We start from the raw sequence: 144179 nt of genomic DNA on the forward strand, positions 1-144179 counted from the left end.
TTGTATTTGCAGTGATACAGTTATCTTGCTTACCTGGTTAAAGCACCACCAAGACAAAATAAAATTAGAAATAGAAAGTCAGAATGCTTTAGACTCATTTGATCAGAGCATCTATCATTATAAGTTGGGTTGATAGTCCACTGTTTAATATATTTTGCATTTTTTGTGAAGAATTTTACCTCCAACAACTGACTTAGATAACTCTATGTCTGTTCTCCAACTTTTCTGTTGGTGTTACTAATCATCAACTCTTTTGTAATTTTAAGAATTTTAGAATAAATTTTGTGCTGTATAATTTCAACCACTGACCTTAGGTATTCAATGTTATTTTTACGGTAAAACCTGAGATAAATGAAAATATCAACTAGTGTCATATATACTGTGTTGGACCATTTTAAAAAGACAACGCCATTTATGTTGCAGAAGTTTAAAAGAGCATTAAATGTTTATTTTTTTTCATCAAATTATCCCACATTGCAGTAACAAATTTATTACTCTGAGCAGATAGTGCAATTCAAATGCAGGACTTTATACAAATATGCAGAGCTGTGCCAATGGTACCAGCCTCATCATACACTGCTGTGTTTATTAATGAAGTGCCTATAACTATCCAAAACCACTTAAAACTTATCCAAAACTTGTAGTTATAAGATGTGTCCAAATATGATGGGTAACTCAAAAAAGTGCAACATTTGTGTTGAGTACATGTTGTTTTCATATCGGATTATGATGTGTAGTGCTTATCTCCCCTACATCAGGATAAGAAAGAAGCAACAAAGTGATTCTATCACATCAATTAAGAAGGATTTGTTTATTGATATGAAAAATAATCTCCATCAATTACGTTTTGACTCAAATCTATGTTATCAGTTCTAAAATGTTGTTGATGTAATGGCATAAAAAGGTGATGTATGCATCAATACATGTAGCATTGATATGCAAAATATAAATATAATACGTATATATCAATACCTTGATATAAATTTACATTTTTGCTGCAACAAACTATGTGAAGCATACCCAAAAATATATATGTGCTTAATTTATGTTGTTCTCACATTGGATTTGGCCGTAGAGCACTTAAAGGTGATGATATGAATTAACACATACAGATCATGTTTATTATGTGGTCGTGTGAAAGTCTGAAAGAAAATGTGTGTATCATGCCATCTTGCAAAAATAAATATATGAAAATATACATAAATATATCAATAATTTCAAATGCGATAGACAATCCGATATGAGAAGGAGATCAACTCATCACAAATGTTGAAAATTTTAGTAGATAAATTTGAATATGTCGAGTTAGTTTAGGATAATATTTCAGAAGGTTTGGGTCATTTTTCAGTAGTTTTGGTTAGGTTCGGACATTTCGTTGCGCCACTGCCGCCGGCGGCTGCTAACGACGGTTGCGCCCAACCGGATGAAAATATAAACAATATACCCATCCAAAGTCAGCATTGTTGGTGGTGGTTCACTTCATGTGAATGACAAACTAGTTCAATCATTCAACACCAAAAGGATAGCGAAACTGTTATTACGTAACTTCTGCAGCCTTGTTAGTCTGTATCAATCAGTGAATGAGTAAACTGGTGAGCGATCACATAATCTGGACTGATCTCTTCGTGTGTTTTAATCAACAAGTAACAATGAAATATTACCTTTTTATCATATTGGACGAAATGTATATTTACCATCTGCAAGAATTCTTTGATATGTACATAAAACTGACTTACATCTCACAGATCCATCCCCGAAGATTTTACATTGCTTGCAAACAATGTGATAGGAAGTTAACTTATCTCTATTTCCGGTAATACGGAGTAAATTAGAAACTGGACCATTGATTGGTTAAAATTTTGTATAAAAATACGATGACGCATAAATAAAACATCGTACCATGTTTTTAAGCTAAGAATACTTTTTTATGGAATTCCGTTACTGTAATTAGCAGACCATTGGAATTAATACGCCCGTCAAAGTTAAAGGTTGATTTTTTTATGGTTGTCTATCTACAAATATGGAGATCGAATAGAAGTTGTTTCAGCATCTATCGTAAGCTAAATCAAGTTAAAATTGAAGTTCGGATAATCTTTATTAATAAGCAGTCTGTTTAAGACATTTACAACCTACTGTGTAACAAACGAAAATAATGATTATAAAGTGAACTGACAGGTTCTTATTTCAATATAATGTCTACTTCTTTAGTGAATGAATTAAATTATCATTTCACAGAATAACAATGCAATGTATGTGTATAGTAATATCTGTCATAGTTGTTATTTAAAATTTTGTTACATAAAGTATCAACTTATTATAGGATATTATATTATATTAAGTCAGGGACCTATATATTAACGTGATATATACGTCCCTGATTAAATGTACCAACGGATATGCTTAAAACTATCCAAAAAAATTGGCTTTGTAAATATAGTAATACAGATATTAGTTTTGTGTTTGATGCTTTCGTGAACAGTATCCGCACTTTTCGGCCCCGTGACGCGACACTTTCGTTACCGTTTATTTGATATTTTACAATTACCCAAAGTACGTTTGGAGAGCGATGGTCCGCAAAAAGTATACATGTAGATGGGCCTGTATCTCTCACTGCGTAGGCTGAAAGGATGCACATAAAAACCCCGTTAAATAAAACATGGACACTTGTATCTGGTTTATAACTAACACGGATATAGGTACTTGTGAAAAAACTAAGCAAATTTCATTTGTTGAAACGCTGCTAAGTCCGGAAACAGTTGTTTGAGTTTAAATATTTGAACGCCCATGCCAAGCTTGATGTTAGAAATGGGACAAGGTCATTTATTTAAAATGAAGGTCCTTCTTTCCAGCATGCTACTGACCTAATTTCATGACCCTGTCTTCTAAAGGAATAGCTTCATCTGCCATTCCTTCAGAAAGAATTCGTAACATCATGATGACGATAATATCAGCGCGTGCCAATTTTAGCAGATTCAACTACCTGATCATTATATTTTATTATTCCTTTTAGCTAAATTTGAGATGCTTTGATTTCAAAAGCGACCAAGGTTGACCTTGACCACAATATCGTCAAGGTACAACCCAAATTTCCACATATCCAACTTGTTTCTGATTTCTACATTTCATATTTAATTTGGAATGATACCCATTGTAGGACACAATCTGCACGAAGGAATGGATGGAAATAATTGCTAAATCGGAAGTGATTTAAAAAATAAAATTGATAAAAAATACAACTGAAGAAATGGTAGAAAGTAAATTGAAACAGAAAACTTTCATGACGAGAGAAAACATGGACCAAGTAGCTATACCAGACGATCACTGATCTACTGCCGATATGAAACCTTTCGTGACGCTAAGAGATTTTTGGCTAATGAAATTCTGTCGGTAAAAAAGGGACTGAGTCCAGGGAGACTTAAGTACTAGACTTAAGATAAAGTATAAATGCTAGAGTTATAAAAGAACACTCGACACAGGGAAAGATGAAATTCGACATGTTGGATTCGTTTGGAAAGAAGACTGAGAAAATAGGAAAGAAATATAGACCTAATTCAATTATCATTCGATATGAGACTCTGGCACAGCCATCGTTGCACGTTTCCGTTACCTCAAACGAAGGTAAATTCGGAGGATGTAGAACAGAACATGACTACATGCACAGAAATTTGTTTTACACGGCGGGTATCAATTTAGATTACCTGTTGATGATCAGGATACGGACCTCCCTCGATTATATTTGGTTTCCGAACTTAACAAGAATCCAAACTGAAACTTAAACATATAAACGTGGTGTGATCCCTACAACACAAAAACTACAATCATTGCAACGATAAATTAACTGGCATGATATATAAATTTCACTTCAATTTCTCAATTATCATTTCGTATCTCTACCAATTTCTCAGCTATGGGTTCATACTTTTTACCGCATTCGAACACATTACTCTATATACAGTTACAACTGGACTGAAGACATTAAGACAAGACAGCTTAATTACCCACAAGAGGAATACTGCTTGATTTTTGAAAACTCAATGATGCACAACAAATGATATAATAGCAGATGATTCTAAAGGAACTGCAAAATCTTCCGCCTGTAATACTGTAATATACAATAGTTGAAAGATTTCGGTCAAGAAAAAAAAAGTGCGATCGTTATTTTCCCTTCTTTCCTTATAATCATTCGCTCTTTCTAGCTATATGTTGGATTGACCAGATAATTTATTAGATGGTAATGCATCTTATTCTAAGACCAAAATAGCCACCTGTTGGTCATTTTGTTTCTTAATGGACGATACGAAAGTAGTGACCAGGGGACAGATGGACTTTGAAAGTCCATATTGCAGTTCACAAGAAATAGCAATAGCAACATATAACTGTCAATTTCTATGATGAACAGCCAGGGACGGAAAGAACCCGCATATGTAATCTGGGAATTATCCGATCACTCTTACAGGTATACCGATAGCAAATTATAAGTAGCAAAATCCAAAATGGCCGCCTGTTGACCATGGTGTTTTCTGATTCGTCAAAAAATGGGCAATGGGCAACCAGGAACAAGGGAAGCATACATATGAAGCTTGAGAATGATCTATTCAGTATTTCTTCAGAAATTATGATAACAAAATATAGCCTGGCGTTTATCAGCCATTTTGATCTGATTAGTCAATAATAATTATAATGAAAATATGATGATAACCCACAATTAGGTTTTGAGAAACAGTGGTAACAAGGATTGCTTATGGACGAATGGACGGATGATTTGTACAGTCCATTCTTTGATTTAGTCCAAATTATTCTTATGTTCTATGACTTTTATACATATGGCTTTTGCAGTCCATCAGATGATGGTAGGCTAAGAGAGAAAACAGTGAAAACGTGTGAAATACAGTAAATACATTCTTGTACATATGCTATCAGTTATAGAATGTATATCTGCTAATTGCTACAGTACTTTATGACATTACATTAACATAGGCCTTCTGTAAATATTTTAACATAAACAGGAATGTATGCTGCTAAAGCTACCTCATCTTTTGTGATTTCCGATTTACATATCAATATAATTTTGAAAGTAATTTTTGATATTCATGAAAATTTTATCTGTGATTTCATTAGATTTCTTGTGCAACAACATATATGAAGATAATTTTCCAAATTGGGAGGCGGGCACCTGGACTAAATCTGCCGTTCCCCAACCAAAGGTGTTTCCGTGTAATTAATTTGACATTCTAGGCCTTCTTCTCAATAGCATTTGATAGATAAACATAAAACACAGAGCTTGAGAGAAGTTATTTGAAGATTATTGAGAAGTTTCATGGCTGCCACCATTATCTGCATGTGAAATATGTTTCCTCTTCCGATATGAAGTTAGATGTGTTCAATTGATCATGTGTTGTTTGTGATTATAAAAATGGCTCTCAGTTGAGATCATAACATTGCCTATCTGGAATAATCAAGATGAAGCAAAACACGTATAAACTTGCAGCACACCTGGCCTTGTTAGTCCCCAACTGGTTAATGGAGAGGATTACATATTTGCATTCTGTAAGTCCATCCTTCCTCATCTTATCTTGTCTGGGCTCTATCTTCTACACAACTTGTCATGACTCGCCGGGGTGAGGTGATGTATCCCATATCAGAAGAGGGTTACTCTGATCTACCTTTTGAACTTTAATCTATCCTCCAAGACACTGGCCATCATAAGGAAGAAGCTGTTGACCGGATATCATTCTGATCTCCCAGAGTTATTTCCTTTCATTTCACTCGCTCAGGACAGATGGTATAGTGATAAGCTTTATAGCCGATGAGAATGACCTGATATAGGCTGTAGATGATTTGGGGTGTAGATAAATGACAAAATATTGCTAGTGCTGCAGATCTTGTAAATCAACCATCTCATATTGAAATGTTCTTAGATATTCTAGTGTTCCGTTGTGATTCTGCTCGTTTTTTTCCAGTTGTACAACTAATGAGCAATGCTGGTATAATACTATATCTCTAAATTATCTTTTAAATAATTTCTACTGCTTAATCTCAATCTTGCAATTGCTAGTCCATATAAATTCAAAACTGTACCACGTTACTGCATCCATGTAAGCTTTTTATGTTATTGTACAGGTGTCAGGAGTTATGTCCCTTGTCCAATCCTGGCATTGGATGACTAGTGATAAACTATTGTCTTACGGATCAAGAATAAAGGACATGTAATGTAGAATTCTGAATTTTTAGTTGTCAACTATGTAAACTTAAACTAGAATTCACTCTAAACATCACTGTTTACCCATTTAGACAGGCTAAGGTGCCATGATAGCTCTCAGTTGGTAAAACATTGGTATACACAACTGAAGTGGAGAGGTACTTGGTTCAACACTCCATTCCTGAGTGTGGTTTGTGTTCTAAGAAAGCCAAGAAAAGGACCAATGTCTGATGTTGTGGATGTGTCTTTAGCCAAAATTTTTACCCATTAGATTTGCTAGTGATAGCTCTCTTGTATGTTGTTCAATGAAATAACCACTTGCTACAAGGAGACTCCATCACAAAATGACCCTGGCTGTTCTTGGGACCATTAACCAAAACATGCCATTAAACCTAAAACAAGACATGGTTTGTTATCAATACAATTATAAAAATGTTTTAAGCTAAAATGACAAAATAACACTGTATTTTTATCAGAACAGACAACACAACTCTTCAGTCTTTTTATGAAGGTTTAATAGTTTTAGCTTACGTCTATTTCATGCACATTTATTAATAATGAGTGAGATGGATACAGTATTTGACGTATCATTAACAGATGAATTGACCATGTACAACTCAAGAATATCCTAAAAACAAAGAGATTAATTATTATATTGGTATAAAATAATTATAGATTGATGTACATACTTATGGCATTGGTCAGTCCATACAAAATTAACAAATCTGATAGTAAGCTTCTGTGAAATATACAATTCAGGGCTTGCCCTGTGATGATGGCAGACTCTCAGTAAAATACTGTAATTACTGTGTGGGGCTCTGGTTTATAATATGTTTTAGATATTCCACCTAATAGTTAGGTGAAAGTCATTTTCTTTTAACTTATCATTGCCTTCACTGGGCAATATCCTTGCCTCTATTTTCTCTGAAATCTTTGAAAATTTCTTTTGACTTTTTTGATAATGTTATTAGAGAAATTAAAATATCATTAATGTAAATTTATTGTTAGCCAAAATAGCATGATGTAGTGCTGACCTCCTGAATCTGAAAGTTAACCAAATGTAGAAGATCAAACCAAACCTTTCCCCACATAATATTTACAGCACAGAATTACACATGCATACATATTGCAAGAACAATGGTGATGCACATGTATCTACATGTACATAATATTAGCAGTCACACAACACATACATCAAGCAATACCCTTTCTGACAGAATACCAGGAGTCTCACACACTACACAACTATAAAACAATCGTTCACAACATGCACACCTTTCAACACCTGTTTCACATACATACTGGCACACTCTACTTGCACCATTCAAGCTCCGCTCAAAAGTCAAAAGGTAAGATAGTTGCACTAAAAATAAAGTATTTCACTAAACTTGTATACTGATAAAAGGCCTTTAAGGAAGCCTGCTCATAAGTAATCATCGCTTCGTTGGCTGCACCAAGACAATGCCCTTAAACCTGGATGAATAGGAATAATGTAAACATATCTTTCTTCTCAGCATTATTTGGTATCATGTTGCTTATTCTAGAGGACAAGCAAGTCGCTTTGTTCTTTGCTCCATTCATTTGTCTTTGGATTACCTAATTTTACTCCATTTACTTGAATCTTTGACCCAAATTTCCATTTCCGTGTTACAAAATATACTGTATACACCTTATCCAATTATGTGCTGATTAATGTGACCTAAGTGCACTTCATTTTCCTGATCATGTGACCTAAGTAAACTTGAATTCCTGATCATGTGACCTAAGGGTACTTGGTTTTCCTGATTGCTTGACCTAAAAGTACTTGATTTCCTGATTGTTTGACCTAATTGCACTTAGCGTATCTGACTTTTTTTAATCGATTTTCCTGGTCCTGTTTCTCATGAGTAAAGCTGATTATCTTAATTTTTTTATCGTCCAGGTTGAAGGACACTGGGCTCAATAATAACTAACATTTGAATATGGTTGAGGTACAGATATAGCAAGCATAACCTACTGGCTGTGTAGTAACTACACAACAAAAGGCAGTAATGCGTCATCACAGTATATAACAGACATTCAAACAGAATAAACATTTAACTGGTACAGTACCAGGAGTATACATTACACAGTACATCATGACATTACATACTATATCATGGCATTACACATTGTATCATGACATCACACAGTGCAACATGACATCAAACATCACATGACATGACATAGTCAATCATGACTTCACAGAACATCATGATATCAAAACATCAGTGTATTATGACATCAGAGTATAACGACATCACACAGAACATCATGGCATCAAACAGAACATGCTGACATCACACTGTACATCATTACATCCTGACATTGTGTCATATTTCATAGTACATTATGATATGAAGTATATCATGACATTCTAGTGTATTTTGATGTCACATATCCATTATAATATCATGATGTCCATTATGACATCATACATTCCTTAATGATATAGGCTACCTTGACAGAATGACAGATAATCAAATCAAATTTTGATAAAGATCATTTTGTTGTATAATACTATTCTAAAATCAGAGGCATATGACATATAAAGGATGCATACATCATTTAGTCTCTATGTTTGATGAATTTTAAGTTGATATGTCATTTCATAGTAAGGTAATATACATCTTTAAGTTTCCAAGTCACAATAAGGAAGTATACATCTTCATGTTACAACAAGGTAGCACACATCCTCAACACTATGTACAATGACAGAAAATCCTTGTTCATGTACTATTAAGGTAGCGAACAACGCCACACCTCCATATGAAGATTATTTCAGGTTAAAATTGATACATGGGTTGACATCCACAAAGACACTTCCAACTCAACTTTACATTGCTGATGTAAAAAAAAAAAAAAAAATAGCATCGCTCACAGGACAAATAAGGTATATATAAATATGACTCAGTAGCCAGTGGATACACATGTATACTTAAGTTTTTATGAACAGCAATAAGGTAAAATATTGTATATATGACTTAGGTTGGAAATCTATTCAAAATACCATTTATATGTTATGTGATGACATATAACATTCACAGAGAAACTGATCACTGGCAGCAACATTAAGGATACTGTATAGCTCTAAGATTTAAAGTTCAAAATACAGATAGCTGTTATCATGCATGATTGAAATCACACCCTCCTCCACCTCCAGTTTGACCTTTAATCTACTGAGATCATTGACTTGGAGACAATATATCAGGAGCTGCTCGGAATCAAATGAAGTTTGAAAGGGTTCAGAGGTCAAAATCTACAATGAATGGCAGATGTATGTATGGCAGAGGTCGTCGTCATACTGGCAGAAGGTCAGGGAGGGTTATATATCCACTATAGTCAAGGATCCATTTAGAATAAAATGTTTGTTTCATGTGTGAAAATATCAGTTTTACAAAAAAGAATGCAAAATTTATATATTATTATTTAATTTAAGATATTTGTAAAAGCAAAATAGAAGTACTATAAATCTTTGATTGTTTTCAATTTTCCTACGTTATAGTCAGTTCTCAAGTCTGTCGAATATAAAGGAAAATATAACTGATCTTTTATGTAGTCAACACATTTTTTTCAGATATCTTAATGTAATATATAGCAGTTTTGTTTACAGTTTGAAAATAAATGATGTAAAGATTGTCCATCGTCCTCATCACACAAGTAAAGAATGATGATGTCCAAGGTAAACCACCTTCAACCGAGGTGAGGAGACTGAATTAACCATGCATGCTATTAAATGTCAATGAACTACTGATATCTGCATACTGATGCACCATGTTGTTGGCAATAAGTTGATTCATCCTTCAAAGGTATCTAGAGTTGTCTCTCTTTGCACTGGTTGATCATTTCTGGCTGGGATATTAAAAGAGAAGCAAGTTTTTCAAGAATCGTGTGTGAGAGTAAAATTCAGTGTGAATTGGTTGAATATTACCATCAGATCTTATTCTTCCTGGAGTAGTTCCGCATCACATACAGACATATCAACACAAAGGTCAACAATTAATTGTAAACTGAGCACAGAAATGGTAAAAAGTGTTATCACTGGGTTATTGAGTAAAACATTTCAAAGTTATTCCCCTTCCTTTACATAAAATAATGATGGGTCACTTGCCACTTTAACAAGATTGTCTCCTGTCCTTTAGATGTATTATCTTAGAGAAACCTGGTGTATGGATTACAACCACTTGCCACAGGAAGAACCTAAAACAGGGATGTCAGAGGACAGTCAAAGGGACAAAGAATGTCTTCAAATGTTGACTGATTGTTTTCCTACTCCAAATACAGGATGGGAGTAACCTCCCTTCCTAAGTGATGACTTAGTCACCAAGTGTCATGTTTCTCTATAAAAACCAGTTGGGTCTTCCTAACATACTTTTCCCTTATAAAATGGTACACTTCCTTTTCTTGCTTTCCTTTTTGCGAATTTTCTTTCCATTACTCTGTCGAATAGCCTCCATTTTCCGTGATCTGATTTCCCTCATTAAATCATAAAAAACCTGCAATAGAAAAAGTAAAGGCAAGTTAATGACGATGTTTAAGGGTGTGTAACTTCATGTTTGGGATAGAAGCTAAAATACTACAATATAATGCACACATATATTCTCAAATTGACTGTAAGTAGTGTTGTTTACATTGACATAAATCTACTAGGCCTAGATGTTGAGCTAGTAGAATTATGTATGTTGATATGCTAATGTATGAAGAAATGACAAAAAACTGGTGTAGTCATGTGATCAAGATTCTATTTGAACTAAAGAAAGACACTCCCTGGCATAAAGTTGTGGATCACTGTTTTTCAGAAACTAGGCGAGTAACCATAGAAGACAACTAACTGGTCTATGAAGGGGAAATATTTCAACAAAATAAAATTGAATTTACTTCATATCCTTTTCATAATAACCTCTTAATAACCCCTCATTCGTTTACATTAAGCATTACCAAGACATTCATCTTTTGATTTGCAGATTTTTTTTTCTTTCAATTCCTGCTAAAAAGTGCTGGTTTTTTTTTTTTTCACAAAAACAATACTGAAAATTAGCAGTGAAGGAAGAAAAGTGTGGTATCACAAAATACATATCTAACACTACTCTCCTAAAACACTTGCAATATATTACACCATAAACAAGCGTTAAAGACATCCCAAAAATATGTTTTGATACCTTGGGAGTGAATGTATTCTATTCTGAGTGAGTTTCCTGAATGTATCACGCAATTATCCATCTGAACCTTTAAAAGGGGGCACATACTATTTCAGTACAGCTTCCATTTACAAAGCAATCAAATCCAAATGATTTAGATGGGAAACTACGAAACTCAACTTTTGGAAAATACATGGAAATATGATTTTACGTGTTTCAACAATGATTTTTTCCTAAAATATCAGAAATTCAAAAAGTCAGGATTTGGATTACCAAATGTAAAGTTTATCACTTAGTACTAATGAATACATCTCTGGGTTTTATTTCCTTCAATTTTCTTTTAAGTTTATGTAGTTGTGAACTATTTCTCCTGAATCAATATTGCTGATAATTGGTAAGCTGTTACCTCTGAACTCATATTTCAAATCAGAATGACTTTGGTCTCTGAATGATCAGGAAGGATCATGTCTAAAACGTTATACTTTGTATTTACGTACTGCCACTAGGGATGAAACAAAGTGTGATAATTTAGGAAGTGATCTTACTTCTGTAAATTTTCATAAAAAAACTTTTCAGAAAAAATACTGCAGTTAAGAGAAATGACAAGAAAGACTGATGATTTGGACCTATTGGAAACAAGACAAGCAGTAAGCTTATAAAGGAAAATACCAGACTAAATAAATTGTTTAAGACTAGTATGTACCACACATTTGAGGTGCTAAAATGAAGTTGACCATTCTCCTGTCTGGAGCATTAAAAAGGATTATTCAGTAGCTTGGTGTCTGTGTAAGTAGTGAGGGCAGACTATTAGCTGTGGATCTAGTCGGAAAAAAACCCTTTTATCTCCACTGGCATTATACCAAGAATCTGGCAAACACCAAATAAACAGATGTAAGTGAAATCATATAAAATTAAAAAAATATCCATTTCTGGATCATTTGGGCATGACGTCAAGAAATGTTTTGCTCCCCTCCTCAAAGGGGAGAGCGATAAAAGTCTTGAACTTTTATTTCAATATTCTGATAATTCTTAAAAGCATGATACATTTATAAAATAATGATATTGGGTTTATATTTTGCAAGTTTTTTCCCATAGAAACTTTTGGACTACAGGGCCTATGTTAGGTCTAGTAGGTATGAAGGTGTGTAGCAACCCTTTTAACTGTTGGGCCATAAGAACTGATTTGGCCTCTGTATTATAAGCTGTTAGACCACAGGAGCTGTTTTAGAGGTATAGCTTTCAGTTTTACTACTGTCTACACAAACCTCCCACATGTTTTGATAACATAGGACTTTAATGCAAAATTTTACATTACATTGATGTAATCTTGCAGATAGTGCATCATGCCAAAAGATTTTGGAAGCTCTGAAATAGGATGCACATGCATGGTTACGGCAGCATGCAAACCCCGCGAGACTAAAATAATACTGCAAGATTATATAGCATGTCAAACTTACAAGAAAGATGTTGGAAAAACAGTTTCTCCAAACTGAAGACAGCTCTAATTGTCATATTATTCCAAGTAAACAGTGAATGTAATGAATTTCTTCAATATTCAATGTGTTTTTACAACAACTATAACAATACACAGAGCTGCAATTGAACTACAATAATAACACAAGGAAGCCAATAGGATGGTCTTGAAAACCATTGTGACAAATAATTGGGGCTTGGGAAAGCAAAGACTGACAAAAAAGTATGGGTATGTATGTTGGGACTGTGGAGATTCAGGAGACAACAGGGACTGAAGTTTGGGTAGGTGTTTCAGAAATCCTTGGAATAGCAGGGACTGACAGTGAAGTCTGGGTGGGAGTTTCAGATATCCTTGGGATAGCATGGACTGACAGTGAAATCTGGGTAGGTATTTCAGATATCCTTGGGATAGCAGGGACCGACAGTGACGTCTGGATAGGTATTTCAGATATCCTTGGGATAGCAGGGACCGACAGTGACGTCTGGGTAGGTGTTTCAGATATCCTTGGGATAGCAGGGACCGGCAGTGAGGTCTTGAAAGGTGTAGTAGAAATCAAAATTGTTTAAAAATTACATAAATTACATGCAAATTTCACACTTTCCGAATACCTTTGAACAGGACTTCACTGGCTGAGTCAAGACTCTATACCAATAGTATTATATATCAGTCAATATAACTGACCACTTGAAACAAATTCTTTAAAAGTAGTATTATCATACTCTAAGAAAGAAATGTCTGTCCATCCATGCAAGACAGAAAGCTTAATTCAGCTTATATGCAGTGCTGAGAATATCCTATTAACCATTTATACTTTACAAATCCACTGATCGATCTATCCATGTCCATATAACCTGTAAGTTGGTGCACAGTGTAGTCTTTGTGATGGGCTGGAGACAGCAGGGACTGACAGTCTGGGTATAAGGTGTTGTGAAGATAATGTTTCACTATCTTAAGACATTGATCAGCGACTAGGCAGCCTATGTGGCGTTAGTGCTTCATCTGTCCTCATCAATAGGGACATGAATGGATAGGAAAGTTGAAGGAGAGTGGAGACAGGTGAGGCTGGATGTTAAGAAATGCAAGTCAGCTATAGGCCTAGTACAGGGAGATTAAAACCATACTTACTGAACTATTAAAGTCCATGTTTGATAATCCAAGTACCAGTAATGTATTGTTATGAAGAGCTTTACCATGTCTGTACCTCAAACATGTACAATATGAATATTTGATGAAAGTCTGTCATTAATTCCGATAAATATTGTTAAGTGCTAGTATGAAATATCACAATTTTTCGCCGAATATTGTTATAGTCCCATATATAATAAAACTTCAGAATAAATACAAGTTTTCTTTGGTGTATATGTATTGAGCTAGAGAAGTATGCAGCAGCCCTTGTCAGACTTGGGATACGGAGATGATTCCAGTTGAACGACGCTATCCCGTTTAGCATCAACCTTCTTGAAGGTCGCACGCCCACCTCTACTAGAGATCCCAAGCTTACACCTTTTACAGTTGCGCAATAAATCATAGAAACTCTGAAAAGGTAAAGTCAGAAAAGAAAATCGAGAAAAAAACAGAACAGGATAAAAAAAAGAAAAACAGGAAAATCAAAGCAAGCAAAACCAGTTTTAGGGTGGTACACAACAAAGATTAGATGATGAATGGAACTGTAGCATAATCAAAGAAAAAAGAAATATTGTAAGTTTACAACGAAGAACGATTACAGATTTTAGTGCGCATAAATATTACATGTAACACAATTCAGGTGACAGTAAATGTTCATCAGGAAAATCTGTTGTGGGTTGTTGGAGAAAACTAGTAGTTTTCCCTCACTTCCTCATTAGGACTGTTGATAATTACAGGGAACTTACAAACTTTGTTTGATTTACAAGTGAATATACAAATTACCAAATTAGAGACATACAAGGCATGCAGAATACATTCGCTAACACTATAAAGCATTAAGTCCAGCACTTGTTTTAACACATGAATCACACTGTAAGCAACATGCACGAAATCCAAGCTCCTTTAAGAAAACGTTTCTGGTTATAACGGCATGGTATTCTATACACTTGTAGTGATACCTTTCAGCTGGTAACTTTAACACATATATACCTTCTGAGTGTTTAGCTGTACTGATACTTATTGGGTATGTCTAATACATATTTACATATGGCACCTGAGTACACTTTTATGTGTTGGTTTTTTTTTTTTAAAATAAATAAGTAAATTGACATTTTCCATTTTAAGCAATATATTCACCAGGAGCTGATCTAATTTATATCCTTTTTTAAGTACAGTGTGTCCACAAATAGAATCCATCCAGCCATTACAGCTTGCTGGTTTCTAGTCAAACTTAAATAAATTATGGCATTTTCATGATTAATACTGTCTGATCTTGATTAATGATAAATACATATAAAAATAAATATCTTACAACAACTGCAAAAGAAACATTACACTAATATCAGACACTCTTGCTTGTCTGCTTGGAAGGAAAAAGGAGTACCCAGGGAAAACCCACATGGTTGGGCAGGTGACTCCGTAGCTTTGCACATCCAATACAGGAATCAAACTCTTGACAAAAGGTGAAAGGCTAGTGTGTTACCACTGCACCAACTATGATAACAATTACATACAAATGATGATGTGTGTTCATTTGTCAGAAGCTAAATGCATGTAAAACATTACACAGGAGGAACAACTATTCTATTTCCACAAAGATTTGATGCTGATAGTATTGCTTCATATCGACCACATCTGTTAATTGTGATCAATGATTAGAATTCGCACTGATGTGCATGCATATCTAAAAACAATGAAGATTGATCAAAAGACACACAAGTGAATAGCACAAATTTACAGTTAGATATGTGGAGGGAAACAATGAATTTATCTGAAGACTTTAGAGCACCAAAAACAATATTACAAATGTTGTTTTGACAGCATTCAATTTTTGTCTATCAATAACAAAATAAAAAGAAATAAAAAACTAAGATACTTTTCACTAGCCTTTACACTTGTATTCAACAAGTTGCAAAAATGCCATAGACTTGTGGGGTCCCCTTATATATTGCTTCTCACATTGGTACAGTCGAAAGTATCGGCCACAAATCTTCTCACAATACCTTCATACCATTTTATATCCAACGTAGCTGAAGTATACCTACCTTTATCAAGTAAAAGTTCACATTTGATGTATAGTTATCTAAAAATCTGAGCTTCAGAATGCTTCTTAAACAATTTATTCTAATGGTTTGTATGACAAAGATAAATTTTACATATTCGGTGCAATTGCTTAAATGACTGAAAGACATCAATCAATGCCCTTACTTCAATGAAGGAAAGTATATCAATGTTTGATGTATTAAAAAAGTTTTCAAAGTGAGCTTTGTCCCTTTAACCTTGACAAATGACTATCTTCATTCTTCATAAGGTAAGATGTAGAACTTAATGTAAGAATGATAATACTGGGCACTGAAGCAAATCTGTTGGAAGATTCTTAAGATATAACATTTGATTTGAAATGCAATGTGACAGAATCATGTGACAGAATCATGTGACGGGACAAACGGAAGGACATGAGAAACACTACAAATAGTGCCCAGACCTCAATAACCCTATAAAATAGTGGTTGCTTAAAAAATGTGAAACAGGCTATAACTACTATTTCTGGTATGGAGCCAGAATGTCTTACTAGTAGAGTATAATAATAGCAGGTTAAGTGAGGATCAATCTTTGATGTGATGGAGTCATGCTACATCATTAACTACAACACAAGTGTCAGCATTTAGGAGCATCTTTATTAGAGACAACACTAATGTATCAATTAGAGCATCTCACACCTCCTGTAGCTATATATAGCATAAATATGTCAACAAGTCTCCAACAGGCCCATAGGGACTATCCTATCCACCTACTACAGCTATATATAACCTGAATATGTCAACAAGTCCCCAACAGGTCCACAGGACCCGTCCTATCCACCTAATGTAGCTATATATAACTTATTGTACATGTTAACAAGTCCCCAACAGGTCCACAGGAACCGTCCTATCCACCTAATGTAGCTATATATAACTTATTGTACATGTTAACAAGTCCCCAACAGGTCCACAGGAACCATCCCATCCACCTAATGTAGCTAAATATAATCTGAATATGTCAACAAGTCCCCAAGAGGTCCACAGGAACCACCCCATCCATCTAATGTAGCTATATATAACTTATTGTACATGCTAACAAGTCCCCAACAGGTCCACAGGAACCATCCCATCCACCTAATGTAGCTATATATAACCTGAATATGTCAACAAGTCCCCAACAGGTCCACAGGAAGCGTAATCCACCTAATGTAGCTATATATAACCTGAATATGTCAACAAGTCCCCAACAGGTCCACAGGAAGCGTAATCCACCTAATGTAGCTATATATAACTTATTGTACATGTTAACAAGTCCCCAACAGGTCCACAGGAAGCGTAATCCACCTAATGTAGCTATATATAACCTGAATATGTCAACAAGTCCCCAACAGGTCCACAGGACCCGTCCTATCCACCTAATGTAGCTATATATAACTTATTGTACATGTTAACAAGTCCCCAACAGGTCCACAGGAACCGTCCTATCCACCTAATGTAGCTATATATAACTTATTGTACATGTTAACAAGTCCCCAACAGGTCCACAGGAACCATCCCATCCACCTAATGTAGCTAAATATAACCTGAATATGTCAACAAGTCCCCAAGAGGTCCACAGGAACCACCCCATCCATCTAATGTAGCTATATATAACTTATTGTACATGCTAACAAGTCCCCAACAGGTCCACAGGAACCATCCCATCCACCTAATGTAGCTATATATAACCTGAATATGTCAACAAGTCCCCAACAGGTCCACAGGAAGCGTAATCCACCTAATGTAGCTATATATAACCTGAATATGTCAACAAGTCCCCAACAGGTCCACAGGAAGCGTAATCCACCTAATGTAGCTATATATAACTTATTGTACATGTTAACAAGTCCCCAACAGGTCCACAGGAAGCGTAATCCACCTAATGTAGCTATATATAACCTGAATATGTCAACAAGTCCCCAACAGGTCCACAGGAAGCGTAATCCACCTAATGTAGCTATATATAACTTATTGTACATGTTAACAAGTCCCCAACAGGTCCACAGGAACCGTAATCCACCTAATGTAGCTATATATAACTTATTGTACATGTTAACAAGTCCCCAACAGGTCCACAGGAACCGTCCTATCCACCTAATGTAGCTATTTATAACTTATTGTACACGTTAACAAGTCCCCAACAGGTCCACAGGAACCGTCCTATCCACCTAATGTAGCTATATATAACTTATTGTACATGTTAACAAGTCCCCAACAGGTCCACAGGAAGCGTAATCCACCTAATGTAGCTATATATAACTTATTGTACATGTTAACAAGTCCCCAACAGGTCCACAGGAACCGTCCTATCCACCTAATGTAGCTATATATAACTTATTGTACACGTTAACAAGTTTGAGGGTAATCACCAATCAACCCCTTCCCAAAGACATTAGATCATGAGGCATGGCAATAGATGTAGCCTATCCTAAAGATATTAGATGTCCCAGAAACATGTCATAAAAATTTCCAAATTTTAAGAACTTTCATTTGGGGTACAAAGGAAAAAGTCTTCAGTCAAAATCAACTATCTATTAGTGTCCAAGAAACCTTAAAGATAAATATATATATATATATATAAGGAAGATATATCACCCATTTTTTCCAATGATTCAGACAGAAAAATCAAAATCTGTTTGAAACTCAACCTCCAGCTGGATTATGTGAAATATACTGGATAAGAGAGCCTGGTAGTAAGACCTCTCACAGCATCATACACTTGTTATCTCAAGTCAGCAGGGAATCAGCGGTATTTACTCCAGCTTCTTATTTTAATCCAGGATTCTTATCAAACAGACCAACTAATAACTAAAATATCATAGGGGATCTACACCATGATCACGGCCAAATGAATCATACATACTACAATCTCAATCATCCCCAGTAACAGTGATTTTATCAATTAAGAAAATATGGCTCTAACAGCAGAAATGTCAGGGTGATCAGCACTAAATGATATCAAACATATAATTATCTGTGGACTGTGTCAGGTTCTGATAGCATATCTATGTTTTAGACACTAGTTTAATTATTTATCTATATTTAGACTATAGGGTTATATCATTCTGTTGCTAAATTTAGCACACAGGTAAACATATCACAGGTACTTCATGGAGATTCCTACCTATAATATACCACAGTAATATACCAACAGTTTAATGTCTACTTCTATTACTGTAGTGACTAATGGAAGTATCAGAATAGATAATGCCCCTATAGCTGATAATCCCTGGCACTGCTGATGTACCAGGCCAGTCAGATAGGTTAGTCTGTTGTGATTATTGATGATTCATTACCAGGACAGATGAATGACCTGTGTTATGAAAATTAGGAAGATTACCTGCTTGCCTTATCTCTGTATCTATTTATGTCATGGCTGATGTCACTACTAGGGAACTGTCCACTAGTACTGTGACAATTCATTAGAATGACATCAACCTGAGTCATGGCAGACATCTCTATGAAGAAAACTGTCCTTAAGTAGTGCGACAGTTCTTGGGGTTCATATCACATGCTTACCTTATCTACATTAGCGCGAGTCTTTGCAGACGTCTCTACATAGGGAACTGCCCACTGCTGAGCTCGTGTTTGTGCTTCGTCTACCGTTACTTGACGCTTGTCCTCTAAGTCACACTTGTTTCCCACCAATAAAAAAGGAATGTTGTCATCATTTTTTACCCTTAAAATCTGTTCCCTGCAATGACAAAAATACACAACAAAGATGAGAAAATTTTATAAAGAAAATTCAACTTTCAAGTAGTGAAATCTCATTCAAGAAAGCATTTACAGGTATTAATATACAAAATTAATACACTGATTGCAAATCAGTTTTGTAACGATAGGGAAAAAATTTCCCCAAAATTTTCCTTTTCTTTTACATGCCCCACATGTTAATCAATTACATCCAATTTCAGCTTGATGATAATGTGGGGTTTCCTATTCTGAAATGCATCGCATGGCCTTAAAAGTTTAGCTTCATGCGAAAGTCTTGAAATGACTAACAGAGTAACAATGGACAGAAAAATTGTGCAGGCACTGCAGATGTGACTGTAATTGCTTGTTGTAATTTCCCAACACTGCAGTGTTGACAATGTTGTAACAGATCCATTATATTTGCCATAGCTTCACCAGTCAAGCTATTTGTTCAATCAGATATCCCGTATCTAATGAGCATCCCTTTCACATCCTACAATGCAGCATCATGTCACTGTTGGTGCAGAGGTAACTTTTACCCCAGAAAATGTCAGCAGCACTTTAATATTGCAAGGTTGATGTTAAGCCAGGCATAATTATAGCTCTAGAAATCAGTTATTAACCCATAAGAGTAATAGCCCCAGAAATCAGTCGACATTCCATCACATTGACAGGCCTAGAAATCAGTCCAAAATCCATCAAACTAACAGATCAAGAAACCACAACACAACTCATCACAGCTACAGCTGAAAATTATAGCCCTCTTCCATTAGCAGTGTCTTAAACATGCGAATTGACAAACTGACAACATAATAAATACTCCATATTTCTAATGACAAAAGTATCGGTGAATGCTCCCCAAAAACGACTTTATTGGACAAAATTTTTAACAAAGGGCAATTACTCTGTAATTAAGGAGTTGCAGGCCATGAATTTGATGCACTGCACACTCTGATCGTATGACCAATGTATTCACCAAGTTTCACACTCTTAGTTTTAGCACAAGCAAAGTTATACTTAGGACACACAATTTTAACAAAGGGCAATAACTCAGTACTGAGGGATCATGAGCCCTGACTTTGCTGCACTGCACCTTGTTTTTGGATGACTGATGTTTACATCACATTTCAACATCCTTGCAGGCAAAGTAATGCTCCTGACACAAAATTTTAACAAATGGCAATTGCTCTAGTAATTAAGGGATTACCGACCCTGAATTTGGGACATCGCACTTTGTCTTGGAGTAAGATCAATGTATACACCATGTTTCAAAGATGAAAGTTGATTTAAACTGTGGCAAATATTTCATAAGAAACAGTCAGCAAAAAAGCAAAAATACTTTTTCAGTTTCAAATTGACGACAGTTATTAATTTACTGTTGTAAATAGCTTTCCTCAACAGTTTAAGGAAAGAACAATATAAAAATGTTTGTTTAAGTTATCTCTTTATCAATGACAATACCAGTATGTATTGTATTAATTGACTCCTGTTAAATGCTCCCAAAATAGATCTACTATACCAGTGAACTTAGCTACTGGAAATGGAATGGCATACCTGATAAAGAAACACTACACAGGTGTAGTACAGTGCCTATACTGGGAAACACATCAAAAACATACTTTATTATACATGTATGAGGGCTGCTCTTGAGAGGCACGATCCAAGCAGATGGGAACAAGTCTCCTGTTTATAAAACACCCAGTAGAGTAGGTATGAAAGGCAGCTAATCACAAACAGAATCAGAAGCAGACATCACCCAGGCGTCAATTTTATATCATCAAAATTCCAGTTTTCTTTATCTACTTTACAGGCTTACTTTTTTTTAGTAAGGCCATCATTCTGTATTTCAGTATTGTATTTGAACAGAGCTATTTTTTGTGAAACATAAGTCATCCCCTTCCAAAAATTTCATTATACATGTATTAGACTTGCCTGATTTATAATTTTGTGGTATTATCAATAATAAATTAAGTAGCAAAAAGTCTATAAGACATGAATGCTTCCACTCTCAAGCATTAGAATATTAGGATTGGATGAAACTATCAAATGTGACCTTTGACCCTCTAATACCATACATAGCAGATACACCAAACTATGCCAACCAACTTTATTTGCTGCCACACCAAACTGATGACCACCTTTATATGATTAAGTGTAAAACTTGATGTTAATTGCTACAACTATGAGGTAAAACTGTTTAGAAGATAAGACATGACTTGAAACAAGAAAGACAGACATCACCGTTACACTACTTGCCCCCTACTCCAACAAGGGGATAAGAATTGTGGGTTTAAAAACAGTAATAGGATATAACCGAACAACGGTTTCATAAATATTTCATCAGAATAAAGTACATCGCAATATGAAGCAAGTTTCTTCTGCATGATTAAGTAGGCTAATTTCTAGATGTGCTTTCCTGGTAGGGATGTTAGAAGCAGTATCCTGTATAGGTCTGACAATTTGCAGGCTGAAGACCAGTGTTTACAGCTCTGTATAAAAGAACTGATTTACTGCAAGACAAAATACACAGATGTAAGAGATGATAAACTGGAAATATGATACTCTAGCAGAATTCATCACCATGTTTTTTTTTGTTTCGTAGTTGGTATCTCTGATCAGCTAGACAAGACTGTACTGCAAAATTATTATTGTAATATTATTGAAATAGTCATTTGACTATTGTGATAATATTACGATAGTTTTTTTACCTTTGAAATATGTTTTCAAACACAGAAATAAAGCAAAGTCACTAACCATTTAAATGTATCCGAATTCTCAATTTAGCTAACTTTTAAAAATTTGTATACAATGAAGTATGTCACGCAGTGATATCTATTACATTTAATTATAATTCCATAATATTCATTTTATACATAAACAAGCTATTCTGTGATACTTATTGTGAAACTCATTACATAGCTGGGCTCAAGACTGTACAATATTATTTTCACATAAGCCTTAATTTTTACAATAAAATCAGTACTATTCCTCTTTATCTAAAACTTGTTTTTATGTTTTTAAGGTGATTATTAAATTCTTTTTTAAGAGTATGTCTGACACATTTTTGGCCCAAATAGTCACTCCTACACCATTATAACACTCAGTATCCCACATGAAAACTTCAGAACCCCTAAATAACAGACATAATACCCCACATGACATGCAGTATCCCACATATAACACCTAGATCCCAACTCTCAGACCTCATCATATAATATGTCGACCCCAACATATAACACTTAGGACCAAATTACATAACGCTTAGACCCCATCAGTAACACTCAGACCCCATCATATAACATGTAGATTCCATCATAAAACACTCATGATCTCATCATACAATTTATGAACTTATCATAAAACATGTAGACTTCATCTTATAACACTCAGGCCACAGCATATAACACTCAGACTCCAACATATAACACTCAGACCTCATAATATAACACTCAGACCCCATCATGTAACATGTAGACCCATCATGTAACATGTAGACCCATCATATAACACTCAGACGCCAACATATAACACTCAGACTCCATAATATAACACTCAAACCCCATCATATAACATGTAGACCCATCATATAACACTCAGACCCCATCATATAACACTCAGACCATATCATGTAACATGTAGACCCATCATATAACACTCAGACGCCAACATATAACAAGTAGACCCATCATATAACACTCAGACCCCATCATATAACACTCAGACTCCATAATATAACACTCAGACCCCATCATGTAACATGTAGACCCATCATATAACACTCAGACCCCATCATATAACACTCAGACTCCAACATATAACACTCAGACTCCAACATATAACACTCAGACTCCAACATATAACACTCAGACCCCATCATGTAACATGTAGACCCATCATATAACACTCAGACCCCATCATATAACACTCAGACTCCAACATATAACACTCAGACCCCATCATATAACACTCAGACTCCAACATATAACACTCAGACCCCATCATATAACACTCAGACTCCAACATGTAACACTCAGACCCCATCATATAACACTCAGACCCCATCAGATAACACTCAGACTCCAACATATAACACTCAGACCCCATCATATAACACTCAGACTCCAACATATAACACTCAGACCCCATCATATAACACTCAGACTCCAACATATAACACTCAGACCCCATCATATAACACTCAGACCCCATCATATAACACTCAGACTCCAACATATAACACTCAGACTCCAACATATAACATGCAGACCCATCATATAACACTCAGACCCCAACATATAACATTCAGACCCCATCTTTACAACACTCAGACCTTTCCATATAGCACTGACTGTTACCCCACCTCCCCATTTTATCCTGTATACCATTCCTATTTGGCAAGCAGCTACAGCTCAGGATAGATAATAAAAGGTTAGATATCCATCTACATTACATTAATGTTCTCTAGAAACATTTCCACAACTTATTGATCTGTGATGATAACCCTCTGATGGGTAAAACAGGTTTTAGACCCTGTTACCAATGGTACAGACACAGGAAGAATGCACACTAAATGGCCCGTGAAAGAATGTTTAAAATTCTGCGAAAATTATAACAACCTTAAAGAAACAGTATGGAGGGCTTTTGTGAATGCCTGATTTGCTGAATTACAAAATTAAAAAGTTATTTTTTCATCATCATTCAAATGGATGCAATTATCTTGAAAGTCATGAAACAGCTTGTGGTCTCCTTTATGAACTCTTTTTTCAAGATATGCAGAAAAAACAGGCCAGCTCAAAAATAACCTTCTTTTATTTTCTATGGTAAGATTACATACTTATAAATATATCATATGCATTGATAGGTAATACAGGATTTCCCTCCATTTTTCGTCTGTACTTTAAAGGGTTTGTAAAAGTTACAATAATTGTTTATAGATATGTCATTCATGTAAATACCTTACCACGCAAAGGTGTTATCACTAAAATATTACCAGCTTTAAATTTGTGAATCACATACACATTAGCACACTACCAATACTATATATAAACACCATTCAATGATTCTTTATAGCAATAGTTCAGTAATGATACCACAAAGCACTGATTATACCTGTAGCTAGCAAATACAGCTTAGGAAGGTTTGTGACTACTCTCCCTATTATATGATCATAAAAGCCAAATGATTTGGACCTTTTTCTCTTATATTCTTTTTAAAGATGTTATTCTTACAGATTCCTAAATTGATTATACCTTGAAAATGGCCTTAAAGAGCATTGGAGCACGAGAGCTAAGTTCAGGGACATTTCTATACCACAACTTTCTTCTCTTTCTGCTTTAGATAAGAGATAAGGTAATTCATTCAGTCTAATGTAGCCAGATGGGATGTTGATTGCTAATGTCCAAGTAATCACATTTCAGTGTGATAACACTATGAAAGTGTCCCTGGGTGACCCTGTCATACATAGACACTGTCTTCAAATGACATTTGACTGTTGTGAGGATGTAAAATTCTGACATCACACTGATAAATATGAAATTATACAAGAAATAGTGATTTCTATACAAGATTCAACATGCTGTATGTAGGAAGGAAATCTAGGTTAGATACTGGTAGGGTTGTAGTGAGATAGCCTTCCTTAATTGGCTAAAAAAAAACAGATTTCCATGAGGTGAAGCATTTCCTTGGTTTACAGCTGGGATTTTTTAGTGTAGCTGGTCTGTAAACATGGCAAGATAAGACAAACATATAATCCTGATTCTGTGGGAAATGTTTGTACAAACTTCTGCTTGGACTAATAACAAGCGCTATAGAAAACTTTAGACATAGGCCTTAACACCTGTGATCTGGCTAACAGTGTAGCAGAGTATCATGTTAAACCTGGGGATTAGTCTGACCTCATCAACCTAGGCTGATGTTCAAGGTGTCAGAGCTATATCAACTTGGGATGGTCTCCATATCACATCAACCAGGGGAGGTGTCCATACCATAACACCCTGAGCAGGTGTCCATATATGAACATGAAGAGATGTCTATACCATTTCAACCTGTGGAGGTGTCCATATCACATCAACCTGGGGAGGTGTCTGCATCATAGCAACCTGGGGAGGTGTCTGCATCATAGCAACCTGGGGAGGTGTCTGCATCAAAGCAACATGGGGTGTCCATATCATGAACCCGGGGAAGTGTCTACATATCAACCATATACTCCATACCATAGCAACCTGAACATGCGGTCATACCATTTCAACCTGGGGAGGTGTCTGTATCAAAGCAACCAGAAAAAGGATCTGTAGCATAACAACCAGAGGTGTCCATATCTTACCAACCTGGGGAAGTGTCTATATACTCCATACCATAGCAACCTGAACATGCGGTCATACCATTTCAACCTGGGGAGGTGTCTGTATCATAGCAACCTGGGGAGGTGTCCATATACTCCATACCATAGCAACCTGAACAGGTGGTCATACCATTTCAACCTGAGGAGGTGTCCATATCATATTGATCTAGGGAGAAGTCCATATCATATCAACCTCGGAAGGTTTCTGTATCAAAGCAACCAGAAAAGGAATCTGTATCATAGCAACCAGAGGAGGTGTCCATATCATATGAAGCTGGGGATGTGTCTATATATCAACCTGAGGTGGAGTGCATAATCCATACCACAGCAACCTGGGGAGGTGTTCATTTCACATCACCTTGGGAGGTGTCAAGTATCATAATAATATTGACCTGAGGAGGTCGATCAGCGATTTGGGAGTAAACATCTATCAACAGAAACCAGCAATATTTCTAAGTTATCATACAGTCATTTCCATCACCTATCCCAACCATGTACCAATGAATCACTCAGAATCAGCCATGGGAGGGGGGTTGTATCAACCAGAATACATCATATCAGCTAAAGATTATCATGCTAGACCTGGGATGGATTCTATCAACAAGCAAGTCTGATATTCGACTTTGCAGTGTGGTAACTAACCATAAAAATTAACATACAAGTAGGCAAAAGCTACACTCAGTAATTATAAGTTAATTATTTATTGTACCTAAATCTTACAGTTGTGACACAGTACTTTTTCAAAACTCAGTAAATATTTTTGTTTTCTTGATTTTAACTGATTAAATGATGATAGGAAAAGGTTATCTAATGACAGGTTTTCAAAGTATGTCATTGATTTGAATGAGATTATAGCGTGATGGGATGCTAGGCCATAGACTGGACATGGTCTCCACTCTCCCTGAAATAATGGTGGGGCCCAGGCATTATGTGTTATGGAATATTATGATGAATAAATCATCTTTTTGTAGCTAGTCTGAATTAATACATATTCAGCAGTGCTTATGCAGAGGCTTCATCCCCAGAGACAAATTTGTATTGATGAGTTGTCTCCCTACTGACCAGTCAGCTTATTGTGTGATGACATTCTGATCATGTTGGGTGAGTACAGCGTATAGGTAAATACGGCTGTGGTTGATTAATTGTAATGCTACCACAAATGGAGCCTGACTTCTAAGTATGGAATTGCCACAGGGCATGTGAGTCAACATTAGAGAGTAATATAACATCAGTAGAAAAATGTTTAAATTGACAAGTTCAAAATGAACCTTCCCCACCCCCACCCCAAAAAAAAACATTATACATGGCAGGCTTTTAATCAGAAATTTTGAAAGGTCTCTTGACTGTTGAACATTCTGATAGTTTTTTCCTACTAGGGAAAATAAAAAAAGTTAGATCGAACTCAACACATCAATCAGGTTATTATTGATTTTGTAATACAGCTGAATAGGTTAGGAAGAGAGTCTGTCCCAAACACATCTGATTCAGTCTCATCAAGCCGTGAGCGTAAAAAGCTTGGGAACAATACATAGAACCACAGGTGTCTCCAATACAGCAAGGTCAAATATCTAATTTATTTCTAGTTCTAGTCCCCACAAAATAACCGAGGAAAGGTGTCATTGGCAAAAAAATTAAGTCTTAAAATAGTTATATACTAAAACAAAGGCCGGGCTTTTTCTGGGGGCTCTGATGGAAGTTTAGCTTTCTGACCGAAAAGATTTTCTCTGTGTGTTGGTCACATTGCTATACTAAAATGAATGTGCCATTTAGTCTGTAAACAGGCTTCACCAGAATGCTTGACAGCAATGACTACAAAGCACAAACATATATGCTTCTGATGAACATTGAAGTATGCTTCTTTGGGAAGAAGCCAACAGGTTAGCAATGTTTCACATACTGACATATAGTAAATATAGATAATTTGAAATTTCAATATTTGATCACATCTATTTCTGCTGTCAATATAAGGAGATGTTACACAAGTTAACTTTCATGACATTCAGCCTGTTTGTTTCCGTGGAGAAATCTGTTTGTCTTTTTCAGGAATAATTCCTGTCTTACATACAAATATAAATGCAGGTTCTAACAGGCTTTGTCAATGTTTGCCAGAAAACAACATAAGGTTCTGTCTGCCACTATTTCAAAAACAATTCTGGTCTAACCAGTCAAAGACCCACACTGTTTGGACCACAATAAAATGAAACAGTAGTTTTCGCTGATAGAAGTTGAAAATCAGTTAAAGTTCGCAATCACTTTAATTTTTCAAACAGAAAATGACTTTGAGAGGAAGTTCATTAAATTCATAGGTTTTATCAACTTATTGTTTGTTATTTTTATTGGACATGTTGTTGACAGTTCAGACCTTCCCATGTCAGTATGATCAAACTATGTATATCATTTTTGACTACTGATAAGATTACGTTTCCCACTGCCGTCTTCTACATAGCTTAGAATCACTGATCCAACAAAGGCACATCCCAAGCACCCAGTCAGAGTCTATGTTTAAGGTGATGAATTTACTTTCTTCATGTGTCTGACTTTTGTAAATGGAATTCTTGAATGTTAGAACCATTTTCTGCTAGAGGGTAGAGGGTGGAGGGTGCTGGCCTCCTGCCCCTCCAGGGGACTGTTGTCTTGATCACTTGGCACCACCACATTGAAGATCCTTGTTTATTACAGAGCTATATTACAGTATTTGTTGGTTAGCTAATGGAACTGCATCTGTTGTGGATGGGGTTTTTTTTTTACAAGGCATGGTCTTGCAGCATAATAATTAATTACACTTTGTCATTTTCTAGTAATGAAATTCGAGATAAGTGACAAAATTTCACCACTGTTCACAGCCTGTTTGATTAACAATGACACATCAGGAAAATTGTTTAAAAAATAACAGTTGATAATTTGTCATCACTGAATCAATGCTGAAGTCTGTACCTGAGACAACACTGCCCTGCTGATCATGATACCACGATCAATACCAGGCTATTTCAGTGGATTGATCATTACAATCAGGCATTAACATACTCCCACGTGTACATTTATACTTGACTCAGGTGATCAGAGAAAATCCGGTTTTTATCACTGACAGCTATCCACGCTTTTACCTGCATTCTAGTATGTCTTTATATTCAACAATCTAAACATTATGTACCTACAATAGAAGCTGAACTCTGAAAGTCAGCCAAACCATCCTTAAAGACAGTTATTCCATGGCTTCCATTTGACAATTGCCACTATGTTGGAAAGTCATGGGGTCAACAGTGCCCAACCACAAGGATGTCCACGGGCACACCTGTTTCCTTCCACGAGACCCTTTGCAGACTTCCATCCAGGCCAACAAGAATCATTAGGGTATGTTGGTATATCTTGTTTTACAATTCTTGTAAAATAAATATATTAAGCTACTGATTTGAATCCTCAAAACTGTATTTTACATACCTGACTTTCAAAACTTATACAAACATGTAGTTTTTAGGTTCAACATTTGGAGTAAAAGGTGATTTGGCTTTTGATAACCAATGGTCCAATGTAAGCTTTGTATTCTCAGAAAAAAAAAATTGAAGAGGCTCGGTCAGTGCAAATTTGTGTAAATATAGACCAGATCTCCTTGGCTCTTTACTTCAGTACCAACATGTGCTTGATGTTAAGGAAGAATCACGTAATGTTAAAATCCATTCAGAGATTGTTTTTTTTTTCCAGTTGATGAGTGATATCACTGATCTCAGGAGGAATGCCTCTCCAATGTTAATTGGTTCAGTATTTAGTTGGAAGCAGCATGATCATCTGGAATGGATAGGGATTCTAAGCTTCCTTGTAAAGTTTATAATACATGTGCAGATTTTGCTGAAGTTTAAATAAAAGTGAAATGCCTTTCTTGTACACTCACATAGCTCCATCCTACGACAAAATATGGCTAATGAGAACATGAAGGGCAATAACTCTGTCAAAATCAGCAATATACTTGATCTACAAACCTATACATGACATAGGAAGTTTGGAGAGAATTTGTCAAGAGACTTTTACACTAATTTTAACAATACTGTGTCAAGCTGAAAGAAAAAGATTTATGCATTGATATCCTGATCCGAGTCCTTTATTTTATATACAGCTAAGATCCGACCCACATAAGTACCATCATGCTCAGATCATGTAGTTACGATATTAACATCCACTATAATACACATTAGAGAAGTTTAAGTAAAACATCTGGATATTGTAAGTAAAGTGATTGAGACTGCACCAAAACAAGATGTTTCCTTATAATACTATGAAGTGTATACTAAGCCCGAAACCTAGATATTTTTAGGTAATAACAAAATACTTGAAACCTTGATACCCACTATCTATACAAACTGTTCCCATGGACAAAAACCAACAGAGTCCTTTACTATAAAACACACAAAAACTTGGACTTGGAAAGTCCTTTGATTTACACACGTTCACCAAGACCAAAACCTTATATTCCCTGTAATTACGATACTTATCACAAAATGTTAACTTTGCCTAAAACATTGTAATTCCTCCCTATACCTAGGACACTGTACCACAAAATGTTAACTTTGCCTAAAACATTGTAATTCCTCCCTATACCTAGGACACTGTACCACAAAATTTTCACTTTGCCTAAAACATTGTAATTTCCCTATACCTAGGACAACACAAAATGTTAACTTTGCCTAAAGCATTGTAATTCCTCCCTATACCTTGGACACTGTACCACAAAATGTTAACTTTGCCTAAAACATTGTAATTCCTCCCTATACCTAGGACACTGTACCACAAAATGTTAACTTTGCCTAAAACACTGTAATTCCTCCCTATACCTAGGACACTGTACCACAAAATGTTCACTTAGCCTAAAACACTGTAATTCCTCCCTATACCTAGGACACTGTACCACAAAATGTTAACTTTGCCTAAAACATTGTAATTCCTCCCTATACCTAGGACACTGTACCACAAAATGTTAACTTTGCCTAAAACATTGTAATTCCTCCCTATACCTAGGACACTGTACCACAAAATGTTAACTTTGCCTAAAACATTGTAATTCCTCCCTATACCTAGGACACTGTACCACAAAATGTTAACTTTGCCTAAAACATTGTAATTCCTCCCTATACCTAGGACACTGTACCACAAAATTTTCACTTTGCCTAAAACATTGTAATTCCTCCCTATACCTAGGACACTGTACCACAAAATGTTAACTTTGCCTAAAACATTGTAATTCCTCCCTATACCTAGGACACTGTACCACAAAATGTTAACTTTGCCTAAAACATTGTAATTCCTCCCTATACCTAAGACACTGTACCACAAAATTTTCACTTAGCCTAAAACATTGTAATTCCTCCCTATATCTAGGACACTGTACCACAAAATATTCACTTAGCCTAAAACACTGTAATTCCTCCCTATACCTAGGACACTGTACCACAAAATTTTCACTTTGCCTGATATTTTGTTATCTCTTTTAGATACAATATATTCACAGTCACATCATGTCAGTCAGCCCAGCACTAGTAATAACCTTTTTATAGATCCTATTTTGTTATCAGAGTATTGTTGTAAAAGTATTGCTCAAACACATACACCTGGTACTGAAGAAGCTAATCAACAACATTTGACACTGATTCCATTAATAATCCTGAACCACAATCGGATTTATTTTTTATCTGAAAATGAATCCCCTTTCAAATTGTAGCCTATGGCCTAGCTTATGGCTCCAAGAATTGCTCACTGAACAACAAATGGAGATCCTTCACATGCTATCCAGAGAAAATGGGCTGAAGCACTAAACCAAGACATCACAGACCAATGGGTCTCTCAGCTTCCTGAGAAACACAAACTACCAAAGGTGTGAAGTGCCGAACCTCACATTTCGGATCTTCACCTGAGGTTGTGCAGGCCAATGTTCTAAAATGTCTGAGCTATCACATCTCCTCTTCTTCTTTATCTTACACACCAAACCCAATACCTATAGCCAATATTGGGAAGACTCAAGATTCAAACCCTTCAAAATTGGACCTTCTATCAATGGAACTTTCTACTTTTTGGTAATCAACCCCACTAAGTTACATTTCACAACAACATGGATTCAGAACATTAATCTAACAGTCTCCTAATACAAGGGATGCAACAGATATTACTTGTAGACTTCATTATCCATCACAGTTTTCTCAGCATACATGCTGGCAACCAACTTATACAGCTGAATAAAAAAAGCATCTCCTAAACACACACACAAAAAAACCCAATCCCTTAAATGAAAGTTGAAGACATCCAAAACAAAACCCTGAGTGTGGATTTTTTGCTGGTACAGAAGCTCTGATTTATGTGGAGTGGGAGGCCAATTTTAGTGACATGTGGAGGGGCACCTGTTAGTGTGTTAAACATTCATCCTAGGGCCAAATGGTACCACCTACCACTCCAACCCACAATGGCTGTCAAATGTAATTCATGATTCTACACTATGGTATGTACTCCCCAAATAAGTGATTAAGAGCCATTAATTAAACAGACAAATTTGTGTAACAGGTGGTCTCCACCACTAGAGATGTGGCAGACTTGCCTCCATTACCCCAATGATGGCTTACATCTATAGCCACTTAAAACAGCAGTAAGATGTCTAGGATTTATTTAGGTCTATAGAAGAGGGATTATGTCTTACAATACCTGTATCTCATATATTATAATGCATTTCCTTAGTTATGCTATCACACACAAAGTATTGTGTGATTATTTATCCATGTATAATTTTTATCATAAATGAAACAATTTGTCCAAGTATCAGATCAACTCAGGGTTTTCCATAATTTTGTTAGTAGTAGGCTATGTAGTGAAAGTAGAAGGCTGGCCTGCTGTGTACGTGTAGTCGTGTACGGAACATTATTATGGAACTGGATTGGTGTAGGCGGCCAAATGATCAAAGTAGCCGGTCAAATTGGCCGGCGACCGGCTCTTATGGAAAACCCTGTCAACTGGTATACAGAACAGTCCAAACAATTCCATTCTGATCATCAAATTTTCTTGTATATGAGACAGAGAAATCTGTGTGGTATCTTTTTGTACTATATGGTGCCAAGTGACATTATAATTCAAATCACATCACATCCCTCTATCTCACTGGTGTATAAACCACAAAGGGAGGTAATTATATTGAATCAAAGAAATAGCGAAAAAAATTAGTTGAGAAATATTGAAAATAATGTACCAAAAATAAAATCAAATACATATATATTTGCAAGATTGACTTATTTAATTGTGGGCTGACATGCTGTTCGCCTTAAATGAGATGTTACAGAATGTCGGACTGAACACATACATGTACCAATAACTGATCAAGTTAATGTCATAATCCTGATATCTCAGGATCAATTCTGCAATGTCAGCTTCAAGACCTATAAATCTTGTAACCTAGTGTCTCATAAACTATTACATAATCTAGCTATCCAAGAATTCATCATTATCTGGATCAAACTATGAAATAATCTACTTGACAGGAACTGTCTCCATGAATTGCCTCGTAGTTCCTGATCAGATATCCTACAGTCCAGACTTCATATAATCCAGCTGACAACCTGCCTCATAGTCAACCTGAATCACATTGAAGTTATCTCATAACCCCACTGTCTCCTTATTCTGTCATTTTCACTCCATGTCTCTGATAATCACACTGCAATCTTGCCGTCTTATAAATCCTGTTGCAGTGGTCATGCACTTGCCTTTCATCTTGTCGTGCCGGGTGTCAGCACTTTTAGTTGCTTTGTTCCCAGAGAAATTTTAATCAAACTTCAGATAATTGTCCATGTTCTTTATTGTTCATAATCTAATATCATATGATATTTATGCAGCCCTGGTAAATACTAGCCACGATATACTGCTCGGTTAGAGAGCACATCTCTTTAGCTTGATTTGCTGAGCGTCAGACTAGCAAGCCAGGGATATCATGTTCAAGTCCTAGTGGAGGCATTAAAATAAATAATGACCTGTTACATTTATAACTTACTTACAACAGTCAAGCTCCGTGACAACAAAGATGTCTAACAAGTCAGACATTTTAAGACAATATTAACTGTAGTCTGTATCAGTGGTGCTCCAACTTTCTAAGGGTTACCGAAAAAAGATATGATACTTTGAGATAAAATCTTTCAGTCAGAAGAAAATAGTTTCCACTTTAAGCTTAGCAAGGAATGTAAACTTAACATGGCATTGTCACAAGCATTAATTGCCTATTAAAGGAAATGTTAAGAGGCTACACTTGTAACAGCAGACAAGTTTGCCAAGGGCTGTAACAGAAAATTCTAGATGCCTTTGCCATGGGTAACACAGCCTGAGCAAAACGATTCTCAACTTTCCATTGTACTTCTGATGACAGATTTGTGGAGTGGTAACATGTTTTAGCTCTCCTTCTAACCATATTTCCCTTATTACATCATCCAAACCTTTAGCCTGCCTCAAATTGAAACTGTAATTGATATTTCTGACTCCTGTATTACGTTCTGTACTTGATTCACCGTGTTAGTTATTTTCTCAAATTGTTCAACCCTACAACAGCTATCAGAGAGGTTACAATTGTCAAAGTATGACAGATGAAAGAAGACACTGTCACAGTATTAGAGCTGACAGGAGATGTCGTCACAGTACTAGAGCTGACAGGAGATGTTGTCATAGTACTAGAACTGACAGAAGATGTCACAGTACTAGAGCTGACAGAAGATGTTGTCACAGTACTAAAGCTGACAGGAGATGTTGTCACAGTACTAACACTGACAGAAGATGTTGTCACAGTACTAAAGCTGACAGAAGATGTCGTCACAGTAATAAAGCTGACAGAAGATGTCGTCACAGTACTAAAGCTGACAGGAGATGTTGTCACAGTACTAGAGCTGACAGAAGATGTTGTCACAGTACTAGAGCTGACAGAAGATGTTGTCACAGTACTAGAGCTGACAGAAGACACTGTCACAGTACTAGAGCTGACAGAAGATGTTGTCACAGTACTAGAGCTGACAGAAGACACTGTCACAGTACTAAAGCTGACAGAAGATGTTGTCATAGTACTAGAACTGACAGAAGATGTTGTCACAGTACTAGAGCTGACAGAAGATGTTGTCACAGTACTAGAGCTAACAGATGATGTTGTCACAGTACTAGAGCTGACAGGTGACAGTGTCACAGAACTACAGCCAACAGGAAATGCTGTCAAACAGAGCTGACAGTAATGTTGTGACCTGTACACATCTCCTTGTTACATTCCACTAAATATTGACACCTTCATGAAACATGATATGTTCAGTACCTTCCAACATGATGTTGATGTCCACATCAAATTTCTTTTGCTTATATTTTAGTATTGGTGAATTTATTTTTAATATTAATCCATACTTTTCCAGGACGGCTATTTTTCTTAAATCAAATGTTTGCTATGAACAAGTATATATACTAACGCATGACAATTACAAAGAAAACATAGAAAAACAATGTGATTGTACTAAATGAAACAATGCCTCCTACTGTATCAAAATCTACTCCAAAGAAAAGATTATGGTACCCATAAATTGTACCCTTATCTATTCCCATGGAAACATTTCATTGAGTTCTATCAATGTTTGACAGCTTCTGATATATATGTAGGTCAGTATCATGTAAGTTCAGCATCTCTGATATAAATCTAATTAGGCCAATATTTCAGTAAATATGGCCACCAATGTAATGCAATTGTTGCTATTAGTTTCACGACACATTTACTGTCATACAAGCCAAAATTCTGTTTTATCGTAACAGAAATCACTTTGAAAAATGGAAACAAACAACAATTTAAAAACTTACTCACATGAAGTTACCATGCAGGTGCAGTTGAGGCTTGCCAATGGCACCGTTTTTTCACTTTTGTTTTACTCTAATAGGAGTGTAACTCTTGATTTTGAAATGTTGTATCCCACAATACATCATGTTATACTTTATTTAATACATGTCTTAAGTCAACACAGCATATAGCCCCACCATTGGTACATACATTCAGTACTTCCTCCATTACACCTAAAAGTCTTACCTAAATTCCGCTGTAGCCTGAAATGACTCTTGTTCTGTGATGGAGAAGACACAGAGGAACCCCTCCCCAGAACGGAAGTAGTTGTCTCTGATAGCTGCGTAGTCTTCCTGTCCAGCAGTGTCTAGGATATCTATCTGGACCTCCTCACCATCTAAGACCACCTTCTTACGGTAGGAATCTGCCTTGGTTGGCTCATAGTCCTCCACAAACTGTCAACAAACAACACCATCAATAAACAAATATGATAGAAAATATGTCTGTAAGACTCAAATATCCCTGCTACTATGTGAACTAAAACCTGATCTAGTTGAAAACTTACTAAAAAATGTCTGTATGATCAGAATGCTCCCTCTGTTTTGCAAACCAGAATTAGATGTTTAGAACTTGATGTTATGGTTTTATGGAGTAAATATGAACAAAGTCTGTTTTAAGGTTCTCAAAATATGACACTGATTGATAAAATGAGACAAGATAGGACAGAACATATGAAGCTGCGACATACAGTCATGGATAATACTATATTCTCACCCTCACCCCATAAAATGGCAAGGTATGACACATAGGATAAAAGTCAACAAACAGGAAACAAAAAGTAAACCAACAAATTAAACAAGACTGAATGTAATGCATAACTACATCTGTACAATAATAAGTATTAACTGGACACAAGTAAAAGAATACATTTGTACACATTCATAACTCCTTAATAAAATGCCCAATATTTCATTTGTCTACTTGCATATTTCAAGGTCTTTTTTAAACATTTGCATAATTCTCATACCCACATCAACTTATTAATTCAAAGTAGTACTATTCCGACAACAACATTCATAACCATCAGATGAATATGATGGAACTTTCGAGATTTTAAAGAAGACTATTCAAGCAATTCGCCTAATCCTTGCACAAAATTGATTAGAAGAGAATTTCCAATTAATCACAATTTTTTGTCTTGTCTCACCAGTTGTGTTGCATAACCCACCCACACAGATATAACACAGTTCCCGTTATGACTATCAATCTGTGGAAAAGATTCATTGATATTCTGCTCATATTGAAAAAAATTATCATGGATGTTTTGTAGAATTTGCTGCAGTATCATACTAAATAACTTCATGAGTACTACATCACAAACTTAAAATGTACACAGTAACAAAACCATTCTTTAACCTTGATAAGGCTGTTAAAGTTGTAAGGCAGGTTCAATAAATGTTTTCTGTGTTTGAAAGTGGAAAACAAAAGTCAGCAGATTAAAGATGACAAAAGGGAATGTCAGGATGGTACTTTTTGTGAAAAGGGAGATACATTGTGATAATGTGTAATAATCATTTGGAAGTGAATTCACTTACGACTTTGAAAGGAATTTATTTCACAAGAATTATTATGTGATGTTACAAAAAAGGGCCATAACTCCATTAACAGGAGAAAAACTACATGAATGGGAGATATACACCCTCATGTCATACTGATACTGTGTAACATTTTACAGTCATTAGGAAATATATGTATGGTCTGACCAAAGTTTCTAACTTTATATAATCAATGGTTCCATATTGACAGAAATGGACAAATCACAATATCATAAATGCTTGAAGTTCTTAATGATTTCGTTAAATACAATTCCAATTTTTTCACTTATCCTTGCTATGATGTTTTTCTTTTTTTACTGCCTGCACAACTGTGTTTAAATTAGAACTTACGATGAAGTCTGATCTCTTCTTAATGTACATGACATTTTCATTACAGCATTAGCAATTTTGCAAACAGTTTGCATGTCATTAGAATACAAAACAGCCATTCACCAATTCTCACATGTAGGACGGATATAACTTTGATTCTCTCTCTTGTTTTATCAGCCCAGCTTCTGAGATTGAGCTTAATCTCAAGTCAAACTCAAATATATGGACCATGCTTATATCAACCAGTCATTAATGTTTGAGGCTTTTCATCTTCATGCCCAGAGCAGCATGTCTTGATTTGGCAAAGCACTTCCAATACTTGGGTGGATGCTTTAGACTAACTTAAGACTTAACATGAAGTACAGGCACTCTTACAATAATGGGGTCAGGCTGAGCTTAAATTCTAATGTCTTTGCTGAACCCTATGTCAAATTCTAATTATGTTTAAGCTTCATCATAACAACAATTCAACTCAGTTAAAAAGAGAATTTTCCATCCCCACACTTACAAGAATATTTCATCACCATACCAATTACAACCTGTTTCAATATAAGAGACAGATAACTGTATTAGTGTAAGGTCTATACAGTGAAACCCTCTTAATATCATGTTCCATTTGTCAGGGGGAAATGTGATAATAAGTGGAATGTGACATAAACAGATGACACATTTTTCCGGACAATAAATTTGAAATTTATTTGTTTTTCTAAGATTTTCCTAGATTTTTAATTTGTTTATTCTTTGAAATATATAAACTGCAGTCATAAATTATCATGAACAACTATGACAATTCATATCATATTCAGTTTACACATGGTCAGATCCATATGTGACACTACCGTGCCATCAGCTGATGTTTTTGCAGTATAATTTTTTTGTCCATTACTGTATAGGCCCCATAATGGTGTATCATCACAAAGTTGGTTTATACACAGTGTGAATCTGTGCAACTTTGATAAAATGTGTTCTGAAGATCGCAACTTGGTCCTTCGCGACAAAACTAGTAGAACTCCAACATTGGTTGCATCGTGACAAGTTCTAAATGACATGAGTTAAAAATCCATTTTAACACACTAGACTCCCTTCAACCAAGCTGGACCTTACAGGCAAGTGGGTCAAATTTATTGTTCGGGAGTCAAAAGGTGAGAACAGTTGGCCAGTAGGACATTGACGATGTTAACATGACGCATCCAGGTGTGAAATATGACCCTTCAGTCATGAACCCATAGGTCCTACCCTCACTTGCCTGTGATTAACCTATGTGTTTTTTTTTGTGATAATCAACAAAATGAAGTTAAATGAAGCGTTGCCCACCTAAAAATAAATGATATTATCAGATATTGGATTACATAGAAGATATAGGTAAAAAACTGATGTTTCAAGAAAGCGTTATATTAACTGAAAAGTGACATTAAAAGGGTTCCACTGTATACAGTTCTAAACCAGAGACAGAGTACTGCATGAGTGCAACTTATATATTCAGTTCTTAACCTGAGACAGAGTACTGCATGAGTGCAACTTATATATTCAGCTCTTAACCTGAGACAGTAATGCAGGAGTGCAAGTTTTATTTATAGTTTGAATTCTCAACCCAACTCAGAGTACAGCAGGTGTGTAAGTTCTATATATAGTATTTAACCAGAGCCAGGGTACTGCAGGAGTGTAATTTCTATTTATAGTACTAAACCTGAGACAGAGCACTGCAGGAGCGTAAGTGGTATATTCAGTACTAAACCTGAGACAGAGTACTGAAGCAGTGTAATTTGTATATTCAGTACTAAACCTGAGACAGAGTACTGAAGCAGTGTAAGTTGTATATTCAGTTCTAAACCTGAGACAGAGTACTGAAGCAGTGTAAGTTGTATATTCAGTTCTAAACCTGAGACAGAGTACTGAAGCAGTGTAATTTGTATATTCAGTACTAAACCTGAGACAGAGTACTGAAGCAGTGTAAGTTGTATATTCAGTTCTAAACCTGAGACATAGTACTGAAGCAGTGTAAGTTTTATTTATAGTACCAAACCTGTGAGAAAGTACTGTAGGAGTGTAAGTTCTTTATATAGCATTTAACCTGAGACAGAGTACTGCACGAGTGTAAGTTATATATTCAGTACTAAACCTGAGACAGAGCATCGCATGAGTATAAGATCTATATATAGTTCTACCTGGCAATCAAATAACTAAAAACCTGACAAAGGATTACTTTTGGGAAAACCTGACAAAACATTACAACATTTTCCTAAAACAGAATAAGTTTAGAAGGTACTTTTAAGAAACTAACAAAACATTACATCATCCTTATCAAAAACTTAGAGTAAACAAATTGCACAAGTAATTCTAGTTAACTACATTATGATTCAACTTCCTCTATTCACATGCAGTCTGTGAAATGACCTGGTCATACACATTTACTTACGACATAGGTCTTTCATCCACACTGATTCTCTAATGTTGATTCAATAGCGTATGTTACACTACATCTGTCATCTTATCCTAAAACAACTTCCCTTCAATATCATTCGTGACCTTGACATGATCTTATCCCAAATTCATTATCCTAACATAACTTCCCTTCCAGATCATCCTCAACCTTGTCCTACTATCCAATTCTGACATCTTACCAGATACTGTAATCTGTATTGGAGTCCTCGACTCTTCTTTTTCTTGTTGGACATGCTTTGAGAACCTTTTATATCTTTTTGTAACTGGACTCATCAAAATTTTAGAAAAATTAACTAGACAATATTTGGTAATAAAGGTGCTGGTAATTTTCAGCATTGTACTTTACTTATGTATTATTCATAAACTCTCGTACCTGTAGTCTATTTACTCTTGTATTGGTAGTCTTTAAACTCTCATACGGTAGTCTCTAAATTTTCATACCTGTAGTCTTTATATTCTCAAACCAGTAGTCTTTATACTCCCATACCAGTAGTCTTTATACTCTTGTATCAGTAGTCTTTATACTCTCAAACCAGTAGTTTTTATACTCTTGTATCAGTAGTCTTTATACTCCCATACCAGTAGTCTTTATACTCTTGTATCAGTAGTCTTTATACTCTCAAACCAGTAGTTTTTATACTCTCCTACCTGTAGTCTTTATACTCTCATACCTGTAGTCCTTATAATCTCATACCAGTAGTCTTTATACTCTTGTACCAGCAGTTTTTATACTCTCAAACCAGTAGTCATACCAGTAGTCTTTACACTCTCTTACCAGTAGACTTTATACTCTCATACCAGTAGTCTTTATACTCTCATACCAGTAGTCTTTATACTCTCAAACCAGATGTCTTTATACTCTCATAACAGTAGTCTTTATACTCTCATACCAGTAGTCTTCATACTCTCTTATCAGTAGTCTTTATACTCTCATACCAGTAGTTTTTACACTCTCTTACCAGTAGTCTTTATACTCTCTTACCAGTAGTCTTTATACTCTCATACTAGTAGTCTTTATACTCTCATACCAGTAGTCTTTATACTCTCTTATCAGTAGTCTTTATACTCTCATACCAGTAGTCTTTATACTCTCTTACCAGTAGTCTTTATACTCTCATACCAGTAGTCTTTATACTCTCTTACCAGCAGTCTTTATACTCTCATACTGTTAGTCTTTATACTCTCATACTGGTAGACTTTATAAGTTGTATTTATTATACTTACATTATCAACAATTTGTAGGGTCATACATTTTTTAAAGGACTGATTTCAAAGTCCTGATTAGCAATGACTAGTACTAGGCTACATGAATCTACTTCACCATTAGTTGATAAAGTGATATGATAATTATTAAATCACATGAAAACTTATAAGCTTATAGCAACAACTCGGTAACCTTTTGATGTTATTCATGCCTTAAGCACCCCTTATATAATGACCAATGGTAGTACATTAAACTAATTCACAGAAGTGAGACTAAAATATATCCAATCTTCTGAAGAAAAATTACTGGAATATTGGATCACAGTTACTATGTGATAATTCTCCCATAAATATTATGAGGGTCAAGTTTTTTTTCTTTTTGACAAGATCTAGAGGTATGCAGAGCCTACGATGATGAGCTTAATTAGGAAGAGGGGCTGTTCCCGGCTGTCCTAATGGGAATTTAAAGCATAGAGATGTCAGCAATTTTACAATCTAGCTGTGAAATGGAGGCTCCCGATACATTTCCATCGTTCTACACTGAATAACTTTCTACAGAATACTCCTGTTTTTAGTTGTGACCTTTTTCAATTCTGGTATTTTATGTTCCTTTTAGATTTTAAAATATGATCTCATCAATTGAAAACAGTCTTTAGTACACTAAAAGGTTACAAATATGAAGCAGTTTCACAAAACATATTTTCAATATTTTTACATATTCACTTACATAACCAAAAAAAAAATTTGTTTGATTTTTTCAGACGAGCCCAGATCACCAATTCCAAAATTTTGATAAGTCGCAATACTAAGAGATATAATGGATTCTCAAAATTGGAGTTAGTCCCATAGGAAAACCATGACTACAGGACTCAAACATCGGAGTCCCAAAACCACTGACATTGGTATCAAAGAGAAAACAACATCAAATAGATTTGCATTCAAGTGTGTATGGATAAGTAAAATAATATCAGTATTAACAACTAGTTAGATGTTCATTGTAAAATGTGTAGGAATCAGATTAATATTTACTGGAATACAGGTTTCTAAACTGTTTTTTATACCAAAGGTCATTTCGATAACTAGCTCATCAGGACGCTTTTATTCAATAGATGCAAACTAAACAAGTTTAACAAGCAAGCATTACAGTGATTTATCAGCACATGTTTACCAGTGAAAACACATCAAGTCAATTACAACATGGTTGTCGTTTCTCTTTTTTCAGTTCTGATGTTAAAATCACATATATTTAGAAAGAAGACAATCCTTAGCAAAGAGTCATGCAATTTTTAATATCGTCTGCACAAAATAATTTATTCAATTCAGGAATAAAAATTGTGACCGATATCATGGCTGTGATTGGTCCTTGATCAAATTCATGGTTAAAAGGAAATAAAATGTATGTTTAGACAAATGATACAAATTGCAACGCTAATATATAGTAAGCACATGTGCACACTGTCTACAGTTCCACAGATTATACACAATACATGTGATGCTGCACCAGACAAAGACTTGGTGTCTGTCGGGTATCCCTATAAGCTTCCTGTGATAGACCAGGAGATGACCTACTTCTAGATCAGCTGCAGTCAAATAATAATTTTGCACTATAGTGCCACTTTTTACACCAGGGTCATGATCACAAATCAGTGTTCATGGCACCACTCATCTGACCATGTAAACATGTATGATGGATGAGTGAATCAGATTTTACCTTTATTACAGTTCCTGACAGATCAATTAATAGATCATGATATCCTAGGTAAATATTACACCTATATAAATTCCTTGACCAGTAATACACCAGTACAAGACTATTGACCAGGACACCTACCTTCAAGTCTAGACTATGTTATACACATACAACAACTTTCGACCTGTATTACGACAGCACAAATTCTTTCCAGTATTACACACTTTGATCATAATATTACACTTGTAGAAGACTTTTTATCAGTTTTTTTTTATCATGTACCCTGGTATGTGGTGAAATTACAATATGAATTAAGTACCAAAAAGCACTCTGAAAAATGACGAAGTCAGATTTTGTTGCAAAATAAGAATTACAGATGAAACCTATCAGTAGTTGTATGTATAACAACAAAAACAGATGAGTCAACATGCGATCATTTGGTGAAAATAAGAGAATACTTGTGGCTCATCTGCCAAGACATAGCTATATAGATCTTAAACAAAGTCATTTGACAATATATGCCAATAATGTATTGTTCCAAGACCTTAACTTACACTGTAGTATATGTGTATATGTTTATCTAGGAGCTGCATCTATTGCTAATTGGTTAGAGCCAAGTTAATTTGAAAAGACGGAGATGTCAACATAGACTTCTATGAAATCTTAAGAAGCAATCTTACAAAAGAGACTGTCATAGAATAAAATCTGGACACACAATATCTCCAGTTTGAAAAACTTTAACAAACAAGAGATTGTTGATCATGTAACTTATTCGCCAATGTTTGTTCAAAAACATCCTGATGTACAGGTCCCATTTTCATGAATCTTCTTTAACTTTAAGTTTTCCCTTAACTTTTGATATGCTTTTCTATGGCAGTTACGATTGTTTAAAGGTTAGAAGGATTGGTGAAGCTAGGGCTGTAACGAACTTGGTTGAGAATAAAATACATCATGTGAGTGAAAACGATTTTATTTTCATCTCCAGTTTGGGACAGAAATTTTACGCTATATGTTAGATATACAGAAAAAAACTGGAGAAATCTAGATAAATTAATGAAATGAAATTCAAATCATTACAAGTATTTTGATTCTTAAGATTCTCACAAATTCATTTATATGTAGAAACAGTATCATATGACATAGACCAGTTTGAAATGGAGAATCATATATTTCGTTATTTAAGAAGGCATTATAGAATAATGAATCATAAACCAAAACAGAACGCTGACAGCTAACATAAATCTATAATGGCATACTTTGACATTACCTATCATATTTTAAGTAATCAATTGTATATCTTCAGGAATTTCGGTATCAAGATATTTGAGTTGTGGACACATGGGACATGCTTTTCCTGTGGGATTCATTCAAATTTTGAACTATAGGACTCATAAAAATTTTGGAATTAGTGTTGTGGACTAACCTGCAATATTCTACGAAAATTACTAATCATAATTTCATATTACTCTTGATTTAGAATGTTTATATCTCCAACTCACCTCGTCATACATGAACTGTAGTGTAAGTGCAGACTTGCCCACACCTCCACTCCCAACCATTATAACTTTATGTATAACTGCAGGCTGCTGTGTCTTTGCCTTCGACATGACTGCAGGCTTGGGTCGCCGGTTCCAACAACTGAACATGACAAAAATCCAATGTATCACACCAGTAAATATTAATCCTCCTTTATTGGTTACAGTATCAAATTTTTCCAAGACTGCTTTTCTTTCCTCTACGTTATAAGCAACCTATTTACACTGAACAAATATTGGTCATTTCTTGAACGAATCAGTCATTATTTTTATGTCTGAGTCATGATCATAGTAAAACAGAGAAGGGAAATAACCGCGGAGCAGTCACATTGAACCAAGATCAATACCGGAACAAAACTGTTAACACATAAAAAGTCATGTTACAATCACTTCCTGTGGCGGACTTCTTAGGACTCGTAACGAATGGCGTACAGAAATTGTAACATGTGTCTCATGATGGAAATGTAAACACACAAATGAATGGGTGTGACACCCTGTAATTTATATTTTTGATATCGGCTTGTTATGTGTCATTGCTCCTGGTATATTTGTATGACTACTTCCAATTATTGCAAAATTACTGTAACAATTGCTACAATACAACAAATAGCGACATAATTTGGGATACACAAATTGTGTATTACTGTGTTAGTGTATTTAGTATCTTCGGTTCTCCACTAACTTGGGTTTGGCCGGCTGAACATAACGACAAAAAGAAACCATTTACACGGAAGCTCACGGCTATTGATCGAAACGAAAAAATAAACATAATTTATATTCAACTTACCAGTAAATTTACAGATCAGTGCACTCCGGTTAAAGGTATAAGCCAAACTTTCAAACATTTAAAATAAAGTCCAACTCTGAAAGTGGAAATGGCGATTCCCTGAGTGCATTATGGGACTTCCGATATGGTTGATTGTAATTTTGGAAATGGAGCATACTTACGAACATTTTTTAACATCTACTGCTGACGAAGAGAGATAACTCTTACAGTTCTACAGACCATAGATCAATCAAGAAGTCAGAGAACTGAAACAAATATGTAATAATAATAATAATGATACTAAATAAACACTTAAAATGTAACAGAAGATCAACATTAAATACCAGATTTCCCATTTTAAATAGTGATATTATGTGTATACTGAAATGAATTGACCAAGACTTACATGGCGGTTGACTTTGATGAAAGAAGACACTTACCTCTCCGTCTGGTCTTATTCTTCCTTTCATCTTTTCTATGTTCACCGCATGTAAATTATTTTTCTTGTTCGTACTTTGTCGTCGTTTCTTCGTTTTTAAATTAGATTAGGATTCTTATTGTATGAGTTGGTTTTCGACAATAAATGAATGAATGAATAAATGAATGAACGAGTGAATCCTCCTTTGTGTATCTTTGCTATTGGACTCAATACTAAGCCGTTTATGCTTGAAAGTTCACTCCACAAGTACGCTACTATATAAACACCATGCCGTAAGACCAATTGGTTATTGAAAAGAGAAAAAGTAAGTTCTCAACAAATTTGGCGATTGTGGAATTGAAAAGGTGATCGCACAATGGTCCAGATTTTTTTAAGTGACCCCTCCGTTGTACTACTGACGCTTTTCTTGGAAAGAAAGGACTCGTCTAGACAAGAAATTCACTAGTCCGGATAATTGCCATGTCAAACAACAGAATACTCTTTATAAGAGAGACACGTGTCTTGCTTTAATCAAGCTTGTTTAGTTTATTATTGCTTAACGTCCTTTCAACAACCATGATAATTTAAAGACAAACCAGGTTTGGTTCATGAATGAAAGACACCGACATGTGACCAGTATCTGGCGACTGCCCGAAATGAGCCTCGAACCTGCGATCCACAGTGGAGGACAAGTGATAAACACGTTCATACGCCTTAACAACCGCAGTCCATGCTTTAATTAAGACAGGTTCAGTTTTGAATAAATTACCCATATCTGGTGAACGTGTTGCTTAAAGTGTCACCAACAGTTAGTGTGCCCGATCTCATTACCTTAACCGGAGAATGTGTTGCTTAAAGTGTTACCAACAGTTAGTGTGCCCGATCTTATTACCTTAACCGGCGAACGTGTTGCTTAAAGTGTTACCAACAGTTAGTGTGCCCGATCTTATTACCTTAACCGGCGAACGTGTTGCTTAAAGTGTTACCAACAGTTACCAACAGTGTGTGCGCTTAAATCTTGAAATTTTACCATAATTTGTGTTAACCGGCGAACGTGTTTAATTTTAGTGTCAGAATCATGCCGTGAAACATTGGCTGGACATGCTCTCCACCCAACAGTTAGTGTGCCCGATCTCATTGCCTTAACCGGAGAACGTGTTTCTTACAGTGTTACCAACAGTTAGTGTGCCCGATCTCATTACCTTAACCGGAGAATGTGTTGTTTAAAGTGTTATCAACAGTAAATGTACCCGATCTTATTACCTTAACCGGCGAACGTGTTGCTTTAAGTGTTACCAACAGTAATGTACCCGATCTTATTACCTTAACCGGTGAACGTGTTGTTTAAAGTGTTATCAGCAGTAAATGTACCCGATCTTATTACCTTAACTCGCGAACGTAACATAAGTTTTCTTGCTTTCATAATAAGGTTTAAATGATAGAAATAAGTTTCCCTCCTGACAATGACTGGTTTATCGTATCGTCAATTTTGTGTATTCTGTGCTTCGTCAAAAGTTTTTTAACTAAACACTTTAGATATACTATGTTGGTTGTTTGCTTATCTGGATTCAAACACAGTTGAAATGATATTCCCGTATTTGGCAACCTCTACATATAATAGTTTAGTTGAATATACATGCCCCAGTGTTATCTATGGGCGAGGTTGTCAGGAAGCCCGGATCTCCCTCCTTTTGTTCGGACCACAAGAGTAATAAAAGTGTGAAATTACATAAACGCTATGCATGAAAAATTGCACTATAATACGTTAATTAAGTATATATACGCAACGGACATCCGTCATCTATTCTTCACTGGTGGTCTGTGGCTATTTACTAAGTTATTAATTGTGTAGAAAATTTTATAAATGTATGCACATGGTTGTTGCTCTTTATTTCATTGTCTATTACAGCCGATGAGGCGAAGATTTATAATGGTTGTGTTTGGATCTGCCACAAAGTCCCATACTAGGATAGGATATTACGCCAAAGTACTGGGAATGTAGATTTTCCAATTTCATTTTACTGAATAACAAGTATTTGACCCGGTGTCATCATTGACCTTGAGTCTGAAAATGCAAATAGGATATTAGCAAACATCCCATCAAAAGTTACATGTATCTTGAAAATATCAGAGGGAAAACTAGACTTGGACTACAATGAATACGTATAAGGCAGTAAATGAGAGTCATTGGAGCCGGCATTTTAAATCTAGCTTTTAGCAATTTACGGGGGACCTCTCTTCCCATCAGGAGAGGATTGTGCCAACCCTAACCCACACACCGCGCTTTGCGCCTCGAATTTGGACCCGCGGCTTCTGCTTAATTGACAACATCGGTCGTGTAATACTTGGTCAGTCCAAGGTGAAGATGATATGTTCTTAACATAGAACGATGTTTACAAAAACGGAACCAACAGGCATTCTCATGGGAATTAACACGTCTATTTTCGTAAGGCATTATGGAATGGGATACCAACAGCAAGGGGCAATCTTGGGCGTGGCCTCCTTGTGGTACTAGATGGTGACTACCCCAATCACAAGTCATCTAGAACATTTGGAGGAAGTGTCTTGTTCAAGGAAACAACCGCCCCGTTTCTCAGCCTCCTCAGGAACACAGGAACACCAGAACTTCCGATTGAGCTATCGTAGCCCTCTTTGTGTGTGTGTGTGTGTGTGTGTGTGTGTTTTGTCTTTATAATTAAGACAAATTGAATTTTATTTCAGAGTAAATAGCATGTTTAAAACTTGATTTTGTCGATTATACCTAAATTCTTTCTGCAGATCATTTTAACATTCGGTTCTGAAATCTTGCCTTCTTTTTCTAGTTATCATTATAATTTTTCGACACTACATGGCATGTGCTGAAGATATCAAGTAACTACACCACGATCAGTGGTATGACCGTGTCTAGAGGTGCTGAAAAAATGTAAGGTAACACCAAAATCAAGGTGGCTGTGGAGCACGGCGTTCAAAAACCGGAAATATCGCAGAAGTCGTATCACTCAAGTGATCAATCTTGGTCCAATATTCTTAAAAGATTAAAAAAAAAAGTAAAACTAAAAAGACAAAAATCTAGTTCTGCGGTCATACAGAGAAAATTGTGATTGTTTGCACACACTTGATGAACTGAAAAAGTAATGCAGAGTTCAGGACATGTGAGGCGTCTTGATACTATTCTCACTTTAAAATGACATCGTTCTATGACGTTGGAATAGGTCCAGCCCATACCCACCTCTCCCCAAACTTTTATTCTGTTGATGTGACAAACGCCTGGAGAAAGACAATCGTTCTTCTGTTGGTCACACTTAGCCGGAAACATGACAATGCTTCATTATGTACAAAGATAAGAAAATAACCACGATCCCAAAAACAAGCAATAACTATTGTGCAATAAAGAAAGTTGTTATTGCTATTATTCCTTAATTCATTCTAATTTTACCATCTAGAAAACCTACCTATAAAAGCAGATACTTCCGGTCGTCATCTTATATACAGAGGAGATAAAAAAGAGATATGTCGATGTCTTGAACGTATATCAAACTTTGTCATTTAATATATCTTTGTCTTTATTAGTTGTGTAGACATCAAAACATCGAAACCTTGAAAACCGCCTCCCTTGCTTCTCGTGTATACGTGTCTAAGATTGTACAATAGACACACGTGTGAATAGCAAGTTTCTGTGCAGAATTAGATACCATAAAGTAAAGTTATGTTTTAACTTTCCTAACTGCAAACTTTTAAAGATACATAAACGACAATAGCTTCTGACAAAACAGATACGCCTCTTTTCATCACATTTTGTACATATCTCATTAAAGCAGTAAACGTGCAATTGAGAAATGACTTTCAAAATATTCGAAACAGTTTATTCTTTTCGATGATAATAGATTGAAGCATGTTTTGAGGTTCAAACAGCATTAAATAAGATAGATTTATTATACGAGTTTGTTATTATGGCGTGTGATTTCATCTGTAATAATGAAAAAAAACATGCCTGACAGAGTTACTACCCCTTTTTTTATTATGACTTAGCGGTTAATTCAAGTTCCGAAAGTGAAATAGCACAGCTATAGTAACGTCCCACTAGCAATTGTTTTGTGGTATTTTGGGATGTCGCGTGCGTTAGCTAAGGTATCGTGATAAGTCTGTAAGAGTTGTCTCTCTTCGCAGTGAAATGAAATTATGTTATACTGCACGATCCTACCTGTAAATATGAAAATGATACACTGTGTATTGTATTCATCATTCAACAGCCTTCAAATTTGAAATATATGTATAAATATATGCATATATCTGATATTATTTGATCAAACAATACGATATAATTTTTACGTAGTGTAGTATATCTCGATATAGACTAATCAGACATAACTCGAAATATAGGACGATAAACACTATCTAGCACATGACCAGTACAACGTCATCACTGTAGCGTGATTTTATCTTAGTTCTTCAAATTATCATCGATAGATGTGTGACAGTAATGTATCTGCTAGATTCGAACCCAGAACATCTGGCTTACTGGTCTAACGCTAAATCGATCGAACTAACGAGAAGTTCTCTCTAGCGAAACGGCACATTACGGCTAGTTTTTTTTAACCAGTTGACACATTGGCTTATTATAGCATGTATGATCGATATAAGTGACAGAATGTTTGCAAGAAAACCATGTTGTTTGCGAAGTTCTGTCAATTGTAACGACCATAAACGTCATTGTACATTTGTACAGTGATACTGATATCTAGACTTACCGGAACAAAGTGTGACATATAATGACATCTAGGTTGTGGGCAAAAAGAAACGATGACGGTGCGAGTGCTATGAATGTGATTAATCGTACTGTCGGTAATTAATAATTTACTTTTTTTTTTTATTTCAACGGACTTCAAATCTATGTAAGACAGCGACGTACGTAGGGGAAAATGTAAATATATGGTTACGGAACTGCATTGGTTTGAAACTTATGGTCAATATAGATGATAGAGCTTTGCACAATATGATAAATTGACCTGCGCATCCTAATAGCACTTCATTTCTACGAGTACTGTAAATAATACATTCGAATAATTTACCAATTAATCTTAGAAGCACCTCATTTCTACGAGTTCTTTACATATTCGAATAAGTTATCTGCAAAACGTAGTAGCAACTTTTTACTATGACTACTTTACAGAACTCATTCGAATGATTTGCCTGCAAAACCTAGTAGCACCTCATTTCAACGAGTACTTTACAGAGTGTAGTGGAATTAGTTCCGTAAGATATGTTACAAATTAGCGTTGATCTATCGTATGACGTAATGTAAGTAATGTTACATCTTGTGAACCTGATATCAGTTTCCAATTAGTGCGATCAAAATCGTTCTGTCGTCCTCGGAACTACTGAGTTAAACCCAGTCGTATTGAATGTGCGACATGCCGGATCATTTGATGATCATTTTCACGTTAAACTATGCAATAATTAAAATAAAATTTTACGTTTTAATTTGTTTTTGTATTGCATTACATGTAATTGACTGAAGTGTGAGATATAATTTTTGATGTGTACGTTTACAACTTCAACTTGGTGGCTTTAAGTCAAAATTACAAACAGTTGTTTTGCCAGCCAATTTTACTGAGAAAAAAAATATCCCAAAAAGAGTAATGGTTCTATTTATTGATTCTGAAACAAACTAATTTTATCAGTCTCTAAAGAAAGGGCAGCTCTTCTTTAGAGTCAGAATTGACAAACACGATAATTGAAATAATTAATACCATCGGTAGAATGAGCCTTAAACATATTGGCCTATTTCAGATAAGGATCTTGTTCTAAATTCAGTTTCGGCAAAATGAGAGAGCCGAGCAGATTCGCGCGTCACTATCGTTGATTGAACCATATTTCTACCCTCGTCCTCTTTAATAGAAAATATATTATTTTACAGAACAATTTCATTTACGTAAAGTTTCGTGAATAAACGCTGATTACGGTCGTAGGATCGCAGCTTTAAAATAGATTTTGAAAAAAGATATATTACCCGAAAAAAAAACACCACAATCTGTTCACTAATCAGTTAGACTAAAACTGTAAAGTGAAGAAACAGGGGTCATTGTAGGACCACGAGAATTCCGGATTCTCGCGACATCAGGAAAGAAACTTCCAATAAAATAAATTTGTTCCACCGAGGGGGGCATTTAAATTTTGTTTAAAAATCTGTGACGTGAAAGATTGAGAGAATTTCGCTATTTATGTGGCATTTAATATCATTTCCCGCAGTTATATAATTCTTTTACATATATTGTTACCTATTTCTTATCGAACGATGTTCAAGTTGTACCTGTGTTTCATACGAGTGTATTTACTTTGAGTATGCCTTAACTGTATGAAAACTCTGACCGCGATAAGGCTCAGTCAAGTCTGTAGAACGTTGACATGTACATGGCCTCAGATCCGAGGTGCTTGTTTGTAGTCGTAGTTTTGTCATTCGGCAAGAAACTTATGCCCCAGTTGCTCTGGATGGCATGCAGCGGGCCTCCCTTTTGTTGTTCAGTGAGATGATTACTGTATAGACATTTTCATTGCACAGGAAAATTAAGGAAGGAAATGATATTCCATTTGAAAAATATATGTTAATCTGTTTTGTAAATCTTCATTTTATACGAAAGTAATCAAATAGTTTCACCAGCTGCAATAATATGACAGTACAATGGTATAAAAGGACGTTAAAAACCGTCTCTTGTCAATTAATAAATATGAAGTGTTTTGACTGCATTCTTGGTCCTCTCAGTCATAGACCTGAAATATCAGAGACCGAATTTAAGGTATTTGAAAATGTGTAATCTTCTACATATAATTCCTGAAGGTCGTAAATATGAAGTAAATAAAAATGTATCTATACATCTCAAAATTGCCTTGTCTAACATATATAAAGTGCTTAGGTAAATATGTACGTGCTAAAATTAGAAAATGTCCATTTTGGCCCGTCGGTAATATTTTATATTGAATCGGAAATATGAGAAAATGTTACATTGACGTTCATGAATGAAATAGGAAAACGAGTTGCAGAGTTTATTCATGTGATTTTCGCGTGGCCATTTATCGATTCTGCCAGTTCATGTAGAAACATATTTTTTTCGTTTTCGTTTCATGTAAATATTATAAACGTCATTCCTAAATATCTATTATCCTACGTGACGTCAACAAGAGCCAGCCAACCCGATTGCGTTTCACTGACCCCGATAGAACCCATTTATTTTCTATGAGGTGCATCTACTGCACCATCTTAGCCATGGATACTAGAAAACCTTAGGCTTCTAGGGAGTGTGCTTGTAATCAGATTTAACAGAACATGGCGAAAATGTTACATCATACACGGTATCAATGATGTAGCCGTGTGAGTGTGTGGAAAACATCGCGACAAGAGGCCGCTATCGAATGTAGAAAAATCAAAGATGGCAGCCGCATTGGGGGATACCCCCAGTAGCTGGGATAATCATGGAGATAGAACAGGTATGCGTCTACCAATTTCATATTTGTGTCTTGCATTTACACTTGAAAAGATATTACTTCGGGGTTTTGACTTTTGTTTGATGGCATTTATTACGATAAATGAGTAATCGGCATATTCTCGCGACCCCTCACCCCTTTGTCAACAAATATTTCTGTTCGCGTTTCGTTTTCATCTTCTTGTAGATTCCTCAGGAATAACATAAGTAATCATTTATGATATGGTGTGTGTACTTTAATGACGGAGAGGTTTTTGAGGGATTAACTCTCTTTGATGTTGAAGTTGTGAAGAAGGAAGTAAGTGGTATTTACGGTTGATATTTCTCTACTACTGGAAGTGCTGGGAAGGAGCCAAAATTTACATCCGTAACCAGATACAAGTTTCCACTTTTGTATCGTAATATTACGCCCAGCAAATTATACAGTGTATTTTTTGTCTATAAAGTGCTCTTTTATAAAATGTCACTTTCATGTATCGAAGTCATAAGCTATCGTCAATAAGTGAGTGCAATGAATTCGTTTTAACTGTCCGACTGTTTAATACCTGCAGTCATAGTTGAAAGTAGGTCACGCAGAATTAGAACCCTATTTCCCTAAATTATGCATGTTTAAAGGATAAAAGGGAAACGTACAACACCATGTGGAGTGGTCACCTACTACAAGTCATATTGTTGATTGATTACTGTTCTGATATCTTTGCTGGAAGAACCTGCAGGGAATATTGATGAACGCAACACAGCAAATCTAGTCAATAGCTGTTGTCATTTTCACAAATATGTGTGGTCAGTGAGATTACTACATGTAAGCCCCCAGGGCACTTAGAGGCCATGAACTTATGTCTTCACTTAGCAGTTTTACCAGCACTGAGACCTGTCATTCTTACAGGCATATAACTGTAATATGTTACAATAAATAGGTTAATCAGGATAGATATTGATATATATGAAAATACAATTTCTTTTGAATTTGATTATATATATATAACATGAAATTTTCAGATTTATTTGATGACTTTTGGTGATTAAAATAAATTAGACAAAATCCTGAATTAAATCACTACTGAAATTATATTACTGAAATGATTTAAAAAGGGAAATGTGCATTATGCATCTATACTAAAAATTTTGCCTAGGTTGATACCATTAATAGTTATGTATTAATATATTCAGTGTATTTTACATTATTGATCAATATGGACATGAGTGTTCAAATTTTTCTCTGTCATAACAATCATTTTCTGTATAAATAGTGTCTCCTTTATCTTTAATTGGTGTTGTATAGATGCTTTGAACAGTTGAGGAATGATATGGTCATATATGTCTATATCTTTATTTATAGTTACAAAATTCAAGGTTTTTGAAAATTATAATCATACATGTGGCTCACAGTAAAATTTATGATCCAAATTGTTAATTGATGTTACTTTTAAATTTCATTTTTTCAGAAATTCAGTTTTCAGGTCATTTTTATAAATCTGAGCAGATGCTTATTTTCTGTTTATAGTTAAACTATGGTTCATCTTATTATATAGTTATATATAGTTAGAATAAAATGTTGTTTGCTTATTTAATCGCAGTTTGAGAATGGCCTGATTTATCTTATCAACACTTGTTATTATATATTGCTAATCAAGTGGTTTCAATTTAACTCATTAAGAATATTGTTGTTTAACTGAATGTACCTAGGTTTTTGATCTTGCCAAGGTTCATTTACAAAAATATCTAGGCACAAAGAATATGCAGATGTTCATAAAAAAAATGAAGAATATACTTAATTAGAACACGTATTCATCACTGCATGTGTATAAGGAAATAAGTTTGTCACACATTTTGTTATAACTGCAGTTATGGAAAAAATAAACAGAACAGATTTGAATACCAAAAGTACAGGGACAACCACTGTTCCTTCTTGTCTATTAAAACTGGGGGCACAGTTTACCCCTTAATATGTATATGTATAAGAGAGTCCTGGAAAACAAACCTCAAACAAATGTAGGGGGTATAGTACTGTCATTTTAACGTTAATGGGGAACATTGATAACAGAACATAACATTAACCATTAAGGGTAGTATAATATATACTCCAATAGCTAAACTAAGCTTTATCACTTGTTATTTAAATACAGAAATAATTATGCTTTTTGTTTGTATTTCGTTTTTAATATAAGAACTGAAATAAGTATTATCATAAGAGAAATTGCTCTTGTTTTAAAAAGAGCATTTCATACTAGAATATCAATCAATGAAAATTCTGTTAAACTTAGTCATGTGATAAACAGACATAAACATGTCCAAAATTTCATCAAAGTATCTCTCATCATAAAATTGGGCTATTATATGTAGGAAACGTACTTAACAACAGGTAACAATTCGTAACATTCTTGTATTAGGTCATTTGATCTACTAGACTGTGTAACAATTTGATAACTAATAAGTTACAAATTATGAAAATATACAAATAAGCCTATCCATAGAAATATACTTTCAAAAATACATGCAAAGATATGAAGCAGAGATTGGCCTTTTAGAGATGGATAATTGGCCATGTGCACTGACTTCTAAAGCATTGAAGTATAATGTTCATCTTTTTTATCATTTCCTTATAATGAATGTAGTTATGACACTTATGTTTTTTCCTATGATTTCATTGGATACCACACATCAGTATTTGATCAGTATAATACCGTATTTAGCATCTGCAAAATTATAATTTGCATATGAAAGCAAGAAAACATAATGTACACATTTATACCTCAAAATTTATTATTAGTTATGATATCATGATTTTTATTTCTGGTGTGGCTCTGAAAGTTGATTGTTGTATTCTACATTCTGTTTAATTTGTATTAGTAATCAATGAAAGTGATACATATCTTTCCATTTCTATTTTTGTGTTTAGTTATATTAGTCATAAGTTGTTACAACCAATGTATATCTACTTATTATAAGCAATAAGGTATTGCATCACTAGTAATTATACGTCTGTATTTCTACTGTACAAAACATACATAAAACCTCAGAGTTACCCCTGACAGTCCTCAGAATGAAGGACAGGATAACATTTAGTATTTTTTTTTTTTTTTTATTTATTTTATTTTTGCATTTTTTCATTGTATGTACACAAAAAAGTTCACACACACACGCCCTTACATACATACATACATATGTCCAACATGTATCATCATACACATTATCATCACATACATCATCATTAAACATGTATCATCATACACATCATCATCATACACATCATCATTAAACATGTACCATCATACACATCATCATTAAACATATATTCTCATACACATCATCATCATACACATCATCATTAACATGTATCGTCATACACATCATCATTAAACATGTATTATCATACACATCATCACCATACACATCACAATTAACGTGTATCATCATACATATCATCATCATACAACACATCACCATTAACATGTATCATCATACACATCATCCTCATACACATCATCATTAAACATGTACCATCATACACATCATCATTAAACATGCATGTATTATTATACACATCATCACCGTACACATCATCATTAAACATGCATGTATTATTATACACATCGTCACCATACACATCACCATTAACATGTATCATCATACATATCATGTATGTATTATTATACACATCATCCTCATACACATCATCATTAAACATGTATTATCATACACATCATCATTAAACATGTATTATCATACACATCATCACTTACATGTATTATCATACACATCATCCTAATACACATATATATCATCATTAGCATGCATCATCATACACATCATCACTAACATGCATCATCATCATCATCATCATCATCATCATCATCATCATCTACGGATTTGTCAAATTGTGAGTGTTCATCATATATCTAATGTACAGCATAAATAATCAACTTTTTTTATATTTATTTTATTTTTTGCATTTTTTCATTGTATGTACACAAAGAAGTTCACACACACGCCCTTACATACATACATACATACATACATACATACATACATATAAGAAAAAAGGAGAGAAGAGACAGATTATGATAGAAAATGGTTAGATAGAGGAGAGAAAGAAGGCAGATGGCTAGAGAGAGGAAGAGAGAAAGAAAGCAGATAGGGAAGGAAACAGGAAGGAATTCAAGACTTAAATAAAACTATATAAAGCAGATGGTGATTTTAAATAATTTACCAAACTGAAAATTTGTTGGTACAGATGATGGCCATTGTCAGGGACTGGTAACCATATCAGGTTTATTGATTCATATTCAAAATTAAGTATTGAGTATCTTAATTATGTTTGAGTAAAAAAATCATATATCGATATAGTAACAGAGTGGTAGTAATATTAGTCGTTCATGATTTTTATAAATTTCTCCCATTTTTTCCACCCTAGTGCAAATTTGTCTTTAACCCTTTCCCCTTTAGTATACGTGATATATTTTTGAACCTTATAATAATCATGGATGGCACAGGTTAGAGCATTAATGCTGAGGGACTTATGTAAACATCTAGTTCTGTAAATATATTGTTTTATGAGTAAAATAATTTGGTTATCAACACTATATATTAGGTTGGTCCCATTATCTATCTTGCCAAAAAGTATTGTTTGTTTGTTAACAGTAAAAGGAATATATAAAGCATCTAGTAATCTATCTATACTTTGCAAAAGATTCTGGACTTCATCACATTCCCAAAACAGGTGTACAATTGTTTCTGTCTCAGCATTACAGAGAGTACATAAAGGACTATCTAATATCCTTACTTTAAAAAGAAATGAGTTTGTAGTTAAGATGTTGTGGGAAATTCTAAACTGTAGCCATTGAAATTTGGAGCTTTTAGTGACTTGAAAAGGTAATGTATATATAGCTAGCCAGTCATCATTTGTGAAATCAAAATGTTCCCCCCACTTTTCCCTTCCCTTGGACACAAGTGATTTAATATTGTTAAGTATTCCATAAAATCTCTTTGAACCTTTATTGATATCTAAAAAAATAGATATGTGGACTGGTAGAGTAGGACGTATAAATTTATACTCAACAATATTATAATTCTGCAAGCTTTTCCTTATTGCTGAAATTATTGCATAATATTTCAAAAAATCAGTGTTTATGTTAAATTTCTGAATAAATTCCTCATATGAAAACAAAGTGTTATTACTAAAATCCTTAACAAAATCACCAATTAGATAAACACCTTTTTCATACCAGTGTGGGTAGAAGATTGTTTTACCTCCAATGGTAATATTACAATTATAACAATTAGTATTATACAACAATTATTTCTAATACAGTGATTATAAATGTATGATTTGCACTGCAGTATTAACTACAGTGGTTTCAGTTTCAGCTCATACAATTATGATTAACACTTCTTAACAAATCTGTCGTTTTATCAAAGAAGCCATGTTTTCTGGAAAGGTAAGGTTTTGTCTGGCTCCATATATCAGATGTCCTCATCAGATATATCTGTCAGTATTTCAAACTTCTGATATAGGAACAAGAGGAAATTAGGGAAAGAGAGAACGGTATAGCTTGGTTTATTAAGAAAACAGGACTCTGTCTAGTGGGAAATAGTTTAAAAATCAATCACTTGGTTGGAGAAACAAAAAATCATTTTGATAGTACCACTGGATGTGATTATTTTCATCAAATATTATTGGTTAGTTTGAAACAAAAACAAAGAAAAAATAGTTAGTTTGGTACATGGATTAATTTGTAAATTGATGTTTGCATGCATTTTTTTTATCGGGTAATGCTATTTCTGACTGTACTTATACCCAATATACTTTCACATAAGGTTCAGTTTTGGGTTTACTTTATCCAAAATTTCTAGGAGATAGATGTACCTAACAAATCTTAATAATCAGTACAAGAAAAATGTAAAGAAAATGACATTTTATTTTTGGCAGTCAGATATTTTAAGTCCTGATGTCAGGATTTTTTTTGTGGGACTTACTAAAATTTGAGTATCCACTTTATCTCTTAGTAATGGAACTCATCAAAATTTTGGAAATGGCGTTCTAGACTTGCTTGAAAAAAAAAACTACAAAATTATTAAATTTATATGTAGGTAGTAATTTCGTGTTTACCTTATGAATTTGAGAATATTGAATGAATCGAAACTTTGTCAAACAGTACATACAGGAAAAACATGAAATAGCTGTGGAGACTACTGATAATTATATTTATAACCACCTTATATTAGCTCAAGTGACTAGTTGTAAGTATTGATTTATTTGTGGCGACAGGGTCATTCTAGAATATGACAGAAAATGCTTTCAGGTTTTCCGGAGGCTGACTTTTATTGAATTTCCAAACCAGTCTGAAGCTGGGTCAGGGGAGAGTCTATGCTGTATATATATCAGTCATATATTATTCAGTCTGTAATATACCCTGCATCTTTTGATGAGTTCAAATTGTTCTGAAATTTTGCCCTCTTTGTTAAGCTTAGCTTGATATAAGCAAGCGGTGTATGTGAGCACTAGGCAGTGCTGGGATGCCCAATTCCTTTGAGTTGTATATCAGTAAAATTAATTGAAATGAAAAAAAGCTTCTAAATTTCAGTACACTTTGTTATTTTTACCTTTAGTTAATCAGGTTAAAAGTTACCTGTATGTGGAAATGTACAGACTTAATCTAAACAACAGTGACAACCACACCATAATAATCAGCAACGACATTTTATATCATATTACATTGTATAATTATAATATGATTCATTTAGAATTACGAACATTTAGCAATAGATTGTCATCAGGTTTTCTAGTGTTGGTAATCATGATTTTAGGATAATCCGAGAATCTAAAGCCTGTTTTTATGTAGGAATGATTTTATTTCTTTCATAAATCCAGTGTTGTTACAGGATCAATTATTCACGTATTGAAACCTCAAGATCAATTAGGATCAATATACATGTTTCATATTTTGATACATTATTAATTTTTCAATACCCTTCTACAGCACTTCTCAAAAAAAAAAAAAAAAGACATTACACAACTATATGTATCAAATTACCATGTTACTGTAATGCAGTTATATTTCACATAGATGAATAAAAATGGTTTTTACCAGCAATCTTATTATAAGAAGTTTAAATAGATGGTGGATTATTTTCATGTCAAGTTTCTAAAATTTATCAAAGATTGTGAATGCCATAAATATATTATCCTTGAAATTTTGCTTGTGATTGATGATCTAAGTAAAGTTGTGCAGCCTTATGGTAAGTGTAGGGTTTGTGTGTATCTTTTAGACTGTTTAAGTGATATGTGTAGCAATGGAAATTTAAGGTGTCACTCAGTCCAATCAAGATGAGTCATGGGATTCAAATTTCTGCTTAAAAAAATACATATGTTGTAATTATGTGTGTCCTTGATAACATTAAAATGAGGTTACATATATATCTGTAGAAAAGTGTGCAGTGCAGCTTCCATTAATTAAGTCTAGACTCCACCTGCACTGGTATTATAGTATATGTGTAACATGATGCTTCAACATATTAATGATTGTATTTCTTGTTTTTCACTTCATACAAATAAAATTATTCTATAAAATAAAGGTATTTGTGTCATTACAGATCTGTATAAGATGCATAATGTAAAGTGATGTTGAGAAGATTAAGATTTTTAGTTTGTGTTTAATGTTGATGATGTGAGTGTAAGATGTTGATGATGTGAGTGTCAGATTTTTATGTTGTGATTGTAGGATATTAATGATGTGAGTGTAAGATGTTGATGATTTGAGTGTAATATGTATATGGTGTGAGTGTAATATGTATTTGATGTGAGTGTAAGATGTTGATGATGTGAGTGTCATATGTTTGTGATGTGAGTGTAATATGTTGTTTATGTTAGTGTAATATGTATGTGATGTGAGTGTAATATATATGTGATGTGAGTGTAATATGTTGTTTATGTTAGTGTGATATGTATGTGATGTGAGTGTAATATGTATGTGATGTGAGTGTAATATGTATATGGTGTGAGTGTAATAAGTATTTGATGTGAGTGTAAGATGTTGATGATGTGTCATATGTTTGTGATGTGAGTGTCATATGTTTGTGATGTGAGAGTAATATGTTGTTTATGTTAGTGTAAGATGTTGGTGATGTGAGTGTAATATGTATGTGATGTGAGTGTAATATGTTGTTTATGTTAGTGTAATATGTTTGTGATGTGAGTGTAATATGTTGTTTATGTTAGTGTAAGATGTTGATGATGTGAGTGTAACATGTATGTGATATGAGTGTAATATGTATGTGATGTTAGTGTAATATGTATGTGATGTTAGTGTAAGATGTATGTGATGTGTGTGTAATATGTATGTGATGTTAGTGTAAGATGTATGTGATGTGAGTGTAATATGTATGTGATGTGAGTGTGATGTTAGTGTAATATGTATGTGATGTGAGTGTAAGATGTTGATGATTTGAGTGTAAGGTAGTGGTGATGTGAGTGTAAGATGTTGATAATTTGAGTGTAAAAAGTGAGTGTAAGAAAATGGAGATGTGAGTGTCAGATTTTGATGTCAAGAATGTAAGATGTTGATGGTTTGAGTGTAAGAAGTTGATTATGTGAGTGTGAATTGTTGATTATAATATTTTAGGGGGTAAAATGGGAATTATAGAAATCATTTTAACAAGACATTGTTTTGTTTTTTAACAGAAGCTTCGGCTGAACAGGGTCAAACTCTGTCTCTCCTGATGGAAAAACTACATGGACGAGCTTCCCAGCACAAAACCTGGGCTGACAGCATCAAGGCTGTCCGCATGGCCATCATGAATGTAAGTGACACATTAGCTTGTTCATATTCACACTTTTCCATTTTTCATCTCTTATAGAAAAAATGATAAAGCTCCATCTAGTCTCCTTCAAAAGTTATACAGTGATCTGATGATATGATTATACTTTATATATAAACATTGTATATGAGAGATACAGGTTAATATTGATGATGATCATGTTGACAGGATAAGCGGCAGCAGTCGGATGCTTTGGAGCGGATGCACATACAGACATGCTTAGATAAACTGCATCGGGCCATTAAAGGTAGTGAAAATCTGTCAATATATATTTTCAGGAGAAAAAATACATGCTTATAATTGCTGTCATGGGAATCAAAAAAATGTTAATGCAATGTTGATAACATGCATACATTTGCAATTTAAATTATCTTTATAGATATTATTATTCAGTGTTGTCTCACAGGTGATAAAAGAAAGAGTGTTGTGTTACAGCATCATTATTTCACTTTAAAGTTTTGTGTTTAGATCCGTTGCTCTGAAAAAAAGTATTCAGTTTAACTTGAAGCAAATTTGGTATATAGCTAGATTATGTAGTAAATAAACACCTCAGTAGATATATTTACAAAAGTTCCTCCAGGATTAGGGACCAGCAACTATGAAAATTACAGATGCTGAGCAGCTAGACTTCACGTTAGGCTCAGTTTCTCCGAGAGTACAAGCTATTCCTTCTAGATCTAGAATATATCGTACAGTGGACATCTCAGCAAACCAAAATAAAAACATGAATTTTATCTTTGGTGAATTTTCGGTAAAAAAAATTCAGATTTTGATAAATGTCTGCAAAGTCTCCATGATTTGTTACATATCACTCTTTCTGAGAAGGGGCAGGTAAACTTGTGTGATATTTCACATTACTTGTTTCAATTTTACAACAAACTAAAGCAGAAGTGAATATTTGAGGTGAAGATGTCATATTTGTGTGAACTCTGGTGGGAATTGAAGAGTATGCAGAATTTTCATTTCATGTATTTTTCTATATGTTAATGTTTTAAACATGACATCATTAAATAAAATTAATTCGGAAATTCAGTTTTTGGGAGGATGGAGATAAATGTTGGTGTATTTTGTATGTTGTTTTAAAAAAAGACCATACAAATAAAACAGGACAAGTGTGATATATAATTATGCATAAATGTTGTACTTAGCATTAATTCCTCAAAATTTGCTTTGCTGATAGATTTTTCTGTTGAAATTGTAAAGCTTGAGTAGGGTTGGAGAAGAAATGTCCAAATGACACTTGGTCAATGCTTTAGCTAGTAGTATAGTACCATGTGGAAGTAGAGACACAAGATATACGAGAACATGTGAAGACATATATAATGGAATTTGGTCATTTAAAGATGGAGTATATTTATATTAACAAAGTTTAATATCCTTTGTATTCGATATTGGCATTGAATTTACTCAAGTCCTTATGAAAATTTGGCTGAATTTTTCAGTTCTGTTGAATGAAGACTGATGATAACCATGATACTGGCTAAACTCGGTATAAATAATTAGATAGAGAAAGGTGCTAATTCTGCTGTTATCTTGTAATGATGTTGTAACCTTTGTACTGAGCCTTAAATCTGTTGGGTCGTCAATCTAGCTGTCTGATCCATGTTCGGTATAATCTTTCTCCAACTGCCTTATATTGTAATGACTGTACAGGGTATTCTGTAACACATCAACCCACAGTGAGGACTTGATATCTTAAAATCATATGAAGAAGAATAGAATTGGATATTGAATATGAAATATTTCGTATTTTTATGAGAATATTTAGATTTATCTGTAAGAATTTTCATGACATGCGTACATATTGCTAGTCATAGTTATTGGAGTGTAATAACTTGTTGTTGTTCAGCTTTTCAGACGTAGAAACAGACTCTAATGTAATGTTCTGACGTCATTTTCTCAAATTATGATTTCCAAGACATTTTTGTTTAACAACTAGCAGCTCCTACACTGACACAGGTTAACATGGGAGAACCAAATTTTATTGATTTTCGGGGTTGTGTTACTGGTATGAAGGTACTAGTGTTGGATGAATCCTATTCCACATGCTGTAAAACCTGGTCCACTAGACTAGTACTGCCATCTGATACCTGCTCATTTGTTAGTGTAAATAAAACCCATCATGATGTATTTGTGTCAAAAAGTAGACAACATGGGTAAAAGTATTCAGAATCTTGCAGACCGGTCTTAAGCATGGATGTTCAGACAGAGTTTGGTGTTCTGGATAAAGTATTTTATTATGATTGCTAAAAGGGTTTTTAGATTTGCTTCATGTAAGATAGGTCATGCATGTGCTTTTGTGTTTTATTTCAGGATGTGGTAATTTTGTAATTGAATACATGTTAATATAATTTTTTTTTCAAGTGTCAAATAATCCTTTTTATCAATGATAATTACATGGAATATTAAGTCTGTGTTGATTATTATTAGAAAGTCAAATATTCTTTTAGCGTGATCATGATAAGAATATTTAAATGGGAGTGTGGTTGGGCTTGGTACAATATTCCCGTCCTTGACAATGATGGGCACCAACAAGCATTGTTGATATTGTAGTAGATACTATGTCATGTTCATACATGGTCTGATACCTTAAACTAAATTTCCTATACACCACATATAATGGTATGTTCAAATTGATCGTGGTTTTCTTCACAAATAATGTGTTTCAGCCTTGTGATTGTATAACTCAGTTTTTTTGAAAGTTTTGTACAGATACACAGTGTCATTGGTTTGTAATTTTAGAAGAATTGATTTAAATATGTTGTGTTGGCATATATTTTGTTATTCATTCTTTTAATTAAACTATTGAAGGTGCTATTACAACTTCAAATTTTGATCTAAATTTTGATCTGAGTTTGGTATTAACAAAACATGTTATGCTGTAGGATTGGACCATAAACCATGGATTTTTCCCTAGAAATTTGAATATTCATTATTCATTCATGAGCATATACGATATGAATGATAATTTCCTAATAATCAGCATTTCCAATATGTATATATGTGTGTATGAATGAAAGGAGATTATTGTGCAGACAGGATAGACACACGTGTGATGTTTATATTGACTGTTGTTCATCACAGCTAGTCATTGTGGTAGGAGACACTTCATTGATTCAGCTGTGAAAACTCGGTTCAGATGGAAGATGATAAGGCAGTGGTTGGGATATTGGACACTGGGTTATAAAATTAATAAATTCAAATTATTTACTGATATAAGAGTAGAGACAGCTGTTTTCCCAACAGTTACAATATGTGCCTCAGAGACCTTGTGGATGGATGGATGTCTGTATAGCCACACATCCAATATTTGTGTCCATGTTGAAGTGAAATCAATACATGTGTGTAGTATATTGATTACCGTCCCTGACCTTCAACCCCACAATGACAGACGATCTGTGTCTACCTCGTTGTCATTTCACTGCCGTCATGTAGAAATATACACATATTGTATGTGCTGATCAGCTATACTGTTGGTTTTATCGTGAAAGCTTGTTTTACTTGACTTGCTCTGGGTCTTGCCTAAACAATTAGATGTTGGCAGAGTTTATAAATGATTCCTGAAAAATTTGTACATTACAATTTGAATGTTAATTACATAAATGTATTATAAATTTAAATGTTGTGTAGAACTGGATATCTTTTTAAAAATATGCTCTTTAGGTTTTAAGGGAAAATTATGCAAAAAATGTTTTAAAAGTTGACTGAATAATTTAGATTTGTGATAATTAAAAGTGGTTACTTTGATGTTTGATGTTCAAGGCAAAAAAAAAACCCCACATTTATACATCAAGACTATGAACCATTTGTGGTGGGTTATAAACACAACTAATACCAAAACAAAATTTATATGAAAAGAGATATTTCTTTTATTTTAAACAAAACATTTTTATTCATGAAACAGTGTAAATGAAATAGCAGGCTAATAATTAACGAGTTTAATTTTATGAGTTTTAAAATTTGATGGATTTGGGGGCAAAAACCTCTGAAACCATATCAAGATAAATATTAATTATTTCTGTTTTGAGTCATTATAAAGAGTAGGACTGAAGACAAAAAGACAATGCTGTGGAGTTCTTCTTAAAAAATTTGTTTCATTTTCAACTTATTGTTAGTGTGGTTTTCAGTAAACTGTAAATGTATCTATATTGTAATTTAGTCTACATTCAGATTTAGGAACCAAATTACATTAAGAACAGGGTATTTTGTCTATCCAGGGGATAAATTTTGAATTGTAGGTCACTAATACAGCATGTAGATAAAATGACTGCTACTGAAATTGTAATAAAATACACTTTTACCGTTGGTGAAGGTACAACGTTTAAAATGATTTCTGGATGTGATGATATATTAAGGTGCTAGATCAATGTAATCTGAATGATGATGATATATCTTGTTCAATCAATCATGTATCAATGATCTTAAATCTGTGTGTATTGAATGACATATACAGATGTATATTATTTGATGGAATTATGAAATGTACCTGTACTATAGGTGCAGTTATTTACCGATATTTTAGATGATATTTAGGTTGTGACATATAATGATATGTATCACTATTTTCAGTGGTGAATCAACAGTCTTTACTGGAGAGGTTGGAATCCATAGCCCGTCAGCTTGGTCTCAGCTTCAGTGTGCCTTCCTCACCAGAGAATCGTGCTGTCATCAGCTCGGAGATGTTCCGTGTGGAAATTATCATGGAAACTGGGGGTGTAGTTAAGGATGTCAAGGTTTTTCACAATGGAGATCCAACGGTAATATCATTATTACCTTTTAGATGTTTAACAGTTAATGGGTGAAAAATACTTGCTTTGTTATGCGAAAAATGACATCAAATGCTTTGTGGCTTGTTATATTACAGGTAAAGTATTTAAAAGAAGGATTACTAAAATGCATTTTGTTAATCCAGCAATGGTACCAAATCTTTGGTTATTCTGTATGTCATGTATTGGGCAAGTTCAACAATTATTTCATTATGACAAAAACGTATTTAAGAAATATTTTTTGCCAATATTCAACAACTTTAAGACACCTTTGCAATTTGTTATTATTCCATTTAAAGGGGGTTGAATCTGAATCTTGTTTTGTTTCTGAATGTATTTTCATCACTGATCATCCATTGTTTTCTTTTCACAGAGTTGTGAGGAGCTTACAGAAATATTAAGGTAGAGTACATGTTTAGATCATTTACTTAAAAATGTAATTTAAGAAATGTTTTTTTAGGATTTACTAAAATCCTTGCTTTTATTACATGTAGATTTATTCTTGTTAATTGGCATCCATTTAAATTGGACTCCTGTGGATTATATAAGTATTGGTTTGATTTTACTTTGAAGAGTTTAGAATTAATAATGGAAGTGAATGCATGATTTAAAGGAGACTCTGTAACAGACATGATTTCCTCTGTTATTTCAGCAAGGGGCAGTTTGATGAGTTTGTTGTTCACCTAGAAGGTCTGCAGGATATCTACAAGATACCGGGTGACAAGTAAGTTGTCATTCTAAGCATTTCCATAGAAACTGAGATCATGGCTCATTTCTACATGGTGTTCACAGAAATCCAATTAAAAGTCACACAGCGTGCATTTTCATCACCTATAGTCATTAAGTGAAGTGAGATTTACACACTAGAAGCAATCACTTTTATGTCCACAGAAAAGTACACGTGTACGAGTTATCTTATGAACCGCTCAACAAATTTAGTTCAAATTTACACCATTATGTTCAAAAATTATGTTCTACACTCAATTTGATTTTAGTGGTCTTTGGTCAAGATGAAAAGGTCAGATAAAAAGTCTGTACAAAATATCTTTTGAGATCATGTATATAGTTAATGAACATGTAATTGGGGTATGTCTGTGTAAGCTTGTGAGTGTTCATTGTGATTCAAGGATAGCAGAGCAGCAGTAATATATCATTAGGATTAAATGAAACACCATAACATCAATATCATTGCCATAGGTCATGTTAGTATCGTCAGAAACATACAATCATTTAAACTGGAGAGTTTCAGAAATCAGATATTAAAGTCTGTGTCTTGATCAGTGTGATAAACTCCATATCCATCCTAGATTTCTGTCTCCATGTGGGCCAAATCCACTGACTTTGTGTACCACTCTTTTCACATAATTGCCATTCATTGATCTGCTCTGTCCACACACCCATGCCTTTGATCATTGTCAGTACCAATCCACACTCTCCATATCAAACCAGATTCATTGACTCATTGTCTGTACCAATCCACACACTCTATATCAAACCAAATCCACTTTCATTGTCAACAAGGGTTTTGTGTACATAGCAGAGCATACATATTTGAATAAAGGTTTAGTACAACAGATTTTCATGTGTGCTTTGATTTATCACTCCAGAAAACAGAAGTCAAAGGCCTTCTTAGCCTTGCATTCTCTGGAAACAGATCTCAACAACCTTGCTCAGCTACAAAGGTATGTATGGCTGACACAACATTGCTGGAATCAGATTTAAAGTAAACCTTACAGCATCTTATCTATTACATCAACAAAATTCACATATGAACTTATTGTTATGTAAGAGGTATATATTTTATTCCTAACTTCTGTGTTGCGATGCAAACAATCCTGCTTTTTAACGAATGTTTTCTTCAGTTTGGTCAGTAGAGTTAGTAGTTCTTATAATACAACCAGTATAAGATTTGAGTGTGACGTTTCGATGACTACACGGTCACCGTCAGACAAGTGACCAGTATGGAGCATACTAGCACTGATGTACAGAGTGTACAAGATGGTAAGGAATCAACTGACTTTTCTGGCTGTATCCTATGTTCACTATCTGTACTTTTTGTTTACCTTGGTGTACATAGGGTTATAGTACAGTCAAAAAATTGGTTGATTCCTAACAATCTTGTACACTGCATACATCATTGCTAGTATGCTCCACGCTGGTCATTTGTCTGATGGTGACCGTGTAGTCTTGGAAATGTGACATTCATGAATGTGTTTGTCTTCAATCTTGTTGACAAACACTCATTCTACTAGTTGTATTGTAAGAACTTCTATGTTGTTTCACAGTTTTTTTAAGATATAAGACCTGATCACAGAAGACAGAGTTTATGAAAAGGGATTACTGATAAAACAAGTCACTAGAGGAATGATTAATGATCGTTTTAGACAGATTATCCTAGGAATGAAGTGGTTTCTGTGATGGATTATATTCTATTTACGTTCATTTGACATTCTTAATAATTTTGCTAATTCTATAAATTATTTATTTCATTGGTTATAGTGCTATTAAGGGGGTGGCCAACTGTATCCACAAGTCACCGCTTGGAATTCTGTTGCCTCGAAAGGGTGGTAAGTACAGTTCATTGTTAATTTAACTTGAAGTCTTACCGCTCATAAGCATTCATAGCAACATATAATTGATACGTAAGTTATATAAAATACAAAGACATTATATCATCATGTGTAAATCTTGTAGATGGTATTTAGTTGGTATAAATACTTTGTCATTATTATGTACAAGATAGACAAATTTAAAGAAGATGGACAGCTCTTGTATAGTAACTTAACATAAGTGTGCATTGACTTTACATAGGAATACATAGGCTAGACTAGAACCATAAAGTGCAGTGACAACAATTACTATCAACATTATCAAGTAAAGTCTCGAACAAGGCATACATATATATATAGAGTGGTGTAGTCAGGAGATTAACGGCAACAATGTATATAATTTTGTAGGCAAACAAATATTCATGCAATGCTAATCAAAGTGAAAATAAGTTGGAATCTAGACCGTACTGATAAGTTTGATTGAAGATACTTGCCTAAGATATAAAGTTCCTTTCTGTTTCATACAGTTAGCAGTTGGACAAGTTTATATGAAGATGGACGGTTCCAATAATATTTTTTTAATGAATTTTGCAAATAGTCTCCCTCAGAATAGTATGATAAAGACCTTCTTCTATACATAACTGTTGGGATGAAAGTTGTAATTTCAAAAAAAGTTGAAGAAATGCATCTGGGATAGACTTTGTTAAACAAAATTACAGTGTAATACTACCTATCAGGAATTTATACGTTAGGATTTTGACAATGTAAGGGTTACACTGTCAATGTACCATTCTTTATAAGGAGTTAGAAGTGGGTTGAAGTAATTACTTTACAATTAACACATGTTGATAGATTAAAATCGATTTACTAAAGGAAATATGCCATAATATGCTGTCACTGTGACAGAGGTGAGTTGTGAGAGCAGATCTTATCTGGTATAGAAAATGTTTTTAAAACGAAGAGGATTAATACCTCTTTTATATGTTTTTGACCAGAGAGTGGCTGAAACTTATTTCATTATTTATCATGGTTATAGGACATTTTTTTCATGACATTTACAAAATGTAGCATAACCCCTTAAGATATTAGATGTTTACATTATATATTTTATCTCGAAGTAAGCTAATGCATATTTGTGTATAATACTTGTCTTGATTTTGCAGGATGTCCAATGAAATTAATATACTTTGTTTCACCATATGATCTGTTGGATAAAAAAACCAAATCGCCACATCCTATGACTGTAGAAGGTAGGTGCACTGAAGAATGACTAGAATTTTCAATTCTTATAAATGTGATCTTTTATAAGTAAAGTTCATTGCATAACTTCACTTAAGACACTCACATGAAAATTTTCTCATAGCTGTCTTTTAGAGTTTTTTGTTTGTTTACTGTTCCTATTAGATTATTTGTTGGCCTTAGGAACTTTTTTGAATTGATTGACTGTTGAGATTTGAATAAGAATAATATCACTTAATAGACCAGAGTAATTATTTGTCGTGTTTTAATTGTAATGGAATATAACCAAGGCCAGAGTAATTAGATGTTTGTTGTCATGTTTCAGCTATAACAGAGTATAACCTAGGCCAGAGTAATTAGATATGTATTGTCATGTTTCAGCTATAACAATGTATAAGCTAGGCCAGGGTAATTAGATGTTTGTTGTCATGTTTCAGCTATAACAGAGTAAAACCTAGGCCAGAATAATTTGATATTTATTGTCATGTTTCAGCTGTAACAAGAGTATAAGCTAGGCCAGAGTAATTAGATGTTTGTTGTTATGTTTCAGCTATAACAGAGTATGAGCTAGGCCAGAGTGTGACAGTGTGTATAGAACCCTGCAGTCCTAATAAGCTACAAACAATACCACTGATGAGTGTTGTCAAACAAGATGGCAAGAGGTAAGGTGTAACGGGTGTTCTCATGATCAATTACACTCTTACTTTGGAAATGGCAAATTTCGTCTCCTAATTGTTATTATAAAAGATTTTCAATTATGGATTTATTCTTCAATATGTTGGTGCTTTGACATGTTGTTATTGTTTTCAGTCTTCCCTGCTTTCAAGGCCTTTCCAACGTAAACAGTTGTACCTTGTCTGCCTGTTTTGTGTTGGTCCTTCCCCAGCCAATTCCAGTGGCCATGTCCAATGTGCAATCTATCCAGAGTGTAACAGGTAACTTATAGCTCTCATCATGATCTCAGTTTAATCAGGATCTCAGGATAATAACCATGATCTGAGGTTAATCATCATGGTCTTGGGTTAATCATCATGATGTCAGGTTAGTCACCATGATGTCAGGTTAATCATCATGGTCTCAGGTGAATTCTGGTCTCAGATGAATCATGATCTCAGGTTAATCATTATCAACATGGTTATAATTATCTAGAACTTAACCTAATGGTCTGGAAGATTCAGTGCCTCAGGTTTGATCTTTTTGCTTTCAATGTAATCCTTATCTCAAATTGATCCTAATGGTCCCAAGATAATTCTGTTTGTCTTGGATTAAACCAGCTGCTGTCAATTTACATTTGTGTAAGAAGTGATAAATCTATTTAAGGCTATGGCTTTGTAAAAAAATCTCATCCCAGGAAGGAGATGTTACAGAACGATACCTTAAGGCAGAATTCAATTCCAGATCAAAGAGTATTTTCCTTCACACAATTGTTTCAAAATAGCAATGAAGTACACATGTATTAACAATTTTTCGTCCCTTGTTGTCTTAACAGAAAGACAATTAGAAATGTTGTCCTTTCATATAAACTGGATGGGACAGAAAGCACTAGATATGCTGTATAAAAATTTCCATGTCTCATGTTCAAGAGACCTAATTCTTTTGAATATTTGTTGTAGAACTAGATGTGATATCTGTTGGTGAGACGAAGCCCTTGTTACAACTCATAAATCAACGGGCAGCCAAATCACAGAGTCATAAGGAGGGCAAGGAATTTTTTGTTGTAAGTTACAGAATATTTGATGTTTATAATTATGGATCAGGCCCCACTTGTATAAAATATCTCAATTTAAGATTTCCTCAAGCCCATATTTTCCTCAGCTAATATCTCCTTGAAAATATCTTGTATGAAAATTCCTCAAGGAATTTCAGGACATCCTAGCCAATGACTTCCTCCTGTTCCTTGAGAAAATTTTATACAAGCCGTTTTAGAGGAGATATCAGCTGAGGAAAATCTCGACTTGAGGAAATCTCAAGTTGAGATGTTTTATACAAGTGGGGCCAGGTCAAGTTACAATAATCTAGATAAATGTACACGTTTATGTGAAATGATTTCTTTGCAAAAATCAGTACATTCCAAGTTAGATTTTTACTTTAACTAGTGTAAGATAAAAGAAAATGTCTGCCGTTATTAAACAAAAAGCAATCGTCTCGTAATTCATAAGACATAATTAAAAAAGAGTTGATTTTAAGGTTGTGATTGATAGAAATTGCATTTAGATCTGAAAAGAATCCTCATTACAGAAAGGTGTTTCTCTCTATATATGATATTGTTTCAGACATTGCCCGATCAGCAGCATGTATATTTTATGAGTGACATCAGTGGGTGTTCACTTGACCAGCCAGCCATCATGGTCAGCCGAATCCCATTCACACACCCAACTAGTGTGGCACAAGTCCTTAATCATCTTCGACAACAGGTCATCTTTAACACTGTTATAGAGAGTTGTATTCGGCCTAATGCACAACAGGGTATGTGTTACTGCCAGTTAAAACTGCTTTATTTGAAGTCAACCAGGTATTATAAGATGTCATTCACAGATTTATGAATCTCTGAATACATATAGTTTACATCCAGTATGATGTATCATTGTACCAGGTGGATAAATTTTTTTTCTCTAAAAGCTATTCTGATATTGATTAACAATTGATCAAATCTCTTTGATTATATAGGATCAGCATATATGCAACAACAACTGATTCTCAGTACTAAATAGAGATTAATATTGTGATATATTGTGTACAAGTTTGTCACAACTTTTTGATGAACCACTAAATTTTCACCACAAAATGAATGTTGGTAGGGTATGTACAAACTGGTTTTATCCTTCCATTCATCCATCTGTTCATCCGTCTGTCTGTTTGTCCGTCCAGTGGCATATCTAGAAATCAATTCAAGATAACTTAACAAAACATCATATTAACATCATCTAAGTGTTGTAGTACTGCTTTTTACTATGGAACAGCTTTCAGTTTCAATATTCATAAAGTTACCATGGAAACAAATACAGTCAAACCTTGCTATCTTGAAATTGGCAGGACTGTGGGAAAATTTTGAGTTTTGTGAGTATTTGGTTTCAGTAAGTTCTGATATTTAGTGTAAAGTTTGGCCAGACTGACTAAATACTTTAATTATTCAGGGTCTTCAAGTTATAAGAGATCAAGTAGACGAGGTTCAACTATTGTTAAATTCTTTGATTTAAGTGCTGTTTTAGTGTATCTCTAAAACTATTCTAGGTAATTCCACAAAACTATTGTTACCACGGAAACAAATAGTCAAAATAACTGATTTAAGTATTTCCAGAACATATTTGCAAGATCCTTTCAAATAATTCCCTGAAACTTCTATGATAATCAATGGATTGGTTTTATAGTGATTCCTTTTGCTATAAAGTCATTTTAGTTTGTTGATTTGTTTGCCATGGAAACTGTCAAGTTCACTGATTCACAGATTTCAGTGTTTCCAGACCATATCTTCAAAACCATTTAAAATAACTTCATTAATAAGATTCAAATTACCACTTCTGACCCTCTCAACATTCCATTGAATAGTCTCAGCTAGATATTATGTCAGAGACTGGGCTCTCTTTGCAGGGGATCTAAACAACTATATCCTTATTCAACGACAGGCAGAGCAGCTCTACAATACATGTTTTAAATATTGCTGTCTGTATACATAATTGAAATATTGATAATTTTGTCCATGTAAGTAGTGGTTATAAAATACAGCATTCTTTCAGCAGTTTGATCTCATTGCAGATATCAAGAGTTCTGTGGTGTTTGATTTAGCAGCAGCCTCATTACAGAGTTTGACAGTTACGTTTGAGCATCCATTACAAGATACTATGGTAACAGGTACGGTGACACTTGTCTAGTGAAAGCTTACTTTATCTTTCACATTAAATGACATTTAACATGTTCTCTGTCAACTGAAATCTTTCTTGATCACCTACACAAAACATAGGACTTGTTCAACCTGTCTTGTGTTTTCTTTATCTCTCACAAAGCAAATCAAATTGTCCTGAAATAAGCCCAACCATACAATGTTTTTGTGTATACAGGATAAATATAGTAAGAAATAGTAGCTAGAGCACATTTATTCTGTGCATAGGTCGCAGAATGCATTCAGTGCTATAAACTGTTCATGTTAAACACTCATGTTGTTTCTGCTGTAAAGTCTCTGACTTAATTTAGCCAGTATTAATTGGATATTACAATAATGGAGAAGCTATTAGAAAACATATCCTTAGACCCATGGGGTTGAGAATTCTGTTATCTATAAAGATAAGAGAGATAACTCTAACACAAATAGAGTAATTCTGCAAGAAAACAATGCTAAATGTTCTTTTCTGTAAATCAATCAGTCCGATAAATAGAACTTCTGATGAAGGTTATTGATGGGATATGATTCCTTTATTTAAATCTGAGAGTAATTAAACCGTGTACCATATCATTTCTTACATCACTGGTTTTTAAATAAATGTGTGATTTGTATATGTTCTTGTTATCTACAGCTGATGTGGACTTGTGTGATATTACCAATGTAAAGTTCAAAGTGTGTATAGGTCAGGACGGTGAGGAACTCTGTTCGGATGATATAGCAACAAAAATATTCCAAAGGTACTTTCTGATCTTACTGAACTTGTAATAACCTAACCAATGTAACCTTTAGTCCTTGATGTATTGTAAAGCAGCTCTCTGGTAAACACTGTCCCAAACCAGCTTTCAGCAAATATATAATGAAATAAATTCAAACAATATGTACATGTATTATGTTAATATTATTTATGTATAATCAGTTACTTTGTAAAGTCATTCGCTTTTTCAATTTTTTGTGAGAACTTTGCTGAACTTAAGGAGCATTTGTGCTAATTAGAAAATATTACTGAACTAAAATTTGAACATTCTGATCCACATGAAATCAACAGTCTTAATCATAGTAATATTATCTTGATCCCAGTATGTGAAATATGAGGTATTATATGGTAACATAATTCTATGCACTATAATTGTTCTTCTGAGGAGTGTGTTTAGAAAGATTGATGTTCTGTTAGTGTAGTGGTAGAAGTATTTGTGATCTGTTAGGATTTGAAGGGTTACATTGATTGTGATAATTATTGTAATTAAAAGATCTGTGACATTATTTGTGGAATGTTCAGATTGTAAATATTCAAATATAACTTTAAATTAACTTAAATTTAAATGAGATATTTAGATGTATTATCTCAGTTGTAATACCTGAAGTATTTTGTGTCTTGTTCTGATCATTAATTCATGTGTATATGTCTGTTGCAGGTGTTTGTCTATACCAGTCACCCTGCGATCTGTAATACACAAAGTGTCAGAAAAACTACGCAAGGAGCCCACACCAGAACCTGTGCCAACAAACAACCACAGAAAGCAGTGGCCCAACTTTCTACCAATTCGCTACAATCCTGTTCACATTCATATGGACAATAAACAGACAAATCTACTACACAATCTGTTGCCACCACAACAAGTGCCCATCAAGATGCAGCCAAATATGGCTGTACCTGTGGGTCTACCTCAGAACCCAGTGATGGACACTAGTACCACTCCCACGGACGACAAGCCTAGCAGTAATCCTCTCCTGGCTACTCTTCTGGACCAGGACTCTCCCAGTCCCGATTCATCTCCCGTCAACGAAAGTCCCATGTTGTCCAAGTTACTAGGGGATGATACTCCAGCCCTCGCTTCAAGTATCCCTGCACCACGTGCACAGAAAGCTAGAAAACTAGGCAAGAGACGCTCACGAGATACACTCAGTGGACGAAGCCCTAAGCATAGAGTGTCCGACAGTGATAGTAGTAGTGTTAGTATGGACCATTTAGATTCCAGTATTTCATTTGATGACTTGCATCATCCTGGTTCTGGTGGAGGGGCAACAGGGGGAGGGATGGGTCATGCCCATCCTCAAACCCGAGAGGGAAGTAGTTCAAGTATGACTATTGACCTTACTACACCAGAACCATATCCCATGGAATCACCCATGAAAAAGCTGGAGAACACTTTGGATAGAATTATACCCAAGGACCAACAACAATACCAACAACTTCAGCAACAGCAACAACAACTTCATCAACAGCAGCTTCAACAGCAACATCAGCAGCACCAACAACACCAGCAGCACCAGCAACACCAGCAACAAAACCAACACCAGCAACAAAACCAACATCAGCAACAAAACCAACAGCAGCTTCAATACCCTCCGCAACCGGACCTGCATGGTCGGCAGGATAAGGAGTTGTCCATGTTGTTATCTGATGGCAAGGATGCAGATAACAGAAATTTTTACCCAACATCTAATGCCGGGTCAAAAAACGAGATATCGTCTACCTCTCTTGAGGCGCTCCTCATAGGGTCGGGAGAGGTAACTAAGACAACAGATCCAACCTTCTACACAAACAGTCAAACCAACCTTCGCGGGGAACTCAGAAAGGGACTGACATCACCGGGAGTGGTTAGACAAAACTCTAATCAAAATGCTCAAAACCAACATTCCGGGGAGTCGGGGGAACACAATCCCTCTAGTGTTGGCTCTTCCCGCGGTTCAACTAGCTTTTCCCCTAACTATAGTGATTGTGACACTCCAAGGGAAAACAATTATAAGTCTTGTGATAGTCATCCGTACAGTCTGAGTGCAATGTTGAGTAGCAATGTTAGCAGTGGTGTTAACAAAACGGCAGCTAGCTTTCCCACCACACAGATGGTGTACAGCAACAATGTAAGTGTGCAACAGCGAGATATTAAACTGGAAAAGATGGAAAATTCTTCTTTACGATCGCTATTGGACGGAAAAAATCGTTTAGATAACAGTATTGTGAATAGTGATGTGCAAATAAAGTCAGAACGAAACTTAAATCTGAAATTAACATTAAAGAGAGCGCCCCGTGTGATGGAAAGTTCACCTTCACATGTCAGTGATGTGTCATTGCCGAAGAGTAAAAGTACTGGAATGTTTGACTTTCAAAGTGACGATGACGAACCTTTCGAGAATTTTAAGGAACGTCGGAATATGACAGTGAGTGTAATCGCCCAGTCCCCTACCAGGCTTCAAATTAAGCCTAAAATGGCAAATATTTATGATTCAAACAGTGGCAAAATAGACAAATACAAAAAGAATGAGCTCAGGCATAGTAGTAGTGTGGGTGATACTGGCAAGAGAAAACGAAAGCTAGACTCAAAGAAAGAGAAAAAGAAGCGGAAAACGGGAGATAGAAGTAATGATTCCATGGGAGAGGCAGCTGTGTATACGACTTCTACGATGGAAACAGAAGTGAAAAGTGACAATTTAAAGGTGAAGTTTATCAAAAGTGGTAGTAAAGTTTCAATGGAAAGTAGTCCAAAGACTTCCTCCCCTTCCTCTTCTAAAGACAGAGAGAAAGGAGAGAGTTCGAGGAAGGCTTCTAAGGAACATTCAGACAAGTACGAAGTGTCTTCTGTAAAGACTAAATCCTCATCATCTAGTAGTCAAAAATCTTTATCTTCATCACATAGACACCGTTCAATTTCTTCACCTAGCGTCACAGTCAGTAAAGCTGACTCAAAGCTCATCACCAAAACACCAACGATAAAACTGAAGCCCATTACCATGCCTCACAGCTCCTCAGTGAATGTTCCGTCTGTCAAAGCTCCAGCTACCAGCTCCTCTTCCTCCAGTAAGAATGCGCTCACCCCAACATCAGCAACAATTGGTAGAATTGGGGCAGTGTCCTTGGCAACCTCTGGCAGTTCTAAGAGCGGGTCAATGACACCGCCCCCATCTGGGAAATCCTCTTCATCAACGTCAGTGAAAACGCCCCCAATTGGCAAGGGGCCTACGGCAGCATCTATTTATTCAAGCAAGTCTCAGACATCGTCGTCTACCTCAGGGAAGTCATCAGCAGGATCCACCAGTAGAAATCTCGCTTCGTCAGGCCGAAACTCTACAGGGAGTCTGTCCAAAGGGTCTAATGGGCTGCCATCTAGTGGAAACAAAATTTATTCCACTGAGAGGAAAGGTGGTTCGCCTTCACTTTCTGGTGGAAGAAATACACCCAACTCCTCAGTAAAGTCGAGTAGTTCCCTGACAAAATCGTCTACCTCATCCAGTAAACCCCAGTCTGGGAGCTCAACCAATGCTGCCAATGTGTTATCATTTCTGAACACGAATGCCAGTGGAATAGCTAGTCTACCACCAATCCCCAAACGATCTGCATCCTCATCTTCTTCTTCTTCCAGCAAATCCACATCCACACCACTGTCCGCAGCAAATCCTCCCTCATCCACAGTTTCCTCTACATCTTCATACTCATCACCCGTAAATGCTACTGCTGCCATGAAGTCCTCGAGTGCCATAAACAGTAGTACAAGCACATCAGTTTCCAAACCAAACAGTGTCTCTGGATACAGTGGAGGCACAAACAAGACATCCAGTGTTACAATGACTACAGCTGGTGGTAAAGGGGGCAATCCAATCAACAAGTCAAACAACACCTCGCTTCCCAACCAGCATTCTGTGAATAAATCGGTAGGCAACAGCTCTACACCCCCTAGTAATGCTAATCGTAGTTCAAACAGTTCCAATGTGTCTACCAGGCCTTCCTCTGTGTCCGGAACAACCAATGACACAGTCAACAAAAGCTCAAATAAGTCAAGCATTGTACCTTCATCAAGTTCTAACAATATCAACAACCATAGCGTTAACAACAAAATCTTCCCTCCCAGCTCTACTGCACACAACTCCAGCAGTAAATCTAGCATTGCGCCTGTCAACAACATGGAACGAGAACCTGTGAAGAAACCCTCGGTAATAGCACCTGCCACTACAGTCAGCAGTAGTGGTGTTACTACAAGTGTTAGCAGTACAATCAGTGGTATTGCAGGCAATGGGAGTCCTGTCAGCACTATTGTTACCAGTTCAGTAGCAGTTCCTGCCATGTCAGTCAGTGGAGGCAATGGTGGCACCCCAGCTACTCATTCCTCCCCTAGTAGTTCTACAGCAGGTACCTTGTCTGCTAGCGCAATGGCCAAAGCCAGGGCCAGGAAAAGCTCTCTGTCTGCTGTCATTGACAAACTCACAAAGTCCAGTCAGCAAAGTGTTCATGTTAGCAGTGTCCCTGAGGGTGGAGAAGGATCCCCGGGGGAGGAGAGGGGGTATGATGATGCCTTCGAGGCAGAAACAGAGCTTCAGGAAGGTGGAACTGCTGCAAAAACAATTATAAATTCCCAGCCTAGTGAGACAGGCAAAAACGCAAGCAGTAAGTCTGTACAGGGCAGAGGGCGAGCAGAATCTATAGACAGTAAAACTGTATCCAGTGCTAGTGTGCAGAAATCACCTGCTAACAAGACTTGTTCAGATAGTCCCAGCAAAAAAGGAAGTGTTGGTGACAAATCAGCTGCTCCACGGGATGGACGTAGTGACTCTAGAAATTTATTCTCATCAATCATGGATAGTTTATCCTATGAAGAACAGACTTCCAAAGGTGATAAATCTGTTGGTGAAAGTGATAAAACTGTATCTAATTCCAAAAGTAATTCATCTTCACAAGTATTGAATGTTGGCAGTAATGAACGTGAGGGTGGATCACTGTCACGAGACGTTGATCACCCAAGTCCTGCTAAAAAGGCAAGAACTCATTCTCCGAAAGCAAATCCTAACAAATTCAATGGGGAAACATCCTCCCCTAGAGATGCGGAAAGAAAGAGTGACATTGAAAAAGATTTCTTTAAAGTGCCAACACCCAAGTCTAATAGTGTAGAAGAGAAAGACTTGGAGGACACTGAGAATTTAGTGGTGAGGAGAAAGTCGCGTACAAGTACAACCAGACCTGTTCTTAGTCCAGCCAGTCCTGCCAGTAGCCCTGAGAACCTTATAATTGACTGTCAGACAATGTCTCCGCGTACACTTCAAAACAAAACCAACTCACCACAGTGTAACCAGGAGGTGTTGGTAGCTGACACTGTTATAGAGAACAACAGAAGGATTAACTCTGGCATCAAGCCTCCCAAGACTCATACACCATCTCCTAAATTAAAGGGCACACCTCCAACGAATTCTCCCATCACCGTGGTGACAAAGGACCACTCCAACCCCAGTTCTGTTTCAAATCCCTCTCCATGTGACATTGACGATGACCTTATGAATGAGGCCATAATGGGTTTTAACAGCTGAATGTTTGACAATTAACAAGGCGATGTCCTAGTCAGCCACCTCAGTAATCACTATCATCAGGATCACAACAGCTGAATGTATGTTACTAAAATAACGGTGTAAATCTATGTAGAAAAAATCAGTTCAACATAATTTTTTCAAAAAATGTTTTGTCAAACCAAAATTGATGTACCCAGTACTCAAATATTTCAAATGTCTTAATTAATTTGACTCTGTTATTGGACAATGAATCATGAATGTTATATATGTAGCTTTTGGGCCTAATTTAAACTGAATTGGATAAACTGATATCAATCTGGGCACATTATTACACAAGTTTTATATCCTGGATTTGGAAAATATTTAGGCCCATTAAGGGAATAAAAAGCATTTATCAGTCCAGTAAGAACTACTTGCAGAGGGAATATGAAGGGTAAAGCTGTTCTCCATTCAGTCAAATAATAGTTCCTGGTTCGTTATGAAGGGGTATTGTCATTAGGCAGGTACAAAGTGAAGGAGAAAATGATAGGGCAGGTTCTTTTGTGATGATTTGTGGTCGTCAGTGTTGTAAAAGTCCTAGGGTGATGAGCCGAGTTGTCTGTGATGTGTAGGCCCAGAAGTGATGACCTGGAGTTGTCAGTGATGTGTAGGTGAAGGAGTGATGACCTGGAGTTGTCTGTCAGTGATGTGTAGGTCCTGGAGTGATGACCTGGAGTTGTCTGTCAGTGATGTGTAGGTCCTGGAGTGATGACCCGGAGTTGTCAGTCAGTGATGTGTAGGTCCTGGAGTGATGACCTGGAGTTGTCTGTCAGTGATGTGTAGGTCCTGGAGTGATGACCTGGAGTTGTCTGTCCTGGAGTTGTCTGTCAGTGATGTGTAGGTCCTGGAGTGATGACCTGGAGTTGTCTGTCAGTGATGTGTAGGTCCTGGAGTGATGACCCAGAGTTGTCTGTCAGTGATGTGTAGGTCCTGGAGTGATGACCTGGAGTTGTCTGTCAGTGATGTGTAGGTCCTGGAGTGATGACCTGGAGTTGTCAGTTAGTGATGTGTAGGTGAAGTAGTGATGACCTGGAGTTGTCAGTTAGTGATGTGTAGGTCCTGGAGTGATGACCTGGAGTTGTCTGTCAGTGATGTGTAGGTCCTGGAGTGATGACCTGGAGTTGTCTGTTAGTGATGTGTAGGTCCTGGAGTGATGACCCAGAGTTGTCTGTCAGTGATGTGTAGGTCCTGGAGTGATGACCCAGAGTTGTCTGTCAGTGATGTGTAGGTCCTGGAGTGGTGACCTGGAGTTGTCTGTCAGTGATGTGTAGGTCCTGGAGTGGTGACCTGGAGTTGTCTGTCAGTGATGTGTAGGTCCTGGAGTGATGACCCAGAGTTGTCTGTCAGTGATGTGTAGGTCCTGGAGTGATGACCCGGAGTTTTCAGTTAGTAATGTGTAGGTCATGGAGTGATGGAGGAAAGTTTTCAGTCAATGATGTGTAACTCCTTAAGTGATGACCTGGAGTTGGCGTTGTCTGTCAGTGATGTGTAGGTGAAGGAGTGATGGTCTGAAGTTGTCTGTCCTTCCAGGGTTGTAGAATTTTTGCCACAGTACTTCTATCTCAAGAGGTGCCATGGGATGAACGTATTACAGGACAATAACAGTTTTTTGTAACCTTTGAGATTAGCAGTATAAATTGATAGGCATATTACTAGTAAATACTGTGTATAACTTAATTTACAAGTAAACAACCCTAACATGACAAAGTAAGGAGGATGTGGGTAATTAAGTTTATTTAATTATTGCTTAAGTACATTGTTGTAACCAGATCATTGATTTAGGGTGACTTATATGTGCAATGACATATGCCATGAATATGAAAAAATAAGCAAAACAGAAAGTAAAGTTTCTAATCAATCAATCAGAACTAGTGACTGACCACCTTAAATGGAATTTCTTTATTTCTCACTGGACACCCATCACGTTAACTTGAACACTACAAGCTGCACATGAAAGAATTCTAGTACTCTTCAAGTTAACTTTGTTGTTTTGTTTTTTCAATTGTGAGAAAAAGTATAAAATAATGTAAAACATAAAATTATATTTGTTTGATTCTCAGATCTGTAACAAAATACAGAGAAAAATGAAAAGGCCACTATATTTCATGAAATATACAAAATTTCTCCTATGCAAAATTAAATAGTTTATAGTGTTATATGGGGAAAAAGATACGATATAAATTTCACAAGGATCGGCACTGATTAAAACAGCTGTTATAATAAGATAGGATTAAGTTTACCATTTCATTGCTGAGGAGTGTTTAATCTCTCTGGATAATTTCATACATATGTTCTTGGTGAAATCTTTCTACTGTAGCTGCCTGTGTTGTTATTAACATTTAACATCATGCTTTATATCTTTCTTGGAAATCCATCTACTGATTCATTTAAAACTTGGAAACTTATTATTTAAAGCATCTCTTTTGTCTGAGTCTAAACCTGTTTGTATATGTTTTCAATGTGTATTTCTTAACAATGAATTGATTACATGTGAATTTTCAAGAACGTTCATTCAAAATTCATTTTTAAACTTTGTTGTGTGATGCCAGGAATTATAGATTTGTATTCAATTTTGCTCAATATCACTGCCAAACTTTTATTCTTTTCAAGTCCATTAATATTTTGTATGGCGTTGGGTCTTGTAAGCCACATAGATGTCTATTTAATTTACAGTCAAGAAACAGTCTTGGTGTTTCAAGGATGTGTTTGATAATCAATGCTAGTAGACTATAAATCATAGAATAATGAAATCAGTATGCTAAGTAGGTCAGGTTCCATCTGTAAGAACTGTTTATAATTGTTTACGGGATCATGAATGTGTGTTCTGTCTATTGGTTGATAAGTGATGTACTTTGTTACATTACATTTTGAACAGAAGTTAGTTATGGGAATTGGTTCCAGTTTCATAATAATTGAATACATATGACAAATTAACTGGCTTCATTTTAAGTTAATTTCTTCTTATTATTTTCATTATTTGGTCATCACTAACCATAGTTAAATTTTTAGCTCACCTGTGAGATTATGCTGTGGCCCGTCGTTTGTCCGTCCTCTGACGTCACCTTTTTTTTAAAAACAACTTCTTCTCAATAACCAATGCACCAAATGGTTTGATATTGATAAAGATTGTGAAAAGAAATGACCTTGATATATATTCAAGGTCACCGGTCAAATTGGTGAAAACCTTTAAACGACTTCTTCTGAAGAACTAAAAGGCCTGGAGGCATGATATTTGACTGGTATATACATACTAGGCGAGCGCTGCAGGCCCATTAGGTCTCTTGTTCACGTAATATTTTCTATATATTTTTTTTTTAATTGTTAATTTGGAGTCCGTTAAATTATTCAGTGTAGAGCAAAAACTGACAAAATATATAACAAGTTACATGTCAAAGAGCATGTAAATTACTGTGTTCACTCTTTTCAATAGATAATCCTTTATTATGTATTTTGTTGTTTGTACTTTTAGACAGCTAAGTGTTTTAGTCAGCAACATATTTATAGAACAATTGTATATTAACAATATATGTACTCAACATTGTTCTGTTTAAAGCTCATGTCATTATGAACACCAACCCATTCATCAGGTAACATATTTTATTATGAAGACTGTTTTAATATGCCACCGCAATAAATTTGTTTTATGTCTGTGAAACAAAATGGCAATTTTAAAAAGACGATTTCTAGGCAGTTTTTATTCAGGGTAGATTTGGATGTTTTAGTTTTTGTGATGTTTTCTAGACACTGTAAAAGCAATTTGTGAATATTTACTGTGATTTGATTACTGCTGGGTAACAAACTGTGATTTTTTTGGCCACAGAACCATCAGAAATCACACTTAAATCAGCTTGGAAAACTTTTGATTATTTACTGCATTGGTATATAGTCTATACTATGAAACACTCGTAATGAAAATCATGTAATTTTATTCAAGAACATAATACATAGTTTGTTTTCAAGGCCCTTAAAATTCATATATACTTCTATGATATACAAGATAGTGTTCAATTGAAGTTGAAACTAAAAAATTATTAAACAATATGAAAACCATATTAACTATTTTATCCTTGGTGAAAGTGATAAATATGTAAGACTGAAATGAAAGCTTGTAATGTTGATAAGCATATGGTCTGATAATTTCTTATTTATTACACTTTTATGATCTGGTGTAGGCGGTGTAATAGTGAGCATTCATTATACAGCCCTTGAGACGAACTGTCATGGAAACATGGTTGTTAATTATAAAAGAATATGGAGGAGGAAGAAATGTGCTTTAACAATAGATTTCATACTTGAGAAGTTTATTCAATAATTGAAGTGAATTATTTTGTATAGTTGTGTTTCTTAATCTAAGAACAGAGAATTTGGGTTAACTCTGGTGAGAAATATTTCGGTATTACATGAGTTGTCTCTCCTGACGTACAAAGGTATACAGCATTAACTGTTGACATAATTCAATTTCTTAATAAGTGATATCCACTTGCTTTATTGTTTAAAATATTGTGTTCTGCACTTATTGAATAAGATCTTGAAAGTGTTCACAGGATCAGGATGTAGTTACAGGGTGTAAAAAAAAAAAAAAAAAAATCCCAAGAAAATTTTTTTTCGACCCAACCAGAACCCAGGTTAATACAATAATTAAGCAAAGTATATTTGAAAAACACACATTGATGTCATAAGTATGATATTTGAATGAAGAGAAATCATATTCTGTTTTACAATTTTTTCAGTATTTATCAGAGTTGAATCTGATTATTGATTAAGCAGCAAAACGTTTCAGTATATCAGTATACATATATTTATTCATTTTGTTTTGTTAACATTTTGAGATAATAAGGTTTGTGTTTAAAGTGTTTTAAAGACAACAGCTTGTGGCATACATATATGGCATACATACTATGTAAGTGAAATTTAACCTTTCCATTCAAATATTTCCTCTATATTTTTGTTTTACTGAGCAAATTGATTGGCATCGATATTTATAGAAATCATGCAAAAATTTTCATGCATCATTGTTTCTGATAATGAATAAGGTCAGAATTGATATGGAGATTCAGCCACAAGAATGTGTTGTTGACATTAACACGTTTTAGATAAACTCTTTTATGAAATGTTAAACTTAGTTACCTGCGTGTTATTGTTGTGTGGTGATGTTTTTGATTGTATATGTAGTTGTCGACCTGATTTTCATCTGTAAATATAACCATGGAATACCATCCACAGGAAGTTTTCTGTTACGTGTACAATCTTGTCACAGTACAGGATAGCCTGTTAACTGTATAAGGGCCTCGTGTCCACCCCTGACCCTTGTTGTTACCCTGGCCTTTCCTACACGGCAGTGTGTGTACTGTTGTGGTCGTTAATCAGGTGCTGTTTTCTTGCACTTTTGACCATTACATGAAATTTTCTCCCCAAGTTATTCTTCATCAAGGATCAGGTGGTGGTGGAGACGAGACCTTGTATTTGGAAAGTTTTTGGTCATATTTATATCATATGGAAAAATCATGTTTTATTGTAAGATATGTGAGCATTTATTTATCACGTGTGGGAAAGACCACTCATAAAATTATAAATATATAAATATATATATAAATCTTCACTTGTAGTGCAAGATTTTAAAGTCGCTGTATATAACGCACATACCAAAAGATGTTGATTTTTGTAAATAATATATATATATGTAACTAGGATTGTCATAGTGTTTATAATGAAGTTTAGGGTCTATTGTGAGATATGTATGTATGTAGCATCTCATTGTGATGGGCGGCCAGCCACGCTCCTCACTGTCAAATTAAAAAAAATTTTCCCATGTCAAAAATAAATGACACTATGAATCAAGTTACAGATTTTGTTTGTCTTTGTACCAATAAACAAAACTTGTCAGTCTTTCACTCCAGCCTGCTTCAGGTGAAATATCAAGTATTCATTCAGTATTTTCAGCTGGCTTGACCCAAAGCTTAATATGTTCCAATAAAGAATTTCTAAGCAATTTCAGTTATGTTTCTATACAATGTTTTCAAGAAGAATTACTTTGACTCAAAAGTTAAGGTCAAAGGGTTTTAATCATTTATAAAATTTCTCGTTAACTGAAAGCTTTGAACCGTTTCTTCATTAAGTATAAAGATTCTGAAGGCTTCATTTTAATTTGTATTTGAACATGACTATGAGGAAACAGTATATAACACCAATCTCAAAATACACGCTATTGTTTAAGGTTTTTATTGCATTACACCTATGACCTTGCCTGTAGGTCAAAGTATTTCTTTGAGTAAACCTAACCACACTACATTCAATGTATATTATGGCAAAATATCAAATTTGCAAAGATTCTAAACTTCCATGTGAACTGAAAATCATGGGATGAGAAGCAAAATCAAGATGTTGTTTTGTTGGGTTACATATGGGAGGACGTTCAATCAGATCAAGAAGAAAACAATGTGAATTGTTTGTTGAAATCTTTAATTCTAACTTTACTGCACCATGATTACCATCCCATGAAACTAATGGAGCATTATGTATATCTTACCGACACTTGTACCAATATACATAACAATTATCTTCTGAAAAATCTGTTATGAACTCATGATTTATCGACAATCATCACATAGCACCGAATTAAAGATGATTTAAGAGAGTGTAAATGTAATAGCTGTACAAAAAAGTCTAACAAATTGCAGATTAAAATAAAACACAGATGAATACATTGAGGTATTGCAAATTTTGACTACTGTGACATAGTAATGCTTCATCCACATATTAAAATTAAAACAAATCATTACTACAACGAAATTTCTGTTGATATTTACCAATTATCAAAGTTTCCTAAAAATGTCGAACCTTTCAGAAATTATATATTGAATATCATTAAGCCATTTGGAGTGGATCGTTCTAACGAAAATCAACAAAAATGAGTCAGAAACTCACAGAAGTTACAGCTTGGACAACTATTCCTCTAAATGTTGAAAATTCCTCATTTCAGGACAAATTTACCTGTAAATGTTGAAAATTCCTCATTTCAGATCACATAATTCAATTTAATGTGCATGACCAGATGTGAAAAACCTACATACCTGTCACAGAAATAGAGTACGTAAAACATAGATGAAATATACAACCTTTCACACTTAAAATCAACTTTGTTGGAAAACTTTGGTATTCTTTTAACTTTCAAGATTTCTCTTATTAATTGATTTACACTAGCAACAATATCTCTCTAGCTTAAAGAAAAAAATAATTGCTTTAAAACTTAATTACAGTAAAATTTCAGAAAAAATTCACCTAACTTTTTAACTTGTCTAATACAAGATACAAGACATGTGTATGTTGTCATTTGGGACAGTCACATAATTGTAATGTGATGAAATTGCTATGTGACTGACAGATTTGGAAATGTGGAAATCAATTACAGTAACTGAGGCTCAGAATTCAACATATATGATATATTGGTGCATGTGATGTAAAAAAATAAAAATTTCTGGCTATGTTTATGATACACAGAATACATACATACATTTCTGTTACCCTGGTATAGACAATACACCTATTTACAGCTATGTATAGGCAAGTATCGAACAGGTATGTACAAGCAGATAGGTACAAAAATATAGACACCAAATTCTTTATGTTTAAATGCTCTGCATTATTGTTATTGATGTTTAAGTTTGAAAAATATTCAGGGCTATTCCAGTAAGAATCCTTTACTGTGATATCATAAATTTTATGGGCATGTTGAGAAACCAGAGCTTTTCCCAAGATATCTTACTGAAATATTCCTGATTGGAAGGTTGTAGCTCTATCATCAAATTCAGATTCAATCAGAATGATTCAGTCTATATTGTAGAGAAAAAGTGAATATTTCAAAATATAACTGCAAACTTGAATCACATATCTAAAATAGATATAAAAAACAATTACACTTCAGTTTACACAGTGTTCTATATATAGGTCAAGATTTGTCACCACAAAAGTGAACATGCATCTTATATCAAAACAGGTTCCTTTAAACATTATATTTTGTCTTAGGTTTGTTATGATAAAAAATGTCTGATTCTGGTGTCTGTTTTATACTTCATACAACCTATCAAAAGTAATGTTAATATCTAAATAATGAAAATGAATGAAGAGCTGCCAGTTAAATTCAATGATTTTAGAAATGTGAGAAAACAGGAGTGGAAGAGGTAGGTTAAAGTAAGCATGATGTGCCACACTGCCAAGAGGTATATTTAAACTGGGATCAGTTTTAACATACTGTTTACTGGCAATTCTGTATTCATCTGGAGATAATTCATTTTCTTCAAAAGTTATCATCTGATATACGAATTCCTTGTGAAGTTTAATGAACACTGTCAGGTCGGACTGTTTTCCCTAAAATTTGACAATGGGGTAAAGATTGATATTTTTTTGGTGGATCAAATATTACGAGGGTTGCTCAAAAGTTTGGAAGAAAAAGGGCACATTTTTGAGCAAGTTATGGAATGGAGTAAAATTACACTTATTTCATTTTTGAGTCATCTATTTCCTGTAATTTTATTCAAAATATCTAGTGAGTGGACTGGAAACTACTGACCTTTCTAGTAACACCTCTGTAAAGGGACAGAAGAATACAATGATTTGGTGTTAAATCAGCATCCCATACTTCGACACAATCCAGTGTTACTGTAATCTTTGGTTTAGTGTTATTGTGATTGGTTGTTTATGGAATCTATATATCAATATATATCAATGTTCTCGTGTGATTGGTTGAATACCTGTGTTATTGTTTACTGAGTCCGTGTCAATGGTGTGAATTGGTTGATTACTTGTGCCGTTTACTTGATCTGCCGGACTGCTTGCTACCATCCGTATTAACATTAGACTGTGAAGATAATTCCCTTGTACTTTTACTTTTGTGATTACTCGACTTTGTTTCCACTGTGTTGTCATTTCCTGACAAAGCTGGTAGATCAGTGGAAAGACAACCAACCTTTTTTTGACGTACCGAGTGTGGAGTTGAGGTGAAAAGACTACCCCGACACTTAAGTGGACTTGATGAAAGCACAATCTCTGTACCTAGCTTATGCCTTGGGCTGTAGACTTCCTTTAGTTTCTGAGGGCTACAGTAATTAAACTCAATGTCTTCATCCACTTGCTCAACATAAGGTTCTTCCACATCGTGTGCTGCCTTTCTCTTGTGAAATTTTCTCCTTTTTGGGGTATGATTATACTCGACATACTCTTTTGGCAGATCTGACAATTCAGCAAAATCACTTTTCCTTTTGTTTGGGGTGAGTCCTGTCTGTCGTCGCCTTGGAGAACCAAATATTCTTGGACTGCAGTTCTCAGGAACAATATCAAAACTGTTATTAGCCCCACTGGGTTTTGACCTGTTCAGTTGGATGTCAATGTAATTATCAAATGTTTCATCCCAAGACGAGTCTGTGTGCTTACCAGGTGAAGTGAACGTACAGTTTACAAAGTTGATGAAATCATTCTTGTTTTTTAAATTTTCTTCCTCCTCCCCCTCATCCTCCTGGTCATGATCCAAAAGCCATTCATGGTCTGAGTTTCCCTCTAATTCCACCTCTGTAGTTTCCACATAGGACATTTCACTGCCCAATAGAGTTCCACCTGTTGCATGTTCTGGCTGAAATCCTTCAAAAGAATTGTCTTCCTCCTCACTCTGTAGCATTTTAGCCATACTGCGGTCACTAAGCAAGGACCAGCTCTTGTTTAATTTGACTGTTCTTGCCTTTGGCGACGTTTCACCGGTTGCTATTTGAAACTTCAAAGAGCCTTCACCTATTTTAGAATGTCCTTTATCACTTTTATCTTTACTGGATCCAACTTTGGAATCACTAAAGCTGTCTTTTCTCTTTCTGTGTTTTGAAGAACTTCCAGTCACCTTTTGACTAGGTTTAGTACCACAAGACCTTTTTTCTTTTTGTGACAGTAGTTCCTCATCTTTGTGTTCCATGAAGGTCTGATCACATAATTCTAATTTCTTGATTGCTATAAATGTTCCTTCACCACTATCAGCATGGCCACTTTGCTTTTGTACAGGTATTTTTTCTGCCGACACAACAGAAGACATATTTTTACCTTGTTTACAGTTACTATTTAATTCCAGTTTATGTCTAGCCCGCTTTCTTTGCATACTTGACAGCTGGTCTTTAGAAACTTCTTGTCTATGTTCAAATGAATTTATACTTGTCATTTTGCCCTTGCTTGAATTTTTTTCATTAACGTCGGAATCTGAAACTAATACATTGAGTTTTTTAGTTTCTAGATCTTCTCCCTGGCTACTTGTTGGATCAGGAAGCTTAAGCTTTTGAAGTTTTTTGGTGCTTGATGATTTTCTTTCTGAAGAATGTTTCTGAGGTGGTCTCCAATTTCGATTTTTCTTTTTTGACCGTGATGTTTCACCACTGTATCCACTTCTGGGGCTGTTGAGAACAACTTGTTCAGGTTTGAGTGGAGAAAGATTCCCAATATCATAAGGATCATACACCACTGACTTCTTTGCCCTAGACTTTGACGTTTTCCTGAGATCTTTTTCAAAAGATTTTCTGCTTTTGTTATATTTTGGTGACCTATTAAAAAGTGGGGAAGGACTCCGTTCCATCTCCTGGCATTCTCTAGCCTTATCAAGTGCTCTCTGCTGTCGCCTTACTTCACTGCCCTTTGAAGACTGAGCTACATTTTGATTATCTCCTTGACCTGGAGTATGTCTTCCTGATGAAATATGCAACTCAGACTTTTTCTTAACACCAAATATTTTAGCACTTTGTGTATTTGTTGCTGACAACAATGTTGTTTTATTGACAGACTTAATTTGACCCTGAATTTCACCTGGCGAGTTTACAGTGGTGTTAGGTTGAACATTTGTATCTGACCTGATATTCTGCCTCTGCTGTCCATCACTAGAAGCAGATTTACCTGACTTACATGGAGAAAGTGTCACGGTTATCCTTTTACGCGGCGTACCGTCTAATCTTGATGCAACACTACTGCTACTGAGAGGACTTTCTACACTTCTTAATTTCTGTGCCTCTCGTCGCATCTGGGATCTTTTCTTCACCATCTCCATACAATTTATGTAAAAACCTTCCTCCATAGATTCAGCTAGAACTGCTGGGCACATGACTGGATCAGTGTTTACAGCAGCCAGATCAGCCAAACTTTTATTTTTTGTGGATGATTCGATTTTGTCCTGTTCAGATTTACTGTCAGTCTTTGTGTCCCCGTTTTTTTGTTTCTGATCCATTCTAACTCCTATACTTGTTTTTAACTTTAGCTTTGAATTCTTTAAAGAAGGTGATGTACAATCAAGTTTTGCTGAAGTTGACATCATGGCTGCAGAAAGTTTGGCAGAATCAGATTCTCCCTTTCGCAGGCGTTTACGCGGTGACACAGGTTCAGTGTCAACAGATATATTTTTTTCAAATATTGAATGATTTTTAGCTTGTCTTCCTATGGTACAATTCACATTTACTGAATGGAGGGAATTGTCATGGCATTTTTCTTCATTTGGTGTTGTCATTTTACTTCGAGTTCTTGGTGAATTCAGCAGTTTAACAGATTTTTCATCCGTAATCTTTTGTTTCTCTGGAGATTGTAACTTTGTGTTGATATCTATTGAAGCTCCTTCATTCGTGTCATCACACTTTACCTTACTTCGACTAATTTTCCTTTTCTTTCCTGGTGACCTAGTTCTAGCAGAGGTAGAGTTATCAATTTTACCTGGATTAATCTTTTCTGGAGAGATCTCCTGTTCTAGTGACTGGCTCTTAAGTTTTGATATAGTGGAGTCCTTGATCTGGCTGGCGTTGTGCTTAACTTCATCCTCACATATTGTATCCCTGAATGGAGAGTGACTCCTAGTTCTAGCAGTGACTGATACTTTGATTTGACTTTGTTCACACTTGGCCTTAATGTGACAGTTTGTATCTTTCACTGGTGACCGACTTACAGTACAAGTAATGGCGGAGTCCATAGTTTGACTGGAATCAATCATAGCCTTACTTTGCCAGTTCTTATCTTTAAGTGGTGATTGGCTTCGAGTTCTAGAAGTTACACTTTCTACAATTTGACTGCAATGAAGCTTTGGTTTACATTTTGTATCTTTACTCGGTGAAGCACTCCCAATTGTGGCAGTGTCCTGAGAGTAGTTACACTTCTCTTGAATATTTGAAGCACTGTTCTTATTCTCACTCTCAACTGCTGCTACTGTTTTTGTTAATGATCTTGACAGTCTCCCTTTCCTAGGAGAAGATTGAGTGTCCATAGATTTTACGGTAGATTTGAAATGGGGTTTAATGGGTGAAATTTGTAATTCAACAAGAGAAGTTGCTTTCCTGGAAAATGTCAATAAAGGAGAATCACCATCCACCTCATCATATTTGAGTTTAGTTGTGTTCTCTGTATTTTGAGAAACTCTTGGAGATGATTCTTGAGTTTGTGAACTCATTTGACCTTGCTTTGATCGTGATCTTGTTTCGCGTAGCACTCGTATCTGATCTCCAGGTAGAGGTATATCAATATCAGATAATTTGCTATTTTGTCCCTTACTTATCTGCCTTTCCTGCATTTGAATGTCCTCATTTATGTTTTTCTTAGCTACATTTGAACTGTCTAACACCCTTGCACAAGCAGGTTTGTCTAATTTTGCTGACTTACTCGGAAAATATTCATCAGCAGATATAGAGTGACGACGTGCCCAAGAGACACGACTTGGGGACATGTTTGGGTAGACACCGTGACAGTTTTTGGTCCTCACAGGCACCACATGATTCTTCAGGTCTAATCCATCACTAGTACAGCTTCTTTTTTCAGGAGAACAGTCTATTTTCTTGCTTGATTTTGCTAAATCTGGGACAATATGATGAGAATGTTTGGCAGAATGAAACGATACTTTTGGACTGACACCTATAGATTTATTTTTTGATTCCTTGTCCTTCAGTACACATTCCTCTTCCTCCTTGACAGATTTATTTGTGTCTCCTTTAGACTTATTTTTTTCAGGTTTATCTTTCAACATTTTCTGATCACTTTTTGACAGAGAAGCTGGTCCTTCTGGCAATTTTGTTTTGGAGTTTCTAGGGCTTTTCCTTTTTTCCCTACACTCATTTAACTCCTGTGAACTGCAGTCCATTGCGGCGATATTTCGCTGACATTTTTCTGGTGGCTGCAATCCCTTTTTATCTTTAGCTGCAGCCTTCGCAGCTGACTTTCCTGGGGTTATCAATACCACTTCTTCATCTGACTCACTGAAAAAAAGGAAATCTTCCATTCAATTCTATTTCATCAAAACGTACATAAATACGGTGAGCTTATTACAAGGCATGGCTTATTGTCAGAAAAATCTGAGTATATATATTGAAGGCAAATTATTGGAGTTTTTAAAAACAAAAATGATAGTTCACATTTTAATAATATGCGGTGAGCTTATTACAAGGCATGGCTTATTGTCAGAAAAATCTGGGTATATATATTGAAGGCAAATTATTGATTAGTTTTTAAAATCAAAAATGATTGTTCACATTTTAATAATATGCAGTTAAATCTTGATGTTATTTTGATGAAAAAATAATTTACCTATCAATGAATCCTAACAAAATAAAACATATCAAAAAGTGTCCAGAAAAGGAAGCAGAGAAAGATTTCAATGCTGAGTAGATTGGTTTAGATTGATATACCTAATATTGGTGTCTGCGGTATGCTGCTTGGTACAGTGTCTCAGCAGCACTCTCTGTAGAAATCGGGCAGTACTAGGGCCAGTGAGAATCAAGTGATCCAAGTTGTCATAGTTCTTTTTATCTCGGATAAAGGCCCGATGTTGTTCCTGGAACACGTGCTATGGAAGAAAAACACAAAAAGTATACATTAAAATATTTTGGTAGATACATACAAACACATTACAAATGATCTAAGGCTCCTGATTTCCAGACTCTAAGGATCATGAATGTTAAAAAGCAACATTCATAGATGTATGCATGACAATGATGTTTGGAGCAATGATATGGGACTTAAAAGTTCCAAGCTGGTGAGGGCAGATCTCTGATCTTAACCTTGTAGCATGTTTGTGATAAGTTTTATCTCTGCTTTATACAACACTTCTTTTAGATCAACAATGCTACAAATTGGTCAATCTTTTTCAATCAGTCTATTCAACTAATACAGCAGCATTTTTAACAGGAAAAGGATTCTGCAGAATGTTGTCTTGCATCTCCTGAGTTTACTCTTTAAAGTTAGAAAATCACAAAATCTTTCTGGCAATACACACTTGCCTGGTTAAAGACCAAACATATACTTTGTCATTGTTCAATGAAATGACAAATCAATGATGGTAAATCATTGTCCTGCACTAAGTCCCTGACTTTGGTAAGAATTTGTATTTTGTGCACAGCAGCCTCATTAAATATGCATGGAATGTACCATTACCAGTTTTTTTTTTAAATTATTTAATTTTTATTTGACTATGTATTTGACAAGGGATTAAGGTAACAAGTTTACCAACCAAGTTTTTAAAAAAATCCCACCAAACCTTCAAAAGATATGCAGAAAGCAGCATCCATGAGTGATTAAAGAAGTCAATCAATACACAAAAGTCCAAAATAATATAATTTTTGTATTAAATTATGTCCTACTTCCTGTCAAACATCAGAGGAGTGAATTCTTGAAGTTGACGTTGACACTGAAGAATAAGTAAAACCATAGTTTGCTCTGCTGCAACAATATGAGAGTATGGTCAGAAGATCAATACTTTGCCTTATTGTTAAAGAAAGTAAGCTAGAAAATTCACCTGGTACATGTTCCACAAGCTAGTTCAGATCAAAACTTTGCCTTGTTGTTAGAGAAAGCTAAGAAATTCACCTGGTATATGTTCCACAAGCCAGTTCAGACCAATACTTTGCCTTGTTGTTAGAGAAAGCTAAGAAATTCACCTGGTACATGTTCCACAAGCTAGTTCAGATCAAAACTTTGCCTTGTTGTTAGAGAAAGCTAAGAAATTCACCTGGTACATGTTCCACAAGCTAGTTCAGACCAATAGTCTGCCTTGTTGTTAGAGAAAGCTAAGAAATTCACCTGGTACATGTTCCACAAGCTAGTTCAGATCAATACTTTGCCTTGTTGTTAGAGAAAGCTAAGAAATTCACCTGGTAGATGTTCCACAAGCTAGTTCAGATCAAAACTTTGCCTTGTTGTTCGAGAATGCTAAGAAATTCACCTGGTACATGTTCCACAAGCTAGTTCTTTAATTTACCTTATCCAGGTCGTCGTATTTGACTTGACAACATTCACAGTATCCTTTCTTTCGTTCCTGGATTCTTTTCTGTTCCTTGCGCCTCCTTAGTTCCCCAGCAGTTGCTACCTTAATTCCACTTGGTCCACCAGCCTGATTCTCTGATGGACGACTTTTCCTGGAATATACACCATTATATAAATCTAACCTGTAAGTAATTAATATTTCTTAGACTAAAGACTTCAGAATTTGGATTTAATTTACACAATTGAAACCGACCATTTCTCTGTGGCCTTAGAGAAATCAAGTTTCAACAGATATTAATCAGGATAACTCATTCTCAGACTAAACCACTTTACAGTGTGACCCTTGGGCCTCTTCTCCGTGTCCTGGGTCTAAACCACTTCATGGCTCTCGATCTGCCTGGGTACCCAATGCAAAATACCACTTCTAAGGAAAACGGCAATAAGGGCCCCAAAATGCACTTGGCAATGACTTATACTAGAGTCTCTATTCTCTAGTGTCTGTCTCAGAACTAAACTACTGTACAGTGACCTACCCTGGAGGTTCTACTCTTGGTGTTTTGTTGCTGCCAGTGTTCATATCCTCGCCAGCCATTCCTGCTGGACTAGCGGGCATGTTGTTGTCCATTGGCTGTGCCAGTCCGATCCTGTCCCCACGCTCCTCCCGGGATCGTTCTCCGCGTCCCACTGTTGTTCCATCAAAGGGACATGTCCCTTTCGGAGTATCAACATTGGCAAAGGGCCAGTTGGCAAGACTACCATGAATAGGTCGGTATTGTTTTGTGTTGGATTCAAATTTTAGCATTGGTGATTGAAGTCTCTTTACTACAAATAAGAAAATAAGTTATGTTAGGACATAACAGGCTGCTTCAGCATACACAGACACTGCTAAATAAACAAATAAAATAAATTTATTGTAGAAAAGTAAAAAGTAGAATTGATGGTGATAAATCCAATTCTGATAAATGTTGATGTATAAATGAAGATCAACAGAAGAAATGACAAAAAAAAAAACAAAAAAAAAACCAAAAAAACAAAACTAACTAACAAACAAAAGTTCTACTCAATCTTTCCAATCAATGAAAATAATAATAGTAATAACGACTGTAAGGACTCGGATTGTCATAAAAAAGCATTGCAGCCAACTAAGCTTTAATTTTTCATCAGCAAATTTTGTACGTTCTATCATTCATCTCTTAACAATATGATTATTTTTTAATATTTGTTTTATTCTATATTTTTGTTGCTTTGTCCAATGAATTTTACCTTTACATCCTCTGGTTTTCTCAGATTGGTTGCCCTGTAAATAATATGAAAATTAATAAAAACACAATAGATTTATTACTATACATGTAATTTGAATCAGAGACCAAAAGTACAGTGAACTATACAAACTCTGGATTTATATCAGAATCCACTACTGATATATGTCTAGATGAGAGACCATACTGAAATATGAACTGTTAAAAGTAACTTAATAACTCATCATTAACTTTGTATTTTACCTTTTAGTTGTAATTATTATAACAGTGTTGCGTTATCAGGTTTGTTAACAATAATCTATTGTGTTAAATCATGGCGCAAACTTATCCATAATTTTAGTACATCATGAGGGAGAAATTTCCATAACCAAGTTGTTCTGATGTGATCCAATATTCAGATGAAACCAACAGACCTTATCGATGAATGTGAGAAAACTTGTTTGTTACGATTGATGTATTTATTCTAGATATCTAGTGTTAGAATACCTTCTAAAATGGTAATATCTACATATTTTGTTAACTTATCTGAACTTGCTGCTGTTGAAAAACAATTTTTAAAAAAAGTTCCTTTTAGGATTGTGTATGGCTGGCAATACAGCAACATGTAGAAATTGAACTGAAATAATATTTAGATATTTGATATACAAACCTTGGAACTGTCAGGGGGTAGTTTAGCTAGTTCTTTCAAAATCCACTTGAGGGCGGCTGCAAAAATAAGAATAAAGTGATATATATTTATATCAATGTTCCAATTTTTCAGTAAGACTTTATGTTGAACTGTAAACAGTTGGTAAATTTGATAGATCATGTCACAAAACAACTAGTTCAAATATTTCTAAGAGGAGGGATACAAAATATCTTGACTTGAGAGTAATGATTTAAAAACAAACTTTTATATGTATGCAACACAAAAGAAAGCCAAAAGTCACATGACAAGTTAAGAATACCTATTTCAAAATATTTCACCAGACTTCAAGACTTATTTGCTATGCTATTTACGTTCATTCATAACTTAACATACCTTCGACTGAAACTATCTTGACCTTCCACTTTTCAGCATTTTCAATGATACTGCTGGTCTGTAAATGTTCAAACTCATATATCATTGTTCTGGCAATATTCTGTATACAAATTTAACACTTAATCTTATAAAAATGAAAAATACTCTGCTCATGTGTGTTAATCAGAATTATCAATGCTAATGGAACATTCCACTTAGACATCATATATTCATACTCAGGTGGTGATTGAGAAAAGGAGGAACTCGATTTCTACGAATAGTTGCCTTAAATTGGCCATGTACAGCATCATGAACACAACAGCCCATTTCAAATTACAAAACATTTGTTATGTACAATAGATCAATACTAAGAAGCTTTTTAATTCTTCAAATTTTCATGATTTTCCTTTAAAACAACCAAATAATATTTCAACAAATGAAACTTTGTGATCTGGACGTAAAGGGGCATCTAATACATGTCTCATTATTTTAGGAATTAAAATTTTGTGATCACATTAATGTTCCAGGAAAATATTTCCCAACAAAAGTAACTGTATTTACAATATGTCACTAAAATTTGTTTATACAAGAATGACTACCTTAAAAGGTACAATACTGTTCTCTTGAAATTTGTCATAAAGACAAAGATAAACAAAAGAAATTTGAAAATGAACATGATTCCATTTTTTTTTTTAAGAACTGAGAACTATATTTATGTATACCTTTTTCTGTAATTGTGCCTTCTGCAGTATTGCTTTACCCCTGGTAACCTAAACAAAACAATAAATAAATAAAAACATACACAGACTTTTGTTTCCATTCACACACAAGAAAAAACCATCATAAAATCTTGCTATCGCATACCACTACATACCAAATTAAAGTTCAATTAATATGTCAAAGAGCAGAAATAAGATCATGATTGGAAGTTGAAAAAGAGTAACATTACAAACCCAAACCATGAAAAAATGGGTGTATAAAAATGGTAACAAAATCAAACTTTAGGAAAACTTTTTCCAGCTCATCCGTTTATTAAGACTTAAAGAATACCCACCGACTGGGGTGCTTTGGTTTCCACTGCTCCTGGTGATGGTGAAGGGCCACAGTTAAAGGGGCTTGGGGTTGAAACACCTGCAGGACTATCAGCGGATTGAAGTTTGTCTTCATTTTTCTGTTTTGGTCTTGGATGACTTGTGATGAGGTAATTGATTTCTTTGACGAAAAACTTTTCTACAGACTAGTAATGAAACAAGAAAATAATTCTAATGAATAAAACACCATGAAAATTTGGGGTAAAAAGCCAGAATTTAATAAGTCCTCTTCATTACAATACAGAATCAAAAAATCATTTAAGTGCTTGATTGAAAAAAAAAATAAGAGAAATATATTATGCTTTTCTCAAGTACCATGCTATGTGTATGCTGGTTTTGTTTTTAAAAACTATTTTGAAATCTGTCAACATGCATGTGTTTTTACTAGGGTTATTTCCTGTATTTTTTTGCCTTTTTTTCTGTTTTAATTATAAGTGAAAGAACACGAAAGAATGGGCAGAAAGACAAAATGGCAACTATATGCTCCCCGCAAACATTTTCAGGGAGCATCATAATTTGGACAATGAAGTATATATCCAATCTAGGCTTCTTGAACATATTTTAACTTACCGAGCCAAGTCGCTTTAAGTCAGTTTCCAATTTCTTAGTAAGTCGAACATCTTTGACATCAAGGTATATAAGTTTGCCGGCCAATGGTAACTTGGGCTGTTTGTTATCATTATACTCAAGCTTCCTCTTACCTCGGGGACAAGCACTTTCTGTGAAGACATAAATAAAAATACAACAATTCAAAATGTAAAATGTAAAAGCACAAAATGCTGAGCAAAAAATGTTAACATACCAATACAAATAGTTTTTCCTTCCTTTGTTACTGTTGTGCAACAGTAGTGTGACTGTATAAAAAGGACATACAGCAAGTCTTAGACCTTGCTTACTCTGCACACAAAATTGCTGCAAAGTCAATATGGGCTAAGGTATTAAAGTTAGGAAATCCAAATGTCAGAGGTCAATTGAATACCTTACAAGAGGCACTAATTCATTAAAACATTGATGTAAGGCTACCTAAATTGATGACTTTGCATTTACATATATGTATATATATAAATATATTATGAAGCATTATGTGTGTTTTTCAATCTATTCCAAATTCCCACTGGATATAAATTTATAAATAGCAATGAAAAGAAATGAAATGACGAGAAAAAACTCATTTTATGTGAGAAAGATGTGACAATATCAAAACAAACTGAATAAAATTATACCAAACCAAAAATAACCCTACATTAAGAGATACTTTAGACGCGTAGTTAGCAAAAAGTGGTGCCAAAATACCGAAACGAATTCTAGAAGTACCCAAACGACTTTCAAATGTACCAAAACTAATGTAATTTGAGAGAATGTATTGTAACTTTCATTAATTCTTTCAACTTGATGGCATATAGTACAGCTGTAACTGATGTGTCTGAAGAAGCAATATCAACTAACCATTTACATGTTTTCTCTCCTCAAATCTTTTCATTTCTCAGAGCGATATGCTGTGTTTATTTACACCATATGTAAGTAAAAAATATATTACAATAATTAATTTTACTTTCATAGAAAGAATAATATATCTATGCTAAAAAATGAAAATACAAAAAGAAAATTTATTACCGAAACGACTTTTTGTAAGTAACGAAACATCTTTTTAAGTACAGAAACGACCGGGTACAGAAACAACTGCACACCATAAAATTCAATGTAGTCGTATTTGCGGAGCACGAGTGAACTGGACTATAAGTGTCCTTTTTGATAATCTACATCTTGTGTAAATCTAGCATACGTACTGTTTCTGCTGTCTTTGCTGTTGGATGGTTTTTTCATTCTTCCTCCAGCAAAACCTAATAATCTGAAGTTAATCACGGCTTATCGCTATACCGAAATCGTATCTTCGTCATGTTTACATATATGAAGAAGTTCTGATATAAAAACACAATCTTTATCGGCCATATCTAAATGAATCAAAAGCAATCAAACAGCATTTTTTGTGGTATAACAAACTTTCAAAATGTTTTAAAGTTCATGTTGTTTTTCTTCTTCCGATCTTGCCGCCAAACATAGCTCCGCAGAATATTATTACAAGATCTCTGATTGGTTAAAATTGGAAACGACCTTGACTTTTAAGACAAACCTCAAACATGGCTGCGCCCATACACAACGTGTTCGTTGCTTCAGAAATTGGTTTATTGAAAGGAGTCAGTGTTCCGAAATCACGATGGGAAAATATCAACACAATCGAAGAAGCGAAAAAGGAAAACGAAATAAGTGCTCTTTGCTGGGGAAATGATGATCAGACTACGATGTGTTTAGGATTAAAATGCCAAAAAGTTAAAACATATGACACAAATAAGAAGGAATTTTTAGAGGAAAAGGATTTCCATATTGACGAGGGAAGGTTAAGGGAGTTGTTAAAGGTCGAGGGCAATTTTGTAACTGCATCTAGTACAGGAGTTGTGAGACTATGGAAAGATGTCGAGGATTTCACGGAAATACAAGCAGGGAAGGACTTGTATTGCATGACTCAAAATCATGCAATGCCACATGTGTTGGCAACTGGGGGAAAGGAAAATGAACTAAAAATATGGAATCTTGAAGCACCAGAAAAGCCTACATTCCAGGCAAAAAATGTCAAAAATGACTGGTTAAATCTTCGTGTCCCAGTTTGGGTTATCCAAACTCGGTTTCTTCCCCAGAGCGAGAAATTAGTAACCACGACTGGTCATCACCAGATTCGGGTTTATGACCCGAAAGCACAACGAAGGCCAGTGTTAGACTTTCCATATGATGAATATCCTATCACAGCCTTGTCAACATGGGGCAACCAAGATAACAAAGTGATTGTCGGAAACACACATGGGCAAATGGCACTTATTGACCTCCGCAAGGGAGCCATGGTACAGCAATATAAAGGCTTTGCTGGTGGAATTCGTTGTATTCAGTGTCACGAAAGTCAACCTCTTGTGGCATCATGTGGGCTGGACAGATTTCTTCGTGTACATGACTTGGAAACTCGTGAACTGCTACACAAAGTATATTTAAAATCCAAACTGAACTGTCTTTTGTTTAGTAGGAAATGGGAAAGTGAAGAGAAGAAGGATATCGGGAATGTGGACAAAGTGTCAAATATGGTTGGGAATGAAGAGGAGGGCGTAGAATTTGAGGAAGAGGATGAAAATATGTGGGAAAAAATGGAAGTAGTGCAAACAAGAACAAAAAGGAAAGGTGAATTGTTAGAGGACGATATAAGTGAATTGAAAAGAAAAAAGACACAAGGAAAGAAAAATAAAAGTATTGAAAAAATTGCCAAAAAGGAGAAAAAGAAACAAAGGTCTTAATAAATATATTGAGAATTATGAATTTTATTTTGGATTTGACCAGTTTAAGATTAAACTGAGAACTTTGAAGAAAAAGTATTTTGTTTATTTGAGTACTACAGTATATTGAAATATGAACACTTGTATTACAATGGTGAACATTAGCATGATTCAACTGCTGTTAATAAGTAAATAAATCATCTGTTAAAATATGACACTGGTTATAATATTGCTATCAATATATTTAACATAGACACACAATTATATTTCAGCAGAGAAGGATCTTGTCATAATTAATGGGGCTTATATATTTTTTATGATTTTTTCAAGTTATTTTGTACATTACATAAGGATCAGACAGCATACACACTCACTTTCACACTCAAATAATATACATACATAAGGATATGTAACATCATCATCATCATCATTGATGGACATCATCACTTTGAAAATAAATTCTGTTTGACATTTTCAATGTAATTGAGGAAATTATATAAGGAATTGATAGACACTGTCAGTGAAAGAAATTAGATATTGATTGTCAACAGATCAAGGATATTTAACAGTGTCTCCATTGTCAGTAGATCAGGGATATTTAACAGTGTCTTCATTGTCAATAGATCAGTGATATTTAACAGTGTCTTCATTGTCAATAGATCAGGGATATTTAACAGTGACTTCGTTAATTGCAAATATATTTTATGAATGTGGCTTGTATTTTGGTATTTTTCAAAGGATATGTGTTGTTTGCTTCTAGATCTCCAAATGATACCAATTTAAATTTAGAACTGTAATGAAGATGGTGTAACAAGTTAAATTTAGATATGCCATAAAGGTCGTGTAACAAGTGAAATTAAGCATTGTAATGAAGTCATGTGACAAGTAAAATTTAGGTCTACCATGAAGGTCATGTGCAGTAAAATTTAGGTCTACCATGAAAGTTATGCGACAAGTTACTTTTAGGTCTGTCATGAAGGTCGTGTAACAAGTTATATTTCAAGCTGACAATGGACAGATACAGAACCTATATAACTAAGAAAATTTGATAAACAAGCTTACACTCAGTGTTGTATGCAACACTCGTCCCCTGTCGTTAATTGAATTTCCTAAGCAACATAGAGGTTGATAACAATGAAGAGATGTCTCATTTTAACAATAGAAAGTCTTAACCCCCCACCAAACAAAAGACAGGAAGGAGGAAAATTGAAAAATCTTTATATAACACTCCCTTATGCTTAATACTGTACGAGTTTTAATCAAGGTTGTCATCCCTAAATCAACAGTGATTATTTTAAAACAACATATCAGAAAGGAAGCTTTCGTTGTGTATGATCTTTAAAATTTTGATACATTGTCAGTATACACATGAAAAGATGTCAAATTTGATATTATCCTTTTGAAACAGTGACCTTGAACATTAGCCAGTTGACTACTGGTGTTATTCTGAAAAGCTTTGCAATAAAATGGTGATAAATGTCTATTGTGGAAATGACCTTCACAGCCTTCGCATTTGACCTTTTGACCCCTACTTTCCATCCCACTTTCCATCCCACCTTACATATTTTCAAATAGTATTACACTGTATCAAGTTTCATTACAATCGGTCGACCCTGTCACAAGTTATCATTAGAAGCTAAATAGGATGATGAAAATCTATTTTTGTAACATTGACCTTCGTAGTTGACCATTTGACCTCAAATATAATTCCACTCTGTACTACCTCATCAGCTAATATTGTTTGAAGGTCAACCAAATCCATCAATCCTTTTTGGAGTTATCATCAGGAAACCAAAATTTTACGAAAACGGCGACGGAACACGGACGAAGGGCGAAACGGATGCTGTTGAGATGATGGTGTCTTATTATTTTGAGTGTTAAGCTCATTGTCGATTTAAACAACTTCGTCTGCGTTTTGAGGATTCCATCGCTCAAATTTTGAAATTCCGTTGTTCGCATGTAACATTCTATCGTCCATATTGTAATTTGTGATCTTTCGTCGTCCATGTTGTATCCCGTCATTTCGTGTGATGTCTCGTCGTCCGTGTAATACCCCATCAATCGTTTCTGTGATCCTTCGTCGTCCGTGTTGTATCCCGTCATTTCGTGTGATGTCTCGTCGTCCGCGTAATACCCCATCAACCGTTTCTGTGATATTCCCTCGTCCGTATTCATGTCGTCCTTTTTGTATCATATATGCGACATATGTCTTATTTTTCTGATATTTTTATCGCCGAGGTTATCCGACCTTGAAATTGACCATATATGGGCATGTTAATATCTCAGACTCCTTGCTGATATTGTCGTCTATGGAATGACTTTCTACATATTAAATTATCACTGACGGTTCAGAAGTTCAGATCCCGACAATTGTACAGGATTGTGTCTCCTGAGTAATATTCACCATGAATGTAATTCTTCTATACGGCTAATTAGGGCCATTGTCCGGAGACATTTGTTTATTTCCTCGGTTCTCAAGAGATGTTGTCATCTAACATCAAGGATTTTTCACACTCTGTTGGTCCGTATTCTTCGAACTTCACGCGTGTTGAGAAAGCACGAGTTACTTCCCTTGAGCTATCGACGGGGAAAAAGAATACCAGACAGACCTGGGTGCATTCAAACCACCGAAAGATTTAATTTCGATTTTTTTACCTGATCAATTTCTTCCCTTCTTTTTTCTACTGTCTCATCATCGAAAATCAACTAGAGACTAGGACTAATCTAGATATGAACTTTTAACGAAAAAACGATCACAATAAAAAGAAAGAAACTCAAGGATGGTTGCCTGTAAGCCATGTTTTTTCTATGTCTAAACTGATGGCGAGAGAAGGTATAAACTAAGAGGAAAAGAAAACGCGACTTCAATTTTACGGTTTAGTAAAATATTATTATTGGGGATAAATCGGGGCTATATGGAAGCCATTCAATAGGAACGATAAGCTGGGTTGCAAGAAAGTCCCTACAGACTCTTACAACTTGTAGCCTGTCATGCTGAATGGTCAAATGGCGCCTTATAATGAAAGGCAAAACATGAGGCCTCGTATCTAATCTCGATAGCATACAGCGTGTGCATTCCCTTTGATGATCACTAGAGGTGTCTTTAAACTATGGGAAATTTCCCTCAAACCATAATCGATCCACCCAAAAATCTGTCCATCTGATTAAAAAAAAACGTGAATCGAGATTCAACTGTGAAGAACATGGGCCTCCATTGACAGGTAAAAACAGAAGCCGAGGGAAATTTATAATTTAAATTTCAAAAAAGATTCAATGACTAGTGCGTTTCAAGAAAAGACGATAGCAAATAAAAGCCAGTCTAAGGATAAACTGCACTGATCCAAAAAGTTATATACGTACGGGCGACGGAACACGGACGAAAGACAAATCAAATTCTATTGACATGATAGTGCTTTGCTGTTATTTTGGGGGTTAAGCTCATCGTCCGTGTAACATCATCTGTGTTTGCGGGTTCCGTCGCTCAAATTTTGAAATTCCGTTGCTGGCATCTGATATCCAGTCGTCAATTGTGTTATTTTCCGACGTTTTATGGTATTCCTTCCCGTCCATGTTGTATTCCGTTGTATTTCGTGGTTTGTGTGGTATTTCGTCATTCGCGTAATATTCTATCTTTGTGTGATGTCATGCGGTTTGTGTGATATCACGTGGTTTGTGTGATATCATGAAGTTTGTTTGATATCTATTCTTATTATATTTTGTCCATCGTCATGCCTCCGTTAACATTTTCGTCTTCTCCGAAATTACTGAACCTATTTCAATGATCTGTGTATTGTGACTCAATAACATTCAGTATGACTCGCCGATCATTACCCTGGACTAGGCGTTCTCACTCACAAACATTCATATGACTCACCGATCATTACCCCGAACTGAGAGTTCTCACTCACAAACATTCATATGACTCACCGATCATTACCCCGAACTGAGAGTTCTCACTCACAAACATTCAGTATGACTCACCTATCATAACCCCGGACCGAGAGTTCTCACTCACAAACATTCAGTATGACTCACCGATCATAACCCCGGACTGAGAGTTCTCACTCACAAAGATCCAGTATAGCACACCGATCATAACCCCGGACTAGGCGTTCTCACTCAATAACATTCAGTATGACTAGCCGATCACAACCCCAGGCTAGGCGTTCTCGCTCACACACATTCAGTATGACTCGCCGATCATTACCTCGGACTAGGCGTTCTCACTCACACACATTCATTATGACTCACCGATCATAACCCCGGGCTGAGTGTTCTCACTCAGAAACATTCAGTATGACTATCGGTTATGCTTCCTAACACACTCACACTCAGTAGGTTTTGCCGATTTCATCATCTTTCGACATTTTTGAGTTGGACTGGTTGACCATATTCAATGACAGACATATTTTTCTCAATGTATATTAACGTGAAATGAAGAGATCATTCCCGTTTTGAGTTTGTGGTAGCGAAAGCCCATTCATTATAAATATTTAACAAACAACAACAAAATATTAACTGTGTAACTGAGGCTGGATTTATTTCCCTACTGTTCATGACGAGGCCAAGCCCAGACAGTTACTGGGCTATGATTAACGATTTTACTTTAGGATATTGATGCTAACGGGTACTAGCAGCTGGCGGCCTATTTCGTTACTGATGTCATCACCACTATCATGTATAATATACACGCGTATTTACTTCAGTCAGTTCTTTTTTTTGTCTATTCATGGGTTTTGCGTTACATCCTATAATTACAAAGAATGCTACTTGTCAGTATTCAAATACTGATGTCTGTCGACATGGGTACATTTGTCGCCTAATCTTGACACGTAAATGTATGTCCCCAGAGATTGTTTGACAAAGACTGGATTAATGAGGACTTCTTGTTGAATCGTGTATTTTCTGGACATGTTTTCATTGCGCCCTTTTGAAAGGTGTTTTTTACACGAACTTCGAAAAGCCTCCTTTGAATAATTTCAGTTAAGTACCAACTAGCTCAAATCATACTGAATCCTGGCTTTCGACAGGTCTATGATAACTGAAGGTTATTTACAGAAAGGAAACCTCTTACATCAAAACGACGAAAGGGGAAAGCTTGAAAATTACACCAAAACAATGCAAGGGAAAGCTCGAAAATTACACCAAAACAATGCAAGGGAAAGCTCGAAAATTACACCAAAACGATGCAAGGGAAAGCTCGAATATGACACCAATATGCTTCAAGGGAAAGCTCGAAAATCACACCAAAACAATGCAAGGGAAAGCTCGAATATGACACCAATATGCTTCAAGGGAAAGCTTGAAAATTGCACAAAACAATGCAAGGGAAAGCTCGAATATGACACCAATATGCTTCAAGGGAAAGCTTGAAAATTGCACAAAACAATGCAAGGGAAAGCTCGAAAATTACACCAATAAGCTTCAAAGGAAAGCTTGAAAATTACACCCAAACAATGCAAGGGAAAGCTCAAAAATTACACCCAAACAATGCAAGGGAAAGCTCGAAAATCACACCAAAACAATGTATGGGAAAGCTCGAAAATTACACCCAAACAATGCAAGGGAAAGCTCGAAAATCACACCCACACAATGCAAGGGAAAGCTCGAAAATTACACCAATAAGCTTCAAGGGAAAGCTTGAAAATTACACCCACACAATGCAAGGGAAGGCTCGAAAATCACAACAAAACAATGTATGGGAAAGCTCGAAAATTACACCCAAACAATGCAAGGGAAAGCTCGAAAATCACACCCACACAATGCAAGGGAAAGCTCGAAAATTACACCAATAAGCTTCAAGGGAAAGCTTGAAAATTACACCCACACAATGCAAGGGAAAGCTCGAAAATCACACCAAAACAATGTATGGGAAAGCTCGAAAATTACACCCAAACAATGCAAGGGAAAGCTCGAAAATCACACCCACACAATGCAAGGGAAAGCTCGAAAATTACACCAATAAGCTTCAAGGGAAAGCTTGAAAATCACACCCACACAATGCAAGGGAAAGCTCGAAAATTACACCAATAAGCTTCAAGGGAAAGCTCAAAAATTACACCCAAACAATGCAAGGGAAAGCTCGAAAATCACACCAAAACAATGTATGGGAAAGCTCGAAAATTACACCCAAACAATGCAAGGGAAAGCTCGAAAATCACACCCACACAATGCAAGGGAAAGCTCGAAAATTACACCAATAAGCTTCAAGGGAAAGCTTGAAAATTACACCCACACAATGCAAGGGAAGGCTCGAAAATCACAACAAAACAATGCAAGGGAAAGCTCGAATATGACACCAATAAGCTTCAAGGGAAAGCTTGAAAATTACACCCAAACAATGCAAGGGAAGGCTAAAAAATTACACCAATAAGCTTCAAGGGAAAGCTCGAAAATCACAACAAAACAATGCAAGGGAAAGCTCGAAAATTATACCAAAACGATGCAAGGGAAAACTCGAAAATTATACCAAAACGATGCAAGGGAAAACTCGAAAATTGCACAAAACGATGCAAGGGAAAACTCGAAAATTGCACAAAACAATGCAAGGGAAAGCTTGAAAATTATACCAAAACGATGCAAGGGAATTCCCGATTATGACAGCAATATGCTTCATGGGAAAGTATGAAAATTACACAAAAACGATGCAAGGGAAAGCCCGAAAATGTATCAAAACGATGTAAGGGAAAACTCAAAACTTACACCAAAACGATTCTAGGGAAAACTTGAAAATCGGTATTGTTTAAAGTCCAAAGTTACAGTATACGTTTAAGCATAAACGGTTTTCTCCATTGAAATTGTTTTTGGTGTAACGTTGTCTTAAATCTTTGTAGAAATTGCAAAATAAAAGGCTAAAAGGCTATTCAGCTTTGATTTTAGAAGTCGAATTACAAGATGTACCTTACCTTTGAGCTCTACCGACAAACGTGATCCTGTTTACTGAACTTGTCAACTAATGCCTGATAAAAAAATTATCTACAATATCTATGACGGCCAATGATTAAACTATAATTTCAACTGTATTGTGACGTCACAATGCTTTGACAGGTCGTTCCATGTTTCGGCTCTCCCCATCACTGTATTTACTCTATCGTAAAAGTCAAAACGGGTTTTCATTCAGTATAACAATATTCTTGGTGAATATTCTCCAAAATATTCATGGAAAATCTGTTTAAATATGAATGACAAAATCTCTTCTGAATATAGATTATATTTGAAGTAAATGCGAAATAGTCTTCTGCCTAATCTTCTATGGACCCTCTTCGATGCGAGATCATGAGATATGCCAGAAGGTTACTTGCAATTATATCGGCTATAATTGCATTCAGGAAACACTATATTGTTTCAATTCACGATATTTATTATGATCTATACAATATTTATCACGATACGTGCTTTTCATCTGTACATAATTATACTGAATTAATGAGGACATATACGACATATATTTCTCAAGATCGATAATTCTTTCAAGACTCCATACCGAATACATGTATCTATTTGTGTCTGAAATACCTCAAATTTCGCTCGCTATGGAAGCCTAGTCAACAGTGGCGTTTTTAGTCACACGCCGTTCATCATTGTTCTGTGATGATTTGACAGAGACGTCATCGTGATATAGCACGTGCTGTTATGTGTCACCATTTTGACAATGAACTGGTGTCATTCAGAATGAATTATTATAGAGGCCAATTCTAAGTCCGACATTTTGAAAGCATAGGTACAGGATGAGAGTAAAACTGTAGGTTGTCGGTTGCTTAGTTACCATGGTTTCCATCTCAATGACTCTTCCTATTGCTACTTGTTGTATCAATAACCAACATGACGTGAGCGAGGGAAGATGAAGTGTATGGTTGCACGTGCTTTTCGCTTTACCTTATATAACACGGTTTTCATGGTTTTGGGAATAATCTGAACCATCAACATCGCTGGAAAAATTGTTTGATTAAAAACACAGACACTAATTTTGGTGCCACTTTAAAGACATAAAGTACTATTAATAGCCATATTGATTAAGTTATCAAACACGCCCACTGTATTTGATTTGCACACTTAAGTACAATGTCGTCTTATTCTTTTAACAGATTTTAGAAAAACGGCATTAAAACGGATAACTATTACACGCGCATAGCGTCTTCAATGCAAACAAAGTAATGTCTATTGAATTAAAAATCAAAACAAACTTCTAACGGTAACGATTGTCAGATAGTTACACATCCGAACATATGAAAAAGACAAAATTTCTTTAATTTCAATAAATGCACGCATTTTGAAATTTAGATAAATGTAAACGTTTGGATTTAAATGTCCTAGTTGTCAATAATACTGTGTTACTTTTGTTTGTGTGTGTGTGTTTTTTTTATTCAAGTCTAGTACATTTAGGGAAAGTGTTTCTGTTCACAATCGGTTGTACTTTTGAGGGTTGAATGATGCTTGTTTGGGAATGTTACCATTCGAACATTAAAAATATCACTATTGATACCTTTGGGGTGCATTCTAGCACTTCAGGATATGCCGAGAACACATCCGTGACGTCACTTGTGAGGTGGTTTTGTGTGCAAGTCCCGCTTAACCAAATACTGATGTCAGCATGTTTCAAATCAGAGCACAGCCGTAATAATATAGTTTTTCTTGTCATCATAAATAACAATTGTATGAAATCACAAATTTAACTGGATTATTATCATAAAAGCAATAATTACATTCTTCTTCTTTTTTCCTTGTTCGTTCGAAATAAAAAGCAGTTTGTTGCGCATTGATATTTCACAATGAAGTGATGAGGCTCCCTGTAAGATTTCACGACACGATGCATCTAGAGTTTCTAGAAATGTTTTCGTATCGCGAAGTGAACGGACGTTATTTTCGGAATAGAAAAAACAACAATAAAACGGAAAAGATGAATTGATGTCGCTCCTGTCAGTAAGTGATGATATTTTGTTTGTAACAGATTCTAAATTTGTATTTTAGGACTGTCAGATCGACGTCAAGGCTATCATAGCAGACGAAGGTGACAAACTTAGTAATCTAGTATGTTATGGCGAAAATAAAAATTTTGTGACAAAATTACATGTTTGACATTAAAATTGAACTGTTTTAATCTGATAGTTTTGTAAAGTTACTTCCTTTTTGTGAAGGCCTCTTGCCGGATTGGGTCCAACAATCGAAATTGACAGGCGGCCATTTTTGTTTAGATCTAGAGTTATTCCTGCAGCGACTGAATCACTGTAAATTGTACTGTACAGTCTTATATACTACACTTTGGCGTGGTGATGATTGGCAACACAGAATGTAAACTTTCTGGTGGACGTCTCAACTTGACCACTGAATGTAGAAGAAATGAAGATAATAGTAATGGACTGCCCGCAGTGTCCCACCTATATTGGCATCTGATATCATGAGACTAAAATCTCACATAACGCGATATATCGTAAGTAGACCATGAATCTCGAGTCACGGATGTCGATTTTCGCATTTCAAATATCCCCTGAAATACCATATAAACAACTGCAGCCGAAACGTTCGAATGATGTTATTATTGTATCATATAAAAATTGAAAAACAAGTTACATTTTGGTCAAATACAAAACTGTAATATAGGTCTAACAGTTCAACAACAAAGTGATGTTGAAATTTTAAGTGCATAAGTTACACAATGTCAAATATTTCCATTCTACTATCAGTTTCCTGTTAATTTTTATGTAAACCGGAAGCGAATATATCAGGCTATGCACGCCCATCTTGTAAAGTGTATGAATGCACATTCAGTGGTCAAGTTAAGACGTCCATTAGAAAGTTTACATTCTGTGTTGATCATCATTACTACTCCAAAATTCTATACACAGGTAGTCTCGGAAAGAAAGAGGCTCCCCAACTTCATAAGATACCTCAACTGAAGCATGATACGCACTGTAAAAAATCGTACTTGGTCTAGAAGCTTGCATCACTAATGAGAAGTAATTTAAGTATAGTGCGAGTTCACAAGTCCCAAGTTACGTATGTCAATTTTCGCATTTCAAATCTCGAAAGTAATACATACATACAACATTGCTGGTCCAACTTTCGTGTTTTACAATTCATCATTGTTACATAATGAAACCTTTGTTGTCAAATACAGAACTGCAACGTAGGCCTGACAATTAATGTTTTCGATGTTGCAACACCATAACTACAAGGTTGAATGTTGTATTTCACAAGTTTTATGTGTACGTTGTCAATTACGGAGGACGCCAAACACTTTATCTTTCATTGTCCAATATATAATGTTCAAAGAAATACAATGTTTAGGCCCTTAGCATGATACATAAATATTACGTATGAAAAACCTTTTGTATCAAATTAAGTGAGTTGTAAATATGTACAGTACTGTATTGTTAGTACAAGATTTGCCCAAATACAGCTCAATATATAGTGTTATCTGCCTCCTTGTCGATTCCTAAACATTTGTTTCCGATTCCTTACTCCCTTGTCAATTTGTCTGTTTCTTCGTCTGTTCCAAAACCTTGTAAAATATATTATGTACTGGTAAGGTCAGTGTTATGCTTTGTATTTGTATATTTTTATTACGGAGATGACATTGATGAGTTGTGATAACTTTCATCCGTCCTTTTGTATATTATACAAAAATTGGTTAAAATTCAAAGATTCAAAGTCAAATACAGAACTACGATACAACTTTTCACGTTTTCGTTATTGCAGTTACAGAATTAAAATATTTCAATTTTTAATATCGAAGTTCAAAGTAACAGCTTACATGGTCTCAGTTGCAACAATAGAATTGCATTGTTAGATCTTTGACTTCTCCGGCCTTCCATAGTTCTGTTGTTACATCACAGCTTCCATTAAACGATATTTGGTCCTTTGTTCCAGATTTGAAAATATTAGTTGATCTGACTCGTAAAGCTTGAGCACGGTGTTGCTATGGACCTCTCTTTCTGATTGGCTGCTTCCATCAGTACACGTGCCTTACCCATGCTCACGTGGTTTCCTCCTAAAACGTACTTTTATGATAATTTTACCTGGCAACGTTCTTCATTTACTCAATAAATCAATGTTCATGTTACATGCTATTTTTTGTTCGACCAGTTGGAATTATTCTAGTGAGTACATGCACCATTTCCCGCCAATAATTGGTACCTGTATATAACTAGCGTCGTACGCCTGCCGTTAAATGTTCACGCCTGTGTGTACTGGAGCGGAATGCCGAGATACTTTCAAATGTTAAACTTGATGTAAATTCTTATACATGTTTATTAGATAAACACAAATGCTTATTAAGAATGGTGTGAAGTTTGGTAGTGTGCTGGTAATCAATACATGTGAACGTGACAAAGCCTAGAGATAACGAATTACATATCCGAGGAAATCTAAGTTACTTATACATGTTTTGACACAGTATTTAAACAGGAATTGTCGTTTTAAAGTTACTTTTATACCGATCTTCCAGTATGTTCCTAACATCCTTCCACTGGGAGCCACAGGTATTATATACAAAAGGGAATCCTTCCATCTCAATATTTAATTGCTCTAAAGTACACCAAGTCCTGTGTCAATGAGTAATGCGGGTATCAGGTGTTTCTTCCAACACATTAAAGGGGCTACGAACGGCGGAAATTGAAATAAACGCCGTCAACAACCGGAAATTTCCGCGAGTTCAATCTAGAAATGTTTCGGTTGCAATTACAAAATGCGTGTATAATGATATCCTGAGGGAAATACAAACTAGATTGTGTACGGAACTCGCATTTAAAAATAACAGTGTCGTATTTATGTTCTACAGGAGTTATCGGCTATCGTCCATTAATGATCGATCATTTAAAATTGACTTTAATCAAACTTCAATTTTACAAAAACAAACAAAAACAAAAAACAAAAAAAACGGAAATCTCGTCACGCATTACATATTGATAAAAGTACATTGGCATCAAATTTGTTTAAAGTTATTCAAGACCTCAGTATGTACCTGGTATGTCTTTATGGCTTTACCATAATAGGTATCACAAATAGACATGACAAGAATCAGAACAGGGAGATACACCAACGTTTCCGTGAATCACAGTCAAAAACGAAATGTCTGAACTTATGTGTTCAATGTAAACTCATGATTTCAATCAGTATAGGCATGGCTCCAGTCAGGGATGACAGGAGGATAAATTATCCTAAATAAAGACAGTCACGTCCAGAGCCAGGGGTAGTAGCCTTAGGATTTCAGAGAAATTTGAACACGACTAGAAATACGTCTAATATGCAGGCTATTGATAATATATAATAAAAAGGTCAGTATATAAGGGGCAAGACTATTAACCAAAGCCGAATACAGAAAGGTCAAGGATGCCGCCATACAGCAACTATTATATAAGAGCCCATTGGACGACTAAGGTGACAAGCGGAAAGGCGATGGAATCTGAACATTGCGGACTAACAAGTCACATGGCCAGCCAGAAAGCGACGGATTCCGAACATTTTGAACACGCCAGTCATATGGCCATCGGAAAGGCATATTGGTTACAGAAGGTATACTTTCACGAAAAAAAATCCCTTATAATTATCCTTCAGTTAACTGAAAACGTACTAAATTTATCGAAGTTTGGAGTTAGTGCATGAACCTCCCCGTACTCCTGTGTTTAAAGGTACATATCACTTGTGTGTCGTTCGCACAGTATCAGTTAGCTCTAGTGTTGTGGTTAATCCACCGCTCATATAACGATTACAGATAGGGACAGCGGAACGGACTCATTAATTGGATAATAACTGTACTGCTAGAGATGAATCACTTCCGGGTCAGAGATAAATCACTTCCGTTAAATAATAAAACATTACCAAATCCGGAAGTGGCAAAATCACTGAAGAATCCCTATAGTGTTAACGATTCCCGGTAAGACTAGCCCATCCTACATCCAGATGTAAATGTATGATTCAGGTTAGGAAACGTTTGTATTTACTGCGAGTGTTGTTTCCAAAGAAGAAAACTGTTATTTCCATTGATGACATTTGCAGCATTGTACAAATGATATAGAGGTGAATATCATCTTTTAATACAAAATTTAGAACTGCAGCCCTACCTCGTTATTTCGAAGTCGAGTTACCAGAGTGTTTGATTTAAGTAATACAAGTATTTAGTGTGAAATTTGGCCGGGACCGATCTAATACTTCAAATTATGCATGGTCTTCGAGTTGTAAGAGTTCGAGTTAACGAGGTTCAACTGTGCATAGAGTAGAGCCAAACAATGAATTAAACATGAGCTGCTGCGTCCTTCTAAGAGAGGTCAGTAATGATTAAGATTTTAATGTTTTGAGGGGGGGGGGGGGGGGGGGGGGTAACTAAGGGATATCAAAACTGATATAAGAAATATCATAGTCTAGATAGGAAAGTGCGCTAGTCCGATACTTCAGTGAAATTTCGTAGTTTTCACTTCCTGTTTCACCAACTCCCCGACGTCTTTTACAGAAATAACTAAGGACCTTCTCTTTACAACACTTATCTACTGCGAAAACAGTTTAAATTGTTGAACCTCTCAGTGAACAGTAATCAAGAAGATAGATAATTATTATTGTTTCTTTATTTATAGATAGGTAATGTCATCACTGGGGGGTATATATCATCTGAATTTAGAATAACTAGTACTGATATACATACGAACTGCAGATAAATCTATGTAACTGGGGACGGATGTTACCTGAGATGGTTGTCCTACTCCTAATGCGTTGTTGGTGATCCTACTGGATTGTTGATTTACTCCTAACGTGAGATAGTGATCCTTCTAAGACTGGCGTCCTCCTGATCCTTAGATGGTGATCCTCATGATCCTGACTTCCTGTTCAGACACTGAGATGGTGGCTCTCCTGAGACTGTTGTCCTACTTCTGATCCTGTGATGGTGACCCTCAAGATTAGAGAGTCCTTTAATTTAGGATTTCGAATTGTTACAAAATGTGCGAACGGGGAATCTATGTTACAATGTGAAAATAATGATAATAAAAAAGGGGATGCGATTTTTCAAAATATCGAAAAACAAACACACAAAATAGAAGAAAACAAAAAATGCTTTCGTGAACACAGTCAGGCTTTTTCTATAGGATACTGACGAGAAACTCGCTCAAACCCGAATGAGAAATCGGACATGGTGAACCTCTGTCACGAATAAATCTAGAATTGTTTTCGTTTATTATTCAATATTCGAGTAAATGTTGAAGTTTTGGGTATAATTAATAATCCAGATTGTAGTGAGTTATAACGGCTAATGTATTTCTCCAATGTCTGATAAACAAAACCAGGTCACAAAGGCAAACAAGGTTTTGCTTCAGTCTTCGTATGTTTGAAATAATTTTGTATTATTGTAATTATAATTGAATTGAAACCAAGAGTCAAATCAGCTTGTCTCATAACCACGCATATTAAGATCAACTATCACTTTTGTTTGTTGATATTATGACGGAAGTTCACTCGACGCCCCCGAAGACATCTGCATTTGCATTTTCATTGTAAATAAGACACGTTCACCAGAAACTGGTGAAACAATTAAAAGACTCAACCAGTCTTTTAAATCAATCTTTTTTGTACGTTTCCCTCCCAAAAGACCCATTTAGTCCCCTACACAGGGTTCCACGCAAACATCGACTTCTGCATGTAAATGATCATGCGCACTGGTATAATCATCACGTGATTACAAAAAAGTTCAAAGTTCGATAGAAAACGGCAGGTCTGATGTGAATACGAATTTGAGATTTATTTCATATTTTAACTTACACTGGAGGTAAATTTGACACTGATGTGGTAAACTGTTTGAAAACAGCATAATCTCTATAATATACTCCCGAATTAAAAACATCCACGTTCTTAATTAACCTCAAACATCATCAAACATTATCATCACTGTCCGATGTTTAAGTTTTTATCCAACCTACATTAATATTTAACCCAAACATATCTAACAAGTCATCGGTGGAGAGTTTGTAATACAGGCTAGAACATGACGTTTTTACCAATTGGTAAACACAAAAAAGTAATGTAATTTGTCTCGATTTAATCCGGGAAATTATTTAGGGTGAAGCTATCAGGTCCTTCTGTTTAACTAGGAACTATAATAACTGTGTCCATCATTTCTGTAACCCTAATTCATGTTTAGATTATTTTCAAAATCATTTGTCTATTGATACATGCCAGGTTTTAGTCCATGTGCTCAGTCGCCTCATGGGATTTTCACGATTAATGAGTGCTAAAAGGAGAAGAAAAAAACCCTGCTTGATGCTGTTTACTAAAATACTTGGCTCTATTGTGTAACATTCTAAATTGCTCCCACTTGTGTGTGTTTGTAAAGTTATGAGGCTTCATTGTATGAGTTCTATTTGTCTGTTGTACTTTTGAACTTTTGAGATTAATGTTCGACCTATATATCTATCTTAAGCCGGATTTATTGCTGGTGTTTATATCATGTACTCAGTGGTATTTTTTCCGAAAGTCGTAATAATGAATTATGTTGGACTTTCTGACAATTTGTCAGCCCGTTTAGTAACTAGTTTGCTAAAGTCAGTCCCCAAAGAAATGAAATGAATCATATAATTCATTTTAAAGGTTATTATGGTTTCTATTCCGGTCTTTGTTTGAAATAACAAGAACATGCGTTCGCATTCTCTTATGCTTTAATTTGACACAGTTAATCACTACGTTCTTTTACACAAACTCAAAGCATATGATGTGTCTCCTCTTTCACGTAAGTTCTTTTAATCATATCTATCAAACAGATCCCAAGCTGTATGTTACAGTGGTGTGATGTCTGATTTTTCACCCATTGGTATTGGTGTGCCTCAAGGCTCGATACTTGGGCCTCTATTGTTTATTTTAAATATAAATGATTATCCCAAATGTTTGAAACATTCCTCAGTAACTATGTGTGCTAATGACACCTCACAGAGTGTAAGGGATAAATCAATTGATTCATTAGAAATGAAAATGACAGAGGATCTTCAACGTACAATCCAGTGGATGAGAGATAATAAACTTAGTCTTAATCTTAGCAAAACTCAGTGTATGTTGATTGGATCAGCTCAGAAATTAGCCAAATGTCGTGAGCTGAAAATTTCTGTAGACAACTTATCTATTGGAACTGTACAATCCGCAAAACTTCTTGGTGTTTATGTATATAACTGTCTATCTTGGAAAGAACATATTAATTACATTTTCAAGAAAATTTCAAGGAAGATAGGTGTACTTAGACGACTAAGGCCATTTATGTCAAACGATGTGCTTACCAAAGTTTATCAAAGTATAGTTTTCCTTCACTTCATCTTTTGTTCGGTAGTTTGGTGTGAAGTTAGTAACAAATCTTATATCCAGAAGATTTCTACACTACAGAAAAGGGCAGCGAGAATTTTATTGAATGTGAAAGATGTTCTCACTCCTTCTAAATTTCTTTTTAAACAGTTGAAATGGCTACCTATTGAAGAATAGCACACTTTTAGGAAAGCAACTCTAGCCTTCAAAATTTTACATGGAGATACCCCAGGAGTCTTGTGTAGTCTTTTTACCTATGTCAGGGATGTCACCTCTAGAAACACAAGATCTTCAGTTTCGAACAAATTTTATATTCCTTTAGCTAGAACAAAGTATTTTAAACGCTCATTTGTATATACTTGCTCAGTTTTACTAGACGGTCTCAGTGAAAATATTAGAAATTCTTGTAGTGTGGCTGTTTTCAAACATAAATATCTACAGGAGCTCTTCTCAAAATTTTATATTTTAGCTTTGCAACAATCATTGATATCTGTAATATCTGAATATATTTTACGCCTGTTTGATGTATCTTACAGTTAAAATATTTCGATGACATAATAATATATCTTAGCCAACTATGTATTGTAATAGTGCTTGTTCTACATTGTATCTTATAATTAATTAATATTCATAATTTAAGTATTTTATGTACCGGTAACATCCAATGTCTTTCTGTGATATGTGTATGTATTTTACGGCAGGGCCATATTGTAAACTAGACTTGTCTAAGTATGCAACCCTGGATAAATAAAAGATATTATTATTATTATTATTATTATTGTATTGGAGATCACTGGAAATATTTTCCGATTCTTGATTACAATTCTTTTTTTTTTATTTCTTTTTTTTTTCGAAATCTTACTCTTTACATGTTTGATACAGAAATTTTTCCTTCGTCAAAATATTTTCCCACGAAAACTAGTCTTTTTTTTAAAAAAATATTTTTACCTGAAAAGATCTTGAAATTTTACTAGGAATAAATTGTACTAACTTAAGACTGATGAAGAATGGGTGCCAATTTGGGCCAACTGTTGGGTGACTATCACCGATATTCATTTTTTGTGTGATGACTTCGGAGTTAAGCCCTCATATCATGGCATAAAATTTAAGGTTTCTAGTTATAGGCGAGGTAGGTGTGGACGGTGAGGGAGGGTAAAGACGGGAGTCAATTTCATATTTGACCCCGATTTTACAAAACTGTTTATATAATATTAGAATCCTTCTTCATAACTGTGATACATTGTGCAAATAAAACTGATTGACAAAAGATGTCATTAGTCGGAAAGTAGGCTACTTTGATTTACTTTATGTTAAAACCGGTGGATTATGTCGAAAATGTTCTCTATTTTGTGCATAAATACACCTATGAACAATACATGCCATATTTTAATAGGATTTGTTTTTGCAAACCATCAAAGATCAATATGCTTTGAACATTTCTCACCCATACTTGTATTTCCAGAAGTTGCTTGAGTTATATTTCAAGATTCCTCCAGCTTTCTCAACTCTCAGGTGATTAAATATGTTCTTGTAACAACATTTTTTATTTTGTGCTGAAAGATCGAAAAATCTACATCAAATATGTCATATATTGTCCTGTTGGTCAGATATTCAGGTACCACATCAAAAGTAGTCCACCTGAAGTGTGTAACTCCAAATTTGGGACATTTATAACTGTGTCCTCCTACATGATGAACATAATTATGTTCATACAACGGTCTACTGTGCTGAATATAAATAGTATTATAATATAAATAACACATGTTAATACCACCTTTCAATACAAGTTCAGAATTAGATATAGTAGAGACAGTTAATGAATTTAACTGTGTCATACACCAGGCCCTTGGCATCAGGCATTTCTATAGAACAAAGATGAGTTGTAATGCATTTGTTCAATCTCTTCTATTGGGCCCTGTGCTAGGGAGCCTCAAGTCCTTATGTTTATACAAAATTGTATTCCCTTCTTCAAATGATACTTCAGATGAAATTGTGACAGGATCCAAGCATATCTTATGAAGAAAAATACTTAAAAACAAAATATGCTCTATTTTCTCTATTAGGCCTCGCCGCTTTCGCCCTAGGGGGCCGAAACCCACCGTTTATGCTAAATTTGATTTCACTTCACCGAAGGGTGTTTGATAACAAACTGGGATATAATCCAAGGAGTAGGGTTTTAAAGAACTTGCTCTATTCCCCAAAACGAACCCATCTCTCATGCACAATGACGCCGAGAACAACTGTTTAGACAAAATCTAATCATTCGTACACTATTTTCTCAATTGGGCCTGATCATTCCACCATATCGGGCCGAAATCAGCCGTTTATAGAAAAAAAAACTGATTTCCCTTCACAAAAGAAAGTTTCAGGCCAAATTTAGGCAAAAATCGAATCATTCCTACAGGAGGAGTAGTATTTTAAAGAATAAGTTCTATATCTTCCCTTGGGCCTCGCTCCTCCTGTTTAAGAAGTTCATTAACCCTAAATAACATGAATTTCAAGATCTACATTTGCCATTTTAATTGCTATAACGTCATAAATGAAAGACTCGCGTAATATTATCATATCACAAACCAAACTGTGCAAGAATTTTGTGCACTTCAAAATGCCTTCACGAAATAGATAGAAATATGGTCATAATGCCGATCTTGTCCAACGTTTGATGTGTCCTTCGACGGAATAACAATAGAATGGGCGAAAAATTTTGGAAGTAGTCAGAAAATAATTTATGAATATATGTAAAATAGAAAACAATGTGTTACCAGTTTTCCCATTCTTGGCTTAATTCACGCGAGATCAGTTGTAGTTATACTCGATAACCTATACAAAACAGAATGTTAATACTCAAATATTGAGATTGATAGCTATAGTGCTTAAAATAGCAATTATCATTATCATACGTTGTTTTTCTTTTCTCGTTAAGGATGGTGACAGCGATGTTGAAGTCGGTGGATGGTTTCGTAACAACGGCGCTTCTATTGGATTAAGCAATGAAGAGTACAGAAGAGTATAGTGATGTATGAACCCCCATCAGGACACGAAGGGTCCCTGCGGGATATAACACTTTCGACACTCAAAATATACACCGACACAAAACCTGTTGATGTTTTCACAGAGATATTGTCCACAAATAATGTGAAACTGTTTCATTTATTTATAATTTTCACCTTAATTAATTCCATCCATAACCATTTTATATTAATTTTTCATTTATGGCAAACAGGAGGAAAGTACTTTTTTGTGAGATCGGCAGGAAGCACGTGCGGGTTACAGCTCAAGATACAAACTACACTAATTACGTTTGCTACATATTAGGTAACTTCTTGACGCCTCGGAATTGGCAAAAGACATTCAATTTGTTTTATTAAGTGCTTGTACATAGGTTGTCTCACTAGTATTGACAACTCAAACTGTCATGTTTACGGTACGAATGTGACAAAACACACAAGAACACGACGACTCTAACCCTCCGCCGCTTTAGTACGCGACTAAAGATTTGTGCCATTACCAGACACAAACAATCTATCACCTAGCAGCACTGTTCCACAGCCAGTAAAACGTTCGACTAAATGCAACGGTCACCACTTGACCAACTACGTCCACGTTGAACGCTAAGAAACAGCAACGATCTTGGTCTTCTATTACCAAAGTGCAGGCAGATGAATTCTGTTGGATCTCATTACTACAAGTAGAGATATACAAGTTCAGTTAAGTATTGAACAGCTATCGGTGGAATTCATGGAAATATAAATGCCAACAGGAAAAAAGCACAATCAAATGTCGAATATGCCTTAATTCAGATTGCATTGATAGTCACATGACCTCTTAATAAAACAAAAATCAATGCTCTTGTTTATAATTTTCATCTAGTTATTTGTTTACATATTTTGCAATATTACCCCGAAATAAGACTATAATGTCCCAGAGTGTTTTTCAGTAAGACGATAATAAGGTCTCGGAGATTTCGTCTGTTGGATAATACCAATGTCCTGAAGAATTTTTCATTAAAGCAACATATATTTTTTAGCAACACAACACAATCCCTTTAAAACCACACTGATTTTCTCAGTTAAGATTACATCGATGATACAGGTAATACATTACAGGAATTTATCAGTAATGCAATAAATTCTACGAAAAAATTGTACAAAACACTCGCAAGAGAGCAGCAGCCCCTTTAATACAAATTTAGAATAAAACCGCGTCAGAGTTTATGAAAGAAATAAACACACTAAACAGACACTTCAGAAATTCTTCATAAATGCAGAATTCTGGGCCTAAATTTCCAATCGGGTTAACTTTGTGTTCAGTTAATTAATTGTTCCCTCACGAGGTATTCCGCCAGATGTCCTTTTGTTTCGAATCAATGACGGCATATCTACTCCGTAAGCAGACATTCACTTATATAAAAGGACACTTGATGAATTAGAGATGAGCAGATATTGTCAGGTTAGTGAAGAGCTAGCCGTTATTTCCTCTAAAGTAGTCTAAACGATGAATATTTTCATTATGGAAGGCAACAGTTAAAGATCACAGACAGCTTTTCGAAAAATCTCAGAGGTCTTGAAATTTTTTTTTATAAATAATGATTTTTACTCTTAATGTCACTTAATTCTTCCCTTTACTCCAAACTACAGTAGACATTGATACGCCGTGTGTTTACAGTACATCAGAAAAATACAAAACGATAAAAGTTGACGTTAGCCCAGAGAACGACTGTTTATAAGGTGTTGAGGAATTGATTTTCTGTTGTGAATGATGAAGCAGACATCTTCAATGTTAAATTTCATTTTTATTTATGTCTGAGGACGAATAGTTAGACTAATCCAGTCGTTATGTACACAATAACTAGTATTATCTTGACAGTTGTCGGGCTCTTCCGTCAGAAAGACAAAAGAAAGACAAAATATAGAATAGAAGTAACACAGAAAGACAAGATATACCACAGAGGAAAGACACAAAGACAAAATATAACATGGAGGTAACATACAAAGTCAAAGTATACTACATAGGCAATATCCAAGGAAAAATATATCTTGGACGAATACACAGGGACAAAAATATCACAGAACAAACTTACTGAGGTAAAAGACATCACAGGGACAAACATAGCACAGAACAAACTTACTGAGGTAAAAGACAACACAGGGACAAATATATCACAGAGCAAACTTACTGAGGTAAAAGACATCACAGAGACAAAAATATCACAGAACAAACTTACTGAGGTAAAAGACATCACAGAGACAAACATATCACAGAACAAACTTACTGAGGTAAAAGACATCACAGAGACAAACATAGCACAGAGACAAACTTACAGAGGTAAAAGACATCACAGAGACAAAAATATCACAGAACAAACTTACTGAGGTAAAAGACATCACAGAGACAAAAATATCACAGAACAAACTTACTGAGGTAAAAGACATCACAGAGACAAAAATATCACAGAACAAACTTACTGAGGTAAAAGACATCACAGAGACAAAAATATCACAGAACAAACTTACTGAGGTAAAAGACATCACAGGGACAAACATAGCACAGACACAAACTTACTGAGGTAAAAGACATCACAGAGACAAAACTATCACAGAACAAACTTACTGCGGTAAAAGACATCAGAGAGACAAAGAACATTTAAAGATACCATAATACCACAACACCAATCAATTGGAGCAAAAATTAACAAAATCTTCTTCTCTCAAAACGTTACCAACAGATACAACAACGACGAAATGCACAAAACCTGTACCGCAGTGAGAATCATAAATTGACTTATTATGATTTAGTGTCAGAGTTTCTAATAATTAGTAAATTGATGGCAGTATTATCAGATTTTACACATTTGTCAGGAGACACTAACGACCGAACTCGAGGTATTTGACCCATGTCCGTTCTTCTCGTTCTAACTTGTAATGATAAATTATTAATCCTTATTGTCACCTGCATTCACAAAGTTTTGATCCTAAATCTATCCCCAGTGGTCACGTGACTCTGGGGAGTTCCCACGAGAGAATTCTCATTTGTTCGCACGTTTTGTCCACATCCTCACACACGATAATATCCATTAGTCTCTTCAGCGTGTAGACTTTGGCGGGAAATCCTTCTCGAGAAATAAGCTATCGATTAAAATGAAATAATATGAGCTTAATGTGAATCAGAGATTAATGAATTAATTTGATTGTTTATCGTGATCGGCAGACTTACATCTGATATTGTAATTAATTACGAGTATTCAGCTCACAATATTTACTCGATATTAAGCGTAATATTGTGTCTTAATCTTATTCTGTTTTCCATGCTTAGACAAGTGCTAATAATATTGACAGCAACGACACTAATCTTAACTAAGTACACGGGCTGTCAATTTCAACACTTTTAACGTTTTGTGTGTAAGTCTTTCTTTTGTTCAGATTTCCCCTTGTGTCATCGAATGTAAGTTTGAATTGAAATTCTGTGTCAGTATTTTCTTAGCTGATAAATTTCATATAGATATAGAGTATCTGATGATATTCATATGACGGTGAAAAGTAGGGTACGAAAAACTTTCGAATATCGAAACAGTCGACCACATTCTCCCGGTATAAACAAAAATGAACTACAGCATACATGCATGTGCAAATCTTTTAACAGAGCATAGGTCAAAAGCATGTTACCAAAAGATTTACGCGACTTGACACTACTGTATAGTTCGATTTATATAGAATTTCCAAAAATTAAAATATCACTTGTGCGGTATATCCCTTTAAGTTTTTATTTAGTTCGATATTATCTGTTTCAGAAACTGTAAAATGTTTTATTTATGGGTAAATTAGTTTGAATGTTAACACGTCATGTGAACTCAATAAACTTTCTCATTGCAGGCTGGCTGAACTTGTTGGACCCATTACTGCTGACTAATTAATCAATCAGTGTAAAGTAATTAAAATACTGTAAAAATGCCACATAAAAAATGCAAGCAGTGTCAACAAATTTAAACGACTTCCCGGTTAACAAACAGTCAGCTCAATATTTTAATTTGCTGGACTGTTTTCAATGAATTCTGTGTAACATTAGGACCGTGTTGGTTGTGTAGACTTGGTAATGAATTCTGTGTAACATTAGGACCGTGTTGGTTGTGTAGACTTGGTAATGAATTCTGTGTAACATTAGGACCGTGTTGGTTGTGTAGACTTGGTAATGAATTCTGTGTAACATTAGGACCGTGTTGGTTGTGTTGTCTTGGTAATGAATTCTGTGTAACATTAGGACCGTGTTGGTTGTGTTGTCTTGGTAATGAATTCTGTGTACCAATAGGACCGTGTTGGTTGTGTTGTCTTGGTTAAGAATTCTGTGTACCATTAGGACCGTGTTGGTTGTGTAGACCTGGTAATGAATTCTGTGTAACATTAGGACCATGTTGGTTGTGTAGACTTGGTAATGAATTCTGTGTAACATTAGGACCGTGTTGGTTGTGTAGACTTGGTAATGAATTCTGTGTAACATTAGGACCGTGTTGGTTGTGTTGTCTTGGTAATGAATTCTGTGTACCAATAGGACCGTGTTGGTTGTGTTGTCTTGGTTAAGAATTCTGTGTACCATTAGGACCGTGTTGGTTGTGTTGACTTTGTAATGAATTCTGTGTAACATTAGGACCATGTTGATTGTGTTGACTTGGTAATGAATTCTGTGTAACATTAGGACCATGTTGGTTGTGTTGACTCTTGGTAATGAATTCTGTGTAACATTAGGACCGTGTTGGTTGTGTAGACCTGGTAATGAATTCTGTGTAACATTAGGACCGTGTTGGTTGTGTTGACCTGGTAATGAATTCTGTGTAACATTAGGACTGTGTTGGTTGTGTTGATTTGATATTGATTTTATGTGTTATTTCACATTGATTTAAAACATTAAATGCCGTCATGGTATGCGACCTTTAAATGAACGATCGGAGTGGATTGATTCCGATGTGTTAACCAAGGACCTCTGTTGTCTGACTAGTAATGATAAGCAGCCAGTGAGTGATGTAGAGGTTTACAATTAGGTTTTGTGTGAAAACGCCTGCTGACAGTCCTGTATTTCGTACAGTGTTTGTTCTGTTTTAGATTGATTTTGTTACGAATACATTGCGTAAGAGTTTCATTGATATAGATGTATTGTGTAAACATTCAAATGTCGGATATTTTTGCTGTATGTGGTGATGATTTTTTAAATTCAGTTCAGTTGTCTACAAATCAAATGTTATGGTCAAATTTTGTTCCTTGCATATATGAGTGTGATGCGTTTTATGTATTTCTCAAGTTATATATAAAGGATATCTAATAGTGTCTTCGGTAATAACAAATGTTATTTACAGGTGTGTCTAGTATTTTACTATATTTTACGAGTGTGCAGCATTTTATCGATAAGATATTTCTCTATATTTCATCGGCAAAAAAAGTAATGAAAAAACTAAATGTGATATCAAGGGTATTAAAATGTCGTCTCCCACTTACATAATACAATATGACGTCATAATGAAGGAGACCATAGATTTAGAGCGAAAATGACTTCAGTAATGACACCAGACAAGTTCTTTGTAATATTTACACACAAAAAAATAAATAAATAAATAAATAAAAAATAAAAAAATAATAAAAATAAAGTTTCTTTTGAGATTTACGAAACGAGTCTAGTTTCAATCGCAAATGAGATTTTTAAACTAGTCTAAAAGAGGTCGGAAGCTGATAAGGCTTGTTAAACAATGAAGCATTTCTTTAATGCAATTGTGGTCGATGTCATTGCAAGTACCTTTTAGGCAAATCCCAGAAGTTGCGAGATTTTGCAAGAATAGCATCTAGTTTTTATTGGCATAACAACATTTAGAGATATACTAATTACGTATTGGAAGTTCATGGTGGTGAACCAGTTGCGACTATAGTCTTATGATAACACTGGTCACACATACTATTATAATGGGATGGCATGACATGTTAAATAATTGAATGATTTTTAAATGGGAAGTTCATGGTGGTGACTGTACGTTTATGTTTATAGGGAAGTTCATGGTGGTGACTGTCCGTTTATGTATGTTATTTATAGGGAAGTATCATGGTACATTTATGACTGTGACCGTTTATGTTTATGTTTACTGTCCGTTTAGTTTATAGGGAAGTTCAGTTCATGGTGTGACTGTGTTTATGTGACTGTACGTTTATGTTATAGGGAAGTTCATGGTGGTGACTGTACGTTTATGTTTATAGGGAAGTTCATGGTGGTGACTGTCCGTTTATGTTAATTAGGGAAGTTCATGGTGGTGACTGTACGTTTATGTTTATAGGGAAGTTCATGGTGGTGACTGTCCGTTTATGTTTATAGGGAAGTTCATGGTGGTGACTGTACGTTTATGTTTATAGGGAAGTTCATGGTGGTAAGGGAAGTTCATGGTGGTGACTGTACGTTTATGTTTATAGGGAAGTTCATGGTGGTGACTGTCCGTTTATGTTAATTAGGGAAGTTCATGGTGGTGACTGTCCGTTTATGTTTATAGGGAAGTTCATGGTGGTGACTGTCCGTTTATGTTTATAGGGAAGTTCATGGTGGTGACTGTCCGTTTATGTTTATAGGGAAGTTCATGGTGGTGACTGTCCGTTTATGTTAATTAGGGAAGTTCATGGTGGTGACTGTCCGTTTATGTTTATAGGGAAGTTCATGGTGGTGACTGTCCGTTTATGTTTATAGGGAAGTTCATGGTGGTGACTGTCCGTTTATGTTTATAGGGAAGTTGGTGACTGTCCGTTTATGGGAAGTTCATGGTGGTGACTGTCCGTTTATGTTTATAGGGAAGTTCATGGTGGTGACTGTCCGTTTATGTTTATAGGGAAGTTCATGGTGGTGACTGTACGTTTATGTTTATAGGGAAGTTCATGGTGGTGACTGTACGTTTATGTTAATTAGGGAAGTTCATGGTGGTGACTGTACGTTTATGTTAATTAGGGAAGTTCATGGTGGTGACTGTCCGTTTATGTTTATAGGGAAGTTCATGGTGGTGACTGTCCGTTAATGTTTATAGGGAAGTTCATGGTGGTGACTGTCCGTTTATGTTTATAGGGAAGTTCATTGGTGACTGTCCGTTTATGTTTTTATAGGGAAGTTCATGGTGGTGACTGTCCGTTTATGTTTATAGGGAAGTTCATGGTGGTGACTGTCCGTTTATGTTAATTAGGGAAGTTCATGGTGGTGACTGTCCGTTTATGTTTATAGGGAAGTTCATGGTGGTGACTGTCCGTTTATGTTTATAGGGAAGTTCATGGTGGTGACTGTCCGTTTATGTTGATAGGGAAGTTCATGGTGGTGACTGTCCGTTTATGTTTATAGGGAAGTTCATGGTGGTGACTGTACGTTTATGTTTATAGGGAAGTTCATGGTGGTGACTGTCCGTTTATGTTTATAGGGAAGTTCATGGTGGTGACTGTCCGTTTATGTTAATTAGGGAAGTTCATGGTGGTGTTTATGTTTATAGGGAAGTTCATGGTGGTGACTGTACGTTTATGTTGATAGGGAAGTTCATGGTGGTGACTGTCCGTTTATGTTAATTAGGGAAGTTCATGGTGGTTGATAGGGAAGTTCATGGTGGTGACTGTCCGTTTATGTTTATAGGGAAGTTCATGGTGGTGACTGTCCGTTTATGTTTATAGGGAAGTTCATGGTGGTGACTGTCCGTTTATGTTAATTAGGGAAGTTCATGGTGGTGACTGTCCGTTTATGTTAATTAGGGAAGTTCATGGTGGTGACTGTCCGTTTATGTTTATAGGGAAGTTCATGGTGGTGACTGTCCGTTTATGTTTATAGGGAAGTTCATGGTTGATGTGGTAGGGAAGTTCAAAACTGACTGTCCGTTTATGTTTTAGTTCATGGTGACTGTACGTTTATGTTTATAGGGAAGTTCATGGTGGTGACTGTCCGTTTATGTTAATAGGGAAGTTCTCAAGGATTTACAAAAACGATTAAAACCTTTACATTAAAAATGTGATATAAGGTTTCCGATTGATTGGTGATTAAAACTGGATTTATTATTTTGTCCAAGTTTCAAGAACATTAATAAACTCAAGGAACTTAAAACCTTTACATTGAATAATATAAACGAATTTCCGGAAAATGTCATGAAATCCATTTTAATTAGATTCGTTAAAACATCTTTTTTTTTTCTTTGTACATTAAATGGCGATGAGACCATGACCTAGATTAACCATTGCGGCAGTTAGTAGCAGTTTTACTAGATATTGCTACTCTCAAGTATAACCGTTGAATGGTCTTATGTATTTCGCTTTTTATATGATTTATCCATCGACAGAGTAACAGTTTTGTTATTGACAATTTGACATTTTCTTTAGCAATTAAACATCTGTGTGATGCCATTTTTATTTTACACATAACCAGTAAGATTTGAATGGAGAATGACGTCACCGATCGGAGAAGAAAGAAAGGAAGCAATGGTAGTTAGTTATTACTATTTCTCTGGAAGGCTTGGTCGATATTTTTTACAGCTTATTGTTGGCACTGGTACGATCAAAACAGAAAAAATCCTAATTACAGTTGTGACTGAGAGCTGCTTATCTAATAAGGCTATAAATTCACAATATCAATCTGCTCTAGATGTTTAAGCGCCAGTGGTCACCTTCCCCAGAACACCCATTAAAGGTGTTCCGATAAGGAGGGATCACCTTCTATTAGGATATTCACGGAGGTATATCGAACGATAGAGATCACTTTATACTTTTAGTTTTCTTTCTAATCATGAGAAACTGGAAACAGGTAGTGCCTTTAAGTCAAACCCGTTATAGTGACGAAATAAAATTAATCACCCCGTTAAGTAACACAGAAAAGTGTTTTTAATCAACCCGTTAAAGTGACACAGAGAAGTGTTTTAGTCAACCCCGTTACAGTAACACAGAGGAGTGTTTTAATCAACCCCGTTAAATTGACACAGAGAAGTGTTTTTAATCAACCCGTTAAATTGACACAGAGAAGTGTTTTTATCAACCCCGTTAAATTGACACAGAGAAGTGTTTTTAATCACCCGGTTAAATTGACACAGAGAAGTGTTTTTAATCACCCGGTTAATTTGACACAGATAAATGTTTTAATCAACCCCGTTAAATTGACACAGAGAAGTGTTAAATCAACCCCGTTAAATTGACACAGAGAAGTGTTTTAATCAACCCCGTTAAAGTACCACAAAACACTATTTTAAACCAGCCCCGTTAAAATGACACAAAGTAGTGATATGGTACAAGTGACGCTATACAGCGTAGAAATATCTTATCCTCACGTCCTAACACTGCGATCATCTATAACCATCTTTTGTGTGTAAAACGTTAGTGGGTGGTGAACATGCTGTTTTATTTGTAGTCGTTGTTGACTGTTAAATATTTGGTTACTGTGTTTAGTGATAATTCCAGGGACCAAACCCATATTTGACTCCTACAGATCGTGATCAAAGTGTCAGAGTACACGTTGTATTGATGTATCATTAGAAAAAGACACAAGCGTCAAGCATGTTTCCAAGTGAGGTTAATGTTTGATTCCAATGTGAATTTACCTGGGCAGGACGTAATTTTCTAAATAGATTACATCTACATGATTCAGTCTTCCCTTTGTATAGTCACACATGCGCAGTGTATTACTTATACTGTATATGTATTGTATATTTCTGTATACCATTTGTAAAGGTGTTATGATTTGTAAATTTAGAATTTAAATGTGACTTCTCTTGTTCCAGTCATTCTCTAGTGAATCACATAAGCACGATGTTTTTATTAAGATTACGTGGTGCAAGTACTATTTATGTCAACATTTGGTCGATACGTTTCAAAACCAGTTGTATTTGTTACAACTTCCTAAACCAGACAATTATTGAGTCAGTTTCTAATGCAATGTCACACACTGAATGTAGAATCTGGTCGTTATAATGGTCCACCAGGAAATCAAAGGGTATGCAACACAGGTGATACTTCCGACGAATTACATTTTATATCACTTTTTCCTATCTATTTAGAAATAAGAAAAACTTACATTACAAGTGGTTATTATCAACGTCTATGTGTGTATAAATTAATACAGATATTTATATGTAAATGTATTGAGGCGTTAGATAAACCGTATAATCTTTTATTGTACACAACTGCCAAAAGGAAAAACCTCATTGCTTAGGAATAATATATTGATTCTCCTTGTTATTATAAGATTATGATGACTATACTTCACCATTTAGAGTCACATACTACTCGTTTACTATATTTTAAATTTTGACTTAATGTCAACTTTCATTGTTTACATCGTGACGTCATAACTTTTTCCGTCTTATTTATCATTACGTCATCAATGAAATGAAACGACTACGAAATTTTATTTTCATAAAATTGTTAAGCTTTGATACTTGGAATTACTGGGACTTCTTGGCTGTATATTTACATCGCTTTCCGTTTCGTTAGAAATCTCTGTAATTCATTATTAACTTACATACTTGCTAAGTGTATAAAATACGAAACAATACCTTAGAGTTGAAAGGGTCGCTTGTGGAATTGAAACATATGTGTGATGCAAGATATATAACATGATCTACTGGAATGAAATGGCCTTCCGCCATTTTGAGCATTTGAAATATTCTAAAAAATATGTATTATTGCTACCTATATGCTTCATTGGATTTGGAAAAAAATTATAACAAATCACCGTATTGTACAACTATTGTATTGTTGTATGTTTAATTTACTGTCAATCAGGGACTTATATTTAGTGTGAGTGGACTTTTAGGCTTGCACAAGAGTATGTAGTCTTGCCATTAAATTGATCTTGATATTAAATGCTCATTTTTTGCACAAATTCTTCAGATCTTATATATCAATATACTCATTTGCACTTAGAACTATCTTGTTGTTGTTCGCGTTGTCAATGACGCCCAAGTATCCCCTCTTACTTCTTTCGGCATAAGAATATTGCTCATTTAATCAAACCGCTGTTCTTATGATGTGTTTAAGGTGAAAGGTTAAATGTTTCATGAAAATCCGCTATCAAAAGGAAATATGATAACTGTTATTTATTTTACGTTGCGCAGCGGTGAAATCGCTCTCACCATTCAACGAGGGTGATCAATAAAAGCGGATGGCTTGTTTAGCAGCAATTGTAAACTATACGAAGTTTATTCATTTCGGGACGAATTTTACATAAATATGTCCATACTACTGAACACAAGCAGTCAGAAACAACCAATGGGAAGGATTAAGATGTTATCCGAAACGAAACTCTATAGTAGTAGAATCAAGTAGCTAATTTCTTTTCCAACTAAAACAAACCAACACGAGGTTCGGTTTTCTACAATAAATGCACAAAATCAGTTTTGATCTTGGATTGGCTTCGAGTGGTATGAGTTTATGCATTTGTTTCATCGGGGAAATATTATCATTTCTGTTTCCATTGCGCTGTTTTTGTAGAACAATTAAGTGTTATCAAACGTGTACGTGTTCATACACGAAAATAAAGCTATTCACTGCGCCCACCTCTTTCATGGCGGAATATCGACAAAAGTTTTGTATAGTGATGATAAATAGCATATTCCTGGCTCACAGCTGAAGGTTTACGAACACAGATATGAAAAACAGCCACTAATTGGTATGCATCTCTCTATAACATTTACAACAAGGGCGGAATCGACATTAAAGGAAATCTCTTACATGTACATATCAGTAAAGAAAATCAAGAAAAATTGCTAAAATTGATTTAACAAAATTCGTGCGTTCTATACATACAGGCGTTCATGAAACCACAAACACTTTCCAATTCAAGCTCACGTACATCAAATACACGTGTAAAATGTCTGGAGAGCAGTTCGAATTGTACGATAAAAACATCCATTCTCACACAATTTTATGTAACACACACGGGATAGAGGAGACTGTGTCCTTACATTACATTTACACAATTCCGTATTGTAACGACGCTACTGTCAGTCATAGCACTAGCCCCAAAGTACGCTGTGGTCGTGACATGTGCTAAGGACGCTGGAAGTGAAGGAATTAGTATACCGCTACTCGCGGATTCATCTGTTCCACCATCGCGCTACAAGGACAAAATAACGTCGAAAAGTTTAGACCGAGAACATTTCGGAAACCTTACTTATTCGGTTTTCAAACTAGAAGGATATATCTTGATATTACTGTTTATGAAGGGAAGTCGTCGTTATGTGATGGAAATATCTGAAAAAAAAATCATATTTTGTCCAATTACTTCGAGCTAAGAATTTCTTATTTCTGTTTCCTGTTTGATTTGTATTGCAAATGATTTATGTTATATTCCGTGATTAATTAACGAGCATACGGTGTTTCAAATGACGCCCATATTATAGAAACCCATAACAATTACTGTTAATTCCGATCTCCCGACCAAATTAACATTTATATTATCATGATAACGAGATATTTTGATGTTAACAATTAAAATACACGCTCGCTCTGTCTTTGATGAAATATCAAAATATCATTATCATTGTCGGTGATCTTGCCCTTGAGTTCCCGGGTTGATCAGGGACGTGGGGACGAGTCAGCGCCATTTACTTGTTTGTCTCACAATAGCGGATATGATGCAGAGAACACACTGCTTCCAGTTCACTTAGATCTATTTGAATTATTGAACAAATTGTCATTTAAATCGACAGTTTTTCCCCATGACACTCCCATCGACCACGTGCAGACCAATTGTCCCGTCATACCTCGCTACAGCAGTCTCGCAGCGACGAGTTTCTGCAAAGCTGATTAGTCGTGGGAGAAGACCACGTGGTTTGAGTTGAATAATAAACCATACAAAACCAGCTCTTGGATGCATTTCATGGATATTTCAACATTTACACTCGTGATACGATATTTGGATTTGTAGCGGAACAATGTCAACTTTACAACTTGTATTTTGTCTTATCCTTTCATACGGCGTTCTACTAAATGGTGAGTAAAAAATTACATTGTACATTTTTTGTCGTTGAATGTATGAGTTTTAATTCACAGAAACGTGATAAAGTGCGCCCAGGAAATGTGCCAATGGCTAAATGAAGCTATGAAGGTGTTGTTTTAACTTGGCAATGTTACAATATGTTGATCTTAAGAGCAACACAATATTGTAAAGTGTTGTTTTGACTTGGCAGTGGTACAATATGTTGATCTTAAGAGCAACACAATTTGGTAAAATGTTGTTTTAACTTGGCAATGTTACAAAATGTCGATTGTTAGAGCAACACAATTTTGTAAAGTGTTGTTTTAGCATGGAACTGTTACAATATGTTGATCTTAAGAGCAACACAATTTTGGGAAGTGTTGTTTTAACAACGTGGCGATGTTATACCATGTTAATCTTATCGGCAACATAATATTGCAAAGAATTAATCAGAAGAACGAGATGATTTTATACAGTATCAATCTTAAGTGCGAGTCATTATTACAGATAGTTTAAAAAACTAATTTGACATGCTATTACAAATGTTTCGATCTTGAGTGGCGATATCGCTTCGAGGAGATGAAAGTTGAAGAGCTTATTACAACTTTTTGGTCTAGGAATGTGATATTTTAACAAAATATTGATAATAGCTTCGAGAAAATACCATGGCTGTTATTCAAAACATCACAAAATATAGACCGAAAGTACAAAAATATAATAACTGTCAATCCTAAGTAGGCCTACGATGATAAATAATTGTTAAAAAAGTTAAAAGTTGAAACATAGATGACATTGTAAATGTTGATCTAAATTTCGATGATAAATAAATTTTGTTGGTCTAATCTGATAAACAATGATACAAATAAAGCGCGAAGGAACAACATGATATATTATGATAAATCATCACCATTACGATGGTGGATAAATAATATTATTACATTTCACAGATTTGTATCAGATGCTGATTGGTCTATATCCGATCACGTGATATTACATTTAACGTCGAATTACACTCTGTGACAGTGATAAAACATCCTATTGCATGCGAGTGTTCTGTGACGTCGCGTAATTTCAGCCAACCAAATTTGTCCGTCACGTTTCGCGAGAGTGTAATATCAAAGAAAAAGTTTATTTGCGCTGTAGTGAATATTATCAAATAATGTGCGAATTCAACGGCACAGAACCATACCTTAAAATTCTGTACTCTGATTCAATACAGAAATTTGATAAATTTGTTATGGCATTTTGCTTTTTATTTGAGATGATGATTTATGGAGCTTAGATAACCAATATCGACCTCGAGCTCCATCCTTGGTTAATATTGGTTATCGTCACCCTATAAATCCTCACATCGATCGAAACAATGTGCCGTAATTGTATAATAATACGTGTACGTGTTGATCGAATATTACACATCAATTAATTAGTGTTAATTGGCGGTATGGGAAGAACTAATAGTTTGGGGGATCATAAAACTATTAAAAATGTAAACCTTGTCATAATTGAGTTACAAAATGTCAAAATTTATGAAAATGACTCGTTAATAATGAAAGTAAGATTTGTACGTAATCACTTCATCATGTGAAAACATGGAACACTATTGCAGAAATTGTGTCTAAACCACTAACTGTCAAAAATATGCTAATTAAGATGGACTCGACCACCACCCGGATGATCGAGACTTGAAAGTGGTCAACAAACCGGAAAAGCGAGACCTAGTACAGGTCTCCATCCGGAAAATAGAGATCCATTACCCGGATAATCGAGATTTGTAAGTGGCCAACAAACCGGAAAAGCGAGATCTAGTTTTGGCCACAAATCAGTAGATCTAGATCTAGTACTGGTCACCATCCGGAAAACCGAGACCTAGTGATAGTCACCATCCGGAAAACCGAGACCTAGTGATAGTCATCATCCGGAAAATTGAGATATAGAACTGGTCACAACATATAAAATCGAGATATACTACCGGCTATCACCCAGGAAAATGGGTATGTAGAGTTTCAAGTGAAACTAACTACCCACTTTGGGGGGAAAACCCAACATTTTACACAGGTCTAAATCAGCCAACAGATTTTGAAATGTGTTAAAACTATTCATTTTCATGAATTTTCATATCTTAAGATTTCATTCAAATGTCATCAGTTTTATATTTAGACGCCGTAAGGGCAAATGATTGACGAAGTTGAATTAAAATTGTCAAGGGAAAAAAGAAAGCTCTTTGGCCGACTTAGTTGCGTCTGTCCTTTAGTGCCGATGTTTATGTGTTACTTTTGTTGTGACGTTCTAGTTTTGGTATTTTATGAAACTATGGAATCCTGACTACGATGTCACTATTACGCATCCCGAAGGAAGAACATATACTCGCCGCTTTGTCCGCCCGTCCGTCGCGCCGGCCGTTCGTCCGTCATAATTTTGTGCTTGGCAAATTACAAAAAAGTGCAATGTAGAAACCATAACTCTCTTTTGCATAATTTAGGACTTTGTGAAACTTGTTGTATACATTGGTCATACTAAGAGGATGTGCAGTATGCCAAATTTAGGGCCTGCAATGTCGTTCTAGGGGAACATTCATCAGTTAAACTGGTGCTATTGCTTTTATGCTGAATCTAACACTCATTGTGTAATATGTAATGTTGGCTTATGTTCGCGACGCTAAAGTAACACGTTGACTTATAACGTCAGTGTTATCATATAAAAACGTAACAGAGGTCAATATTTTACCTTAATGTCTCCGCTAGGATTCGAACCCAGAACATCAGGCTTACTAGTGACTCAACCGATCGAGCTTAAAAGAAAACTATCGAACCAGGCCGCGAATATAAGAGAATGTTTGTCATTTGCGGATTCCACGAATACATTTTCAGCCCAGGAATTCAATGTCGCCGAAAATAATCTTTCCTTATGTTTTATGAAGCCTTACATATAACAAAAAATGTTCAAATGATTTCCAGAATTCTGTACACGTAAATTAAGTTAAAGTTTTATAACGAAGTGAACCTTTATAATCAGTAGCGGCGTGTTTTGACGCAAGAATAAACAGATTCATGAACCATTGCTATACTTGTTTATAATACCTGTATGCACGTATGAACTATGAACCTTTGATGAGGTCTATATGGCCTTATAACAACCTGGTAAATATATATTGATGAAGAGCGAAGTTCGAGGTCAATAATATTTTATCAGGTTGATATAACACGATACTGAGCAAAATCAAACGTCCAGTGTTTTTATATTTCATATGTACGGTTTCACATGTAATCTGATTATGACTTTGTATATCATAAAACAGTTCTGTCTCAAAATTAAACATCCAGACAAATACACTTTAATAAACAGATATGCATATTTTCCTATCGGAGTATAAACAATCAAAACCCTGAAACAAGGAAAATGCTTTAATTGAAATATCACAAATTATCCTCCGAGACAACAATTTCATATTTAGTGGTCCACATGGCCCGGCTGTTGTATATTAACGAACAAGTGCTACAAACACGGACAAGAAATGATTTATAATTCAGTATCAATGTTTATCTGTAGGAACATATACCATCGATAGCTTCCTAATATTGAATATTTAATTGACTACGAACAATGATTGATCACTATTGTTAGTTAGATATTCAAATGACTGTCGATATCAGTGAACTGCAGCGATGTTGGTTACTCTGATGGGATATATATTGCCGAGTCCGTACCGTAACAAATGAACACGCCAGACCGATAGTCAGTACTGCACATTTCACCTAGCTGATAAATATTTTTGCCATTCTTTTGTCCTTAAAGATGCAAATTGTTAATTTTCAAACCCTGATTCAATGTAAATCTGAAGGGTTGGGAAAAAATTAATGTTTTCGATCTCATGTTCGGCACCTGATTGCACAAACATTCTAATATAATATTTTGTATCCTTAAAAACAAAAAATCATTAAAATATATAATCGATATAACGTTCGCTTTTGTTTCCATTAAAAGTGACCTCAACAACAATTAGGTACACGATGACATTCACAGCGGGATAATACAACCGTGAGCGTGATCGGGGTATATCAGTCGAGGGCTAACATCCTGTAACACAATCCCAACCGAGGCGTTAGCAGAGGTTAGGATGTTAAAGGATCTTAGCCCTCGACTGAGACACCCCAATCTCTGTCAGTTAGAGGTAACTTATTTTATCAGTCTCACTCAAGAGCTGAAACAAACTACGCACACTCTTTGCACGTTCTGAAAACAATTGTAATTGACGTTACTAACAAGACCCGGAAGTGGAGCTACTAAGATGAGGTCATACACATACAGTATTTCCTCTTTCACTGAGGTCTTGTGTCAAAAATGAAAATCCTGTTTTATGTTTTATAATACCAAGAGTATAATTTCATTTGACGTGTTATTGGCACGTACACTAGTACTATATTTTGTGTAAGATTAAATCACAATGCGTGAAGCGTCTGAGGCGCGGGACTCGCCACTGTTCATACGCCATCCACGTATTTTTTTAACATTCATATACATGCCTTGCACTCGAACAAAGAAAACAGGATTCGATAAAAATAATCATTCGCCTCCATTTAGAGAGGAGATTCCCGACAGTCAAACCATCAGGTTAGACAGTCGTGAATCTCCTCGGATAGATATTTCTCTGGCCTACCCTCAAGCAATGGGGAAATGAAATAAAATCCTGTACAGGTACGATGAGTGGGAAGCAATGACCTGATGGCACATTCTAGAGAATGTTAATATAAAAATGTTACTGCATAATAAAAAGGAAAGCTACATACACATTTGTTCAGTACGGTATCACATTTCAGCATTTGCACACTTTGTAATTGTTAGTTTAATTGCATTTTTTCATATAATACATACCAACTTTATCTTTGACAGGGTTTTGTTTTTCGTTTTGCCTTAACGACTTATATTCTGTTAGTTCTGTACGTCCAGTTATAAGAGATGCTTCTGTTGTTAATGGCTAGTCAGAGCAGGAGACCCGTATACGCTGTTTCTAGGATCATAACGTTGATGGACTCTTTTTCTCTTCTTTACTATATTTATTTCTAACTTGACGAACATTCTTCCGCAAATAGCATTTTGTTACGACATTAAATTCAGAACAAACTAGTGTTTTGTAGATTTCAGATATAAACGGAGTCGTTAGTGAAAGCCACCATTGTCGTTAATTGGCATTTGTATAGGGATATGCTGACATGGAAGTCGTGGCTAATGTTAGTACTACGGTCTCCCGTGTAACCGGTACGATTAGCATGACTCTATTTCAAACTAGAATAGAAACAACAAAAAATATACGTTTTAACAAGGGTATTGATGAACTGCTTTAATACGTGCACTCAGAATATTGATTTAAACATTGAACCTTGTTCCTGTTGATTTCTTGGGTTAATGAACTGGGTTTCTCTGTAGACTTATTCAATGAGCTGCGAAAGCAATTCATGTTGAATTTGTCTCAAGAGCAACTCAATTCATCCCCCCACGAGCAACTCAGTTCTCCCCTCCCCCCACCCACGAGAAACTTAATTCACCCCCACCCCATGAAATTCTTATATTTCAGTTAAGACATTTTTTCCATTAATCCGAACAAATCCAAGTATACAACTTCTATAACTTGTGCAAGTCTAATGAATTGCGTCAAAAAATATAGGCCAACATTTTAAATAAGAACGTGATCAAACTTAGTAGCTTTATTGAGTCATACTTGAGTGGAAATTGAAATATTGAATATTTTATAGACTCTACCATGAAACTTTACCATAGACCCGAGACGAACGCAAACAAAAGACTTGGTAAACAGTGCACGGTCACGTAAACTCAAAGCCTTGATAATTAGTACTTGTGCATATTGAATATAGTACTTCTAACAACATTATTATCAGTGTAACTACACACGATGTTTCGGGTGTGACATCAAAACCTCATTCCATCATATGTATTGTCCATATGCCTGTAAAAGTATTTCGCTAGAGGGCGCTAACATGAAACATCTTACGATCCTGTTGATGCGTCTTACGAATGTGAACATGTCAAGGGTCCCATATATAGAGATAAAGAGGCCCCATAGACAACTTACACACATTCTTAAGGAACAAAATATCTTAAAGATCTGCAATGGTGTGATGAAACCAGCTATTACTGACAATGCTTAAAGCGCTTTATATTGTTTCTAAAAAGGCATGCTAATTGCTATAATGGAAATGAGATAAAACGTTATTACCGATATTTAAAGCATTTTAAAGTTCTAACCAAAGAGATATGTAAACCTGACATTAATGTTGCGCAAACATCATATTCAAATCCGTTTTAACATTCTCTTGAAGAAGTGAAAATTTAACAATAAGATCAGACACGCCTGAAATCTCCGGAGTGTCTTTTCTGGATGAATCTGGTTTGATGGGATCACTGAACATTCCCGCAGTTAGACGACATATTATGCCATGGTGTTTAAGAATTTTTATTGACACTTGTATCAACATCAATAACAAATAAAAAAAAAACTTCACTAATTTTAGAGGCTTTTTGCTTTAAGTCTGGTTTTATATCCACATTTTCCCTTACAGGTTATTCTAAGATGTTGTGTTCACTGCAGTACATTATTATCTAAAAGAACTAAAAAAAAAGATCAACTATGTAAAATGAAATTGTTAGTTACTGTGAAACCTTATTTGCAGAAATGTCTATGTTTTATAACGTATATTGAATAAGAACATGAAAAAGAAGGGTCATTTTCGTCATAAATGATCTTTTTTAACAGATTATTTTGTTAACTCGCGACATATCCTGGATGTGAGAGATCCTTTATGCTTAGTAAACTGTATTATCCTCGCCCTGGCTAGCCTGATACTCGCATTAAAACTGGTTTATTGTCGTAGTATAAATATCATATCATACTATCTGCCTCGAAAGTCATGAGAAATATCTTAAGCTTTGCGATGTTCATCATACCAATACACACAGGGGAGGCTGATATGATTTATTGCTGGACTGGGAGATCTAATCTTATTTTGTCTATAGGAGTCAGAGAAAGGCTGAAAATAACTCCAGAGAAAGGAGCCGATGGCATACAACGGATCAGATTTCTGTTTCTATGATTACGACCTGCAATCTGACATTAACATATTCATTTTAAAACAAAGTACTTTCCAATTTTACGAATGACAATCAACATTAACATACGAAATTATCAATACTATAAAAACAGATTTCCAAAGTACTAACACCTTGTTGGTGAGATTCATCAGTGGAACTATTCGTGATAATAGTAATTGCTGGATGTGTATGATTTCAAAACTGAAACTACAATTATTAATAAGGGCTATAAAACACTCATTCACCAATATATAATGTAATGCTATATAGGGACGCACATCTGAATAACACTTCTCAATACAATTCAATAAATTACAAAGACATGGAATACACGTTATGGCAAAGTTCGGAAAAAAAGACACCTGTAGCAATTATCACATGCGATCTCGGAGGTGGTACAAAAGACACACAAGTGAATAGAGCCCTTTTATGCAAATTTAGAGTTAGATACAGCAGAGCCAAACAATGAACGAAACTGCATCAGACGTGTCATATAGCACCTTTAAATACATTTACTAATACATGTTAATTACATCATTTAGTTGTTAAGTACTTCTGTGTATCTTTTCTGATTCTCGGTGCCTAATAATCTACCTTTGATATTAAAATAAACAAGGATAGATGCACAAACACCATAACTGAATGCATTAAATTGGAAAATTTATGACAGGTGTATTCTGATTTGTATCAACACCAAAGAATCATTTCTGGATAGTAACATACCCGCGTCCCCAACCCACGGTGACATGTCGTAGTTGATCCAGTATTCAAGGGCCTGCTCCCATGATTATGATTTTCGTGCAAGAAGTCGTCAACTAACGGACGAGCATATGGTATCAAAAGGTGCGGTTTGATGAAAATTATGGAGAAGTTTTACGGTCGTCATAGTGATCTCATTGAGAAATATTATATTCATTTTTGCGATATAAAGTTGGTCGTGTTTGATGCTCGTTAGATTGCCTGTCAGTTGTATACATTGTTACTATTTGAAAACGTAACAGAACTTAGTTGGATCGACTAAGATTTACATGGCCGGTGTCGTCGATGAAGCAGAATACGCTTACTCTTCCGGAACGTCTGATCTTATTTTCCTTGTAGTAGTTCGGTGTATATTTTTCTTTCCTTCATATCTGGCCGTATAGCTTTATTGAATTTGAGTTTGGATTATGATTTTGAAGGTATTTTCTTGTTGTTTGTTTTTTATCAGAGCTGGGGATGGAAAAAAGAAAACAAATCAGAGTGTTTCATAGAGCTCTCAGTATCTTTGATTATCTTTATTAGACTCTCCTTTTCCTATTTAACAGTCAGCAATGTATATTTCATACCTATACGTTCAGAAAGCCCATCTGGGCGGTCAATTATCCTGAAACCTTTTCCTGTCCGTTTAGGGAAACGAATCTCGTTGAGCTTGAAAGCAAATGCGCATGTTATCTACGGCGAAACATTAAAGCTGGATTAAAGTAATGATAGTAATCAAGATAACAGAAAAAAAATCTATAAATTGAAAAAAATGACTTGATGAATTACGGCAAGCAAATCAAGTGTCGTTATATGGCTTATATTGATTGATGAAATTCATCCAAAGTCAATATCATATTCATTATTAATATCTGACATATAGATTGTCCATCATTATCTGGTGTATTACCAATAGACATGGTCTCTCAGTCGTAATTTCATGTTAGGTATTGGCTAATCGAAAGGTATCGGTCATTATACAACACACAGTTAATCTACAATGGCTATTGTTGAAACTCCAATGAATGACTTTTAAATTGCTGTAAATCTGTGTTAAGCATGAACAGTTATGCCAACATTATTTAAATCTCAATAGGTAGTTGGTACAGGAAGTTGGAAATATTATGACTATTGTTATAATCATATAGCAAACACATGATATCTGGCTACGTTTATTTAGCGTTCGATTTCACAAAATTATTATGAGCAATCTGGAACGTACCAAACGTTCTTTGTCCGGCCCTTTAATTCTCTTTATGAGAAACATCGGCAATTTTTATTTTTTACCAATAATGGTTATTGTGATTGTTGTCGTAGTCTAAGTGTCTTGTGCAAGTAATATAAACC

The 144179-nt window shown here is 35.2% G+C and overlaps 4 protein-coding genes across 4 annotated transcripts; 2 read left to right on the top strand and 2 right to left on the bottom strand.

The window, feature by feature from the left end:
- Positions 1–6697: 6697 nt before the first annotated feature.
- On the bottom strand, positions 6698–45529 carry LOC132546583 (ras-related protein Ral-A-like). The gene is made up of 5 exons (XM_060210304.1): positions 45441–45529; positions 44618–44756; positions 36105–36313; positions 19534–19708; positions 6698–10713 (listed from the first exon to the last, which is right to left on the bottom strand). The coding sequence occupies exons 2-5, from the start codon at positions 44723–44725 to the stop codon at positions 10597–10599; spliced, it is 609 nt and encodes a 202-aa protein (XP_060066287.1). The 5' UTR covers positions 44726–44756; positions 45441–45529; the 3' UTR covers positions 6698–10596.
- Positions 45530–53261: 7732 nt separating this feature from the next.
- LOC132546587 (serine-rich adhesin for platelets-like) lies at positions 53262–81675 on the top strand. Its single transcript, XM_060210307.1, has 16 exons — positions 53262–53319; positions 61996–62114; positions 62301–62379; positions 66702–66889; positions 67272–67300; positions 67551–67622; positions 68506–68580; positions 69398–69465; positions 70611–70697; positions 71237–71348; positions 71497–71621; positions 72300–72403; positions 72960–73152; positions 74440–74535; positions 75195–75300; positions 75976–81675. Exons 1-16 carry the CDS (start codon positions 53262–53264, stop codon positions 80852–80854), a joined length of 6390 nt encoding a protein of 2129 aa, XP_060066290.1. The 3' UTR covers positions 80855–81675.
- A 7747-nt stretch (positions 81676–89422) lies between these two features.
- Positions 89423–101292, bottom strand: LOC132546620 (uncharacterized). Its single transcript, XM_060210343.1, has 11 exons — positions 101256–101292; positions 100039–100187; positions 99432–99614; positions 99100–99147; positions 98399–98456; positions 98027–98082; positions 97382–97415; positions 96652–96940; positions 96114–96270; positions 94546–94703; positions 89423–94116 (listed from the first exon to the last, which is right to left on the bottom strand). Exons 1-11 carry the CDS (start codon positions 101290–101292, stop codon positions 89667–89669), a joined length of 5619 nt encoding a protein of 1872 aa, XP_060066326.1. The 3' UTR covers positions 89423–89666.
- Positions 101293–101606: 314 nt separating this feature from the next.
- Positions 101607–102994, top strand: LOC132546603 (WD repeat-containing protein 74-like). The gene has a single exon (XM_060210327.1). It carries the CDS (start codon positions 101607–101609, stop codon positions 102801–102803), a length of 1197 nt encoding a protein of 398 aa, XP_060066310.1. The 3' UTR covers positions 102804–102994.
- Positions 102995–144179: the final 41185 nt, after the last annotated feature.

This window comes from Ylistrum balloti, unplaced genomic scaffold, assembly GCF_031769215.1.
Source record: "Ylistrum balloti isolate Yb309-2 unplaced genomic scaffold, AGI_CSIRO_Ybal_v1 Utg369898, whole genome shotgun sequence".
Classification (NCBI taxonomy): domain Eukaryota; kingdom Metazoa; phylum Mollusca; class Bivalvia; order Pectinida; family Pectinidae; genus Ylistrum; species Ylistrum balloti.

Bases quoted from the DNA above. Each gene is read 5' to 3' on its own strand.
- LOC132546587 (XM_060210307.1), top strand. From the start codon at position 53,262: ATGGCAGCCGCATTGGGGGATACCCCCAGTAGCTGGGATAATCATGGA. The intron at 53,320-61,995 runs GTATGCGTCTAC...GTTTTTTAACAG, and splicing joins TAATCATGGAGATAGAACAG to AAGCTTCGGCTGAACAGGGT. The intron at 67,301-67,550 runs GTAGAGTACATG...CTGTTATTTCAG, and splicing joins GAGCTTACAGAAATATTAAG to CAAGGGGCAGTTTGATGAGT.
- LOC132546583 (XM_060210304.1), bottom strand. From the start codon at position 44,725: ATGTCGAAGGCAAAGACACAGCAGCCTGCAGTTATACATAAAGTTATA. The intron at 36,314-44,617 runs GTGAGTTGGAGA...GTTTGTTGACAG, and splicing joins TACAGTTCATGTATGACGAG to TTTGTGGAGGACTATGAGCC. The intron at 19,709-36,104 runs GTAAGACTTTTA...TTGTCATTGCAG, and splicing joins CAGGCTACAGCGGAATTTAG to GGAACAGATTTTAAGGGTAA.
- LOC132546603 (XM_060210327.1), top strand. From the start codon at position 101,607: ATGGCTGCGCCCATACACAACGTGTTCGTTGCTTCAGAAATTGGTTTA.
- LOC132546620 (XM_060210343.1), bottom strand. From the start codon at position 101,292: ATGAAAAAACCATCCAACAGCAAAGACAGCAGAAACA. The intron at 99,148-99,431 runs GTGGGTATTCTT...TGTTTTGTTTAG, and splicing joins AAACCAAAGCACCCCAGTCG to GTTACCAGGGGTAAAGCAAT. The intron at 96,941-97,381 runs GTAAAATTCATT...TCTTATTTGTAG, and splicing joins GAAAACCAGAGGATGTAAAG to TAAAGAGACTTCAATCACCA.